Source organism: Phocoena sinus, chromosome 6 (genome assembly GCF_008692025.1).
Source record: "Phocoena sinus isolate mPhoSin1 chromosome 6, mPhoSin1.pri, whole genome shotgun sequence".
In the NCBI taxonomy this organism is placed as follows: Eukaryota; Metazoa; Chordata; class Mammalia; order Artiodactyla; family Phocoenidae; genus Phocoena; species Phocoena sinus.
In genome coordinates, this window is record NC_045768.1 from 103,831,119 (window position 1) to 103,956,936 (window position 125,818).

General features: G+C 39.0%; 1 protein-coding gene across 3 annotated transcripts; it reads left to right on the forward strand.

The window, feature by feature from the left end:
• The first annotated feature begins 26,400 nt into the window (after positions 1 to 26,400).
• PPP2R2A (protein phosphatase 2 regulatory subunit Balpha) lies at positions 26,401 to 111,170 on the forward strand. Of its 3 annotated transcripts, none has more exons than XM_032635543.1 (10): positions 26,401 to 26,737; positions 28,587 to 28,661; positions 80,725 to 80,822; positions 94,170 to 94,335; positions 100,803 to 100,915; positions 101,642 to 101,819; positions 103,829 to 103,993; positions 104,910 to 105,079; positions 107,584 to 107,675; positions 110,172 to 111,170. In XM_032635543.1, the coding sequence occupies exons 1-10, from the start codon at positions 26,731 to 26,733 to the stop codon at positions 110,449 to 110,451; spliced, it is 1,344 nt and encodes a 447-aa protein (XP_032491434.1). In that variant the 5' UTR covers positions 26,401 to 26,730; the 3' UTR covers positions 110,452 to 111,170. The 3 variants fall into 3 exon arrangements, 2 of the variants coding, with proteins under 2 accessions (XP_032491434.1, XP_032491435.1); XR_004350431.1 differs by having other exon boundaries at positions 26,421 to 26,737; positions 104,910 to 105,101; positions 110,172 to 111,164; XM_032635544.1 differs by lacking the exons at positions 26,401 to 26,737; positions 28,587 to 28,661 and adding an exon at positions 64,576 to 64,606 and having other exon boundaries at positions 110,172 to 111,167.
• Positions 111,171 to 125,818: the final 14,648 nt, after the last annotated feature.

Genomic DNA, 125,818 nt, shown 5'->3' on the forward strand with positions numbered 1-125,818 from the left:
TAATAATACTGAACTGTACTCAAAACATGGTTACAGTGGTAATTTTTATGTTATGAGTATTGCACCACAATTAAAAAAATTTTTTTCAAATGGAAAAGAAGTAATACTTGCTCTCCATCAAGAGTTTTCTACCAAATATGAGGTACTATTAACAGGTGTCAGGGAGGTAAGTTAAGTTCTTGAGGGCCTGTGAATTAAATTGACAAAAGCCAGAATTTCAAGAGAAAAGACAATGTTTATTCACATAGGTACTCAGGAGCGCATATAGAAAGTAGCTCAGCTCAATACCTTAAGTTAGGGGTTTATTTAAATAACTTAATAGGGAAAAGGGAGGAGGGAGAAAAGGGCTGTTTTGGAAAGAACAAATGGGTTTCTTTAGGAAAAACAAATAAGCTTTTAGGAGAACAAAATGGGAGATAAGATAGTTTGTAATAATGTTTGTTTATGCACATATGAGTAGTCCTCTTCATCTTATCTGGGGGCATGAAACTCCCTCGGAGAAGGAATTTATGGGAGTTTCATTCTAGGTCTCTTTCCTGGAGAAGAGGGGAATTAAGACAGTCTCACTCCCAGAATTTTCTTTTAGTCGGATAAGGTGATAGGGAAGGGGGAGGTTGGGGGGTGGTCAGACAAAGCCTCTTGCTACATCTGTTGATCCTCCAATGTCTTCAGCTCAAAATAATTTTTATGCCACTGTGGATTACTTCACAGATGTTCTTCCAAATGTTAAAGGCAGTGCTGTTTGTAATAGTTCCCCAAACTTTAATCAATATATATGCCAAATGAACCTCTGCCCTCCTGACAAGAAGTCCCCAATTTTATATTTATTTATACCATATATATATGTATATAATATATAAATTTGTCAGAACCTTATTTGTTTGTTAAACTTTAGCCCACAAAAAGCTGAAGCTAAAAACTCGAAAGATCTTTTGAGATCAGTTGTCGTTTTAGAGGAGCAGTGAAGTGAAAAAATTAGGAGGTGTATGTTGGTAGAAAATGTGATTTTGTACCTGAGGGGCACCTGTTGGGTGGCACAGAGGATTTCATTTTTGCTGTAGAGTCTAGAGCCCAGAAGAAATGAAGTTATAAGAACCTGCCCTCCTTGAGTGGGTGCTCACTGGTTCTCAGGTTCAGAGCATGTCTGAGGTGATTTTGGATGGGATGTTTATCGATTTCAGGGCATTTTTCAGGTTTCTTTTGTTTTGTTTTGTTTTTCCGGTACGCGGGCCTCTCACTGTTGTGGCCTCTCCCGTTGCGGAGCACAGGCTCTGGACGCGCAGGCTCAGCGGCCATGGCTCACGGGCCCAGCCGCTCCGTGGCACACGGGATCCTCCCGGACCGGGGAACGAACCCGCGTCCCCTGCATCGGCAGGCGGACTCCCAACCACTGCACCACCAGGGAAGCCCCTTCAGTATTGTTTTGATTCTTAGAATTCTATGTGCTTCACTACTTTACTGCAAGTATTTGGAATAAGCCTCCTTTTTCTAAGGAGTTCTCCAGGCAGGGTAAGAAATGTTCAAAGCCTTGCCATTCAAAGAGTGGTCCTGGACCAGCATCATGCGGGAGCTGGTTAGAAATGCAGACTCTCAGACCCCTTCCCTGACCTACTGCGTCAGAATCTGCATTGCAACAAGGTATTCCTATGCCCCTGAAAGGCTGGTGAGAAATGTGCAGTTCTGGGTCCCACCTCAGTGAATCTCTCCTAAAGTCTGAGACCCCCCCTGGCCTAGAAGTTTCAAGTTACTTTAAAAATTTCATGTGAAAATAAATAGGAAATTTCATATCCATGGAATGCCTATTATAACGGTGATTGCTTTCGGAGGAAAGTTCTGGGAGAAACTTCCACATTATATCTTTGTTCGGCTTGAATTTTTTTTAGTATGTGCTCAGATTACCTTTACCATGTAAACGTGTCTTTTCTAACTAATACATTCCTTAGACCACTGTAATTTACCAAGTACTTTCCTATACATGATTTCACAAATACTCTGAATATCCTTACCAAGAAGGCATACATTGAGATATTCCTATATTAGATGAAGATGTTGAACTATAGAAATAAAAGTCATGAAGAAGCACTGAAAATTAGAGCCAAAAGATAGGATCCAAGTGTTTAAAATATTTTTATTATGAAAAATTTCAAACAATACAAAATAAACAGAATATTATAATAGAACCTCATGTACCCATCACTCCCCACCCCCTACTCCATTAGTATGTACATAATTTTTTAAGGTAAAAGGTACATACATTGAAATGCACAAATCTTATCAGGATCCTTTTCTTGCCCCCTTAATTCCAGTCTCGTTTGCCAAAAAATCTGGCTCTATGGCCTCCCAGATGTAAATGCTATTGACGGATTTCCTGCTGTTTCCTACACTGTGTTGAATCATCCTTCCCTCGATTTAGGTTCGCTTGGAGAAGAGGAATGCCTTTGTTTTCAGTCGGAAAGCATATGGGGTACCAAGTCTGGCCGCTGCATTGTTACCCATTCACAAATGAAACCCAGGCATGCCTTCTTTAAATTGTCCTGTTGGCCAAGAGTCAAAAGCTTCCCTCCAAAATGGAAGCTCAAAGCCCTTTAGTGATGTTCCGTGCCCAGCCAGCCTTGCACCCCTCCCCTGAGCACTCACCACTCTCAGTGGGCTCTTGGGGCCACCATGAATACATTCAACAATGCTCATTTATTCAGCCCTACTACGTGCCAGGCGCTGCCTATACTGGACCTCATCTCCAAGAGCCCCAAACTTGTAAGACTCCCATTGCCCTTTAACAGCTGGAAAAGAAAATATAAACGTGTCTTCCATCTCGTTGCAGGAGATGAGTCAGCAGAACAGGAAATTCTCCTTGCACAAGCCCTTCTGATCCCGTGGGCTGGGTGTGTGTGGTATCCAGCGAGGGCTGGGAAGGGAACCGGCTTCTCTCCTGGAAGCACTTTGAAAGGTGAACAATGCAAGCTGGCCGGTGAGTTTACATGTGTTGACACACACCTCGCCAATTAGAATGGTCCCAACATGTTTGGGGGAAAGCTCAGCGGCTTCCAAATAAGGAACAGGGCAAATAAGGAAGCTGGTTGTTGCCAAAGTCTAGGTGACTTCAGAATGAAAAGTTGAAGGAGTTACCTCCTGTGAAACTCAAAAGGCACCTGAGTGGCAAGCCCAGCTTTCAGGATGTTTGAGGAGACAGCCATTTAAGGGGTTCAAGGAAGGCTCTCAAATGCCACAAAAGCTCTAGTGGTGCAATTATGCACACGTAGAGAATTACGGAAGGAAGAAAAGCTGTGGGCATTGGAAATGCCCCCCTGTCCAAGCCCCCTCTGGCCTGATCTCTAACAACAGAGCAAAGTCCACCATGGGGACCCAGGCTGCAGCCTGGGTTCCACTCTTCACCAGCTGTGAGCCTGGGAATAAGTCATTTAATCTCTGCGGGCCCCAGTTTTCTCCTCTGCAGAAAGAAACACGATAAGCTCTTCCATTTCAAAACGACTGGAGCTCCTCTGCAAACGCAAATTGGTTTTGCATTAACCCTACTTTTTCCTTTCCTTTCACTACTTTTCCAATGAGATCACAAGGGAGAAATAGCTGAGTGGAGCTGTTAGCAAAACCAGGACTCTTTAAAATAGCTGTTCTGTGGGAACCAGGCACTGGGTGCCATGTCTGTGTGTGTGTGTGTGTGTGTGTACACATTTCTATTGGGTGGGGCTGTGGAGAAGGGGGGATGCATTCAGCCAGCTCTAAACGTTTCGGCTTTGCAGAAAAATAAATGCAGCCGAGATTGAGGAGTGAGATTTGCATATGAGGAGGAGGTCGAGGAGGAGTAAATGTGCTGAGATTCCAGCACTGAATTGAAAAAAGGATGAGGACGCAGTTAGAAGGGTAGGCCTCCCAGGAGCGAAGCAGTAAGAATATGCCGGAGCTTTGAAATAGGGTGTAGCCAGAGCCGGTTAAACCCTACTCTTCCACTCGACTGGCCTTCCCCCTCACCCCGCCCGGCCCCATTCTAGATTCTTTCAAGGCCTGGCTCCTTCCCCCTCCTCCCCCACAGAGAAATGATATAGGAGCCAGGAGGAAGTGACACATTTTCCTGCTTGAATGGAGCAGGCCCCTGCAGCAGCCTCTCGGCAATCGTCAGCAGGCTTATCTCACCCCGGCCATCGCTGGCGCCTGGTTCCTCAAACAATGCTTTCCTCTGGCTGAACCCTGGGTGATGTCTCCAATGCCTAGGAAAGCTGCATGCTTAGAGGTTCAGGGCACCCCGTGCATGGTTCACGTTCCTTTCCAATGCAACTTCCAAGTCAATAATCCAGCACAGAGGGTTGTGCCTAGGGCTTTGTTAGACCAGTGACGGGAACCTTGGGAAATACAGGACCCTTGGGAGGTGGAATGGGAGAATCCCAAGGCTGGGAGTCCTGGAAAACCTGAATTTGCATGCCAGCTCTCTCGCTTAACAGCTGTGTGACTTTGGGAAAGTTTCTCAGCCTCTCTGAACCTCTGTATCTTCCTTTGTCAGAGGAGGGACGATTGGTAAGAATAACTGCCTTGAAGGTTCCAATGAGGCTTTCATAAGGTAGCAGGTGTGATGTGCCCTGGGAGTATAATAGATATATAAATAAGTCCATTCCCCTTCCCCTCCCATCTTGGATTCCCTCCACCTACCAGTCCCACTCACACTATTTGTCTACCCCTCAATGGCACTTTTTATTAGTACCTTACCAGCTTAGCAATTAATTTCACGCAGTTGTATTGTAGTTTAATCATACAGGCTTTAGTGACACCGAAAACTTAAATCAGCATTCCAGTCTTACATCTCATTAGTAGCTCCCAAATGACTAACTGAATGCCATACTAACAGAATAATAAAACTGCATAAAAACAGAGGGTAACGTTAAAAATCATCATGGGGGGCTTCCCTGGTGGCACAGTGGTTGAGAGTCCGCCTGCCGATGCAGGGGACACGCGTTCATGCCCCGGTCCGGGAAGAATCCCACATGCCGAGGAGCGGCTGGGTCCATGAGCCATGGCCGCTGAGCCTGCGCGTCCGGAGCCTGTGCTCCACAACGGGAGAGGCCGCAACAGTGAAAGGCCCGCGTATCGCAGAAAAAAAAAAAACATCATGGGCATGAATGGCCTCTAGTCCTCCCTGTTTCCACTTGTTTTTGTCCTGCCTCATGTGTATCTCTACTATATAGAATTTATCTTATTGTGTTGTAATGATCTGTTTCCATACTTGTCTCTCACTAGACTAAAAGGTCCTTGAAGGCAGGGACAATGCCTCTTTTATCTTCGTATTTCCAGAACTTAGCTTAAAAAATTACATGATGGGTAGGTGATAATTTAATGAATTACTTTGAACAAACAATTGAACTGGTAGATTTGGTCCTATCCTGTCTGCTGATCCTCTGCACGTGGAACCGTGCCTGGCACAAAGCAATCACTCCATAGGCACATGCTGAATAACGGCCTGGGACCTTCGTCATCTGTGTAAGGTTGGTTCACCAGCGTCCGTGGACTGAATTGGTGGTTCTCAAATCCTGGCTCTCCAATGGGTCATAGAAGAAATGCGACGGGATTTTAAAAGGTAGAGATTCCTAGACTCCATTTCTGAATGATTCAGGAGGTCTCAGCTAGGACCTATAAATCTGTAGTTTAAAAAAAAAAAAACAGAAAGAAAAGCTTTCCACATGATTCTGGTACAGAATGTAGGCCTCACTATACCAGGTAGTTCTAACATTTCTCAGGTAGTATGATTGGATATACCATTTTGACTGTTTTCAAAAGACTACAGATCATCAGAGTGGTTTACCAGGCTGATGTAATGTGAATATATAGAACTTGATGTAAACTAGTCAGCCTCAGGCAGACTAGTGATTATGCACCCTTTAAACCAATGTATTTTTTTTTTTTTTTTTTTTTTTTTTTTTTTTTTTTTTTTTTGCGGTATGCGGGCCTCTCACAGCTGTGGCCTCTCCCGTTGCGGAGCACCGGCTCCGGACACGCAGGCCCAGCGGCCATGGCTCACGGGCCCAGCCGCTCCACGGCATGTGGGATCCTCCCAGACCGGGGCATGAACCCGTGTCCCCCGCATCGGCAGGCGGACTCCCAACCACAGCGCCACCAGGGAAGCCCCAATGTATTTTTTTTTATATCATCTATTTAGTGGGGTTAAAGAGGAACTCATTTTTTTTTAAAGAAATAATACATAGCGCACACCTCTTTATGCTCAAAATACTAGATTTTTGAGATTTTTTTTCCCCTGAATTTCTGAACCAGACAGCTCCTTAGAAGGCAGAGAGCATAGTTTCCAATTTAAATAAAAATAAGTTGTTCCAGGTAAACAGCACAGTGTCATCCATTATTCAGACCACTGTCAGCTGGCTGCCTTCAAGGCTGGGGGAGGACCTGAATAAAGTTGTACCTGGACCTTACATGCGTGTGCCACAAAATGCTAAAGGTACAAGGGGGAAGGGCTTTGTTTTTCTTCCAGGGCACACTCTTCTTTGGTGGTAGCAGGGCTGATTTACATTTCACCACTTAGGTGAAATAACTGGGTGCTCTAACTGGGTGGAATTGTTCAACTCTACTCTAATGATGGTTGAATACACCTTTTTTTTTTTTTTGGCTGCACCATAAGGCATGCAGGATCTTTGTTCCCCGACCAGGGATCAAACCCATGCCCTCGGCAATGGAAGCACAGATTTTTAACCACTGGACCGCCAGGGAAGTCCCCTGAATATACCTTTTAGATTGATGTCCTAGGTAGCCAGCTGGCTGGCGGGTCCATTAGTCCTCATCACATGTGAGACAGGCTCATCATATAACAAAAAGGTCCCTTCTACATCCCCACAAATATTTTTTCTCTCTCTCCCAGGTCAGTATTTTGGACTTCATCCATTATGTAATTGCAGGTGGGGAATGAGGAGTTCAGGGGCAGAGGAAGGAAGCAGGCTTATTTTGAACTGGATCAAATTCCCTCCCACTCAGTAGTCAGGGCATCCTCTCAGAAGCCAAGTAACTGGGGGGAAGAATCCAAGGAGACCTTCTGGAGATTCGGCATCTCTCAGCAGGTGGTCAAGAGAGAGAGTCAGAAACACATGCACGTAGAAATGCAAAGCCTGGGGAATTCCCTGACGGGCCAGTGGTTAGGACTCAGTTCTTTCACTGCTGGGGCTGGGTTTGATTTCTGGTGGGGGAACTAAGATCCCACAAGCCACATGGTGCAGCCAAAAAAAAAAAAAAAAAAAGCAAAGCCTGTAAGCAGATACATAAACAAACATGGCGGTGACATCCAAGTGGGGATGGGACAACACAGGTACTGTGATCATCTGTTGACTTATACCAGTGTGTTTATAGCTACTCTTCATTTTTCTTTTCCATTTTGATGAAAAATCTTGCAGTTTTTACATTGTCACTGAACAACAAAAAACCTGTGACATTTCATAACACATAAGCTATTCAGTCAACTTTTGACAATTCTATTATGTTTCTGACACTTGGAGAAACACGTTCAACTCCTTTGGGAGGGTGCGGATGTCACATGTCTGCCTTTCCATTTCCCTGTGCTTTGTTTGTGTCACTATGTGACTTCTGGTGGCAACACAGGCAGACAAGATCAGTAACATGGCTGCACAGTTTCCCCAGGATGTTCTGTTTGGTGACAGAGGAGAGCAAGTCCTCAGGGATACTGGCCTCCTAGAGGTCATTGGTAAAGCAAGTGCATGCCATTGAGTTGCAGAAGAAGGTTCAGGATTTCACAGTGAAATTCCGAATTGCAGAGCTTTGGCTGACCAAAAAAAGAATGCGACATGGATGAATATCATAGCATTTTCTATCAACGTTTAGGAACTAGAGTGACATGATGGAGGTCACGGATAGTTTGCATTTGGCCCCAGAGTCTGTTTCTCTAGAAGGACCTGAAGTTCACCCTGAAGGACATCCAAGTTCTTTCTCCTTCCAGGTCCAAAACTGTGAAGCACATCTCCAAGCACGACCTGGAGGCGGTAGCTCCTTGGGTAATCAGGAGGACCTGTATTTAGCGTGGAATCATTTATGGAGCGCCAGCAGATGGTGGTGGTATAAAATCACACGCTGATCATGACTGTGCTCTCAGACTTTCTGCAGAGGAATTCAGTCTAGTGACAAAGAAGAGTGGGGATGACTGCCACATCAAACCAAAGCAGCCTGCTTGGCATCTTCAAGGTTTGCAGTAATCGGTCTGCCTTTCTTCAAAGGCATGTCTCTTATGAGCACTTAGGAGGAAAGTCATGTTCTCAGCAGCAACTGTAGAGTCGAAATTCTTGGTAAACAAATAGAAAAAGAGCGTATTTCACTGCCTTCAGTTCTCTCAACTACGGTGTTGTCATGCTAGTTGTATTATTGTCACCCTAAATCTCTAGCCTGGTAATAATGGTGATGAGGATAAAGTGAATGACCTGCTTTGCAGTAGTGACAGCTTTTCAACACATTTGTTAGTAGTTGTCCAATCGGTCATTTCATTTCTGTGACCCTTAGTTAAAGGTGGACCCTGGAGTCAAACAGCCTACATTTGAGTCTCAATTCTGCCACTTATTTGCTGAGAGATCTTGTTGAGCTACTTAGACCCTCTGCTTCCATTTTCTTACCTGTAAAAGGAGGATGGTGGTCCTTACCTCGTAGGGCTGTTGTGCAGCACAGATGAGTTAATGTATGTCAAGGGCTTAGATGGGTGTCTGGCACTGCTAGTAAGTGCAGGGCAAATATTTGCTGCTTCTGTTGCCTTTGTTATTCCCTCCTGAAAGCAGTTCATTCACTTAGCACCAACAGCAAAACTGGCCATGCTGCTGCGTCACATGACACACCTGTGGGACAGAACAGGTGGCATTAACCCCATTTCATCAGAGTAGAGGACCTAATAAAAATACACCACGGGATATTGAATAGGGTTCCCTGTGCTCTACATTAGGCCGTTTTTGTTTATGCATTCTATATATAATAGTTTGCATCTACCAACCCCAAACTCCCAGTTCATCCCTCTCCCTCCCTACCTCCCTCATTCAATATCCTGTGGTAAGCCATATGGAAAAGAATATAAAGAAAGAATGTCGATATGTGTATAACTGAGTCACTTTGCTGTACAGCAGAAATTAATACAACATTGTAAATTAATGCAACATTGTAAATCAACTATACTTCAATAAAATAAAAAAATTTTTTAAATACATTACTTTATTGTGAGTCACACTTTTTTTTTTTTTTTTTTTTTTTGAGGTATGCGGGCCTCTCACTGTTGTGGCCTCTCCCGTTGCAGAGCACAGGCTCCAGATGCGCAGGCTCAGCGGCCATGGCTCATGGGCCCAGCCGCTCCACGGCATGTGGGATCTTCCCGGACCGGGGCACAAACCCATGTCCCCTGCATCGGCAGGCGGACTCTCAACCACTGCGCCACCAGGGAAGCCCTGAGTGACACTTTTTTTAACCAGGAGCACTGACTCCCAGGGATGATCCTTAAAGGACCAGTATTCAACCAATATAAGGATATTTGCTATCCCAAAGTAATCATCTCATATAATCTTTTTCTTTCCAATAAATAGTGGCTTTTAATATTTCAGGTCATGGTCTTCTTTAAAAATCTGATGAAAACTATGGGTCTTGTGCTCGGAACAATGCACATTCACATATGCAGAGAATATTTTGCATGCAGTATCATGGGGTTCACTGACCTCAAGTTACGATTCTCCCATAAACATGGAAGGATTAGATAAAGAAGGTTCTGGAATGGATCTTCTTTCCAAAATTCTTTGAGGCCCGTCTTCATGGTGACTGTTTCAAATGCCAAATTCCAAGGCCACACCTTTATAAGATGAATCTCTGGATCCAATTATTTTCAGCATAATTTTCAACTTCTCTTCTTGCAATGGTTCTCAGTCTTGACTATATGTTAGAATCCCAAGGGGAGTTTTAAAAATCCCAAGGAGTGTCCAAATCCACGCCCCAGATCAATTAAATCAGAATTTCTGGAGGGTGGTAGCAAGGCATCAACAGTATTTAAAGTTCCCGGGTGATTTGCATGTTGAACCATGGTTGAGAAATACTATTCTACTGCCTCCCCATAATTAAGAGCATAATTCAGTTAATCTGGGCATTCCAGCCCCTTACAAACCCCTGTGTCTTCTGTGTCTTCCTGTGTGACTTTGTGTCTTTTCTGTGTGGGGTATAACAACTTCCTCTTTAAGCTAATAATTGCCTTTCACCTCATGTTATTTAGTATGTCACTAAGAAATGTATTGTTCAACCACCACTTAAGAAAGACTTCATCTGACTCAGAGCTTATAATGGGGAGAAAAAGAAGTAAAAGAAAACCAAAGCTGCCCTGGATTGTTAAACTCTATCCGATCTCATGAGCATGCTTTAACTGAAAGAGCAAAAGACAAAGAGGTGGTGGGGACAAAAAAAAATTTTTTAAAGCTGATTTTGAAGAGGTAGATGACTCAGTTAAATCTGCGTGAGTGAAGACGTCCAGAGACGAGGCAGAAACATATAAGGAGTGATGTTCCTTTCATCGTAGGAGGTGAAGAGTAAGGTGAAGACTGAGTAGGTGGGGTTGAGTAGGCAAAAAACAAAAGGTTTTTTCCTATAGTCATAATTTTAGAACTCAAAGAGACCACTGAGAGACTCAAGTGCCATTTCTTTCATTTTATAGATGAAAAAGCAATCCAAGTGGGTGATGTCCCTGCCTGAGGTCTCAGCTATTAGTGGCAGGGTCAGGCACAGGACCCAGGTCTTCTGAATTCAGTGTTTTCTCATCTTCCATGATGCCAGGCTGACTGGGGCTCCTATGGCTGAGAGAGACCAGGTGAGTAGAGAAAGCTAGTGTAACTCATTAATGAGGTGGCCATACACCTTATCAGCCAAACCTAGACACTTTTGAAAGAAAAAACAGCAACAAAAATAACAACAACAGGCAAATCTGGACTTATTTCCCTCTAAAACCCATTTACCATTATCTGTTATTTAACATTATCCGTCACCATACTGATAATTCCACCATCAATGATCTTGTGTAGAGAGTAGCTATTAGTAGTTTTTCAATGCCCTTCAACTCATCTGCCAGCTCTTCCCATTGAGAACACCAAATTGTCAATCAAAAGAAAAGCTGGCTGGTTCTAACTCTGGTTACTGCTCTTTTTCCATCTTTCATCTAGATCCTAGCATTCCAGTGGGGTAACATGTGGACTCTTGAGAGAACGGTTTCACGAACACACTTTCAGTGGTAGTAAGGTCTCAGATGTGTGTCCTGTATCTTGTACACCACTTCCTTCCTCATGGGGTTTCCGATTATGAAACTTTCACTCTGTAGGAAGCCTCTCTGGGTTGACTTCTCTCCGTCCCAGAGATACAGTGTTGCTTCCCAGTTGAGCACACTGGTTCCCTTACCCACCATAGGTTTCCTTTTTGAGAAGACGATGCTTTGATTTCTGCCGCTTTTTTTGCTTGTTAAAAGACAGACCCGGGACTTCCCTGGTGGCACAGTGGTTAAGAATCCGCCTGCCAATGCAGGGGACACGGGTTCAATCCCTGGTCTAGGAAAATCCCACATGCCGCAGAGCAACTAAGCCCGTGCGCCACAACTGCTGAGCCTGCATGCCACAACTACTGAAGCCCACGTGCCTAGAGCCTGTGGTCCGCAATAAGAGAAGCCACCGCAATGAGAAGCCCGCGCACCGCAACTAGAGAAAGCCCACGTGCAGCAACGAAGACCCAACGCAGCCAAAAATAAATTAATTAAATAAATAAATTCATTAAAAAAAAAAAAAAAGACAGACCCACCCTCTTTCCAAATTAGGCTCTGTGCGCTTAGGGCTGGATTTTTTTTTCTGAATTTTTGAATTTTATTTTATTTATTTTTTTATACAGCAGGTTCTTATTAGTTACCCATTTAATACATATTAGTGTATATATGTCAATCCCGATCTCCCAGTTCATCCCACCACCACCCTCCTCCCCCACCACCACCAAGGGCTGGATTTTAATATCTACCAAATCTTGGTCGGTGATATCAGTGGGACCTCCAGTCAGTTTTCAATAGGTGCAGCTCTTATGAGTTACCCTGTTACACTTTTACGCTTTGGGGACCTTCCAGGAACAGAGCACCATCTCCTTATCTGAGAGGGATGCTGTTTCCAAATGGGCTAATTATATATCTCTCCTGCACCACCTGGGTTTTTCCCCAAGGGGTCGAATGTAGTTACCAGACTCTGAGATGTTTGGTAAGCCCTTTATGATCTCTCTGCATTGACATGGAGTGAACTCCTAGTATAAAACTCTTGAGATTGCCTTTTGGGTCTCCATTTCTCATCAAGATTGGGACCAGTTGGGAACAGGACTCAGTCAAGGCTACACAATCCCTTTAAAATATTTAGATCTCAGTTATCAATACTTCAACGTCCACCCAACTGTTGCTGTCTCATCTTCAGATTTCCTAACATCGCATCTGGTTAATTCAATGATCTTAAATGAGTAGCTTACCAAGCACTGGGGCTCTTCAGTTAGTTTGCTGTTACTGTAGATTTTGCTAAATGGAAATAGCTTAAGCCCATTTATTCTTTTTTTTAAAATTTATTTTATTTATTTATTTTTGGCTGCATTGGCTCTTCGTTGCTGCCCGTGGGCTTTTCTCTAGTTGCGGTGAGTGGGGGCCGCTCTTCGCTGTGGTGCACCACCTTCCCACTGCAGTGGTCTCTCCTGTTGTGGAGCACGGGCCCCAATCGCCCGGGCTTCAGTAGTTGTGGCACGTGGGCTCAGCAGTTGTGGCTCGCGGGCTCCAGAGCGCAGGCTCAGCAGTTGTGGCACACGGGACTAGCCACTCCGTGGCATGTGGGATCCTCCCAGACCAGGGCTCGAACCCGTGTCCTCTGCGTTGGTAGGCAGATTCTTAACCACTGCGCCACCAGGGAAGTCCCAAGCCCATTTATTCTTTAGCTGTGGCACTGTCTTCCAACTTTGTTGGAGCTATTATTACCTTATCATGTTGTCTTGATTTTGATTAGCCTCCCTCTCCCGACACAAAGCAGTATTTCCCCCTAGATGAGTTGCTTGGGGCCATGAAACCTATAGTGATAAAAGGCTAAATTGTGGAGGCGGGTACTTGTGTTGGAGGTAAATCTTCATAGGTTGGAAAGGACTCTGGCAGGAGACATAGGTGGTCACTCGATAGCATCCTCATGTGACCTTCCAAAGAACCATGTATTTTTCCTTCTGCAACATGGTGAGGATTGCGAACTTTGCTGTGGTGGAGGAGGTTAGGTTCTGGAGGTGGGTGCTTCAAATAGCATTTGCAGAGTGGTACCTCACCTAATTTCCCTTGCTGAAAGCAATTTTGAAGTTCATCTTTTGTCATAGCTTTATTGCCTTCCAAATTAAGAAGTTATTAAATTAACATTTTTATTGCAAAAAACTACCAACACACCATGTCAGAGAGATTTTTGCAGGTCTATTAAGTGTAAGCTGGATTTGATTCATTAAGCTTTCAATTTTCTCTAAAGCCATCTTCAAGTGTTGGTGGAAGCATTCATAAGCTTTTTGGAGGTGAGAGGAGAGTCTGTTCTAAAGATGAGGGGTACACTCATACCAGACTATTATTTTGGAACTTCATAGGTGAGTTTACATGTTTTCCCCCCCAGGGAATTTTTACTCAGCCAGTTCTAGTTTAATTGTTTTTAAAATGTGTGTGTTTGAGGATGTATCTTCTGTTAAGTGCTCTGGGCCAAAGTACATACCAAGGAAAACACTAGAGAAACAAGCAGCTGGGTGGGATAACAGAATAAACATTAAATTGAGTGGATTGAGCCAAAAACTGGCTCTCAGCTCCCAGCCTCTCCACTAACCAGCTGGGTGACCTCAAGCAAGCTACCAGCATTTAATAACAAATGCCTTAATCTCTTAGAACCCCGATGTGAACTCATCTATCTTATGAACATCTCTGAGATAATACACATGACAAAGCGAATGTACTATCCAAATGCAGGATATTTTTGTTGATTTTGTTGTCATGAATAATAATATGAGATCTGAAACCTGAAAGCTGAAAAGAGCAGGGCTTTGGCTCACTCAAAAATGCACAAGGCGAACACAGGAAGACCTGCAAAGGCATCTCTTTCCCTGTACCTTTCGGGGGCTTTCAGCGCTTGAAGCAGACTCAGTGTTGGACCAGTGTTTGAATTCAGGAGTGCTATTGTTAAGGTAGGACATTGGGAAGTACGTGTCAATATCAAAGGCTATTTTCTGGATGGTTACGTGATGAACTGTTTGTTGCTGAAGGGCCTAGAAGCAACTTGGACTGAACTTCGATAAGGTTGAATAGGATCTAGTAATCAATATTAGAGGACCCCCCGGTTCTTGAATGTATCAGACCCAATAGCTTATCTAAATAGTTAGTGTGAAAATGATGAATAGGAGGTCTATTCATCCTACATCAAAGATCTAGGATTGGGGGTTGAATGTTTCATGACTAAGAATGTGTGTAAGTAAGGAAATGTGTTTAAGTAAGAAATCAGAGAAGTGCTGTTTCATCAGTGTTGTCAATGAGTCCAGTGGAATAATGAAGGACAGTGCCAAATCTCCCACCAGGGGCTTGGAAGAACTATTAGCGCTAAAGAATTTCTTGTGACTTTACTACAGAATGCACTGAGCTAGATATGAGTAGGGAGGGGATAATGGCAAGATACAATAAACCTAGTATAATGGATGTCCAAACTGAGGTTGGAGCACAGAAACAATAACTTAAATAAGTCCTAAAGTACATTATCAAACATTGGAGCAGAGCTGTGGACTGACTTCTGGGGGGAAAGTATGGAAGCAATATTAACTGGCAGTAGGGTTAGAAATGAATAAGTAACAGGTTCTAGCATATCCAAATCGGTCTTTACTGCAACTCAAAAACAACATTTATTTGTAAGCATTGATTTCTTTTGCTGTTGTTTGGTCAATCTTCATTCGTGACCACACATGTTCCAACATCACTATTTTGCCATCTCAGTAGAAAAATGGTTCACATCCAAGGTACAGGCATGTTTTAGTAAACATCCTAAAATTGAATTTTTTTTCAGCTGCACCAAGTGGCTTGTGGGATCTTAGTTCCCCGACCAGGGATCGAACCTGGGGCCCAGCAGTGAGAGCACAGAGTCCTAACCACTGGACCGCCAGGGAACTCCTTTAAAATTGAAATTTTAAAATAAAAAGTTCAGACTTATCATGGAGATGAGGGTCATCATAACTGCAACATGTCAATGGGAGGAAACACTTTAGGGTAAAAATATGCTGATTAGGAAGGAAAGCAGAGTACAGCTGTAGGACAGAGATTTACTTATGGCGGAAAGTCACTGCCCAATGCATAGGCGATGATGTGCTGGTAAATGTTTAACAACTTTTTCCAGTTTTCTGATGTGGGATGGGAGGGGCCCTGATTTCTAGCATTTGCTTATTCCTGAGGTACAAATATTCCCATCATGACCAGTTCCCACCACACAGTTACAATAGGTGTAAATAACCCCAAGAACCTAGTAAATAGTAAAATGTAGTAAAATAATTAAGAAGTGATGAGATTTGAGTATTTATTACCTTTGTTTATAACGTACATGATCTAATTGTATGTCTACATAATTTAATTTCTAATAATGTCTGTTTTTAGACAACCAGCTCACAAAATTCCTAAAAAATTTAACAATCAGCTCTAAAGAGCCAGTACAAGCTCGTTCCAGCAACCACAGTCTATGAGTGGAAGAACATCTTTAGGGGAAAAAAAAAAAAAGAGCATCTTTAGGGAAAGATTTTTAAAAATTTAAAAAAATAAAAAGGAAAGAAAAAATAAATGGAATTGCAGTGGAATTTTTTTTTATTTATAAGAAAATATGGAGAAATGTGGGTTTAGATTCTTCTTCATTTAAATTAATACTTCAGGGCTTCCCTGGTGGCGCAGTGGTTGGGAGTCCGCCTGCCGATGCAGGGGACGCGGCATTGTGCCCCGGTCCGGGAAGATCCCACGTGCCGCGGAGCGGCTGGGCCCATGAGCCATGGCCGCTGGGTCTGCGCGTCCGGAGCCTGTGCTCCGCAACGGGAGAGGCCACGGCAGTGAGAGGCTCGCGTACCGCAAAATAAATAAAATAAAATAAAATAAATTAATACTTCACTATCGAATGATTATACTCAAATAACGCTGGCTAATGGATCAGTCTCTTGTCCCCTACGTTTGGAGAAGTGCTTCACGTTAGATCTCATCTGCTGCAGATTCACAATGTACAGGTGACCCCTGAAACACACAGGTTTGAACTGCGCAGCTCCACTTATAAGCAGGTTTTTTTCAATAGTAAATACTACAGTACAACACAATCTGGGATTTGTCGAATCTGTGGCTGGGAATCTCGGATTGGAGGAGTTGCAAATGCGGAGGGCCAACTACAAGTTACAAGCAGATTTTCAACTGTTCAGAGAGTGGGTGCCCCTAACCCCAGTGTTGTGCTAGGGTCAACTGTATATTTAAAAAATCACACAGTAAAGAACCCATTTACACCTCGTGTTCCCCAACATTTTTGACCATAGAATCCACAGAATACTTAATATCTTGTGGAAAATAGATTGAAGAACACTGCTTTGTGGGTGTGCTGTAAGTAGCCTGCCCCTTAAAATTTCCTATTAATAATTTCCATCAGACACCTTATAGCATGTTGATCAAATGTGTAGATATACTACGTCAGTGATTCTCAAATTTGACTGCACATCAGATTCATCTAGAAGATTGATTTATAAAAACTATGTATATATTTAAGGTGTACAGCATGGCATTTTATACACATAGAGTGAAATGATTACTACAATCAAGCTAATTAAGGTATCCATCTCCTCACAGTTAACTGGTGTGTGTGTGTGTATGTGTGTGTGTGTGATGAGAGCATCTGAAATCTACTGTCTTAGCAAATTTTTTTTTGACTGCACGATGCAGCATGTGGGATCTTAGTTTCCTGACCAGGAGTTGCACCCCTGCCCTCTGCAGTGGAAGCTCAGAGTCCTAACCACTGGACCTCCAGGGAAACCTCAGCACATTTTCAGTATATGGTAAATATGGTTATTATTAATTATAGTCATCATGCTGTACCTTAGATCTCCAGAACTCATTCATCCTACATAACTGCAACTTTGTACCCTTTTGATTAACATCTCCCCATTCCTCCCTCCCTCCCAGCCCCTGGCAACCACCACTCTACTCTCTGCTTCTATGAGTGTGACCCTTCTAGATTTACATAAGTTAAATCATGCAGTATTTTCTTTCTGGGTCTTGCTTATTTCACTTAGTATAATGTCCTCCAGTTTCATCTATATTGCTTCAAATGGCAGGATCTCCCTTTTTAAGGCGGAATAATATCCCTATATATACGTCAGATTTTAAAAATTAATTCTTCTGTTGACAGACTCTAAGATTTGTTTCATATCTTGGCTATTGTGAATAATGTTGCAACGAACGTGAGAGCACAGATAATTCTTTGAGGTCTTACTTTCATTTCATTTGGATATATACCCAAAAATGGGATTGATGGATCATATGGTTGGAAGCTTCTTAAGGGACATAGTAAATTAAAATCTTTGGAGTTGGAGCCTGAAAGCTGTCTTTATTTTTATTTATTTATTTATTTTTGGCCACGTGGCTTGTGGGATCTCAGTTCCACAACCAGGGATCAAACCCGGGCCATGGCAGTAAAAGCCCAGAATCCTAACCACTAGGCCACCAGGAAACTCCCTGAAAACTCTCTGTCTCTCTTTTTTTTTTTAAGATTTTTTCTTAAATTTAATTTAATTTAATTTTATTTTTGGCTGCTCTTGGTCTTCATTGCTGTGTGGGCTTTCTCTAGCTGAGGCAAGCGGGGGCTACTCTTCCGTTGCGGTTCATGGGTGTCTCATCACGGTGGCTTCTCTTGTTGCAGAACATGGGCTCTAGGCACGTAGGCTTCAGTAGCTGTGGCTCGCGGGCTCTAGAGCGCAGGCTCAGTAGTTGGGGTGCACGGGCTTAGTTGCTCCGCGGCATGTGGGATCTTCCCCGACCAGGGCTCGAACCCATGTCCCCTGCATTGGCAGGCGAATTCTTAACCACTGCACCACCAGGGAAGCCCAGATTTTTGTTTTTGATGTGGACCATTTTTAGTCTTTATTGAATTTGTTACAATATTGCTTCTGTTTTATGTTTTGGATATTTGGCCACGAGGCATGTGGGATCTTAGCTCCCCGACCAGGGATCGAACCCTCACCCCCTGCATCGGAAGGGGAAGTCTTAACTACTGGATCACCGGGGAAGTCCCGAAAGCTCTTTTTTTTTTTTTTTTTTTTTTTGCTGTATGTGCGCCTCTCACTGTTGTGGCCTCTCCCGTTGCGGAGCACAGGCTCCGGACACGCAGGCTCTGCGGCCATGGCTCATGGGCCCAGCCACTCCTTGGCATGTGGGATCTTCCCGGACCGGGACACGAGCCCGTGTCCCCTGCATCGGCAGGTGGACTCTCAACCACTGCGCCACCAGGGAAGCCCTCGAAAACTCTTTTTAAGAGGCATCCCCTGGGAATTCCCTAGCGATCCAGTGGTTAGGGCTCAGCATTTCCACTGCCTGGGGCCAGGGTTCAATCCCTGGTTGGGGAACTGAGATCCCACAAGCCATGTGGTGTGGTCAAAAAAGAGAGAAAAAAAAAAGAGGCACCCCTGTCAGACATATGAGCTAGCAGTAATATCTTTGGGTGTGGTAGTCCACTTTTTCCTAATAATTTGTTAATGTGTAATGTATAAAGTTTTGAGCATGTAGTATGACTGATAATCATGGAATCAGGGGGCTCCAGATGTAAGAATTTATCAATACCTTAAGATAATATATTTGACATCCTTGTTTAAAAAGCATTTTGCGGGCTTCCCTGGTGGCGCAGTGGTTAAGAATCCGCCTGCCCATGCAGGGGACATGGATTCGAGCCCTGGTCGGGGAAGATCCCACATGTCACGGAGCAACAAAGCGCGAGCACCACAACTACTGAAGCCTGTGCTCCACAACTACTGAAGCCCGCGTGCCTAAAGCCCGTGCTCCACAACAGGAGAAGCTACCGCACTGAGAAGCCCGTGCACCGCAACGAAGAGTAGCCCCTGGTGGCAGCAACTAGAGAAAGCCCACGCACAACAACGAAGACCTAACGCAGGCAAAAATAAATAAGATGAAATAAATAAATTTAAAATATAATTTAAAAAACCCATTTTGCTACCAAATTTTAAGCTGACAAGTATTTGGAATAATTCTGTAGGAAGAATTATAACTACATGGCTTTTTAGGTTTTCTTACAAATTATTCATAATTTCTATGAACTGATCAAGTTATTACCAATAAAATCTCAATTATGAAGGAAACAATTAATAGAGAATAAGATAAAACCTTCTATTTGTTTATCCAAATATTTATCAAGTTCCTACTATGTTCCAGAGATTATGTATCAATCCAAAAAAAGAACCACTGGGAAAAAAGATTAAGGAACTTGTGTATGTGTTAACAGCTATGCAGGGAAAAGGGCCCAGATCACAGTATGTGATTGTCAAATCCAGTGGACTCTTGGCTAATGGAAATATGGTTTGCAGAAGAGGGCAGGTAACGGTTTCACTCAGATGGGTAATTGTCAGGCCTGCATCGTTATATTTAGCTCTGGGCATCATTATATGACAGTTTGGAACAGTTAGACTATATGCAGAGGATATTGACTGAGATAATACACTGATACATAGATCAAAGCTGGATCAAGGAAGGAAGCTTTGAAGAAGCTAAGTTAATTACTGTGGAGAAGAGAAAATTTGGAAGACATGATTATATTCCAATATCTAAACCACTTTTGTGTTCAAGTTGAAGAGGTCCCAGATGGGAGAGCCAGACTCTGCAGAATACAGCTGCAGTGAGGTACATTTCTGTACAATACAGGGAAGAATGACTTAGTGATTATAACCATCTAAGAATAGAATAGATTTTAGTCCTTGGTTAGTTGGAAGTTTTTAATCAAAGGCTGAATGAACACTGGAGGGCATCTTGAATAGGAAATTCAAGTATCCATTGTGAGAACTGGGCTAGTTAGTGTGAATTTCCTTTCAACTTTCAGCCTATACATTTCCGTTATTTAAGCATAAAACATGTACTGGTGCCATAGCTAAACTCAAATGCCACCTTGAAGATCTACAGCATGGAAATAGACATACTTCAAGCAAATAGGCCTTTTGAATAATACTTTGTCTATGTTACAGAGCATTTATGATCATTTAATAAACAACACTGAAAGTAGATTTCGGAGATAATGTTTAATTTTATAAAGTTTACATTTCACACCAAGGAGATTTCAGGCTGTATATTTATAGACTGTACCTCCCATGAAAGCATAAGACAAGATTTTTGGTTGCAATTTATAAACAGAAGGTAATGGCATGAATTTACTAATCTTTCCTTCATCTTTAAATATACATAATGTTAAAAGACCAAAACAGAAATTTCTCGGTTTTAGGGTAAAGCCATGGATTAAATCACATCTGTGTATACAGTTATAATGGACTACAACCTTTACTTTAATGTGGGAAATCTGGAACATAGACTTTATCATCATGCTCTACTACAAGCATTAGAATGGATCTTAAAATTAAGTTTATTCTTTTCCCTAATATATACAGATTATAGAATATTTGGAGAAATGCAAATGTCAAAGGGGAAAAAATTACTCATTGTGCCACTGCCCAGAGACATTTCTGTGAGCACCTTGTGCATTTCCTTTGTATTTTCGACTCTGCATATCTCGTGTATGTTTGTTGTACTACTTTGATCATATTGTATCAGTATTTTGTATCCTTTTCCTAAAGCACAAGCAATTTCCTCTGTTTTCCCAAATGTTTGATGACATAATAATCCTCCTGGTGGATTCACTATTGTTTTTCTTAAACACCTGCTAGTGTAGGATATTTTGGTGATTTCATAGTGAGTTCTACACCTTGAACATTGTGGGGTGAATTGTCATTATAGTCTAGACTCTGCAGAGTCTTGGGAAACTGTCTTCCAGGCCGAATTTATAGATATTAAGAAATTATATAAAAAGCTGACATCTGCTTATGTTATTCCCTGTAAAGCCCTTGAACCTGTTCCATATCAGAAAGCATGGCTCTGACGGGTTTGCCAGTGTTTTAAACCATATCATTTTCTCTTTTGAAAATTTATTTTATTCAAGTATAGTTGATTTATAATGTGTTAATTTCTGATATACAGCAAAGTGATTCAGCTATGCATATAAATGTATTCTTTTTCATATTCTTTTCCATTATGGTTTATCACAGGATATTGAATATAGTTCCTAAACGATATCATTTTCTAATCAGGGACCTCTCTCTTTTATTTTTATTTTATTTATTTTTTGGCCTCACCACATGGCATGCAGGATATTAGTTCCCCGATCAGGCATAGAACCTGTGCCCACTGCAGAGGAAGTGCAGAGTCCTAGCCACTGGACTGCCAGGGAAGTCCCAGGGACCTCGCCTTTTACCTTTGAGTTGATGGTTTTTCCTAGACACCCCAAGTTCTAACCGCCTAGAGGAGAATCTAAGTGCCACTTCTACTTACTGTGGAGGAGGTTTGTGTTCATCTTAACTCCAAGGAAGAGAACAACTTTCAAGTGATTCTCCTCTCATCATATAACATTCTTTAAAAAGCCTTCTTGCAAAAACCCACGGGTGAGTCCCGTTAACTCCGTTCTGCTGGTGAGGTTGTGGGTGTCCTTTAGTGCCTTTCAGCTCAGATTGGAAGCAAAACACCTCCAGGCCTTACAGACTGAAGGACGTCATCAGGAAAACCCAGAGGGAGTTTTCCTCTTGGTGTGCCTAAGCTGAACCCAGCTCTGCTAGGAACTATTACTTTGTGCATCTGACGCGTAGTCAGTTGTTGAAGTTCTGGCTCAGGCTCACATGGAAAAATGCTTGCATAATAGCACGTGGTTCATGTTGGTGAGGGAATGGTGTCCTATGGGATTCTCTTAGATAATATGTATTCGGGGACAAAGGATCAGTTGGAAGTAGTGTGGATGACTCTGCGTATAAGTAACTTACATCTTTAGCCAGCTATTGCCTAACAAATACAGATCAGCATGGCCAAGATAATTTGTAAAATGTCTCTTTCTTCCAGGATTAAGAAGGGTGAGGGAAAACACTTATGATACATTAAGTGATAAGGAGCCAACATGTCAGTGGTTTTCTTCCCAAGCCAGAGAGATTTATTCACTCATCCATCAATCCAACAAATTATGTGGCTTATGATATGGAGGTGAATATGACAACTTCCTACCCTCACAGAACTCAGTCTAGTAACAGACACATATTTAGATAATTCTAACATGATCTGGTAAGAGAGAAGTGCATTAGATTTTTTAAAATAAATTTATTATTTTTAAATTTATTTGGTTATTTTTGGCTGTATTGGGTCTTTGTTGCCACACACCGGCTTTCTCTAGTTGCGGCCAGCAGGGGCTACTCTTCGTTGCGGAGCACGGACTCTAGGTACACGGGCTTCAGTACTTGTGGCCCGTGGGTTCTAGAGCACAGGCTCAGTAGCTGTGGTGCACGGGCTTAGTTGCTCCACAGCATGTGGGATCTTCCCGGACCAGGGCTCGAACCTGTGTCCCCTGCACTGGCAGGCGGATTCCTAGCCACTGTGCCACCAGGGAAGCCCCAGTGCATTAGATTTTATGAGAATATTTTGGAAGCGCATCTAACACAGCTTAAGGTGGGTAGGGAATGGGGAAAATATCAGGGAAGCCTTCCTGGAGGTAGTTACATCTACATTTTTTGGTTTGTTTTTAATATTTATTTATTTATTTTGGCTGCACTGGGTCTTAGTTGCGGCACGCGGGATCTTTCGTTGCAGCGTGCAGGCTTCTCTCTAGTTGTGGCACTCAGACTCTCTAGTTGTGGCGTGCAGGCTCAGTTGCCCCATGGCATGTGGGATCTTAGTTCCCTGACCAGGGATCAAACCCACGTCCTCTGTGTTGGAAGGTGGATTCTTAACCACTGGACCACCAGGGAAGTCCCCACGCAGGATCATTTAGTTGTGGGCATTTGGGATCCTTTTAGTTGCGGCATGTGGACTCTTAGTTGTGAAATGCAGGATCTAGTTCCCTGACGAGGGATTGAACCCAGGCCCCCAGCAGTCGGAGCGCAGAGTCTTAACCGCTGGACCACGAGGGAAGTCTCTACATTGGTTTTAAAATAATCAGAAAGCGTTTTGTTGGCTGAGGAAGGAAAGAGGGATGGGCATGTGGGTGGGGGTGGGGTGAGTGGATGGTGATGTTCCAGGAAAGTGACAGTGTCTGCCAAGGTATTGAGGGGACACAGACTTATATTCTGGCAGTGCTTGTTTGAAATTTTTTTAAAAATAAATTTAATTAATTAATTTATTTATTCTGGCTGCATTGGGTCTTCATTGCTGTGCGCGGGCTTTCTCTAGTTGTGGCGAGCGGGGGCTACTCTTTTGCGGTGCACGGGCTTCTCATTGCGGTGGCTTCTCTTTGTTGCTGAGTACGGGCTCTAGGTGCGCAGGCTTCAGTAGTTATGGCATGCAGGCGCAGTAGCTGTGGCTCACAGGCTCAGAAGTTGTGGCACACGGGCTTAGTTGCTCTGCAGCATGTGAGATCCTCCCGGACCAGGGCTTGAACCCTAATCCCCTGCATTGGCAGGGTGGATTCTTAACCACTGCGCCACCAGGGAAGTCCCTTGTTTGAAATGTTTATTGGACATCTGTAGAAATGTCACGTAGGCAAGTAGAGGTGTGTGTCTGCAGCTCCAAGGCAAGAACAGAGCTGGAGATCTAGATTTGGCAGTCACTGGTAAATACATGGTATTTACACCTGTAAATATCTGTAAATACTGAATGAAGTTGCCCAGAAGAGTGTAAAATTAGAGAAGAAGACCCAGAGAGACAGGATTGCCTTAATATTTAGAGGGTGGTCTGAGAGGAGGAGCCAGCAAAGGAAGCTGAAAGGGGTGCCTAGAAAGTTTGGAGGGAACCAATAATGTGTCAAGAAAAAAAGGGTCTCATTAAGCATGGGGTGATCAGCAGCTTCAAATGCTTTGGGGAAGGAGAGAAAGAGAAAACCAAAGAAGTGACCATTGCATTTGGTAACTTGAAGATCATTAATGACCTTGACAGAAACTGTTTCTGTGAAGTAGCAGGGACAGAGCCATAGTGCAGAGGATGGAAGATAGAATGTAAGATAAGGACAGAGAGATGAACAAGAGCAACTCTTGTCTTTGGGCTAGTGGGTCTTCTGGCCTCTCTTCCTAAGTGCCATTCAAAGGAAAGGGAGGGAGTTTGTGGTCCACCGAAAAGACTGCCCAGGGTCAAAAAGTGCCAGGTCACTCATACCAGGGCTCCAGAGGGCACTGATCCTTGCTTATTAGGCTCATCTCAGCTTCCACAGACATGTAGTACTTTCAAGACTCTATGTAATGTTCTTAGAACAGCACACAGCACATAGTCAGTGCTATATGAACTTTTGTTAAAATTATCCCAGTTTCTAGGCAAGCTCTTTGGTGCCTAAGAAGAACAAATCGTTTATGTAGACCAAATCATTTTTCAGGAAGTGTGAAGACACAAATCTTAACACATGGCAAAAAATGAAGCATAAAAAAGAAAAACGACTTGTGTATAGGGGTGCCAGTCCTCTAGTTTAATGATCTATTCTCTCTTTTCTGGTTAAGGTTTTTTAGAGAGCATAGGATTGAGCTATCGAACAAGGGCAGAGAACATGAAAAGGAAAACAAAGAATAAAGGCATATCCAGAGAAATACATTTACGAAATCAACCAAAATAGAAGTCAGTACCGCACACACTGCATTAAAGTTTTGTATCTTTCAGGTAGCTGAGAGATGACAGATACAGGGTGGATTTTTAGTTTTGGTTTGTTCATTGGTTAGATGAAAAATATTAACGTAGAAACGGAGGAATAATAATACAACGGTGCAGCTGTTCCACCGTGGAGGAATTTTGAAACCGAACTGCTCCGCAGATCAAGAATAAGGCAGAGGGCTTCTCTGGTGGCGCAGTGGCTGAGAGTCCGCCTGCCGATGCAGGGGACGCGGGTTCGTGCCCCAGTCCGGGAAGATCCCACATGCTGCGGAGCGGCTGGGCCCGTGAGCCATGGCTGCTGAGCCTGCGCTCCTCAACGGGAGAGGCCACAACAGTGACAGGCCCGCGTACCAGAAAAAAAAAAAAAAACAGAATAAGGCAGAAAGTGGAGATAATGGAGAGGAAGTGTAAATAATCATAAACTTCTCCTTGATCTCTGAATGCCTTATCACTCCTTTCTGCCTGAAGGTTAAATCCTGGATGTTTTCACAGTTTTCATGTGGAAATTGTGGTTCTCTATCTTACAGGAATATTGTGGAGAGTAAGTGAGATATGTAAAGTGTACAGTATATAGTGACTGCATCTTTAGTGCGTCTTTGAAAGAAGTACACATCCCCTCTTGACTGATGTTTCCAGTTTATTTTTTTCCTTATACCCTTTAACTCCACTGAAGATGCTTTCAATACAAATCTAATAATAACTGCAGCTAACGTTTATCATGTACTCAAATTAAGTCATTTAACCTTCGAAACAATTCTATAAGGTAGGATTGTTACCCTCATCTCGTGCGTGGAGTCAGCATTTGGCATCCTGGCTTCAGAGCCCATCTTAACTACTATTTCTACACTTTTGGCCGGACAGACCTGGGCCACCCTTTCGGGCATATTCTGCTGCTAGCAAGCTGAGTTTTCTTTTTTGAAACCATTCTTAACTGCCTTCCTTTGCCAAGGGCTCTCGCCTCAGTTCCAGGGCCCATGAGAAGGTAATTTAATTCACCCAGATGGCACCAGCCCAGCTACGTCCTCCTCAGATCCGCGAACTTTCACCTTGGCTGAGCAACGAGTCAGTGCTACCGTCCCTGTATTTCACTGGCCGCGGGGCTGCCCCGCAGTGTCATTATTTTAAGTAGCAATACAGTACGGGTATTCTCTGCAAAGACACAAGACCCCCACCAATCTCTACGAGCGACCACGTTAACTGGACCATTGAGCCGGCCCCAGAGTCCAGGCACTGGCGCGACGGTGTGGGCACCGATGTGCAGCAGGACCTCGGACTGGGACTGGCAGGGCGGGCAGAGGGGGAACCGCCTGAGACAGGGAGCGCCTGGGCCAGGCCGGAGGGGACGCAGCAGGAGGGGCTAGGCGGGAAGGGGCGGGGCTAGGCGGGAAGGGGCGGGGCCAGGAGCCCGCCGGGCCGCTCCCCGCCCCTCCCCCTCCGCTCCTCGCTCCAGCCCTCGCCCCGCCCCGCCCCTCCGGCCCAGGCCTGCGGCTCCGCCCTCCTGGTGACGTCACTGGCCAGGCCAGCCGGCGCCATTTTGAAAGTGGAGTCGCCTGCCCTGCCGCTGCCGCCGCCGCCGTCGCTGTCGTAGACGCCGCCGCCGCCGCTGGAGAAAGAGCAAGAGTGGGGAAGACCAAGAGTGAAATCCACCATCCCGCCGGCTGGTTTGCCAGCCCCTCCTTCCTTCTCCCCCGACCCCCGCCCCCTCCCCCCACAGGTGCCATCCGCCGCCATCCGCCCTCTCTACCCCCCCATCCCCAGGTGAGGGGGGTGAGTTCAGGAAGCGGAGACCCCGAGGAACCCAGCAGGGTCACCATTTGCAGCGCAACATGGCAGGTAAAGGAGAAATCACCCTCTCCACTGACAAGGCACCGCTTCCTTCCTCCTCCCCCCATCACCCCCTAGCGACTGCTTGCGCCTCTCGGAGAGCCACGGGGCACCCCTGGGATTTCAGGGAATTGGTCAAGTGGGCTGGGGTGGGGGTGGGGCGGGTTCTGGAGAGGCGAGTGGTCGCTGTGGTATCGAAATGGCTTTGAACATGAGGGCTGAAGCCTGGGCATGGGTGGGGGTGGGGTGTGTGCCGGCGAGCTGAGGGGTAAGGCGTGGGTGGGGCGGGGTAGGGGCGAGTGCCGATTCGTCCCTGCGCTTGGGAGCCCGGTGGAACCTCCGCCCCCGCCCCCCCCAGGGGGCTTTTCTGCGGCTCTTCCTTCCTTTAGTTCCTCTGTTTCTCCCTGCTGCAAGCCTTTTTGGGTGTTCCTACAAATAAATATATTTTGCACTGAGAAGGAAGAGTGCTTTATAAGTTGAAATACAATGGGGACATAACGTGTATTTCTTTCCACTGTGGGTACGTATATTTTTGAGACTGTAAGCCTGAATTTTTTTTTTGTCTGGAACCATCTCCCTTTCGTTTTTTTTTACCCTTTAGGTCCAAAGAGTGCAAGGCCTCTAATACAGCGAGTTGCGTGAAAAATGTAATTTTAACTTTCCGTTTTGCATGTTAGCTTTTGTGCAGATGTCCTTTTCCCAAAAGGGTTTCATGGAGTTAGTTAAAATAGTTGTGGAGCTCAGAGATATAAATAGCCAAGAGGAGAGAGATTTAGGTAAAAGCTTGGGGCGGAGGGGGGGAGATGCAGAGAGAAAACCAGGTTGGAATATTTAGCAAGGAATGGAGGTGAAGGAAGAGAAAGGTAATTGCTTCGAGGATAATTTTTGTATATTTTGGTGTTGCTGAATATCTTCCTTCATCTAGTAGAATCAGTCCTAGATCTAGATTCAGTTTCTTTCTCCATAGATCCAGGACATTGCCCCCTCCCTGCTTGGCAGTGAAATGGAAACATTCAGGGACTAAACCAGTTTTCCGTGCTTTTATCAATATTTAGATAGATAATTAAACCTGTAAAAAAGTTAACATATTGGATTGACTTAGGGTTTGCTATGCATAAGTTGTTTTTTGGCCTTGTTGAATGATTAAGTGAAATTAAAATTGTTCTGCCCAAGATGATGACAAATGAGCGAAATTAATTCTTTGCCAGGTCCTTTGGATTCTGACGGATTAGGTGAAGGGAGGCAAACCAAGCTTCCTTTTGGCAATCTCTTCACCAACATTCAATTCAGTTTCTTTTCCTCTCTGGAGCCAGTGATTTGCTGGTAATGAACTGCAAAGAAATGGGTGGTGAGGTTGTGTTTGCTGTATGTGCGCTGTGGTGATAGGGTTCATATGAATCATCGCTCCTCACCCAGGCAGTAATGTTCCTGAAGTTTTCTCTTCGTTCCGTGTTTTATGGTAGCTTAACCTTATTAACTCTCCTGCAGCCTTTTGTAGCCTTAAAGGAAAACTCTTTAACTTTCGGTATTTACTTTTTTCTGGTAGGTCTTGCTTGAAGTAAGGCTTTTAACTGTGTTTGAGGGGAAGGGAAAATGGAAGGGAACTTTTGAACTGATGTACAGTGGTAACGATAGTACATGGCCTTTAAATATTTCAGACCTGGAATCTCTCTCTCTTTTTTAATGCAATACCAACTATTGGGGACTAACCTTTTTCCAAATTAGTGCTGTGGGGTGGTGGTTGTATGTGTGGGCAGTACCAGGCTGTTAGTATCATGCCAACTATGGATGCCATCTCTGTTTATGAGAGTAAACATGAGTAGGACTCAGTTTTAATTGGTATGTTTTCTTTTTCCAGGAGCTGGAGGAGGGAATGATATTCAGTGGTGTTTTTCTCAGGTGAAAGGAGCAGTAGATGATGATGTAGCAGAAGGTAAGAAAGCATTTAATAATGCAGAATTTGGATATAGAATCTTTCCAAAATCTCTGTTGCTGAAGGATTTCCTTTCAGCTGAGTCTGTTCTAGTTTAAGAACATTTTATGTTTGTTGTCCAAGCAGGGAAAGAACAGTTTTAAAAGTCACCTTTCTGGAAGATAATCTTAAATCTTTTATTACTTATGCCGTGTTTTTTTTTTTCCTGAATAAAATAAGGAGCACTAGATGATGATATATATAAAACCGTCACAAGAAAAATCTAAGGTCCATGCGGTGAAGGTGTCCTTGCTGTGTAAATTTCACGTACAAATAAATGGTGATGCATTTTCATGGTTGTACACTGCTTTTAGATAATTTAGTTGAAATAGGTGCCATCAATATTTAGCTCAGAAATATTCTTGATAGCATCTTCCATTTTTGAGGGGAGATTTTTAGTTTTTTTGCACTTGCCTACTATGAGAGTGTCGTGTTGATTGGCATATTCTGTGAAGAAATAATGCATCTAATCATCTTATAAAGATTAACTTAGGTGGATAAGAAAATAACGGTGTTATAGATATATAGCATGTCTTCTGGAGAGCTTATTGTTGTGTATTTTGAAGCTGGATTTAATCAGTGGAAGGGCTTTAGTTTTCCCCCAGATTTGTTTATTAGTGTATTTCAAAATTCTAGTTTTGAAACTTTAGGATTTTGCATTCATTTGAGATGGTCTTAGATGGAGGAAGTCTTGAGATGGAGGAGACATTATATTCAATAAAGTAGTTTTATTATTTCATTGTTCAGAAATATTAAAGTTTGAATTTTAATAGTATTGTGTGTTTGAATTACAGTAGGAATTTTCTAATACTCAGATAAATTAAAATATGTACTTTTAATTTTCAAAAATTTGTCTAGTGAAAATTTATAAATTATCTGTCTCTAGAATGTGTTGTCCTCATAATAAGATCCTGTTTCTGACTTACGGTCAGTGTACTGTTTGTTTTGAGGGTTTTTCCAAGGCCATGGTAGGATGATGGCCTTGTGTTGAGCCAGTTGAATGCTTGGATTTGCTTGTGTCAGTGTTATTCGTTTTTGTTTTTTTTTTTTTAATTTTAAAATTTATTTATATTTTTAAAATTTTGGCTGTGTTGGGTCTTCGTTGCTGCGCACGGGTTTTCTCTAGTTGTGGCGAGCGGGGGCTACTCTTCGTTGCGGTGCGCAGGCTTCACATTGCGGTGGCTTCTCTTGTTGTGGAGCACGGGCTCTAGGCCCGCGGGCTTCAGTAGTTGTGGCACGCGGGCTCAGTAGTTGTGGTTCGCAGGCTCTAGAGCGCAGGCTCAGTAGTTGTAGCGCACGGGCTTAGTTGCCCCACGGCATGTGGGGTCTTGCCGGACCAGGGCTCGAACCCGTGTCTCCTACATTGGCAGGCGGATTCTTCACCACTGTGCCACCAGGGAAGTCCTCAATGTCATTCTTAATTAAGTACCTGATCAGTTTGCTGAATTGTGTGGGGAGCCAACTGGCATACATTGTACTTCTGATACAGAGCACTCTCACATTTCTTTCTATTGAATCCTCATCTGTTTTTCAGATGAGAAACTGGAAGCTTAAAGCAGTTAAGAGACTCACTGATGGTCATACAAGTAGTGTAAATCAGGGTCTTCTGATGAAGCCTGTGGTGTTTGGCTTGTTCAGAGAAATAAATCCTAAGTTGAAGGGAGGAGTCATGTGTTAATCATTTTGTAATTCCATTACCTATTGAACAGTAGGCACTCAGATATTGGATCATTAGTTCTGTGCTGTTGTGTAATACTCGCCAAGTTATAAAAGTGCTGTATACTTGAAAAACATTCCTTTGTTGATGTCCATTTATTCCCTTTATCAAAGATCTTCTAGGGGCCTCCTAAATGCTGAGCACTAGGGCTCCAAGGTGTCTAGAATACAAACCCTGTGCGTAGTTCACTGTTAAACAGGCAAAGACCACATGCATTTGATTTAATCAGAAGAAATTGATGATTCCAAACTTAACTGAACCAAATGATAGTTTGTGACATGTATGATGGATCAGTGGTAATTTTCTTCTGCTAATATTTAGTAACTGCATTTTGCAACTGATTCATTAAATAATTTTCATCTGTGGTTGTTAAATATTACTTTTAACATACAGTGCATTCCTAGTATCTTATGCTGAAGCTTGGTATGTATATTTTAATAGAAACATGATTTATTCTAGTACCTATGTCTATACAAATGCAATAAGTATAAAAAGCACCCAATTTTCAAGTTATGCAGCTTTAATTTGGGTTTTTTGCATACTGTAGTTTGCACATCATAGTCTATTATGTTTATTTTACTAAGAGAAGGTTTACTTTTCTGAAATAAAGTAAGATTAATACATTTCCCCCTTGGTTTAGATTATAGTCTCTAAATGGGTTACATCTGGCTCAACCTTTAGTTTAGCTTGCCTGTTTTCTGTTAACAGTACATCCTAAGTTCTTTTCCATCAAAGGCACCAAATTGTCTTTCCCCTCCTACATGTATTCAGCTGTCATGGCATACTCTTTTTACTTCTGTAATGCTTTAATCTTCTTTCCATACCCACTTTTACCTTGGTTAAGGTTCTCAGTATCTCTCATCAGGATTGCTCTAACTTCCTAAATGATTCCCTGCTTCTTGTCATGTTTTGCTTCTAAGTTAATCTTAAATGCCATCCCAGTTTTATTTTCCTCAGAAATCTTTAGTGGTCACTGTATCCACAGGCTTATGAATTACATTCAGATATTTTAGTATAGAATGTGAGACTTCTCACTGGTATGGCCCCTACTTCTCTAAGTTTATTTGCTAGTGTGGTTTACGATCCAGCTAAATGGATACAGTTCTTCACACAAGTCCTGTACACTCTTACTTTGGGGACTTCGTGATTTTTTTTTTTTTTTGCTGTTCCTACCTTGGAAGGCCTGATAGTCCTGCCACAGTTCTCTTATCAGGATCATTCTTATCCTTCAGGTCATGCCTGTAACCCTTTTACTCATCTCCCTTTTTTGGGAGTATTTTAAGAATCTACCTTCGTAGCACTTTGTATTTATAGTATTAGTACCCCAAACCTCTACTGTTGTACTGTAAGCTGTATGTGGGACATTCTATATATAAACTGCTATGCTTAAGAGAAAGCCTGGAACACAGTAGGTATCCAGTATTTATTGAATGAGGAAGAAAATTTACTATAATGAGGTTATGAAGGGGGACAAGTATGGGTGAAAGGTAGCATGACTGAGACATACTTTTGGCAATCATGAATTTATTTACTTGGCAGCTTTGTAAGTGGACTGATGGTATATAGCCGTGTAGTAGAAAGAAGCGAGGAGACCTTAGGTTTCTATCCTAGCGACAGACTAGTATATGTCACTTCGGGTAAGTACTCCTCTGAGTTCCAGTATGCTTAGCCTTAAGAAAACAGAACTGGATTAGGTGATTTCAGTTGTTCTTGTACTCTTAATCTTGTTAACTCTCAAAGATGTCTTAGAAAAGAGACAGCCCCACATTATTATTACTGGTAAGTTAAATTGTTTGAGATGTTAGACTTTCTGGGGGCCTTAATTTAAAAATAAGACAGTGGACTTAGTTACTCAAGGCTCAGAATTTTTCCTTAAATAACATTACAGAACTAAGACAGAATTTTGACATTTGATCAGATACTCTCATTGTCTTTTGGCATGTAAGCCCTTCAGGACAGTTACAGCCTGTGTTGGGGTACTTATTCTGTGCACACACGGCTCTTCAGGCACTTTAAGTAGTTTACCTTTGATGTAGCTAATTGTTTGGGAGAAGGATGAGGCACTAAAATCATTCTCATGTAGTTTTTACTTTAACCGTCATAGTTAACAGTAATAACATTTTATCATATCCTGTACTTTTAGTTTTCCTTTATTGATAGCTATTCTCCCATGAGAAGGTAGGTCAGAGCACAAAGTCCATGGTTTGAATCCTGCGCAGCCACCTACTAGCTGTGTGATCTTGGGCAAGTTAACTCAGCCTCTTTGTGCCTGTTTTCCCCCTCTGTAAAATGAGGATGACAGTGAAACTTGTCTTAGGATTTTGTTTTGATGATTAAATGAGTTAATATTCCTAAAACAGAAACCCAGCACATAATAAGGTTTAGCTATTGTTATTACTTGAATATTTATGATGAGTAAGGGAGAGTAGGAGAATGAGGAAACTGGGCAATTGTCTTTAAAGGCTATTAAAAACTTCTCATCAGCCAAAGTGAGGAAAATGGTATGTGTATGTTTTATACATATTCTTTGATTCCACAGATATAAAGTTCAAAAACATTTAGAATTAAACCATAGATTTGGAGACACATATGAAGCTGGTAAAACTCTATAAAGAATAGCTACAAAGTAATTAACTATAAAAGCCAGGTCAGGGGTTATCGTTAAGCAGTGATAGGCAGTTGTGATTGCCAGGGGTTCTGGGAAGGCTCATGGGGTGGCAAATTGACCTGGATGGTGGTTGTACAGATGTTTGTAATAACTGATTAACCTGAAGATTGTTGTTTTGATTTTGATTTTCTATATTTGTTAGACTTCACAATGAAAAAGGTTTTTAAAAAATCCCATACTATACTAAAGGGTTTAGAATGAAAAATGGCAATCCCTTCCACACTCACTCCCTAATCCTCCTTAGCCCTTCTCCTAAAGGCAATTATGTTGAACCCTTCTTCTAGCTGTTTCCCTTGGGCTTAATTAAATTTTTTGTGAATAAAATTATATTTCTGTTTCTTTCAATTTTAGACATTTTCAATTGACTTCCTTCCATGGTAGATGAAGATTAAGCTGTTGACGTTTTTGTGCGTTTGCCCCAGCGTTACATCACATGTTGTGGTTAAATTAGAAGTCAGTGCTTACATTGTTACGAGGATGCAGATATTCTCTACTGAGCCGGTACTACACTGTAGTGTTGCTCATTTCTTGTGCATCCCTTCATTTTCCCTGAAGCTAATAATTGCCTGTTTTTAAATTTGGCTAGTTCTTTTTGAATTTTTAAAAAAACTTCATTATGGAGATTTTGAACATTACAGGAAGAAGATGGAATAGTATAATGAACTCCCATCACCCAACATCAACATGTGGCCAGTGCTGTCCCATTTATAACTTGCATGACTTGACTCCTTCCCAGTTCTTTGTTATTTACTAATAGAGATATTATTGGTTTTGTTTTTAAAGTCTAGATTCAACAAACTAGAAAACCAAGTTCATCATTTTAATGTGAAACAGTAAGGAGTTTTTCCTCATGATTTTTTGCAGTAGCACTTCTGATAATTTGTTAATTTGTTCAAATTTTACTTGTGAAAATAAAATTATTAAAAATTCAAATACACGTGGATAATCTGAAGTGTGTAATTTTGGGTGAAAGATAAGGAAAAATTAACCAATATGGTTATTTTAATGCAAATTTTCACTATTTAATATTAAGTATTAAATAATAAATTTTTATTATTTTCATTAATTAATGTAAGTATAATTTTCCTCATCTCCATATTTGACATTCTTAAACTTTCTTTCATAGGATATTATTTTAGGGTATGATTTTATTACATGAAGTCAGTGAAACTTGGATCCAAACGTATTGCATCTTTTTCAACACTGCTTCCTGTTTATTTTTGGACTTAGACTTGCGGACTGGTTCTTGGAAAAAAAAACTTTCATTGGGAGAGTCTAAATACTCCCCGAATAAGGACATAAATAAAATTTGAGAAGCAAATAATCTTTGGGGTATCACACAAAATTTGAGGGCTTTAAATCCATTCAGTATGTTTTATGCTACAATATAAATAGATATTAAGATCATTTGTGTTCTGTGTTTCTTAGAGTAGTATGCATGTTCGATTTAGGCACTAGGGTCAATTTGTGGAAGAAAATAGTAGAACCCCATTTTTTGCAAATTTCAGAATATTGGCACATCAGCTCTATTCCAAAACGTAATGACTCATAGCAAAGGTATTAGTTAACATTCTTACATTGTTTCACATGTCACACTTCTTTCTCTCAGCACTAGCATTACTGCTGATAGAAGTCTGGTACTAATGCAGTACCATCACTTAAAGTAGTGTAACTTCGCCCATTAAATAACATGAATGGTCATATTTATCTAGTATTAGGCAGTATCCTTGTTTTCTTTTAAGATGCTAAAAATTTTTTCTTACCCCTTTATTGGTAAAAAAAAAAAAAAAAATTACAAGAGATAATGGCATTTTGTCTCAGGTTACTAAAATAAACCAAAAATTACACTTAGGTATTTTTTAGTACTCTCTTTTAGTGAACTATATTTTAAAATTTTTGAAAATTGTGGAATAAACAGAATGATGAGAGACTGAAGGAAAGAATTAATTTTATTAAATCAGTAAAAAGATTACCATATATTACGTATTTATACATCTATATTTGCCTAGTTGAGTTGCAGGAAGAAAGGTAAACTTTATTTTAAGCTTCTTATGCTGTTAAATAGGAAAATTAAAGGGTTGGAGATAGATGTTTTAGCTAATATTCTCAATTACAGTCTCTTTTCCCTTCTCTTAGGTGATAATGGAAATTAAAATTGAGTAATCAAAGGTCTGCAAGTTGCTTCCTTAGTAGAAGGAAAGAGAAGTAAAGTCTGGTAATATATAAATTAGATTTCTCAGTTATGTGCCAGGTACTGTTTTAGGTGCTTTATTGATATTGTTATTAATCTTTGAAATAAATAGATGCTGTTGATTTTCCATAGAGACAGGAAACTCGGCTAGGAAGGCTAGTTTACTAACTGTATCCTTGAGCAGGTGGTAGAGCTGGGATTCTTACCTCAAACCTTTAAATTTCCCTAATGTAATTTAATTTATTTAAAAACTTGAACTGCTTCTTTTAGTTTAGGTGAAGGTGTTTGAGGTTGTTGGAATGTGACTTGTTTAGAGTTTATTTGTAATGCCAAGCAGAGTATTGTTGTTTTGAAGTAATTAAATCCAACTTGGAGATTTACTCAATCTTCTGCTAATGGAATTCTTAAAGCTAGGACATTCGATAAGGGATTTTTGAACCTTCTGATGTTGTATGTAAAGTTGTAATGTGTGTGCTTGTACGTAGGTGCATTTTTCTGGTCACAGGGGGTCTGTAACCACTGTCAAAGCAGCGATCATTTATTCCATTTTGACGTGTGGTCTGGCAACCCCTCAACTGTGTCAGAACGTCTCTGAAGTTGAAACTATTTTCATGATAATATTTGCCTTTTTCACTGTGTTGACATTTGCACCAATGGTACAAAAGCAAGGGTTGGTAAATCTGCAGGCATCTTAGCATGTATCAAGGAAGGCCTTGGCACCAAATGGTACCAGTAGTCATGGTAATCTTCATTGCCACGTACCAGCAGTTTTAAAATGCCAGTTTTACGTAATGTCTTTGATGAAACAGTAAAAATTAATTTTGTCAAGTCTCTGCTATTGAAAGTCTTGACTCTTGAGTACATGTGTGTTGAACATTCTGTGTGACAGAATGGAAAGTACACTTACAGCATTCTGTTATAGACCAGAGTACAGTGGTTGAAGGAAAAGTATGGGTGCAATTATTTGTTTCAAGCTGAAGTAGTTGCTCTTTGCATGGAACATTATTTTTACTAAAAGGAGCTACTGACAAACTACTCAGGCTTGTATATTTGGCAGACATTTTCTCAAATGAACGGTGAATCTGTTACCTCAATGGACAGTATTTGTTGCCCGTGATAAAATCTGAGCTTTCAAGCAAAACTCAAAGTTTTGGAAAATGTGTATCTCCTGAGCTTGATAACTTCTGAATACTTACAGATATTTCAGATGAGATCAGTAGTAATATTAATGATTGTGATTTTTAATACTGTGTAATGAAATCTATCAACATTTGGAAAATCTGCATAACTGAATGGCCAGTGCTTGTGATGTTAAAAAGTTATGCGTAAGTAAAAGTGCAAGATAGAGCATTGGATTCTAATATAACAGACAACTGATATGGTTTCAGACTCCATAAACCTTTAAGAAACTATCACGTGTTGAATTTTGCTGTAGTATCAAAGAGATATCCGTAACTACCTGAAAAGCCTATTAAACGATTCCTCCCAGGACTTCCCTGGTGGTCCAGTGGTAAAGAATCTGCCTTACAATGCAGGGGACACAGGTTGATCCCTGGTCAGGGAACTAAGATCCCACATGCCTCGGGGCAACTAAGCCCTTGCGCCAGAACTGAGCTAGCGAGCCTCAACTAGAGCCTGTGTGCTGCAAACTACAGAGCCCACGCGCCCTGGTGCCTGTGCACCACAACTAGAGAAGAGAAAACCCGCACGCCACAACTATAGAGAAGGCTGTGTGCTGCAACGGAAGATCCCACATGCTGCGACTAAGCCCCGACACAGCCAAAAATAAATAAAATTTAATAAATAAAGCTTAAAAAAAAAAGTCAACATCTATTTAAAAAAAGGAAACTATTCCTCCTTTCCCAATTACATACCTAAGACTGGATTTCTTCATATATTTAACCTACACAACATAGTGTAGTATGTTGAATGCAGAAGCAATTAAGAGAACCTCAGCATCTTCTGTTAAGTCAGACATTTAAAAGATTTGCAGCAATGTAAAACAATGCCCTTCTTCTCACTGATTTTTTTGGGGGGGGCAATAGTCTCTTTTTTTCTTTTTATAACTTTTTTGTTAATGTGTAGGGCTTTTTATTACATTCTTATTTTTTGGCTGCTTTGGGTCTTCGTTGCTGCACGTGGGCTTTTCTCTAGTTGCGGCGAGTGGGGGCTACTCTTCGTTGTGGTGCATGGGCTTCTCACTGCAGTGGCTTCTCTTGTTGTGGAGCATGGACTCTAGGCATGCGGGCTTCAGTAGTTGCCACATGTGGGCTCTAGGGCACCCAGGCTTCAGTAGTTGTGGCACATGGGCTTAGTTGCTCTGGGGCATGTGGGATCCTCCCGAACCAGGGATCGAACCCGTGTCCCCTGCATTGGCAGGCGGCTTCTCAACCACTGTGCCACCACGGAAGTCCCTGCTTATTACATTTTTAAATAAGTAAGTATTTGAAAATTTAAAATATCTTTGGGGTCTTCAGATTTTAATAGTATAAGGAAATCCTGCCATCCAGAAATACCTCACAACTGTGGGCTTAGTCTGTTAATTTCATTGTTCTGTTGCTTTAAAAGAATCTAATGGGGGCTTCCCTGGTGGCGCAGTGGTTGGGAGTCTGCCTGCCAGTGCAGGGGACGCAGGTTCGTGCCCCGGTCCGGGAAGATCCCACATACCGCGAAGCGGCTAGGACCGTGAACCATGGCCGCTGAGCCTGCGCGTCCGGAGCCTGTGCTCCGCTACGGGATTGGTCACAGCAGTGAGAGGCCCGCGTACCGCAAACAAACAAACAAAAATCATGAACTATAAATGATCAGAAAGAATCATAAAGTGCTGCTTTTGTGCATGTGTATTTAAAGCTTTCCTATGACTTCAGATCGTTTCAGCCTACTTACTCCCTTGCTGTTCTTTAGGTACCAAATTAAATCTGCCTTCAGTTTTTCAGGGTTTTCCCCACTATCTCTGCTGAGGTCCAGCTATCATTAATACTTAATGTAGGAATACTAAATTCCTTAAAGCCTAGTCTAGTGCCATTTCTGGGTTGGCTGCCTGGTCATTAGAAATGAGTTGGTGCCCTTGACATTGTGTTTTATTTTGAACCTGACATGTAGTGGTTTGATGTGTTACTTTTTTCTTGTAAGAAAGTCACAGAATTGGCATGGTAACTATTTTCAACTCTTAACCACTAAAGGGAGGAAAGGAGAAGGAACAGTGTTTTTCTTTAAATTCTACTTTAAAATGCAGCATAATTCTATATTGAAATAGTTGCTGAGTTTCCCATTTGAAGAATGCAGTATCAACTATTTATTGCTTGGTATTTTCAGGGTTTTTTTGTGGCTACTTTTCTACCCTTTTAAAAAAATCGTCAAAGTATGTAGGACTTTTAAAACTAGCTTTACCAATTTTCCATCCATGTTTAAACATTTTTAAATAAACATTGAGTTTATTTTAAAAATAGCTAATTTTTTATTAATATGGACATTTTTAGTTAATGTTAGCTGTAGCTGATTAAAATGTCATCTAGATCTTTGCCTGTGGCATATGTGGAATTCCTGGCAATTCATTATTGAGTGCCACTATACCAAGGGTCAGGCTCTTGTAATTTTAGTTTCTATAGGTTGACTTTCTCTCTGAATGTTCAGATATCAACTGGAATTTTCTTTTCTGAAGTCCTTGAGTGATCTCTTATCCAGTTCAAGGGGGTTCATGGAACAATGACCCTGTTTAAGAACCTCTGCTTTAATCTAAAAATTTGTCTGTGATTATATGCCTATATGGTTAAGTTAGAGGAGTCAAGGATATTTTATATGGTAACGATAGTTTTTAGACTATTAAAAGGGTATTCTTTCTTAGGAATCCTGTTAGTACTTACTGTTACTGGTATAATATTAGAGGGATGAATCTTCTAAGATACTGGACCTGACAGCTTTAGTGTATTCCCATCTTGATTTTTTTTTTTTTTTTTTTTTGTGGTACGCGGGCCTCTCACTGCTGTGGCCTCTCCCGTTGCGGAGCACAGGCTACGGACGCGCAGGCTCAGTGGCCGTGGCTCATGGGCCCAGCCGCTCCGCGGCATGTGGGATCTTCCCGGACCGGGGGCACGAACCGGCGTCCCCTGCATCGACAGGCGGACTCTCAACCACTGCGCCACCAGGGAAGCCCTTGATTTTTTTTTTAATTAAAAAACTGCTGTCTCTTTAACCATGGGTAAAAATATTACAGAGTATATTGGATTTTTATGTAATTGCTTGTTTATACTTCATTCAGAAGGAATCTAAATTCTTCTTCAGTAGTCTGTATTAAGAGAGAAACCGAAGTAGGTAAAAGGGATTGGTGGGAACATATTTTAAATTATTTGAAAATCTGGAACAATGTTACTTTTTAGAACTTGCCATTGTAGTTTCAGGTCAGCTGCCTATGAAAGTGGAAACAACCTTTTTGGTGTTTCCCCCTGTCTGTTTTTTTTTCTTTCCCAGTTTACCACAAGGTGAGAGTCTTGTGGGCCTGAAGTAGATGTGTTTTTAAGATAGCATAAGAGGAATCTTTAATATTTTCTGTTGGCTGATAGATTGGGAAGGCTGTATTTCAAGAAAACAAGCTGTTGTAGGCAATCAGTAACTCTTGTCAGATTCCTTATGTAGGGATGCAACGTTAGAAATGGTTATAAGAATTGGTAGTGGGGAAGGGACTGCTCGTAGTCTTCTTTTTTCCCCTTGACAAGAATTATTTTTGTCTAGCAGCAGAACCACATCTTTAAGTGAAGTACTTTTTAGCTCCCTAATGTTTTTATGTTTTTTTCATTGTAAAAAAACACAAAAACATAAAGTTTACCATCTTGACCATTTTTAAGTGTACAGTTCAGTAGTGCTAACTGTATTCACGTTACTGTGAAACAGGTCTCCAGAACTTCATCTTGCAAAACTGATACTGGACCCATTAAACAACAACTCCCCATTCTCTCCTCTGCCCTGGTATCCACCACTGTGCCTTCTGTTTCTGTGAATTTGACTACTTCAAATACCTCATACACGTGGAATCATACAGTATTTGCCTTTTTGTGACTGGCTTATTTCATATCCTCAAGGTTCATCCATGTTGTAGCATGTGACAGGATTTCCTTCCTTTTTAAGGTTGATTTCATTTTATGTATATACCACATTTTGTTTTTCCGTTCATCTTTTGACAGACACTTAGTTAGTTTCCACCTCTTAGCTATTGTGTACTTCTAGCCTTTTTATATATAGCTGGGGTTCTTTGGGGAGGAACATCCTATAAGTACTTTCTGTAAGTGATTGGAGGTGAACAGGAAGAACCCTAAGCAGAACATGAAAGTATCAGATTAGAGGATATTAAAGAATACAGATCGGTACTGCTGTGATACAAGTCTGTTATTCCAGATTAACAGTTTGAGGACAAGAACTGGGTTACTTTATTTTGTAGGCTATTTCAGGATAAGATTAGGCAAAATCTAAATTTTTGACCAAAGTTTCACCTCATTTGCAGTTTCTGGTTAAAAATAGAAAATCCCATAGATTTTGTAAGTCACATTTCATTACTGTAAAACTAACAGTAAAGACAGTATGTTGTTTTGTGTGTACTTTAATTAGGCAAAGTCTTCACCATAATAGGAAAATTTGATAACTGCATTGCATTTCTTTATAATGAAATCGTAGATAAGGAATGACCAAGGTTGCGTTTCTTAACAATAGCCTTTGAGGTAGACATTATTGTCATTTTGTACACAAGGGCACTGAAGCTCCAAGAAGTTGAGCAATGTTAATCTAAGATTATGAGTTAGTAAAACTGTTCTATTTTTTAGGCTCCCACGTTGCTTCTGTGTGGTTCAGCTTAAAAAAAAATACTATTTGATTAAATCTAAATCTCGGGTTCTCATAGGGAATGGTGCTAAGGTGAGACCTTAGGTATTCATCTACAAGTCAACAAGTATTTTTGAGTGCCCAATATTTTGGAGAATGTGAGAGAAATAGAAGACATGAGTCCATCACTTAGGTATATTAAGGAAGGTCAGTTTTATTACAATAAGCATTCTCCATAACACATTATAGCCTTTGGTATTAACCAGTTCATGTCACCAGGAGATCCTTGACTAATCGTATGTAAAACTTTTATAGGTAATGCTGGGATATGAGTAGTAAATCATTTCCCCTTTTCCAAGTTGACTTGACTTTGCTTGATATTGAGGTGGTGTTGTAGTACACATACTTGGTTGCTCAAAGAATCACATATATCTCAAGTCTTTTTTTTTCTTTTATGAGGTGTCTATTTATGCTTTAGAGAAACTAGTAGTGTATAACATTAAGTAGTAGTGTTAATTCTGAGGGCTCGTAACATGAGCATTTTCCACATTTTTGAAAGAGTTAACTGCAAATAAGGTGTTATCAGTTGGAGGGCCTTTATTCTGTGAAAGTAGATGACAGTTGTCACGGGTGTAGGTTGAAGGCATATGGAGATGTTTGTATATGTTATTTATAGCTATGATGGTAAGAAAATCCAATACCAACTAGAATGAAAACCCCACTATAACTTTGAAGTGTTGTATTTTATTTATGTAACTGATGCCCAAGCCCTCATGGAAATAAAGTGAGAGCTAATTGAAGTTATTTGGAAGTTTCTTTACTGTTAGAATTATAGTCCTTTAAGTCGGGAATGCTCAGTTCTACTCGGGGAGCGTTCTGTTATTAACACATACTTGTTAAGCATGTCTCAAGTCTTTTTAAGACATAAATATGTCTTTCAGTGTTTTCAGATGGTCATGAGTTGAATTTACTAATGAATATAACTGGAGATTTCTCCAGGCAAATGTTTGTGGTAGTTTACAAGCCCTTTTGTCCCTTTCCTTTGTATCCTGTGTTTCAAAACCTTCATTTGAAATTTGGCAGTTCCTTAAAAAGTTAAACACCGATTTGCTGTGTAACCCAGCAATTCTACTCCTAGGTATATATCTAAGAGAATTGAAAACCTGTGTCTACAAAAACTTGAACACGAATGTTTATAGCAACATTATTCGTAATAGCCCAAAAGTAGAAACAAACCAAATGTCTGTCCCCTGGTGATGCATAAAGAAAAGGTGATGTAGCCATACGGTAGAATATTAAACAGCCACAGAAAAGAACGAAGTACTGATACCTGCTGCAACGTGGATGAACTTTGAAAGCATGCTAAGTGAAGAAGCTAGTCACAGAATCCACATACTACATGATTCCATATATATGAAATGTCCAGAATAGACAAATATATTGAGACAGAAAGTAAATTAGTGGTTGCTAGGGCTTGTGAAGGGTGGGAGTAAGGAGAGTGGCTGCCAACAGGTACAGCGTTTCTCTAAGGGGTGATGAAAATGTTCTGGAACTAGATAGGGGTGATGGTCACAAAATTCTGTGAATACAGTAAAAACTGCTGACTTGTACACTGAATTTGAAAAAATAATAATAGTAAATAAACTAAGAAATAAACAGGAGAGACAAGGTAGGATTCTGTTTCTTAAAAAAATTTCTAGAGCCAATTAAAAACTCCCATTTACAAAAGAAAAAACTTTCATTTTGTAGTACTTCTCATACAGACGACATCTACATCTGACTTTCTCCACTGTAGTAAGCAAATCTAGTCTGCATATCTTTTTTACAAACCAAACATAAGGCAATTATTTTTGTATTTTACTAACCAGAATTTAATATAAACACACCCACACAGACATATACAGTGGTAAAGACAAACAGTACAAGAGGTATACCTAGAAAGCATGTCTCCCTCTTACCTCATTCTCCCAGGTTCTGTGTCCCCAGAGATACTGTCACAAATTTCTTATATGTTATTCCAGAAGTATTTCATATTTGCATGTTTTAACTTAATGGAGCATGTTCATCATTTTAGATTTAAAAGTAGGAAAATATATTCCAGAAATCCATGATAGGAAAGTTCTGTAGGCCCCCTTAGCTACCAATTTCTTTTTTAACTGGTCTGTGATTTCTGTATCTTAGCCTGAAGAGTTGCTGAGAAGGTTGTATATGTTTGGGATGTGCATCTAGGTGTACAATTAGTGTGCAATAAAGCTAAGTAAAATTTATAATTATTAATGTCTGAGATATCAAAGTCTTTAAAAATAACAGTTTGGGTTCATTGATATCTGGGGTCTGTGTCTTACCCCTTATTAAATTAGATCTTGAGCTTTCTGGAATTGAATCTTACTGTTCCTGGTCGAGTCTGAAGTGACCTGGTCTTTTTGGTGATTATTTAATTAAGATTATAGTAGATGTTATAGAGTAGGCTACATCCCAAGGACCTAATTTTTTTATCTACTGTGTCTTTCTGACTGTTCAGTAAATACATAGGTCCCTTTGTTCACATATCCACCATCTCTAATTCTCAGATGAATTTCTTGGGAATTTGGTTAACATTGTTTAAAATGCTAAAATGTTCTGATTTGTATACTGCTCAGTTGATGAGAATACAGCTTTATCAAATTCTTGCTATGTGGTAATTTGCTAATGTCACAGATTTTTATTCTTTAAGGAAAAATAACTTTCTGAATATAAACATAAAATGTTGATATATTTTTAAAAAGTGCTTATTGGGCTTCCCTGGTGGCGCAGTGGTTGAGAGTCCGCCTGCCGATGCAGGGGACACGGGTTCGTGCCCCAGTCTGGGAAGATCCCACATGCCGCAGAGCGGCTGGGCCCGTGAGCCATGGCCGCAGAGCCTGCGTGTCCAGAGCCTGTGCTCTGCAACGGGAGAGGCCACAACAGTGAGAGGCCCGCGTACCGCAAAAAAAAAAAAAAAAAGTGCTCGCAAAACTTAGCTGATTGCCTACTAGTGTAAGCATTTTGCATGCATTATCTCATTTAATCTCTGAGGATAGGTATTACCACTTTCATTTTATAGATGAGAAAATCAAGGATTAGATAAAGTAAATTGACCAAGGTCACACAATTGGTAAGTGGGGGAGCCAGGGGATGAACCTTGGTTTCTTCTGACTTCAAAACCATCATAAGTAAGTGAAAAAAATAAAACCACATATAACCTCACCATTTTAAAATAACGTCTATTAACATTTTGTCATAGATCTTTCCAGTGTACAGTCCTTTTTCTGCTGTGAATGTATATTTTCAAAGTTGGCATTACACGTATAGTTTTGTATTATGCCTTCTTCCCAGTTAACATTTCAGAAGATAAATGGCTGTATGTTATTTAATTGGATGTCTGGTATATTTAATTTGGACATTTCATTTGTTTATGATTTTTGCTATTATAAATTATGATGAACATCCTTGTGAGAATTTTATCATTACTTTAGGGTATATTTCTAGCAGTAGAACATAATAGTCAAAAGGTGTGATCTTTTTTTTTAAGGCTAATGGTATGTATTACCAAATTGCCATAGAAAGGTGGTGTTGGGTTTCCCTTCGTCCACCAGTAAATGGGAGTGCCCATTTCCTGACCTGTTGACAATGTCTGGCACAATACTACCATTCAGAAAAATCTTTTCCACTTACCTGTTTGCGTGTGTTTAAGTGTGTAGATTCTGTCCCTGTCCTTTGTCTGTTGTTCTTTGGGGGTGCTTGTCCTTCTTATTCATATGTATTAGCACCACCTCCCCCCCCCATCATATTATACCTGAGGGAGGTTGTATGGAAGCACAAAGAAGAAATAATTTGGGTCAAGAGTAGACGGGGAAAACTTTGTAAAAGAAGTGATTTTTGTTTGTTTGTTTTTGACAGGCAAAGGAAGGCCAAAGTAAGGAAACAAACATTTGAGAACTACTGTGTGTTTTCTTATCTGTAAATGGGGGTAATTAATAGACTTGCCTTGTTTTTCAGAGGATTAAATGTATGTGCGTGCTTAGTTTTGACACATAATAAGTGCTCAGAAAATTTAGTAGGTGCAGTTATTTAGTTACGTAATGCTAGCAGATTAACAATTAACAGAAGAATAAAAGCCTATATGAGCCCATAAATTTTAAAAAATCTAGTTGGTTTTGAAATTTGGGGCAGGTTACAGGCACTTTCAGTAAGTGTATGTTGCATTAATGAATACAACTGTAGTTTGCTTGGGTTAGGAATTTGGGAAATCCAAAGACAGAAGTGGGAAGATTAATTTCATCAGGATTGGGGTCAGGCTGGGGTTTGGCACTTTGCCGATTCATTTGACTAATTTAAAATTAATGTGTGGCAAAATAAACTCAAAATGGATTAAAGACCTAAATAAACTCAAAATGGATGAAAGACCTAAATGTAAGACCAGATACTATAAAACTCTTAGAGGAAAACATAGGCAGAACACTATATGACATACATCACAGCAAGATCCTTTTTGACCCACCTCCTAGAGAAATGGAAGTAAAAACAAAAATAAACAAATGGGACCTAATGAAACTTAAAAGCTTTTGCACAGCCAAGGAAACCATAAACAAGACGAAAAGACAACCCTCAGAATGGGAGAAAATATTTACAAATGAAGCAACTGACAAAAGATTAATCTCCAAAATATACAAGCAGCTCATGCAGCTCAATATCAAAAAACAAACAACCCAATCCAAAAATGGGCAGAAGACCTCAATAGACTTTTCTCCAAAGAAGGTATACAGATGGCCAACAAACACATGAAAGGATGCTCAACATCACTAATCATTAGAGAAATGCAAATCAGAACTACAATGAGGTATCACCTCACACCAGTCAGAATGGCCATCATCAAAAAATCTACAAACAGTAAATGCTGGAGAGGTTGTGGAGAAAAGGGAACCCTCTTGCACTGTTGGTGGGAATGTAAATTGATACAGCCACTATGGAGAACAGTATGGAGGTTCCTCAAAAAAACTAAAAATAGAACTACCATATGACCCAGCAATCCCACTACTGGGCATATACCCTGAGAAAACCATAATTCAAAAAGAGTCATGTACCACAATGTTCATTGCAGCACTATTTCCAATAGCCAGGACACGGAAGCAACCTAACTGTCCATCAACAGATGAATGGATAAAGAAGATGTGGCCCATATATACAATGGAATATTACTCAGCCATAAAAAGAAGTGAAATTAAGTTATTTGTAGTGAGGTGGATGGACCTAGAGTCTGTCATACAGAGTGAAGTAAGTCAGAAAGAAAAACAAATACCATATGCTAAGACATATATATGGAATCTGAAAAAAAAAGGTTCTGAAGATCCTAGCGGCAGGACAGGAATAAAGACGCAGACGTAGAGAATGGACTTGAGGACACGGGGAGGGAGAAGGGTAAGCTGGGACGAAGTAAGAGAGTGGCATGGACATGTATACACTACCAAATGTAAAATAGATAGCTAGTGGGAAGCAGCCACATAGAACAGGGAGATGAGCTCGGTGCTTTGTGACCACCTAGAGAGGGTGGGATAGGGAGGGTGGGAGGGAGATGCAAGAGGGAGGGGATATATGTATACATATAGCTGATTCACTTTGTTGTACAGCAGAAACTAACGCAACAATGTAAAGCAATTATACTGCAGTAAAGAAGTTTAAAAAAAAATGTGGGGCAACAAAATTTCAAGCTTTTTTTAAAAATTTTTTTGCATCTTCCCATTTTTCTCAAGTTCCTCCAGTGTTTTGTTCTTTCCTATGATTGTATACTCTACATCTTCTCTCAGGAATAATATAATTCGGGAGTGAGGGGGAACTTGGAACAGGCAGTAGAGCCCAAAGCATCCTTCACCATTAGTTTCATTTTCCCTGAGCAGGTAAGAGTGGAGTTTGGGACACCTGAAGGTGTGATATCCGGAAAATCCCGTTACAGGTATTGACCCCTAATTACTGAGGCTCTAAAAAAGCCCTATCGGGTACCCCCCGCCCCAATCTAAGGCAACATTATAAGTACATTATTCTTTTATATTATAAGTATTTTCCCACTCTTCTTTCCTCCACTCCTCAGCTGTTTCTATGATGATCTGAATGCTTTACCAAACCTTGAGTAGGCTGACGAGTATATGGATAGCTCATAAAAAAGGCGTCTGAAGAGAAAGCAAGTTTTATTGTACCAGTGAGCACCCTATTTCTCTCCTCCATTCCTTATTCAGAGGTGTGCTGTTTTGTTGTCAGAGGGATGGTGTGAGCCCAATACAGGTACTTCTCAGGCTTTATGTGCTTACGAATTTCCTGGGAATCTTGTTAAAATGGAGATTATGATTCTGCATGTAGATCTCGGGTGGAGCCTATGATTTTGCACTTCTAACCAGCTCCAATGACGGCCGTGTTGTTGCTGCTGCTGTTCTGGTGGTCTGCGGTCCACACTTTGAGCGCCAAGGCAGTTTATAGCCTTTTTTAGGGGAAGGGGAACAGGTACGGTAGTTTCTTAATTCTTTTACTCAGCATTTCTGACATACTGAATAGATCCATTGTGCTCTTCTCACATCAGTTAACAGTTGTTCAATAAATGAATAAACACCTCCTGGGAAGCTTTGTACTAACTGTTAAAAGAACAGCTTGCATCATAGTACACTACACTTTAGGCATCCCTAATTGTTAGGTTAAATCCGTGTTTGCAAGTTCAGTTTAGCGCAGGCCAAGATCTTGCTATACTTATAGGCTTGCTTTTGCTAATTTGCTTTTATAAGTAGATTGTCCCCCAGTGCTGTGAAAAGGATGAGTTTAAGAAGTGAAATCTTAACTCCTTAATTGGTTGTTTCATAATCTCTAACACAGGTTTCAATAAGTATAAATGACTAACCTTTTAATTTTTATGTTTGTGATTCTTCTGTTTGTTTCATTAGCCTTGAGTGACCTTTTCAGTCTCCAGTAAGGCTTTCTGCCTCCCCGGCCACCTAATCTTAGTTTTGTTTTAGGCTGATTTTCATTTTATCCATATAGCTCATGTACATAATTTAACAAGTCATTAGTTTCAGAATGCTTTTGAGGAAGATTAATAGTTTTCTGTCCCTCCTCACCTGTCCTCACCTTGACTCCCCTTCAAACGCTTCTTGCAGTTTCTTCTGGTATTTGTTTTCCTATTTCTAGGGAGATGCTCATACAGCTCTTTATCAATTTTAGACATCCTCAGGTATAAATAGTAGCTATGAATTGAGCTCTGTTCTGCCCCTCTTACTGCTCCTGCTCTGTTTCCTCAGGATGGTTGTACCATTATTATTGTTTAAACCAATGTTAGAGTGAGTTTAAAGAGGCTGAATAATGCCTCCCTCCCCCTCCCAAAAGAAGATACCCACTTTGTAACCCTGGGAATGAGTGAATATTATATGATGAAGGGATTTGAGATGTGATTAAATTAAGGATTTTTTTGAGACAGGGAGGTTATTTGGGCTTATCCTCCTAGGCCTCAAATGTAATCACAAGGGTACTTGTAAGGAAAAGAGGAGGAGATAAGAAGATCTGAGGAGGAAGGAGTAGATGTGACACCAGAAGCAAGAGGTTGAAGTGAAGCAAGGAAAGGATTACAAGCCAAGGAATGCAGGTGGTCTCCAGAAGCTCAAAAAAGGCAAGAAGCCATATTCTTTCGTAGAGTCTCTAGAAGGAGCTAGCCTAGCCAATACCTTTAGTCCAGTGAAACTGATTTTGGACTTCTGGCTTCCAGAACTGTAAGCAAATACATTTTTGTTGTGTTAAGCCACCAAATTTATGGTAATTTGTTACAGCGGTCATAGGAAACAAATACAAAAGTAGACATTATTATTCCATATAAATACTGTTCACACTGCCAGGTAATGAATTATGATTATATCCTTTCTGCTATAACATTGTTTTTTCTAGGGATAATAATTACCGTGTTTTTCCATCTGTTTCTGGTTTTTTGTTTCAATCTACCATCACTGTTTTCTTTCTACACCTTTCAGTAGCCTTTCAGTATAGTTTTCTACATGGTCAAAAGAATCAGGTAATCAATTATTTTCTCTCCCCTCGACCCCTGGAGTTCTCCATCATGCTGTTTCAGTCTGAAGTGATTTGCTTCATTTTCTGTGAATCTATCACTGAATCACCCTCAAATCCTCTGACAGGAGACTAGCTCTCCTGACAGTGTTTTGAAGCACATTGGATGTTCTACCAGTTTCACTTTTGCCTTGAGCTCTGTCCCTCTGATACTCTGGGTGTTTTCTAAGTTTATTGCTTAGCCTTGGGATTTTCCTTTGTTCTTATCATTTTCACATCACCATCGTGGGAACTCCTTTTGCCTTTCCTGTGTTGGATCTCCTTGTTCCTGGATGCCATGTTTTTTTCTTTCTTGGTTTACTCCCTCATTTTAGTGGTGTACAGCATCTGGTATGTCATGAGAAAGATTTCATGGGTGGTAGTTTTTGAGATCTTACCTGCTTGGAAAAGATGTCTTTATTCTGCCTTCACACTTTTGGGTTTGGCTGGTTATTAGAAATCATTTTTCCTCAGAATTTGGAAGGCACTTCTTCTGTCTGCTACTGTCCAGTGTTGCATTTGAGAAGCCTGTTGCTATTCTGTAGCACACTATTTTTTTTCCCTCTCTGGACAATGTGCTATGGTGTGAGTCTTTTTCGTTAGTTGGGGCCAATACTCATTGGCCCCTTTAAACTTGCAGATTCATTTCCTTTAGTTTTTTTCTTCTCTGTTTGTTTCTGGAACCCCTAATATGTGAATCTTGGACTTTCTGCATTGATCCTCTAGTTTTTGTGGGGGTGTTTTCCCTTCTATTTTCCATCATCTTTACATTTTGTTCTTTCTGGGAGAGTTCCTCAATTTTGTTTCCAACTCTTTCACTGATTTTTCCAATTTCAATTATTATATTTTTAAAAGCTTTTTGTGGAGTATTCCTTTTTCAGCAACCTTTGTTTTGTAGACGGAGATCTTTGAGAAGATCAATCTAATCTTGGCATTCCATTTCCTTTGAGTTCCTTTGACAGCGAATCAGCTGGTGGGCTCACTGTAAGGTGATGAGCCGGGGATTCTCAGCGTCTCAACAGAAGGAACACTTTCAGAGGCAGGTGTGTGTGTGGGGTGTCATATCTTAAGCCTGGCTGCTGGCATCCTGAGAGCCAGGAAGGTCAGCTCATTGCTGAGTATGCATCCTTTCACTTGATCTCGTTTTCAGTTTGGTACTTTGCCTTCAGCTCCAACCGATATCTTCTCTGGCTCAGTTTCTTCAGAAACTAAATAGCTCTCTCCTCGAGAGTAGGACTTCTCTGCATCTTATGTAGATGTTTCAACCAGTAGCCCCATGTCTCACTGTTGTCCTGTGCTGGCCCCTTGCATGGTCTGCGGTCTGCGGGGTGAATCTCCTCATCTCTCCTTGGCACCCCCTCCACGTGCTTTTAGTTTTCAGTTTCCTTTATTTTGCTAAGTTACCCGCTTTCCATTTTCCAGCACATTTGTTATTGTCCTCTGCTGTTTCCCTACATGTTCCTTTGTTCTTATTGTCTTAAACTGTTTTTATTCATTTATTGTCATTTTAGTGGGATCTAAAGGGAAGAGTTAAATGAAGTGTTTGGAATCTCCATGTTTAACAGGTAGATCAGTAAATATAGTTCTGTTTCCTTCATGTGGCAGGACACTTGGTAATCACTCTGCCATGGAACAGGAGAATTCACAGAATTCATATTTATAATTCTTTTAATGTAAGGGTAGACTTAATTGTTTTCTCATATTTAAATTCTAACGTTGTGTACTATTATTCTCCATATGCTATAAACCTTGGAAAATTGTGGAATCTTTCCCTCAATTAGAGCAAAAAATGAGATAAATTAAAGTAAAAGACACTATTTTCAAACCAGATTTTAGACATTAAGGAATCAGCCAAAAGGAGTGAGTTTTTAAAAAATTTACTCTTATAATTTTTAAACTTTGAAGTGTATTTTGATACATTAAACTCTGCAAGGACCAGGTCTTTACTGTGCTACCTTCAGCATCTGCAGCAGTGTCTGCATCCGTAGTAGAAGCTCATGAGATATTTGTTGACTGAATGCATATGTAAAATTGTTCACATCTTTAAAATGTCAAGAGAAAGCTTGAGCTTTATTAAATATTAATGACTTTTAAGGGTTTTTTTCTACTTCTAAAATCACTTTTAATTAGTTGAAATGTTTGTCCCAAAGTGAATAAAAAAAGATTATAGTCAGTTACTGATTGCAGGGCAACTAAGTTCATAATTTTCTACTGGGAACATCACTTATTCCTGAAAGCAAGACAGAATTAAGGGAGTAATAACTTTTCTCTCTTTTTATCAGGAGCACTCATCCCCTGATATTAGTACTATACCATTTGTATACTTAGTTACCAGGCTGCCTCTGCCTACCTCTGAGATCTTTTCTGTCGTCTCCTCCTTGTGTTCCATGAACATACACATACACAGTCTTGTTCTTGTTGAAGGCTTTCAACTAGCCTTTTTAACCTGGAATGTACATTACCCAAATTTTTGCATGGCCTTACTACCATTGTAAGTTAACTCAAGTCCCCTCCCAACCCCAAAGTACACTCAGTGTTATCTGCTTTTTTTCCTCTTTTTCACCCGCATTATTATTTGAAATAATCTTATTTATTGTTTGCTTGCTTATTATAGGCTTTCCCTCAAGTTTAAAGTTTTCATGCATGAGGCATTGAACTCTATTTCTATCACTTTATTCTTAGCATCTTGAATAATCTCAGGCATGTAACAGCATTTGGTGCACTCAGTGGGCATTTTGTAATTATTTGTTGAAAGGGTATATAAATTGTGCAGCGTTGGGCTTCCCTGGTGGCGCAGTGGTTGAGAGTCCGCCTGCCGAGGCAGGGGACACGGGTTTGTGCCCCGGTCCGGGAAGATCCCTCATGCCGCAGAGCGGCTGGGCCCGTGAGCCACGGCCGCTGAGCCTGCGCGTCCGGAGCCTGTGCTCCGCAACGGGAGAGGCCACAACAGTGAGAGGCCCGCGTACCGCAAAAAAAAAAAAAAAAACCCAATAAATAAATAAATTGTGCAGCGTGTTTTCACATGTCATCCCATTTATTTAAACATATATAAAACTTCAGTGTTTTATTTTACTAAATGTATATACTAGTTTTTTAAAACAAAAGAAAATAACAGCCAGCTAAAGAAGTTAATAGCATTCACATCATTCTTCTCAGTTTTGTGAACCAGTAAAATGAGGCCCAGAAAAGTACCCTGAGTCACACAAGCTATTATAGACCAAGCTGCTGTAAAAGATCCAAATACCCCGTGGTTCCCCAAATTGGAAGCTTATTTCTCTCATGTAAGCCACCAGTGGTAGGGAGGAGTTAGAAATGGATAAGCTGCTTTTTTCCTGGGATTATGCAGCACCCCAGGTTTTTTATGTCTTCGTATTGCTCTTATCTGCATGGCCAGATCTGGTTCACATCTGTGTTCAGCCCCTGGGAGGGAGACAAAGAGAGGAGGACAAGGAGCTACTTTTTAAGGATGTACCGTGGAAACTTTACACTCGTATCCCGTTGTTCAGAACTTGGTCACATGGCCTTAGAAGAGCCCAAGAAATGTAACCTCTGTTTTCCTGTTAAAACTGTGTGCATGGTTTTGCTGGGGGTGCGGATGGAGGGCCGCCCGGTGGGGAGTATCAGGGTGTTTTGTTACTAAAAGGAGAAAGGCGGAAATGGCCACTTGCAGGGTCAGTCTTAGAACTTTTTACTCAGGCCTGATGATTCCTTAGTTCAGTGCTCTTCGTACCTCATCTGCACCTAACATTAGATATCTTCTTCAAGAAATTAAAACATAAAAAATGCTACTGTAACTTTCATTGTCAGATAAAATGTTGGTTAATGCAGAATGGAATAGGTTCTAGAGTAGTAACAGTTAAAGTCTTCAACTTTGATTGTGTCTTGTTTGAAGTGGGGTGGAGTAGGCCTACATCTCCTTTGTAAGAGGCATGAATCCCTCTCCCCCAGTCATGGGTGCCCTATATAGATAGCTTGGTTAAAATAAGGGAGATTATCTGGTTTAGTGATGATTTGGGAGAAACATGCCAGCTTAGATCTTGGTTTTCACACTGGTTAGATAGGAAAAGGCCAGTCTGGCTTTTTTTTTTTTTCCATTATAGGTGGCTTCATAGTTTTAGGACTAAGCTAAATGTGAAATGAGGTCAGACAGATAATATTAGATCTATACAATGAAATATGATGAGCTCTCTGCTGGGGGCAGGAACCAGAGGGGTGGTTCCCTGAAAGGCTTTGCAACCCATTTGAAAAGAAACTCAGAGAGGAGAGAGCTTCCTTTTTTGCTGCCATTGTACGAGAATGTATCTGGAGTTGCTATATTCCCTCTGTCCCTTCCTTTTCCAACTTTTATTTTGAAAAATTTTAAGCCCACAAAGGAATTGAAAAATAAATATGGTGATAACCATTCTTTATTTTACTTATATTCACCAGTTGTAAACATTTTGCCACATTTGCTTTATCTATACCTGTACTCCGGCCTCTACATTTTTTGAAAGTAAATTGGAAGCAGCATGATGCTTTACCCCTAAATAACTCAGCTTTTATCTCTTAAGAACAAGAATATTCTCTTACACAGCCACAGTACCATTATGATACCCAAGTAATTTAGCATTAATTCAGAAATATTCTCTATTACACTGTCCATTTTTAAACTTCTCCAACTGACACAAAAACTGTCCTTAAAAAATATATATATATATATTTTTTTTTCAATTCAGGATCCAACCAAAGCATTCTGTTAATTTTGAAGAGTCAAAGCTTGTTATAAAATATCTCACTTTCTGGATTTCACCAATTGTTTCCTCATACTTAAATCCATGTTAAACATTTTTGACAAGACGTATTACATAAGAGTACATAGAGTGTGCTTCCTGGTGCGTCACATCATGTAATAAATTTGTCCTGTTATTGATGATTGATCTCTTGGTCATGTAGTATATACTAGATCTCTCAAAAAAGGCCCTTTTCCCTCCTTTGTAATTAATAAGTGAATCACTGATGGTCCTTGCCTGAGGCAGTTATTACATTGGTGGATGCAGAATGGTGATCTTCTAATTTCCCAACTCTTTTCCTTTTTAGTGTCAATGTGGACTTGTAGGTTCTTTTTTGTTCCATGTATTAACAATCTATTAATGCCACCCAATCTGTTAATGCCACCATTTCTTTTGATGCTCAAATTGTCCTAAATTTGGCCAGTGAGAGACCCATCAAGTCTCTTCCCTTTACGTGTCCCAGTCAGTCTTAATATTCCCTATTCTTTTGACACAAGATGTTTCCAGTTGTACTTTTTCCCCCATCATACTAGGAATTATTTTTCTAAGAAATTTTGTGTTCTTTTAGTAGAGAATGGTATTTGGAAACCATCATATGTACTAAGTGTATTCTTTACTGCTGGAATATCTTTATTCCTAGGCCCTGTCATTTTTTTCTAGACAGAACGAGGAAATTAAAAGGCGTATTTGTTTTGGCCACACTGTGAGACATTCGAGATCTTAGTTCCCTAACCAGGGATCAAACCTGTGCCCCCTGCGTTGGGAGTGCGGAGTCTTGACCACTGGACCTCCAGGGAAGTCCTGGGTTTTGTTTTTAAATCGTGAGTTCATATAGGATGAACTACAGTACGTTGTTTTATCAAGAGATAAACTGCAAGAAAAAGAATAGAGGGGGAACCTATAGATTAAAAAAACTTAAAGGATGTATCAATCCATTGTAGTTTGAAAACAGTATTGGATCATAATTCAGGTAAACTTTTTTTTTTTGACGCAAGACAATTGGAAATTTGAACATATACTGGATATTTGATATTTGTAATACTGATTATTTTTAGGTGTGATAAAGTACTATTGATTTTTTTCAGGTATGGTGTATGGCTATATTCAAAGTGGTGGTCTTACCTTTTAGAGATAACTTCTGAAATATTTAAGGGTGAAATAATTTGATATCTGGGATGTGCAAAAAATAATATGGAATGACTTTATGGATGAAACAAGATTAGCCATGAGTTTGTGATTGCTGAAGCTGGATACGTGGGAATTTGTTATACTATGCTCCTCCACCTACTTTCATATATGATTGAAATACTCTGTCATAAGATTTTTAAAATACCAGTTTATACTGATCGGCCAATTTCGATGGACTACCACAGAGTTCTTCCATACCTCTCCCATTCTGTATTTATATCTTTTTTCTCCCACACTGAGAACTCTAGATCCCAACCCTGTAGCTATCTTTTGTCAGAATGTAAAGATGAAAAGAACCTGGATCTTTAATTAAATAAGCTGGTGAATTAACTAACATTGGATTTAATTGCCCTACCTTGGAATTTCTTATGAGAGATAACTAATTTATTGTGATAAAATATACATAAATTTACTGTTTTAACCATTTTTCTGTATACAGTTCAGTGGCATTAAGTACATGACACATTATGGTGCAACCTTCGCCACCATCCATCTCCAGAACTTTTTTTCATCTTACCAGACTGAAACTCCATACCTATTAAATGGTAACTCCCCAGTTCTCTCCTTTCCCAGCCCCTGGTAACTCCCATTCTACTTTCTGTCTCTATGAATCTGACTACTCTAGGTACCTAATGAGAGTGGAATTATACAGTGTTTGTTCTTTTGTGACTGGCTTATTTCACTTAACACGCCCCTTGTCTTTTGTCTATTCAGGCTGCCGTAACAAACTACGAGAGACTGGGTGGCTTAAATAACAATTTATTTCTCACAGTTCTTAGAAGTCCAAGATGAAGGCACCAGCAGATTCTGTGTCTGGTTCACAGATTGCTGTCTTCTCACTGTGTCCTCACATGGCACAAGGGGAGAGAGAGCTCTTTGGGGCCTCTTTTATAAGGGCACACTAATCCCATTCATGAAGGCCCTACCCTCATGACCTAATCACCTCCCAGTGGTCTCACCTCCTAGTGATCATCACACTGAGGGTTAGGATTTCAACATACGAATTTTGGGGGCCGGGGGGACAGAAACGTTCCATCTATAACAATCCTCAGAGCTCATCCATGTTGTATGTCGCATGTGTCAGAATTTCTTTCCTTTTTAAGGCTGAATAGTCATTGTATGTATATACCATTTTGTTTATCCAGTTCATCTGTCATGCACGTTAGGGTTGTTTCTACCTTTTGGCTCTTGTAAATAGCACTGCTTTGAGCACTTGTGTTCAAATATCTGTTCAAGTCTGTGCTTTGAATTCATTCGAGTATATACCCAGAATTGCAATTGCTGGATCATAAGATAATTCTGTTTTTAACTTTTGAGGAATTACCGTACTGTTTTCTATAGTGGCTGCACCATTTTAATTCCCACCAGCAATGTTGTACAGGGTTTCAATTTCTCCATATCCTTACTTAACTAGTTATTTTCTGTTTTTGTTTTTGATAATAGCCATCCTCATGGATGTCAAGTGGATTTGATTTACACTGTGGTTTTGATTTACATGTCCATGATGATTAGTTATACCGAGCGAATCTTCATGTGTTTATTGACCACTTGTGTATCTTTAGAGAAATGTCTTTTCAGGTCCTTTGCCTGTCTTAAAATTGGGGATTTTTTTGTTGTTTATCTGTAGGAATTCTTAATATATGCTGGATATTAATCCCTTATATGATTATGATTTGCATGTTTTTCTCTCATTCAATGTGTTGCCTTTTCACTCTGTTACTTGTGTCCTTTGCACCAAAGGTTTTAATTTTGGTGAACTTCAATTTATTTTTTCTTTTTTTGCCTGTTTTTCAGTGTCATATTCAAGAAATCATTGCCAAATCCAGTGCCATGATGCTTTTTCCCCTGTGTTTCTTCTAAGAGTTTTATAGTTTTAGGTGTTTTGAAAAATTTATTAATTCAATTTATTTATTTTTGGTTGTGTTGGGTCTTCCTTGCTGCGCGCGGGCTTTTTCTAGTTGCGGCGAGTGGGGGCTACTCTTTGTGGCGGTGCCTGGGCTTCTCACTGTGGTGGCTTCTCTTGTTGCAGAGCACGGGCTCTAGGCCCGCAGGCTTCAGTAGTTGTGGCATGTGGGCTCAGTAGTTGTGGCCCACGGGCTCTAGAGCACAGGCTCAGTAGTTGTGGTGCATGGGCTTCGTTGCTCTGTGGCACGTGGGATCTTCTCGGACCAGGGCTCGAGCCCGTGTTCCCTGCATTGGCAGGCGGATTCTTAACCACTGCGCCACCAGGGAAGTCCTAGTTGTAGGTCTTAGGTTGAGGTCTTTGATCCATTTTAAGTCAGTTTTTGTAAATGGTATAAGGTATGAGTCCAACTTCATTCTTTTACACGTGGATATCCAATTTTTCCAACACCAGGTGTTGAAAAGACCTTGTCAGAAAGCATTTCACCATGTGTGGAAGGGTCACGTGTGATCAGATATGGAGTAGAATAGTGTTTATTTATGGGCTCTCTATTCCATTGGACTATATGTCTGCATTTATGCCAGTCCCATACGGTTGATTTCTTAGCTTCATAGTAACTTTTGAAATCAGGAAGTGTAAGACTTCCAACTTTGTTCTTTTTCAAGATTGGTCTGGCTTTTCAGGTCCCTTGACATTCCACGTGAATTTTAGGATGAATTTTTTTATTTCTGCAAAAAACATCATCAGGATATTGATAGGGATTACATCGAGTCTGTAGAACACTTTGGGTAATATTGAACACTATTAACTCTCCCAATCCATGAACATGGGATGTCTTTCCAGTTATGTTTTTAATTTCTTTCAGTAACGTTTTGTAGTTTTCCTTGTGTAAGTCTTTCACTTCATTTATTAAGTTTATTCTTAAATATTTTATTCTTTTTGATACTATTGTAAAAGGAATTTCCTTTTTGTATTGCTCATTTTTAATATATAGAAATGCCACCGATTTTTGTGCATTGGTTTTGTATCCTACAACTTTGCTAAGATAACAAGTAATTTTATTCCTTAAATGAAGTGCTAAAATGTTTGAAAATGCCGTTTGACTCAGAACATATCACCTGGAAATCTGTTGAGATCAGATACAGGGTTAAGCCTCAGGCACTGTGCCTTTTGTGTCTGTACAGGATGGTTGCTTGTGTAGGTTAGATCCTGTGCAGCAGTATGTGGTGGCCTTGTGTCTACTTAAGGTATTTCTTAATTCTGTTTTCCACATATTCATCAGCAGAAGACAAAGAACCTGAATTCCGATTATCCAGCACCAGAGTATCACATCAGAAAATTTGTTGACATCTTATTGAGTTTTTGTTGATTCTCTTCCTACCCACTTTATTAGTATGCTAAGGAAATAGGGTGAATAAATTATCTTCCTGGGGATGAGGGTGGGGTATAGGAATAATACAGTATAGGAAAATATTTTTTTATTGTTAAACCAAAAATGGGTATTTTCGTTTGTGAGTGAGGATGCTGTTGGTGTTTTTTACTTCAGATTTGTCTTTTAAGTGTTATGTCCATCTCATAGTGCTACGTGCCCCCTGCTGGACACATAGTGGTAGAGGCTTCTTTACAATGCTCTGATTAGTTCATCCTGCTGAGCAGCTGTGTGTGTGATTCCTCTAAAGATAATGTTAAAGCGTTTCTGTGTTAAGTTTTCTAATTAGTCACATCTTAAACTGAACTAAGTTTGGTGACACTGCATTTTTTAGAAATCATCAAAATTTAGTTATTTAAATTACCATAGTAGAATATATCTTGGGAACTGGTGTAGATTGAAACGTCTTTGTTTTATCCTACAACAGGATTGAATTATATGACTAAGAAAACCAGCAAGTATTTCCTGTCATATTTATCAAAACAGAGTCTTTGAAGGAGTGTGTAAAGTGCTTTACTTAAACAAATCGCTGTGTTGACTTCCAGTGGAGGATGATGATCTAAGCCCATGTGTTAAACAGACAAACACACTGAAATGACCAAGAAGCATAATGGGGAGAGTTCAGTTTCCTTGGAAACCCTGGAAGAGTGCCGTAACAAAACTAAAAAGAATTTTGGCAGGAAACGGTACAGATGAGAAACATAGTGAGGGAAGTCCTTATTAGCTGACTTGGATTCATTTATGTGGTTGAGAATCCCTCCTGGGGTGTGACTAAAGGAACCTACCTTGAGCAGGCAGAGCTAGAATTGAAGGTGGTTCATGGGGCAGTTCATTGGTGAGGTATCTTGTGCTTTGAAGCAGGGTTAAACGCTGAATGACTCAGCGTGGTTCTTACCAAGGGGAATGTGACCAGTTGAGAGGGACTGGCTACCCAAGGTTGTAGGAGAGAGACTAACCATGAAGCACAATGTTAAAACTCCCTGCTCTAAAGCTTCCTTCTCTGGCCTTGTAGTCCTGCTTCCTGACCACATATTGCTGAATTGATAAGCTGACTAAGGGTAATGTGTGGCAGACAGCCTCTAAGATGGCCCCCAGTGACCCCTGCCCCCCACTTATGTCCTTGTGTACTCATGTCCCTCCCCTTGAGTATGGCCGGACCTAGTGACTTGCTTCCACAAGTGTGGCAGAGTGATGGGATGTCACTTTCAAGGTTAGGTTACAACAAAGCTTTGGCTTCCACCAAAGCCTTTTGGGCGGCCCTGTCATTTCCTCTGAGGGAAGCTATCTCCCACTTTGTGAGCTTCCCTGTGGAGCTCATGTGGGCCAGCAGCCCTTGAAGACCCGATGCCTGCCAGCAGCTGTGTGTGTGGGCTTGGTTTGCAAGCAAACCCTCCCCCACCAGCCCTCATCAAGTTTGGAGATGGCAGGTGCCCTGTCTGACACATTGCTGCCTTTTGAGAGATCCTGAGTGAGATGCACCCAGCTAAGCCACACTCAGATTCCTGATCCACGGGAACTGTGAGATAATACTTGTTCACTGTTTTAAGCTGCTAAATTTGGGATAATTTGTTAGGCAGCAGTTGAGAACTAATACAGGAAGTAACAATGTAAACATCTCCCTATCCCCAAAGATTTGAACTTGGTTCTAAATGTTTTTTGATTGAACCCGACAGTTCCCAATATTGCATAAACATAGACCTTTCTCTTTAAAGTTGAATACACAAAAAGATAGACACAGATGCAGTCTAAGAGAAGGTGACAGACTTACTGCAAGAAACAAGAGAAGACATTGAAATTTAAAGAAGAACTAATTAATATTCTCAAGGAGACTCGAGCATTTGAAGAAAAAGTATCAGAGAGCAGAAAAAGGAATTCTTAAGTGGAATATGTGATTCTTAACTATTGACTCTTTGGAGGCAGGAAGCAGCAGGGCTGTAGAAATACTCTTGCAATTCAGAGGAAAATATAAGATGAATATTATAGACAAAAATACAAGAAATACAAATAATAGATTCCATGTAGAGTAAAAGTTCAGAGTGAGAGGTCAGAGAGAACAGATCAAAAGGGCTCAGGGAATATATTTATTGAGCACTTACTATGTGCCGCGTGTTTGGCAAGTTGAAACTCATTTAAAAACCTCTGTACAACTTCCATGTGGAAGGGTCTGTTAATACACTTCTTTTACAGATAACTTAAGTGCATACCAAGCAAAATAAATGGGATCCACACCTAGAAATAATAGCCTAGTGGATTTCTAAATTTTAAGATGTGGAAATAAGTAGTACAAGTATTGAGACAAGAAACAGGTTACTGGCAAAGGAAGGTATATCAAGTAGACATTGTGTTTGTCTTCTGTATGCTAGAGCTGTCCAGTTAGTGGTAGCCACTAGCCATGTGTAGCTGTTAAACTTAATTAAAATAAATTCGTCCTCTCACTGCTGGCTGTTCAAGTGCTCAGTAAATAGCTGCATGTGGCTAGTGGCTACCATGTTGAACAGTGCAGAATAGAACATTTCTGTGATCACAGAAGGTTTTGTTGAACCATGCTGTTCAACAAACAGTGAGTGGCACTCCACTCACTGTCTTTTAGATGCTGTGCTAAAAGACAGTGAGTGGAGTGCCGTGTAGAAAACATTAAGGAAAAAACTGTGTAAACTGAGAATCTTAAATTGGTGAAACTGTCCTTCACATAGGGCAATAGAATAGCATTTTTCAGGCTTGGAATGACCCAGCGTATCACTCAAGTGCTTTTCTTGAAAAAACACTACACTCAGTATACCCAGCCCCCTGAGAAGTCAGCAACTCTGGAGCATGATGAATCAGCTTCAGTGTTTGCTTAACCCTCTGTTTCCCAGAATAATCCAAGACATATAAAAGTAAGGGAAAATCTTCATCAGTGTCAGACGTAAAGAGGATGCCCTTCACAAGCCAAATTTCCAACTGTCAGAGCAGTGATTTCAACCTAGACAGCTCAGTGCCAGAGCTGCTTCTCCTGATAAATGTAAAATAAAGCCACAGAAAATAACTTATTTTAAGGACACCAACCCCCTGAAACCATTTTTGTCAAAATCACCCCCAAAATCTGCATGTCACCAGATCCAAGTTTAATTCTCAGCATTCCCTTGATTTCTCTACACTTTCGGACACAGTTCATCACTGCCTCCTTTTATTTATTCATTTATTTATTTTATTTTTTTCTGGATGCGCTGCGTGGCATGTGGGATCTTAGTTCCCCGACCAGGGATCAAACCCCTGCCCCCTGCAGTGGCAGCGCGGAGTCCTAACCACTGGACCACCAGGGAATTCCCCATCACTGCTTCTTTTTAGAAAGACTGTCTTTGCCTGGCTTCCAGAAGAGCTCTTCTTACCTCACCAGTAGTACCGGTGCAATCTCCTTTCCTAGCTGCTTTCTCCTTTTCAGCTGATGGTGGGAGAGCCTGAAGGCTCAGTCCTCAGACCAGACCTTGTTTTCTTATCTGTACTTGCTCGCTAGGAAATCACATTTAGTCCTTAAATGCCTCTACTAATTGATGATACTCTAATTTATATCTCCTCTTCCTCCCGTAAGTTGTCAAATCTGTCTAGCTGCTGACATGACATTTCTACATGTGTGTCTGGTCGAAATCAACACCAAAGACGTGAAAATGGAATTTTTGGCTCTTTTCTTACCCCAAACCTGCTCTTTCTTGGTGTGTCTCTCCTCAGTAAATGGCACTGACTTTCCTCCATTGGACGTGGTTCTAAAACCTTGGAATCATCCTCTTGACACCTCCTGTGACACCTCTTCTTTAAAAACCTCAGCAAGTTCTGCAGTGCTGTCTTCAGATTGTATTCTGAATTCATCCCATTTCTCTGGCTGCCACCTGAGTTCAGACCATCATCATCTCTTACTCAGGCTACTGCAATAAACTTATGAACCAGATGAGCACTTGAAAACATAAATTAAAATCTCTCCAATGGTTCTATCACTTTCCGACAAATCCACAGTCCTACCATGGCTTACAAGGCTGAATATGGTTTGGCCTCTGTTAAATGCTCCATCTTTTCTATCACTTTATCCTGCATTTGTCCTTATCAAGTTGGCAAACTCATTCTACTTAGGTCCTCTGCTTGGATGCTTTACTTTTACAAGCTTGGATGACTAATTCCCTGTCATTTGATTTTCTGCCTAAGTCGTCTCCTCAGGGAGGCTTTCTTTGACTACCCTACTGTATTTGTATAGTACTTATTAGCACTACCCGGTACATTTTATATTTATCATTCATTTGTTTATCATATGCCCTCATCACTAGAATTTATGATCCATGAGGGCAGGGATTTTTTGGTCTGTCTTATGAACTCCCATATCCCTAGCACCTAGAAATGCTGGCATAACCTGGAGTGTCTTAACATGTATTAGATGCTCAGTAAAATATTTGTTAAAGGAATGACTCTCTTAAGAATTTGTTGAAGGAATGAGCAAAACAACAAAAATGTGCAGGATTTATAAAAAATAAGATCAGTTGTCAGAGGAATGAACTTTTAGTTCAAGTAAGTGGAGAAAAACTTTGATTCTTTTTGAGTAAGTTTCATGAAGGAAATTGCATCTTTGAAACTGGAATTGTGAAATTAATTTCAAATTATTTGAAAAATACGATTATAATTGTTTAAAAAGTATAGCAGAAACAATGAGTTGCAGTGTAAATACAATTGAAACAAGGTCAGAGAACTATCACCTAGAGCAAACTAACCTACCAGAACCGAGAAGAAAAGGATAAAAAAGGAAAAGATGAGGAAAAAGAATGTTCTGACCGAAATTACTTTTTTATAGTAATGTATGATGTATTCCTTTTGGTTAAGAGTTTTGGTGAAATCATTCATGACATGCTCTTTTGAACTTAGCCAATGGTGCTTAGCTTTTTTCTTTTACCTGAAGTTGGACCTGCCATTTAGATGCTATTAAAGAATACCTAAAGTAAGGTAAAATATCTGTCCCTTGATGGTAATAAGTACATTCAGCCAGCATGAGAACCTGGACATTATTCTTGCTTTCATCTTCAGCTCTCCACAGCTTATTAATTATCAAGCCTTGCTTTATATACTTCATAAATGAATTTTAAAGTCTGTACACTTCTGTTCCCTCTTTTGCTTCCATGCTTTAGTTTCTTCATCTGTTAAATGGATATATTAATACCACCAGCTTCATAGATTTGTTATGAAGATTAAATCCCTAACATACTGTAAGTGAATTTTAAATGTTGGCTACTTATAATATTGTTACTACACTAATACTGATTTACTCAGGTCACTTTCATTGCTTAGCAGGATTTCTGGAGTAACTCTAGGTTTGTCTCCAGACTTCCTTCTACTTAACCTTCTCCCAATTCCCAGTCCACTTCAGCCTGAGTAATCTAAGGTACATGTCTAATTGGATTACTCATATTTAAAACTTCCCAGTGGGCTTCCTTTTGTCATCAGGATAAATTCGATAACATTATTTGTATTGTATCTTAAAGTCCTCTAACCTCTTTTTCTAAATATTCTGCCTCTTTGTACCCAGTTTTAGGTGAGCTGAAGGAATTCTATCAGAAAACAAATTTGCACTGGTTGGTCAGTGAAGTGCTTTCAGGTTCTTATAGCGTGGCCATAATAATCCTAGTTTGAAAGATTTTAGGTAGATATTAATAACCAGATACCCATCTGGTTATAAAAATATTTTAATAAGGCATGCGTAGATGCAGGAGCTTTGTGCAGTACTTGCTTGTTTGTATAATCTCCACGAGAAACTATTTGCATTTTATTTCGATAAGGCAACCTAATGAGATGATTTGTTCAGTGGACTTACTTATGAGTCCGTTAAAAGTTGGTGAACATCTAATGAAGATGGTAACTAGGCTTAGAATGGTCAATTTAGAGCTCTACTTTCTAACATTATATATAACATTAATACACCAAGGCTTGTTTGTTAAATCACCCCTGTAGACTAAATGTATTAGCAACTGTTTATCTTTCTGTTCTTTGTTGCAGGAGGGTATTGTTCCATTCCATTTTATCCAAACATGATATCAGATTATCCAGGAACAAGTAAAAAAGAAGGGAGGCTGGTTCCAGAACACATCTCTGGAAATCACCTTATGGACCCTGACTCTCATGGCAACATTACAATGTAGGTTCTGTATGAGCATCAACAGCCAGCGGTCTTTGTTGAGCTTATCTCGTAATGTGTTCCCGGTCACTGAGTCAGAGGTTGAGAAAAGGTTATGATGAAGGCTGTGAGCACTTACTTTGTTCTTGGAAATCATGGTAAAACCGAGGTGATATTTTGACCAAGAGACAGAAGTACAGGATCCTGTCCTCAACCAGTTGTGCTTCATTTCATCCTGAGGCCTCTTGAGTGTATCTACAAAGAAGCAGCAAGCCCGGCAGCTGCAATACTTTGTTCCCAGTTTGGGCTTTACCCTCAGGCTCCTGGGAGCTCAGCTGGACCATTTGGGGAACTTTTTTTTTTACCTAGGCTACGTTGATTCACTGGAATAGTCTAGAAACAAGGGAAACTGCTTGTTCCTGCTTTGTGCAACAGAGCCCAAACCCCAGCCCATATCTTCTTTTAACCAGTGTGCCTACTGTGTGCCTCATTCAGGGATCATTTCTTTGCGTTTATGGCTTGTTTAGCCCTAAAAGCAACTCTGAGGTAGGTATTTAAAGATGAGGAAATTAAGTCTTCAAGGGGCTGAGTTACTTCCTTAGGGTCATACAGACAGAAGAAATGGCAATTTGACAGTGGGGAAATGACCAGTCTGACTTCTGGACATTTCCTGCACAAGTTCCCTGCCCCAAGAATGTGGTAGAGGTGTGCTAAGGTAATGATCGCTCAGTCCTTGGAGCAGACGCGAGCAGCCTCCCCTCACCTCCATGCCAATGTGTCCTGGCGGGAGGAAGGTGGAGGTGCACTGGCTGCTACCATCAGCAGGAGTGCCGCCCTCCCTGCAGCCTTTCAGGCTACAGTGATCTGCCCTAGCCAATGCAAAGTAGGAAAGAGGAGTCGGGAAGGGAGAGAGGCAGAAGTGGTTGGGGCTCACCGTAGGAGCAGGTGAGCAGGTTACGTCTTACTCACTTCTGCTGGGCAAGAAATTGCTAAAGGGATGGCACACACTTAACTTTCTTTTTGGGGTGCCGAAATAAAATGTTCTTAAGTTTTGACCACAGCAAACTTGTGGGAGGAGTGTCCTGACCTTTGGGAAGAAGTAACAAGAACTTTGAGCTCCCTCTAGAGGTCAACAGTGACAAAGGCACATCATAGCGGTCTGCAGGGAAATAACTATACCTTCAGCTTGCCTACCCTTTATCAAAAAACTAGCATTTTATAGCTACATTATCCAGCAAAGTATTTTCTATGCTAGGGAGTAATTAGTTACCTTTGAGAAGAAATTTGGGTGAATCATATTCTTCTTAGCTGTGTGGGGCAATCCTGAAGTTCAGTGTTCTCCGCAGAGGGTATACTAAATTAAGAGAGGAGAAAAGACTGTGAAAATGGTTATGTGTCTGAACAAGGGTAACATGCTGCTTTTTTTTTTTACATTTATTTTATTTTTTAATGTCTTCATTAGACGTTATTTGCTTTACAAGATAACAGACTTCTTAATGAGAACTCTTAAGTGTTCAAACAAACTGGATCAAAATGAGAATTCATTTCTGTGCTGTTATGTGCCAGGATGGTTTGACAGCAGTCCCTTGACTATAATGGAGAGTAGTTTGCCTGCTGTGTTCTCACCCCACTTCCCCAACATCTGAAAATAAAAAAAAGCAGTGAGTACAGGAAGATTAGAATTATGAAATCCAAGTTGTAGGCATGTGCTAAGACTTCTAAGAAGGCTAACACACACAGTTTCTTAACTGTTAGAACCTCAGCTGACCAAATGAGAATCTATTCCAGGATAGAAATCTCAGTCGTGGTCAGATAATCCAAGGATGAGAGTCAGTTACGGTTCTCTAGTTATTCCTTTTGTTCTCAGTATATTTATACTTCTCTTCAGAACTGAGAGAATTCAGTTCTTAAAACTTAGTATGTAACTATAGAATGAGTTAGAAGTCATCTTTAATTTGTGGTAATATTAAGAATATCTGAAAGTTACACATTAAAAAAAAGATTCCAGAAGTGCTCAAAAAAACCAGAAGGATGGGAATATGTCAGAAGGACCCAGGAGCCAGTCTGAAAGAGTTCTCAGTGGCCAAATCAGGAACAGTTTGAGCAATACAATAATTACATATTATTAGATTATAACCCCAAGTATGACATTAATGCCTGTGAGTTCCTACTGATAAATGATTGACTGGATAAACAAATGAGGGAGAAGAGACAAATTTCCTATACAGAAGAATTCCAAATAATTTAACTAGCTATTCCCCCTCAAAGGGATGGAGCTTAACATACACACACTCCCTCTCGCTCTCTCTCTCTGTCCCTTTAGTGATTTCTTCCGGAGTACATTCTAGGGGGGTGGAGTGACTGGAGGAACTTGGCAGACAGTACCTTGGCCAGGTCATCCAGTTGTCATCAATAAGTCATACTGGTAGGATGTACCCTTGATGTGATGTGAAAAGAATGGCATCTCCTCTCTGTGATCTTCCTGCCAGTAACCCATAATTGCAGACTGGCTGTGAGGAAAACACAGTCCCAAATGGAGAGACATGCTGCAAAGTACCTGACCAGTACTCTTCAAAGCTGTCAAGGTCATCAGAAACGAGAAAAGCCTGAGAAATTGTCACAGACCATAGGAAGCTAATGTGGTATCCTGGAACTGAAAAAGAACAGTAGGGAAAAACTAGTGAAATCTGAACAAAACTGTGGAGTTTAGTTAGTAATCATATTCAAGTGTTAATCCCTTAGTTGTGACAAATGCCCCATAGTAATGTAAGATGTAAACAATAGGAGAAACTAGGTGAGTGTAGATGGGAACTCTCTGTACTGTCCTTGTAACTCTTCTGTAAGTCCAAAATTATGATAAAATAAACTTATAGAAGACGAAAAGATCCAGCTCAGTTAACTCTTGTGTTACGTAGATTTTGTTCCATGACGCTTGAAAAATGGGGAACTTTTCTGTTATGTGTACATGTATTAAGTAGTTTCTGACTTGTGTATAAAAGCGAGGAAGATACCATCTCATGAAGGTGTGCGAGTTAACGACAGATGACATGAGGATCTCTGGTGCTTTACTGCTGCAGCAGTGGCTGAAGTTGAGCAGAGCAGCTTCATTGGGTTCCATTCCTATTTCATCACTGATTAGCTTAAAACTAACTGGAAGTAACTTTCATTAAATCACTATTGTTGATGAGTTCCATGTTAAGAAATAAATCTGGGATCCATTTTTGTCAGAGTGAGATCTCTCGCAGAGATCCGTGGTCATGGGTAGAGTTATGCAACTGTTGCAGATGTGTTGTTCTTTTAGGTCTTCAATTTTTGCATATTAGAAGTTTATGCATCCTAACAAAAGCATGTTAATTTTCTCCAGCCATTATTCTGTTTTCTTCCTCCCTTGGATGTGTTGAGTTTAAGTGTCTGAGTGTATGTTGTGTACATGCTCTGTGCAAGACAAATCCTCGGAAGAGATCATCTGTCAATGTTTCTTTGCAGATGAGGAATTTGAAGTTCATGAAGATTAATCGACTTACTCACTGTCAAATTATTACTTAATAGCAGAGCTGAGACTGTTTGCCCAGTTGTCTTGTTGCTCTTCCCTAATGGTTAATGAAGAGCCAGGGCTTGTAGGGAAAGGGTGAAAAGAGGAGGATTTCAGGGAACATGAGAGCAGAATGTGAAAGGATATTGGCAGGATAAGCACATTTGATGTTTCTCTTATATTCTCTAACATTTTAGATATTTTAAAGACATTAGTATCTTTATGCATTAAAATTTTTTTGGATTATTTCAGTATGATGACTTATGACATGAAGTGACATGAAGTTCCAAGGGAATGAATGCTTTGTGGCTTCTGATATAAATTATGAAGTAGTTTTCTACAGTAATAATATATACTTCTGTCTACAGTGTAGGCAAATACCAGCCTTATGAACAATTAGTATTTTGCCTCTAGTTTAGGAGATAGAAAATGGTGTCTTGTTAAAAATTTTATTTAATTTGATTTGACTGGCTCTTTCCTTATGTTTTACTAGTATTTCCCCTTCTGTGAATTGTTCTCCTATGTTATATGAACTGTTTCTAGAAATACAAGTATTTTTCCTAGTCCACTTGTCTTCTATTTAGTTATTGTGTAAAAATCACATTTTTATTTTATTACATCTATAGATTTTAATCTTCTGGTGTAGTTCTACCTCTCCAGAAATCTTATATGAATTAATTCTGTTTGTTTGTTTTTTTCCCCTGATGGAGCACATACAGAAGGGCTGAAGGAAGGGGGAGAGGAAAGAAGGTATTTCAGGCAAGGTAGACAATATATCCAAGCTAAAGAAGGAGTAGTTGAGGGTGGGCAAAAGTATGTATGTGGGAGGTGTAAGAACCTCAGCTTCACTAGAGAATTTGGTGAGTGCTATGGTACTAGGAAGTAGGATGGTATACCTAAGGGAGGTCTTCATACTATGGAGGAGATTGAATGCCAGGCAGTACTTCAAAAATCTTCTGGTAATCCTTAGAGAACCTTGAAGGTTTTAGAGCAGGAAAGCATCTTGTAACCAGTACGTAAAACGTAAGAGACAGATTTTGGCATGTCTGAGATGAGATTCCAGTAGTTGGATTTTGTTATTGTTTTCTTATGGTATAATTTACATACAGTGAAATTTCTCCTTTTATGTATAGTTCTTCAAGCTTTGATAAAAACCGTACAGTCACTACCATAGTCAACATAAAAAGCAGGTCCGTCACTTCAAAAAGTTTCATGTCCCCTTGTAGTCAGCCTCTACCCCACGCCTATCCCTGTAGTTATACCTTTTCCAGAATGTCAGATAAGTGGAATCGTGTAGTGTGTAGCCTTCTGAATCTGGCTTCTATCGCTTAGCATAATGCATTTTGAATTTTATCCATGTTACTGCTTCTATTGGTAGTTTGTTCCTTTTTCTTTTTTGCTGAGTGGTGCTTCATTGCATGGATATATACCTCATTTTGTTTATTCATTCACCAGTTAAGGATCATTTGGTTTGTGTCCAGTTTTTGGTGATTACAAATAAAGATGCTATAAACATTTGCATTCAGATTTTTGTGTGAATATAAGTTTTCATTTGACTTGGGTAAACATCTAGTAATGTGGTTGTTGGGTTGCATGGTGTTTGTTTTAGCTTTATGAGAAACTGCCAAATTTTTCCCCCAAAGTGGGTTGCATTCCTATCAACTGTATGTGAGGGCTCCAGTTGCTCAATGCCAGCACTAGCCATTGTCAATTTTTAGATAAAAGTTTAGTCATTTGAGTGGTGTGTAGTGCTACCTCATTACTTTTTTTTACTTTGTAGAGATTCGTCTGTCATTCGTGTATCTGTTACTGGTCTCCCTGTCTGTGCTCAGGTCACCAATTCCGTAATGCTCTGATCGTTTTGTTTCTGTTATACCAGTAGGATCAAATATGATTTGTAACTTTTTTTTAACTCAGCGATATAATGTAGGTAACATTCTTTCTCAGCACAATAGATTTTTTTTTGTACTGAGCATGGGAAGTACATGTGGACAAACTATGGAAGGATATACTATACTGAAATTCTCTCAAAAGAGGGGTTAAGAGTAGATGACTATAGTTTTTTACGAAGTAGTTATTTGTGTGATCAAAAAAAAAGAGTAAAGTTAATTTTAATTATAATTCCATTACTGAAATTGGTCTTACAGAAGTCATAACATATATAAATATCAATACATCTCATACATATTTTGCAATTTGCATGAGTTTGCTTAAAAGATTGTTCATTCATTACCTATGGTTATCCCTTGTGGTGGGATTTCAGATTTTTTATTCTTTCAGTTTTTATAAGTTGGTTTGTTTTATAGTGATCATTGTATCTCTTTTTTTAAAAAAGAACAATACTATCTTAAATATTTATATACTTATGTTCCTGTAAATCTTTTAAAATATTTTTATTGCAGTACTGATTTTTATCTTTGCCCTTAGAGTTTTAAGGTTACTAAGTGGTTGATTAGAACCAGTGGTTATTAATCTTTAGCTAATGTTATTGTGATTGAGAATGTGGTCTTTATAAGTAAAATTTTTTAAGGGGCTCTGTCGCTGCACCTGAGTTTTTTAAATTGCAAAGCTCTTTGGAAGAAATACGTATTTTTATATTGGTATAAAGTTCTTTGTGTGTGTGTATCAATTATATTTTTCAAGTGTCTGTCCTTTCTTTCTCCCTTCCCTGCCTCCCTACTTATTTTTTTATTTTTTTTTTTTGTGGTACGCGGGCCTCTCACTGTTGTAGCCTCTCCTGTTGCGGAGCACAGGCTCCAGACGCGCAGGCTCAGCAGCCACGGTTCACGGGCCCAGCCGCTCCACGGCATGTGGGATCTTCCCGGACCGGGGCACGAACCCGTGTCCCCTGCATCGGCAGGCGGACGGACTCTCAACCACTGCGCCGCCAGGGAAGCCCCCCCTACCTATTTTTAATCTGTCAGGTGTGGAAAAGGATTTGTCCACCTTCTCTAATTATTGTCAACTCTTCTATTCCTAATAACTCTGAACTATATGAAGTATAAAGTAAAAATCTTTGAAGATTTATGACCATTATATCTTCACCATACCTTTTGTCAAATATATACATATTAATAAACTCTAGTCCTATTGAATTCTTTTTTTTTACCTAATTTTACCAATGATTAAAGGCATTATTGACACTTACTAGGCATGGGCCGAGTATGCTAGCTATTCTGCAGTTTGCAGGACAGTCTTGAACAGGAAGAAGTTGTCCCATGGTCTGCATGATTTAGAATATTCTGCCAAACGTTCTTGGTGCTGAAAAAGACTTTATTTTCTAAGCCTAAAACCCAACTCTATTTGGTACTTTTAGTATGTGTTTAATGTGTATACTAAAGTTTACTTTGTAAATCAGGGGAAGATTATGCTTTGAAATGTTGGAATTCTTCATGATTTTGCAGTCACATCACTAACAAAAAACTAATGAAGTTTATTGAGTTGCCACTACTGTATACCTTTGTAAGTCTGCATTTATCCCTTGGTTGGATTATTCTACATATACTGTCATCATGCTTGAGCACTTACATACTGGTCATTTTTCCAAATATGCCCCACCTTTTTTCCTGGGACTGCAGTGATACGTATGTTAGAACACTTGATATTATCCTACAAATCAAGACTTCGTTCTTTTTCTCCCCCGCTCCCCCCCCCCCCAACATCATTTTGTTTTGATTCTGTTACTAGGCCTTCAAGTTCTTGACCTTTTCTACTGCAGCATCTAATCTGTTAATCCTATCCGGTGTATCTTTCATTTCAAATTGTGTACTTTTCATTTTCAGATGTTCCTTCTTTGTCTTGAGCACATGGAGCATATTTACAACAGCTATTTTAAGGCCCTTGTCTTCTAAAAATGATTCTTCCATCATTTTTGTCAGTTCTGGTTCTGTTTCTATTGGTTTGTTTTTCTTCTGGTTATGGGTAATATTTTCCTGCTTCCTTACATTCCTGGTGATTTTAGATGCCAGACATGAATTTATGTTGTCGGATTCCGTCCTTGCACGTGGTTAAGTTACTTGAGATCAGTTTTTCAATGTTTGCTTTTAAGCTTTGTCAGGACAAATTCAATATGGTGCTGACTTAGTCTCACCACTAAGGTGATACCCTTCTGAGGACTTTACCTCATGCCTTATTAATTATGAGGTTTCTTTACTCTGACTGAGTGGGAGACCTCTTTATTCTGAACACTTGTAAACTTTCTGATGGTTCTTTTTTAGGCCTTGTGGAGTGGCACACCACATGTCTTCAGATCAGTACTAAACCAAAGATTTTTAGTGATCTCTGTAGATCCCTTGAACTTTCTCTTTGTACTCTATCCACAAAATCTAGCTGCTTTAGCTTTCCCTAACCCCCAGTTTCTGACTCCACAGCCCGGTGAGGTTGCTGGCCTATGTTTGGATTCTTCCTGACTCATTGCACTGTCCAGGCGGTAAGTTAGGGCAAATACAGGGCTCACTTACTCTTATCTAAGGGTTCACAGTCCTAAACTCCATGTTGTCCATTGTCTGAAAACAGTTGCATATATTTTCTAGTCATTCATAGCTAGAGGCTGAATCCAGATTGTCTTACTCCCCCATGGCCAGAAGCGGAAGACCAATTACAGATTTTTAATTTTGACTTCTGTCTTTCACTTCAGCCTTTTGAAAGAGGAAGTGCAAAGTTAACTTCACATTTTTATTGGTACTTTTTTGGGACATCTTCGTTTACGGAGTTAGTTGTAGTGTTCTTTGTTAACCTTTGTTTTTACTGAAATGTAACAAAAAGGAAAGGAGACTGATTACCTAGTAGAGTTTTGTGGGAAATTAAATATTATTTGCAAAAAGGTAAGATTCAATATAGTCAACTTGCTAATAAGCTCATTTTCTTCCAGGCCTGAAAGTTTCATTTGATACCTAGAAGGCCACGCTGGCAGCTGCTCTTGCAGCAAGTCTTCGCAGACGCTTGCTTTTTTCGCCAGAGCGGTCCCTTTTGAGATAATATCAAAAATGTAGAATTTTAAGAAACAGTGGTTATTCATAGAATTTTTGTGAACCTCTTGTCATGAGATTTATGCTGTCTTGTGATGCATAAAGTAGCTAGGCCTGAATTTTTTAGAATTATTTGCTGCAGCAATGTTTGTAGTATTTTATGAATTTTAACCTTTAAAATTTTCTTCTGTGTTACTTAGCTTTAAAGACTAATCATATTGAGGGGTACTTAGCACAGTACCCAGCACTGTGTAAGTGTGAGCTGCTCTTATGGGGGCGGCTCTTAATACTGATGTCTCAGTGATAGCACAGTAAGTGCTCAGTAATGTTTTTGTGAGCAAGTGAATTTGCGACACGGGTTAAAGTATATGCATCGTTTTCTGGGCGGAATAAGAATAAATAACAGTTTGGACCAGGTTAAGTTAAATTTAGGATTAAGTAAAAATGTTTGTGATCTGACATAATTTTATTGAAAAAATACTGCACATTCTTGTTTCATTAAAAAGTGTATCTGTATTTAACAATAAAAATTCTCTTAGGTCAGTAAAAAAATTTTTTTTAAATAAAGACTAATCATATTGAGAAAAATACAGAATCAGGTTTGTCAGCATTCAGTGGATGCTATGTTAACTGTTTCAAGTGAAACTTGGGAATCTATAATCCAGATGGGTAAAAATATGTAAGCAGCTTATTCTAGTTGATTCCTCCCCATTTATTTTTAAAATGAAGGGAGCATCTTTATATAGTTACTCAGTCTTTATGCTTAGAATTCATTTTATAATTGTTTATTTTGCCTTACAATATTCCTTCTTTGGTTCTCTTAAACATTTACTAAATCTTTTCTTGGTTAACTGTTTATCTGTTGTGATTACATTCTGCTTTAAGCCCCTTTAGACGGTAGAATTTAGACTGTGGATCACCCAGCCCCTTGAATATAGCAGGTGCTGAAAAAAATGCTCAGTTTTATGGTAGGGCTACAAGTAACTGTAATGTGGTCATTAGTAAATAGTATAAAGGTGATGTAGTTTGACTCTAAATGTTTTATTGAACACAGACATTTTGGCAATGAAAAAGAAGCAGTAAACTGAACACATATATTATTTCTTTATTCATCATCCAGTGATTTATAGGATTCTGTGCTGCCACCTTATCCATATGATTGTTCACACCTGCTAAATTTGAATCTTGGCTCTGACACTTGATAGAGGTGTGATAGGCAAGTTACTTAATCTCTCCGTGCTTTCGTACACTCCTGTTAATTGAAGATGATGTCTGTATCATAGTGGTATTAGAAGGATAAAATGAGGATATATGTAAATGCTCACTTAGTATAGTGCTTGGCACATTATAGTTGTACCTGTCTGTAGACAGTGTGTGCTTTGACATTAGTTTGTTGTGTCTCTGTACCCACATAAGTCATATTTGTTCATTTAATGTTAATATCCAATTATATTAATATTCTAGAGCAGGGGTTGAGGAGCATTTTTTGTAAAGGGCCAGATAGTAAATATTTTCAGTCTGTCTCTACTCTTCAACCCTGCTGTTGTCAAGTGAAAGCAGCCAAAGACAATATATAAACAAATGGTCGTGGCTGGGTTCCAATAAAACATTATTTACATAAACAGCTGGTGGGCCATAATTTTCCAACCTGTGTACTAGAGGTTACTTTTATATTTCCTCATTATCGGATGTTTGAAATACGTTCAGCTTATTTCATAACAGGCACATCTCAGATATTGAGGGTTTGGCTCCAGATGACTGCAGTAAATAGAGTCACATGAAATTTTTTGGCTTCCCAACGCATATAAAAGTTGTTTGCACTATACTGTAGTCTGTTAAGTGTGCGATAGCATTTATGTCTAAAAAAACAATGTACATACCTTAATTGAAAAAACACTTTATTTTTAAAAAATGCTGTCATAATCTTTTTGCAATAGTAATATCAAAGATCACTGATCACAGATCACTGTTAAAAATAAAATAATAATAATAATGAAAAAGTTTGGCATATTGAGAGAATAACCAAAATGTGACACAGAAAGGAAGTGAGCAAATGCTGTTGGAAAAATAGTGCTGATAGACTTCGTCCTTGCAGGGCTGCCACAAACCTCCAATTTGTAAAAAAAACGCAGTACCTGCGAAGAATGGTAAAGGGAAGTGCAATAAAATGAAGTATGCCTGTATGTAAATAATTCACCTATAACCATGTTGGTACTAATTTTAATTGGTTTCTTTCAAATTATTTATTTGGACTGTAGTCCTGAAATGGAATTATAAAATCAATGAGTAACCCCATAAAGTGCCTTACAGTGCAGGAGTTGAAGTATTTAGAGAATGTCAGAGCTAATAATAATTTGATCACTTAATATTTAGTCATTATTGTTAATTACTACCATTTATAGATACTATCTATTAATTTTCCCTCATCTGATTTTTATGCTGAGCGTGTTATACTTTTGAACCTTCGGTTGTCTGATTGATTGTGTCCTATTCTGTTTATTAGAGTACATAAGAAATAGAGAAGGTAGGTAACGAGGGGATGGTGTGGTGTGCCTGATGAAGTGAAAACAGACCAGTAACACGGCTTTTGTCATTCCCACCACCACCAATTACCGTTCCACCCCCAAAAGAAAGTGATTATTTCACCTTCTTAGGATGAAACCTGGGCGCTGACAGTCTAGAACGAAGAGGTTGGAAGAAATTAGAGTTCCATTTTGTGTAACACATTATAAATTCCTTGGTTTTTACTAGTAGTATATAGAATTTCATAACAAAGGTCAAAAACATTGTGTTAAGTTTTCTTACCAAAAATCGGATTGTGCCTTTTAAATCTTGCTTTAGTGTGTGCCTAAAATGGCTGTGTGTTGGCTTAAGGCACAGTAGGACCGTTGTCTGATGTTCTGATAGAATCCTTCCTTTTTATTAACTGTATTAGAATGTTCTTTAGATGATTAACACAGGTGTTTTTTCCATTGTGAAATAACATTTTTATTGGTCATAGGAAAGATTCTTATTTTTCTCTTTAGAAGAGGAAGTTTTTTGTTGGTTTATGAGAACAGACCTAGTTGATGTGTTATACCGGACCCTGCCTTGAGTTCAGTAATATGACTAACAGTGAGGTTAATGTCTTTGCCTTTTTAAAGTATATGATAGTGACTTTAATCTCAAGAGTAAAGTGTTCTCAAGTTTTTGAGGCTTTCATTAACAGTTTGTTTTAAAAATAGTATCCAGGAATCTAAATTTTCATGAAATGCATTTATATTTTCAGCCTGCTCCTTGAGGTAACAATCTGGGTGTGTGTGTGCACGGTAGTTCTGTTTTACCCATAGTGCACTGTTTAAAGGTTCAAAATTCTCCTAGTTCCAGCATTCTTGGCTTTGCAGTAGAAGTCAGTGTCCACTCTGTAATGTTTTAGACCTAGGCTGTCCAGTATGATAGCCCCTAGACACATGGCTAAAGTTAAAAATTCAGGAGCCACATGTGGCTAGTGATTACTGTATTGAACAGCGCAGATATAGGACACCTCCATGGTAACGAGAGAGTTCTGTCGAACAGTGCTGTTGTAGACTTCCTGCAGTCATCTACTCTGTAATATTTTTCAATGGCATAGGAATCAGAACATTAGAAGAATATTTTCTAGGAGCAGAATTACTGTTACTTTCAAAAACATAGATAGCAGTATTTGACCAACCTCATTTGGGTATCAGCGCACATGATGTGGGAGCACTATTTTTAGAGCCATGCTTCCTCATCTTTTACACATCCTGGCACACTTGAAAACAGAAATGTTTGTATGGCACACTGAGGTAAACTGAGGTAAAGAGCTTTCTCAAAACTGGAGGTTACAGGTTTGGGTGCTTGCCGTATCCAGGCAAACCCATATCCCCTTCTTGGCACACCAGGGTGTAGAAGCACATACAGCTCAAAGCTCAGTTTCATAGCATACTCCATAATGGATTCCTGGATATTTTTCTTGGTCTGCAAAGCAGAATTTGATCTTATTCTCCCTTTTATTCATCATTTTTATATGTCATATTCTCAGTGAGACCTTGTGAGATCTAGGCATTTTACAACTCAAAAAACTTTAAAAGCAGTCATACACTTGGAGATTTAATAGGTGCTTGTGTATATGGTGGCTCTCTCACACATGTGTGGATGGCCAAGCATCCAGAAATCATGGTGTATCTTTTCTCCCCTTTCTTTTATTGTGGGGAAGGAGGAGGGAACACCATGGCGTGGTACCTATTTAACTTCATCATACAAGGCAGGAAAATAATTTACTTATCTGAAATATGGCTATATTAAATATATGCAGTATAAAAATCACAGCAAGGAGGCCATGAGTCTGCCTGCCCACCCCTCCCCCAAATAAAATTCCTCTACACTACTCACTAAGCGTCAGTGGCTTGGTTAGCTATTTCTAAAATTTTCTGTTTGTTCATTGGCTTTTGGCAAGATAGTCACAAACAGTAGTGTCTTAAAAATATCTAAAATGAGAAAATTGTATGCCTTTCACTCAATATTTCTCTCCCTCAAGGATTTAAAATGTGGGTGGACTTTTATGGTATAGATCTTTGTTTCTTATCGTTTCCTGACGTTCAGCCTCTCACTGTGTAGGCCATTTGTTTCTAGGGTTCCTCAGCCTGTCTCAGATGTACCTCTTAGAGTTTTGTACCCTTGCTGCAAAGCTGGTTTGGTACTAAACACGTATCATTTCACTTTACTCTGCAGCTCTTGTTGTAAAATAACCATTCTTAGAATAAGAAGTGACACATTGTAAGGGCAGATGTCTTACTATTCCTGTTGCGTCCTGCACTAAATTATTGGTCTTTTCCTCTTTTCCTTCCTCCCCTCCACACCCCATGCATGTGCTCCCCCCCATGCACGTGCACACACGTCTCCTTCCTTTCCCCATCCGATGTTCAGTGACCTCATTATAACCAGCTGTGTGAGTCAGTAATGTCTTCAGTACTTGGGGGTATTGTGCCTGCTGTTTTATTCCTTGATTCTTGTTCTGTCTCTAAGAATAATACAGGTGTGGAATCCCTACTGCCACCACCCCCATCCCAGATCTCCTCAATCCTCTTATTATAATGATCTCCTAACTGACTTAATCACCTCTAGATTTCCCCCTGTCCAGTTCACCTAAGGAAGATCGACATTTCTCCCCATTAGAAATGGAGCCCATCCTGCAGCATTCTGTCCTCCCTGCTTTTTACTACTGCCCAACAGAGAGGCCAGCCAGGCTGGTCATACCAGCGATCACTGACAGATGCCCTGTTAAGTCTTATCTGTAATAGTTCATCTACCTAACAAGGAATTAATTTAGGTGGCTGCAACAATTTGGACCTGGGGAAAGAGGAAATAATTTAAATACTGAGCCTACTCTTCCTGTTATTCCATTGAGTGAAAAGGAGAATAAATCTGGAGTTGGTATGGGTGTGAGCATTTCACCAAGCCAAGAGCATACACTACAGTCGAGAGAGAAGGTGTTCTTGGTGAAGCATGACTTTATATTCAAATTAACTAGTTCATTTGATGAGTTAGCCAAAGAAACCACAAACTATCAATGCTGTAGGGAAAATTGGCTGAGTTGGACTTAAAAGAACAAGAGAAAGAGTTTGCATTTCCAAAGTGGTGCCTGTCTGAGGGATTTGAATTTAAAGATAATTTTTACTATGTATGGCTTTTACCTTACTCCCTGATTTTAGAATCTAACCTTCAAATAAGATGTAACTATTTGTTCTGATATTGTTAGCTCCTACTTACTTTCTCTCTGTAACTATACTATAATGTGCTTTAAGTGCAGGGACTATGTATGTTTTTAATCCCTTATTATATTTACTACAGAGGTAAATACAGTACAGAGCACCTAATAGAATGGCTTTTAAGTATTTATTGATGTTGGGCTTTACAGAATAGTACAGTATATTCAGTTTTACACCGTGGTGTTACATTTGCATGTAGTGTAAACACTAGATTTATTCTTTCCTCCTGATACCACCGGCCACGGTGAGTTGTCTGGGCTAAAGGTTTTTTTTTTTTTTTTTTTAAAACATCTTTATTGGGGTATAATTGCTTTACAATGGTGTGTTAGTTTCTGCTTTATAACAAAGTGAATCAGCTATACACATACATATGTTCCCATGTCTTCCCTCTTGCATCTCCCTCCCTCCCACTCTCCCCATCCCACCCCTCCAGGCTGTCAAAAAGCACCGAGCTAATATCCCTGTGCCTTGCGGCTGCTTCCCCCTAGCTATCTACCTTACTACGTTTGTTAGTGTGTATATGTCCATGACTCTCTCTCGCCCTGTCAAAACTCACCCTTCCCCCTCCCCATATCCTCAAGTCCGTTCTCCAGTAGGTCTGCGTCTTTATTCCTGTCTTACCCCTAGGTTCTTGGGCTAAAGGTTTTAACCTGGAGGTGGGATGCTGTCCAAACCTTTTGAAATTCTATGCAAATTTTTGTGTGTACTTAAATATGTACAGTTTCTTGGGAGAGCATGTGAACTTTCAGTAGGTTCTCAGAGTGTTCCAAAAAGGTAAGGTGCCTTGGACCTAGACAATGGAGGAAGCAAAGAAAGCTTTCTAAAATCAAGCTGAACTTGGAAAAATCACTAAAATGAAAATGGTAGAATGCTGTGCTGGACAGGTTATTGATATGATACAATACATTGGTCAGTAAGTTTTAAAATTTAAAGTATACAGTGTTCTTTACTATATAAAGTTACATTTTAAAATTCTTACAGTTAGCTAATATAGGCAAGAAAATTACCCTTCTCTTGTAGTAAAAGTTTGATTGTTTATGTAACATGCGTATGATAGCGTCTTTCCTAATTTGGCATAATGCTTGTGAAAATGGTGAATTGTATAGTGTAATTGCTTTATCTTAATGCCCAATTCTGTAACTTAGATTTTTTTCTTTAGGAAAATGGCTCTGGTGTCAAAAAGAACCCTGATAATTTTATTTGAACTTGACTGTGAAGTTAGCACCGACTTTGGGTGTAACATGACTGATTTTAGTAGCCCCTGCTGTGTTTGGGAGCCACAAGAAGAGCTGTGCATGTTGAAGGTGCATAGCACAAAGCATTGCTGGTATAAGTGTGTTCTATTTGCAAACATTTGTTTAAGAAGCCATAATTTTAATTTATATATTTATGATTGTTAAATTTCCACCTGCAATTATTTCTACATTTTAAAAATTTCCCCGTTTTATTTATATCTGTCTTAATTTTATAGACCATCTTTGGGTTTGCGTAAAGAAGCTTATCAAAAGTATATCAGAAAGAAAATTAGCACAATAATTATCGATATTAATGGTGCTGTCATAGAATGTTTCACAAATTGTTGATTTCTTTTACATTCATGAGTTTAGTGAAATATTAATAAAGTGCTTGTGTTTATTATTTGTCGTGTTCCTGTTTGTTAAAATAGTGTCACTGGTTTACTCTGGGGAGTTTTTTTTCTTCTGGGTGAACCAAAATATTCATGAAAGAACTTTAGATTTACTTTATTTCTGATGGCAGATATGTAGACTTGGAATATATTAGGAAAAACATGCTAAGTTCTCATTAAGAAACTCTGTAGTGAGTTGAGAAAGAACTAATGTCTTTTTTTTCATTTTTGTTTCAATTATACAGCAGATATAATTTCTACAGTAGAATTTAATCATTCTGGAGAATTACTAGCAACCGGAGATAAAGGTGGTAGAGTCGTCATCTTTCAACAGGAGCAGGAGGTAAGTATTTAAAGTTTAATATCTAAATTTCAGTTTGCTCTTGGGAGGAGCTTATGCTGGAGAATCTCATCAGAGGATGTTGGCAGATTTGTAAAGTGTGTTTATCGAGCAGAGTATCCAATGTATAGATGGCTCTGATTCTCTTAGCTCTGTGTGTGTGTTTGTGTACGTGTGTGTGTTGTTTTGATTTAATTGTGAGAAGATTTGGTTAGAGAAAGGGGTGGGAAGTGTGGAATAAAAGATTTTAACTGGTTTTAAAGCCTTGGCCCTCTTTTTTTTTTTCCTCTTAAAATTCCATAAAAGCAAAATTGCTTTGACCTCTTTTCAGTGCATAGTTTGCTTTGTTGTAACTGGGGGTGGGAGCGTAGTTTAAAGAAAAAGCTGCTTAATTATTTTGACATCAGTTATACTAATACTATTACTGTGATTTAAGTATAAAGGTTTTAAATGACAGTTGCATGTATACGCATGTAACGTAATTTATAAGCTCAGCACCCCTCTTAAAGTGGAGTTGATTTGAAAATTGTTTCCCTTTCTCTTTGAAGAAAGGAATTTCTCATTGCAGAATCTGTGCTTAAAGTAGGGTTTGGTTTTGTTTTGGGTACAACTTAGGCACACTTCTAAATCTGATTGACAAGATTTCTCATTAAAATTTTATGCTGAACAAAATTTGTCACAATGGATTTTCCCTTAGTCTCTCCCTCCATTTGTAGATCAAAGTTAAACCTTTATCATTTGTTTCCAGACATTCTGCCCCTGTCTATCTATAAGATATTCAAGAAGAGTTAAAAGTAATGTGGATAAAATGCAGGGTTTTATAAATAGATGTCTAAATCATAACACAGAGTTAGCTTTTAAAGGATTGTGAAATTCCTTAAATAAGCAAGAATCTAGTAATAATACTACTACTTTGCACTTCTATAGCGCCTTTGACCTGAGGATCTCAAAGTGCTTTTACAAACACTAATGAATTAATCCTCACAACACCCAGTGAGGTAGGTAATTTAATTGTTAAAAGAAATGATTAATAGTGGTCTGATTCGAAGATGCACAACACTAAATATGTCTCCCTTTTATTTATTATTTTTTTTTTGGTTGGAAGAAATATGAAAATAAGACTCAAGCTTTTCTTGACAGAGAATGATCCTGTGGGAAGGGGGGCAAATCAGTTTTTCTGTTCCTGTTTTCAAGCAGCTAAAAAATGTGACCATAAGAATTTTGAAATACTTAAGAGTCGAAATGGAACCTTACAGGTCATTACCATTTCCCTTTATTTACAAATGAGAAGCCAGGCTATTAAGAGGTCACTTGATTTCTTCGTGGCAGAGCTAACAACCAGAACCCAGAACTTCCAACATGTTATCTCTCAGTGCGCTCTAATGTCTTTCATGTTAGGTAACCAAAATGTGAGTGTTAATTTTGTTATGCAGAATTTAGAGCTGGCTTTCCCGTAGGCATTTTCTGCCCTTCCGTGTATTTTTTTTTTTTAACTGAAAATTAATGGCAGTCTACACTTTTGTTTTAAAGAAGGGTGTTTGGAGAAAAGCATTTAAAATTAAGTTTGCTTCCTAGGCACTTCCATCTTGAAGGGCTTTACATTGAGGGTTTCTGAGAGAGCCTACATTTCAAATGGGGGCTTTGTGTTATTTAAAAGTGTAAGTTGTCTGTCATTCTTAACTGCATTTAAGAGTTAAAGACAGGGCTTCCCTGGTGGCGCAGTGGTTGAGAGTCCGCCTGCCGATGCAGGGGACACGGGTTCGTGCCCCGGGTCCGGGAAGATCCCACATGCCGGGGAGCGGCTGGGCCCGTGAGCCATGGCCGCTGAGCCTGCGCGTCCGGAGCCTGTTGCTCCGCAAGGGGAGAGGCCACAACAGTGAGAAGCCCGCATACTGCAAAAAAAAAAAAAAAAAAAAAAAAAAAAGAGTTAAAGACAAAAATTAATTATCTGGAAACTCAGATTAGTAGCGTGTCTTTTGAAAATTATTTAATGTAAATATCAGTGTATTTTTTAAGGGATAGATTAAATAACAAAGATGGTAATTGTTGGCTTTCCCTCTTGAAACTTGATCTTGTTAATATTAATCTGATGCATTTTACCTAATATATTTTCCACATTTTTAAGCCCCATCTTATACCGGAGCTTCTAATATAATGCTGTCTTCAGGACATTCAGCGTCTCTGTCATTAGTTATAAATGTGTGTACCTTACATTTATATCAATACCTAACATATTTAGGTTAGATTTTATGAGTTTATAGCTATACATCTGTAAAATAGTGTTACAGTTTAAAAACTGGAAGAAAGCCTAGAGATAGTCTTTTCCTATATTTAGGTAAATCCTAGCAAAAGTTTACATAACAAAGGTATATTGCTTAGTTAATAGCAAAACTCTGGGATTAGAACTTGGATCTCTAAATTTTAATCCAGCCTTTCTAACAATCACAGCTGTTATACATACATTCCAAGGTACACTGGCGCTTAACAAGTGAGCATTTCTTAGACCCCTGATGATGATGCTAGCTCTCTTTGCAAAGCACAATGCTGCTTGACACTATCGCGTCTGCAGTGTCAGCGTTCCTGGCTAAAACTCACTTGACTGGAGATTTATGTATTTCCACTCACTCTTTTTATTGCCCTTAATTAAGAAGAAAAGATCATACTGTAGCAGCAGTGAACCTTGCACATCAAACTTTGACATCTTTAACCCACCTGTCTGTCTCACTTTTACCCTTCAGGTGTGGCAGGTCCCCTTCCTGTCATCCTGTCGGGCACACTTCTGCTGCCTGTCCATCTGTTTCCCAGGCAGAGAAACTGGGTGGTCAATAAACAGGGTCTTCATTCAGTTCGAGTATATTTCAGCCTGGTGTTCCTGTAACATTTTCTGCTGTTACTTAATAGTATTTTTATAACTAACACGTTTGAATAGTTTTTCTATTTGACAGAATCTCTGTGATAGAAGCAGGGTGTGTAGAGAAATTGAGGCACAAGGGTAAATCGATTTAGGCATCCTGTGCATCACATGGTCAGAGTCCAAAATTTTGAGTCTAATCCAGTGTTCTTTATAGCATGTCCTGAAATAACTGACCCATCTTACTAATTTTCACAGCTTGTATATAATGGCTTTTGACAACAAAGTGGATGGTGGGATACATTCCTTCTGATAATGATAATTTGGAGGGAGATTCCATGCAGCTGTTACGTTGTGGTGTTCCGTAGTTTTTAAGGGATCTTTGTTTCTATGGGTGCTCATATTAGGTGATCAGTAGTTGTTGAGGTAGTTGATTTCCTGTTGGCTTTGGATTGCTCAGAACTTCTTCAAGTTCCTCTGAGGCTTTTTGATATACATGATAAGCTAAAGTGTTGGGGGAGGGTTGATATTTTTAAGGGACAGTTAAGGATAAAAGTGAGCAGAGAGGTGGTTCCTTTCTGATTGCTTTCTGGATCGTTATGCAGCGTTTGTTTTCTGTTTTCTGTGACTGCTGGTTACTTTCTAGGATTTCTTTCTCATTTTTTTGTTCTTAATGTGGTATTCCCAAAACTCCTTAACAGAGTACAGAAGAAAGCTTAGTGTGCTTATCTCAAAAGATGGATAGTATTGTTAATATGTTTGTATTCCCTTTCTGAATTATTTAGAAAGACTGGAATGGGACTCAAAATCAAGATGTGGTTAACAGAATTCAAAATCGTTTATAGAAAGGACTTGGTTTAGTCAGTTGTTTAAGTGAAGGGACAGATCCTACTGTTTTAGAGTGATGTGGCACCGTTCACTTAACATAGTACTTACTGTGTGCCAAGCAGAATAGCAGATTTAGAGACATTGGAGAGGAATGGTTGAAGGGACTAAGGCTGTAAAGCCAGGAGAAGAGACTACGAAGAGTCTTGTAACTTAGGGATTCATGTGGAAGAAGAGATTAGTTTATTTTGTGTATGGAAATAAGTACACAAGAATTGGATGCCCATCTGTCAGGAATATTGTGGAAAGAATATGAGAAGTTCAAGAAAATACTACCACTGTGGTTTCTTCCAAATCAAAATATCTATAAAATAAGCTTCCTTTTCTAAGCTACCGGGCTTTACCTGTCTTCATTTTTCATTCAATTTTTTAATCTAAGGTTGTGCTTTCAGAGTACAAAATGTTAGGATCACCTAAAAGTGCAGCTAACCACCTAAAAATTTTAACCAGAATGTTAAAATGCAGATTCCTAGATTGCACTTCAAAACCACCAAGTCAGAATTTCTGGAAGCCAGAGAGACACCGTCACTTTTCCTCTTTTTATTTATTTATTTATTTATTCATTTACTTACTTACTTAGTTACTTACTTACTTTTAATAAACTCCTTTGGGGACTTAACCTGTTAGAAAATTAAAATTGACTGCATTCCAATACCAGGATAATGAAGCTCCAAAATACAGCTTCAAGTCTATCTTATCTAAAAATATGTTTAAACTGTTTTTCCAAGATAGATCATGCATATAGAAAAATGCATAGAATTATATGTGTACAGTTCTATGGATTTTCACAACAAATACATTTGTGTAACTATCATCTGGGTCAAGAAATGGGATATTACTGGCACTCCAGAAGCCTCTCTATCCTGTCACTACTACCCCCCTATCCCGAACTAACTGTGAATTTGTTTTGCCTGTTTTGAACTTTATATGTATATGGTGTGTTCATAGAAATTAAGAGCTAAAATTTATAGGGTTTGCAGGGGTTCTTAATCCTTTCTGTACCGTAGCTTCCTTCAGTAGCCTGGTAAAGTCTGTGGACTTCTCAAGAATGTTTCAATTGCATAAAATACATAGGATTGTGAAGGAAACTATTGAAATATATTTTTCAATTTATTAAAAATACTTATTTTTGAGCAATATGTTTTTTTGTGACTAACAGCTGAAGTGTGATTTTAAAACATGTCATTTCTATAGTGACAAAGTCATGGTGTTGCTAATACTGTGGCCTGCTGCTACATCCATAATTGAAAGAAATGCTGAATTTCAGCTAGAGATTAGTAAAAATAACATGTAAATTTCTACCACATCCGAGTTTATAAAATCCCATGGACCGTTGGGAGTTGAGTAGTCTGTGGGCCCCAAATTTGTAACCTCTGGTAATGCAATCTCTTTTTACCAATAAAGAAACTGGGGGGCTCAGACAGCAGGTTTACTCGTGGAAAGTCGTACAGTTATCAAAGAAGTGAACCCTTGCTCTAGAACCCTTATATCCCGATTCCCTGTCCATTGCTTTTCCCATTCTGACATGGGTATAGCAACAACAGTTTATATGCCAGACCCTCTGCCAAGCTCCCTAAATCTTATTAATCTTCACAGTAAAATAACGAAGATGTTATGCACACTTACTATGTCTCAATTTATTACAGATTTATAAATGAATTGAGATTTAGCGAAGATAAATGTCTTCTCTAAGATCACACAGCTAGTCAAGCGGGTAAAAAAAAAGCTAATTCTGTATAAATTGGGATGAATATCCACAATGAAAAAAGAATCTTACTCCTCTAAGTAATGAGCCTAAGTGGTATAAATCACACAAGAAAATCAGTTTCATTAACTTTGTAGTAATGAGGAAAGTACTTATCAGACTTTTTAATAGTAGCCATTAAGGTATGGTGTTTTCTCTGTAGAGGCTTAGAGAAGGAAAAGTTGGAAGGAGTTTGAAAGACCTGCACGTTTAAAGACCTGGGTTCTAGTCCTCATTTGTATTTATTCATCCAGCCAGCCATCCCTCTTGTTCAGCCATCTGTTATCCAGATTGCTAGTCTCAGTTTACCTCGTAATATTCCCAGTAATTAAAATTTTTTGCCCTATGCCCTGCTCTTATTCTGTGTCATGCTTTAGAAATAAATTATCCTGGGTAGTTAGATAATCTGAATAATAGCACATTGACTATTTTAGATTTTGGCACCCATAACCCCCATGTTGTTCAAGGGTCAACTACATTTTGAAATATAAAACAAATGGTTGTCTCTAACAAGTAATAGAATTAAAGGAGCATTAAAAAACAGTAAGTTTTCTTAGTGTTCTATTTGGAAGCTTAAAAATGTCCTTTTTTGGGGGGTTCCATGGTAGCGCAGTGGTTGAGAGTCCGCCTGCTGATGCAGGGGACACGGGTTCGTGCCCCTGTCCGGGAAGATCCCACATGCCGCGGGGCGGCTGGGCCCGTGAGCCATGGCCGCTGAGCCTGTGCTCCGCAACGGGAGAGGCCACAACAGTGAGGCCCACATACCGCAAAAAAAAAAAAAAAAAAAAAGTCCTTTTTTTCCTCATTTTTATGTGATCAAAGGAAAATACATTTAATGTTTCCTAATATTTTTTTATGTTTTGGTCTAGGAGCAAAGTAAATATTTTCTGTATTTTCACAGAGTTTCATTTAAGGCAGAGGAAGTCAGTAAAAACACAAGGCAGTTTTTTATATATTTAGAATTAGCTGTTATAGAACATCAAGTGATGTTCCTTCAAAGAAGTCATTTTTAACTCTTGATTATTCTTAATATGTTTATCGTGGAAAATATGAAAACTGTGTATCATTTCCACAAAGAATAAGATAAAAATCCAAAATCATCTCATCACATGAATAGAGATCAGTTTATGTATCTGTGTTTATTCTGGGGCTCTACTTTGTTTTGTAGAAAAAGTATCATGTTGTATGTATCATTCTGTAACTTCTAATGTTTTCTTGCATTAATCTCAGTCTCAGTCAGGGAAGTGAAGAGACTATTGCAAACCCTGAGTGGAAAGAAGTGCATGTGTCATTTGGAAGAATCATAGTCTGTCTTTATAACTTAAATGACACAGTTTAACAAACATGTAGCTTGTGGGATCTGCAGAAGGTATTAATTAGCAAGGGAGCATTGCGCATAAATTAACATGGTTGAGAAACATTGATCTCCGTGTGAATTTAATTGGCTCTATAGCATTTCATAATTTACTTGACTTAGGTTGTTCATACATCTTTGCATCATTGTTTTTCATTAGGTTATACTTTGAAGTGGAATTGTTGAGTACCTTTTTAAGGCTTTCAATAAGTATGGACAGGGCTTCCTTGGTGGCGCAGCGATTGAGAGTCCGCCTGCCAATGCAGGGGACACGGGGTCATGCCCCGATCCGGGAAGATCCCACATGCCGCGGAGCGGCTGGGCCCATGAGCCATGGCCGCTGAGCCTGCGCGTCCGGAGCCTGTGCTCCGCAACGGGAGAGGCCACAGCAGTGAGAGGCCCGCGTACGGCAAAAAAAAAAAAAAAATAAGTATGGACAAATTATCCTCCAGAAAAGCTGTGTAAATTTATACTTCTCTCAGTAGTGTATGACTTTGTCCATATTCTCATCATTAAAACAATGGTCATTATCATGTTTTTTTATTCTTCATCAGTTTAAAGGCAAAATATTATTCCTTAATTTTGAATACTAATGATGATGAGTAGTTACACATATATTTATTTACTGATCATTTTTTAGGTAATGACCTTTTCATCTTTCAGAGGAGGGTGTTAATATTTTTCCTACTTATTTTTAAGGACCCTTTTACACATGAAAGATAGTAACCTGTTGTCTTAAGATGCACTTTTCCCCCCAGTATACTTTTTTTTAACCTTTAAATATTCTTCCTAGTTGGACAGACGTCCACCTTTCTCTGCTCTTTGCTTTCATTTTTATACTTAGAAGCTCTTTTTCACTTCAGAATTATATAGAAATTTGCCATTGTACTTTCTTTTGGCTGCTTTTATTTACTTTTAATTATTCCCTCTGGAATTTATTTTTGTGTAAGAAATGAAGTTCTAATTCTCTTTCCAAATGTTTGGCTCAAACATCATTGGATTTTACTGCTGTTTTATATTCTGTTTTGGCTTGTCTGAACCTCAGGGGCATACTTGAGTTCATGACACTACCATTATAGATCATGGCGAGGCCCTTTCTTTAAGTAAACAAACACGTGCACGCATGTGTGTAGTCACACGTATGTTAACTTATTTGCATAATGTGCTCCCATTCTCCCATGCACCTCTCCCTTCATAGATAACCATTTGAATGTGTTCTTATAATTTGTATTTTGTTTTTGTGTGCTGTTTGTTATTTAATTGTGGCAAAATATCCATGTGTACAATACAATTTTGCCAACCACATATACATTGTTATGCAACAGAACCCCCCAGTTCTGTATAACTGAAACTCTGTACCCACCGAACAGCAACTTCCTTCTTCCTCCCTCCAGTCCCTGGCAGTCACCATTTCTGTTTCTGTTGAGGTTGACTACTTTAGATACCCCGTATAAGTGGAATTATGCAGTATTTGTCATTTTGACTGGCTTATTTCACTTGGCATAATGTCCTTAAGGTTCATCCATGTTGTAGCCTATGACAGGAGTTCCTTTTTTTTTTTTTTAAGGCTGAATAATATTCCATTAAATGTATATTATACACACACACACCACATTTTCTTTATTCATTTATCAGTCGATGGACATTTAGGTTGTTTCCACTTCTTAGCTATTGTGAATAATCTCATTTGAGATTCTGTTTTCAATTATTTTGGATATATACCAGATTGCTGGATCGTATGGTAGTTCTTTTTTTTTTTTTTTTCCCCATCTGTGCCTCGTGGCATGCAGGATTTTAGTTCCCTGACGGGATCGAACCTGTGCCCCCTGCAGTGGAAACGTGGAGTCTTAACCACTGGAACGCTAGGGAAGTACTTTTTTTTTTTTTTAATAAATTTATTTATTTTTGGCTGCGCTGGGTCTTCGTTGCTGTGTGCGGGCTTTCTCTACTTGCGGTGAGCGGGGGCTACTCTTTGTTGCATTGTGCAGGCGTCTCATTGTGGTGGCTTCTCTTGTTGCAGAGCACAGGCTCTAGGCGCACGGGCTGCAGTAGTTGTGGCTCACGGGCTCTAGGCGCACGGGCTTCAGTAGTTGTGGTGCACAGGCTTAGTTGCTCCGTGGCAGGTGGGATCTTCCCGGACCAGGGCTCGAACCTGTGTCCCCTGCATTGGCAGGCGGATTCTTAACCACTGCGTCACCAGAGAAACCCTATTTTTTTACTTTTTTGAGGAACGCCCATACAGTTTTCAAAGTGGCTGCACAGTTTCTATGCTGCATTTTTTTAAAAGCTGTATTGAAATATACACAGAAAAGTGCACAAAACACTAGTGGATTATCACACACAGAACTTCCCATCCTTCCTTTAACCCTTCTCATTCCCCTTCCCAGTCATTCCTTTCTCTTTCCTCCCCTTGTAAGCCTGTCTTCTAACACTTAGTTTTGGCTTGTAGTTATAGAACTTTTTATAAATGGAACCTACAGTAAGTATTTTATGTCTGGCCTTTTTGCTCAGTTTATGTTTGTGTAATAATTTGCTCACTTTCGTTGCTATATAACGTTCTTTTGTAAAACTACCACAATTTGTCCACTCTGTTATAAATAGATGCAGACATTGTGGTTGTTTCAGTTCATGGCTTAATAATGCTGCTGCGAACACTCTTGAGCAGATTTTTTGGTGCACATTGTCATGCATGAAATTATCATGTCATGGGGGGTAGGCATTTAGTTTTAGTAGACAACACAGTAAAAAGTGGTTCTGCCAATTTTATTCTCATGAACAATATATGAAAATTCTGGCTGTTCCACATCTTTGCCAATGCTTTGTATTGTCGGTAACTTTAAAATTTAAACATTGGGAGGTTATGAGGGTATCTTATGGTGGTTTTAATTTGTACTTTTCTTGATTAACGCCAAGGTTCAGCATCTTTTTATGTGTTTATTGGCCATTGGATATCATCTTTTGTGAAGTGCCTACTGAAATCTCTTGCACTTGTTTTCTGCTGGGTTGTTTGTCATTTTTCTTATTGATTTGTAGGCTTTTTGCACTTTTTGAATATATGAACCCTTTGTCAGTTGTGTTTGTTGGAAGTATCTTCCACTCTGTGACTCACCTTTTCATTTTTTCTGAATGGTATCTTTTGACAAATAGAGGTTATTAATATTAATATAATTCAGTTTATCAATGTTTTCTCTAGACTTAACTGCTTTTTCTGTCCTGTATAAGAAATACTTCTCTACCCCAAGGTCCAGGAAGATCTGCATTTCTGTTATCTTTTAGATCTGTGCTCTCTAGTATGGTAGTTAGTAGATCCCTGTGGCTATTTAAATTTTAATTAATTAAAATTAAGTAAAATTTAAAGTTCACTTCCTTAGTCACAGTAGCTACATTTCAGGTGCTCAGTAACCACATGTGGCTAGTGGCTACCATATTGGACAGCACAGATACAGGCTATTTGCGGAAAGCTCTCTTGGACAGTGTTGTACTAGACATATTCACATTTATATTTCTGATTCACCTGGAATCAGTTTACATGAGTGGCTTGAGGTGTAGTAGGGGTCAGGGTTTGTTTTATTATATATGAATAGCCAATTAACCAAAAACTATTTAGTGAGAAGACCATCCTGGCTCAGCAGTGCCACTTTTGTCCAAATTCAGGCCTGTTTCTGGGCCATCTGTTCTATTCCATTGGTATATTTGTCAGTTCTCATGTGAGCACCACACTGTCTTCATTGTGGCTTTAAAACTTGATCATGATATAGTATCCTTTATGTATTTGTGGCTTCTGTTTGTGTCCATGTTGAAGTATGTGATTTTGTTTTTGTGGACTGTGTTTTTTTAATGTATGTGAAGAATACTCTGTCTTGCACCTCATTCTGTGTCCTACTTTATCACTAAGAGCTGTGTTTCTGAGAACCTTCTGTCTTGCTGTGTGTGCATCTAACCCATTCTTCGTAATTTCTGCACCATACTCCATTTGCCAGGTTAATTCCAGCTTCCCTTTACCATACTAGTGCCACCTTTTATTCATTCTTTTTGCTTTTATTTTTGTTCATAAAAAAATTTTTATTGAATGCCTGTTATATGCCAGATACTATTACAGGTGTTGGGATGAAGCATTTCTAAATTCATTAAGAAGATTTCACATAAATAGATTGTGTGGTTAAGAAAATAGACTCTGGAAAGCTGTGCAAGAAAAACCCAAATATTGAAGCATTCTAGAATGTATCATGATTCTCTCTGATTGTAGGAGAGTTTTTAAAACAAAAATAAAATAGCCTTCTTTGACTTTGATGCATTCTTGTTCGAGTGGCACAGTGTTGGAGGACATGGGATTATGTTCCTTTTTTTCGTTTGCTCGGTGTACTTAGTTCATGCAGAGAACAGTGCTGTCGTAACCATTATAATGTAAACATCCCTCCCCATGTTTTAGGGAAAATCCCACTGTCTTCTAGGGTCCGGCTCTGCAGTTCGTTAAGTCAGTCATTGTTTTATGGCATCTGTTTTATGACATCTTTCATTTGTTACTGCTGCTGTCATCTCTCCTGTTATTTTTTTGTTCTTATCCATTGTCTTTAAAAATTCACTGTAATTTTAGCATAGTTTCAGGAGAGAGTGCACATGCGTCATGTATCTTTAACTTGTCAGCTGTAACTTTCTCCTTGTGTGGGGTGTGTGTGTGTATATATATACATACATATATATATATATTTTTTTTTTTTTTTTTTTCCTGTCGGAAAGAAACAGTGCTTCTTGCAATCCATTGAGACGGCCAAACACCTCCAATGATTTTGTTTCTGAATCATGTAATAGATCATGTTTAGACCCGTTTGGTTATTCTTGAGTCTTAAGGATGATGTTATTTTTCTGTTGTAGAAAATATTTTTATATGGTTGTGCTTTTCTTTTCCTTATCATCAAATACAGACCCTGATAAACCTAGTTTCTGCATATACCTTGGCCTTGCTTACCTTGGCTCTTTGTTTTGCTTACCTGAATTATATGGACTTTAATTTCTACTTTTGACTAAAGTTTCACACACACAAGTTACCAGAAGTTAGAGATTCTGTGTTATTAAATTTCTCTGTACCTCTGGGACCTAGTGTACATAGTACTGTAGTCTCTAGCTTAAGTTAAAAACACTGCATTATATTGTAGCTTTTTTTGGAGAGTAACATGACAAACGTTTAGAGACTGAGTAACTTTCAATGGAAGACTTACAGAATTTCTTCTGGTGAGATATTAGCATGTACACATTAAATGGGTTAGGTTATCAGATTTGGTGTAAGAGTATGGTAATGAGACCAAGGCCCTGAGTTTGATTTTTACCCTTTCCATATCCCCAGTGTGGATTATGTTCTATGGTATGCTCTGCATTCTCAGTATTGGCAAACCCACTCAGTAATAATTGATACTACTGTCAGAGGACCCACATACAACTGTAACCATGAATGATCGATCCAGATAATTAAGCTACTGGAAAAAAACAACCCAAAACATACACTTACAAGATGATGATTCAATAGTTTGCTTTTTATAAGGAGAAATAATAATAGTGACTAACAGGTCATTCTTATTATCAAGTAATCTTAAACGTTTCATTTGCTAATTCACTTTTACTTAAAACAGTTCATTATAAATAATCTTTTAAACTATTTTTCCATTGGTTTTTTGAACTAGACATTTAATGTTTTTGGTGGAAAGGTTTTTGATTATGTGATGATGGATTAAAAGGTAAAATTCTGAACATGGTTATAATTCTCATTTTTGCTAAGGTAGTGTTAACTGAAGAAGTTCACAGGTAGTCTCTTTATCCAATAGCTTAAATTATATTCACTCACACTGATACTAAGTGAAATAAATCGTTGGTGTGTGCTAGGCTCATAATATAAGAAAGATAATTCAAGGAGGGTACGCAGTTGTTGATGGGGTGAGGCCTGCTGGGTATTGCTGAATGTGGGCTCAGTGGGGAATAGAGCCCTGTAACTCTGGTCTTGGGTGGCGGGGGGTTGGGGTCAGATGTGCTGTTGCATTTATGAGAGCTCTTCTCTTAAAGAGTTTTTCAGCAGTGAATTGACCTAAAGGCAGGCATGAGAAAGGGAAAGGAAGAGGACAATACATCATGTTAAGTAACAGATAGAGAATTGATCCTTAAAACAGTGGGCAGAGAAAGAAGGTGTGCCTCAGCCAGCTGTTCCTGATGAGCTTTTCTTATTTAATCTTTACTTTTTGTCATGTATGCTCAGTAGTCCTCTGTACTATGTCATATACAAAGGTAAAGTAATCAGCAAAATGATCTGTATTTTAATAACACTTTTCCTCATGAATTGGGCCTAATTATTAGGCTTTATTTAGCTTTTCCTTTTTTTTCTTTTAAGCATTTGTATTTATTCCTTGAAAACCTTTAAGTATAAAAAACAATATAACGTATATAAGATTCAGGGTCTGTTGGAATTGATTATATGTTTGATTAATTTGAAATATTTCTCAACTGGTCCAAATATTTTTGTTTCCATTTTAGAACAAAATCCAGTCTCATAGCAGAGGAGAATATAATGTTTACAGCACCTTTCAGAGCCATGAACCAGAGTTTGACTACTTGAAAAGTTTAGAAATAGAAGAAAAGATCAACAAAATTAGGTGGTTACCCCAGAAAAATGCTGCTCAGTTTTTATTGTCTACCAATGGTAAGTGTAAATTTTTTCTTTTCATATGCCCAGTATGTACACATAAGCCTGTAGGATGCTTTCCCTTTTTCAAAGCGGAGTAGTTGTTAAGAGATCTCCGCAAATAGACATTTGGAAATAGTTTTTCCCTATATAGAATGTAAACTCTTCTTTTTTGTCTTCCCTTTTTTATTGTCTTTTAGTTTTTAAATTCTATGAAAGAGATCCTCAGGCGTCCACTTCTTTTAGTCCACACAGTTTGTAGTGAGAAGAATGAGCTTTACCATTCAGTTTGGGTCAGATCCTGTTTCTGCCACTTCTTGGCTTAGTCGCCTTGGGCAGGTTACTAACACTGAATCAAGTTTCTCTCATCTGCAAACTGGAGATGGTAATATCTGTGTTACAGTACGGCTGTGAGGAGCAGATGTGGTGACTCCTAGTGTACATAGTGAGTGCTCAGTAAATATTAATTGCCTTTCCTCTTCCTTTTTAAGTGTGCCTAACTCTCCAAAGAGTATTTCAAACTGTAAATACAAAACACTCTGTCAAAGGACGGCCCCCATTCCAGGATACTCTCTAGGAGAACGCTCTTCTTACTTGATCCCCATCCAAGAAGGACACAAACCGGAGTTGACTCATTGCCTTCTTCCCAGCGAGCCTTATGGCTGTAAGAAGATGCTTCTTATACTGTTTTGTTTGTTCAGGAAACGTTATTAAGTGAGAGTTAGAATTATATAATGACTCTACCAGAATTTAAAGTCCTTTATGACAGGTTAAGAAGTGGGTCATTTCTTTTGTTCTTCTAAATTTTTTTCACATGAGTTGTTGTGACCTGGTTTATCCCTGTGGATTTGAGTCTAAAGAGAAGCATTAGAGTGATTGAGGGTTACGTCCAGGTGTTCTGGGTAGCCATAGTCTGTAAAAATTTAGATTAAAAGTTTTTTGAGGCTGGCACAATGATTGGGGAAAACCTCTCATTTTCTCATCCCTTCGGTGTTAATAAGATCAGATTTTAGCACCTAGACCTCACCATTCTTTAGCACTTGCAGAATGTAAACTCAAGTGACTTCGGGGGTGACCTGGTAGACAGCATTAAGTGCTGCCCTCATCCACCTTAGTCCTTATCACCCATTGTATCCAATTATTGGAAATGCATTCCCCAGAATGATGCCACTAGCTGACAACATAAATGTTTGCTTCCTCTTAGATGCCAATTTTTCTGATTGTCAAAGCTCTCCCTAACAAGTCCATTGAAATCTGTACCATCTACCCCCCTCTCTTTTCACATAAATTGCATTCCCCTCTCTTCTTACCAAAAGAAAAATAAATAGAAATAATGATTTAAAGCTTGTAACGTAGAGCATCCTAGATGGAGGTTATATGTTTACTCATGTCACATGTTGGCTTCTAATCTTGGTTCAGTTTTAATTTACATAGGTAACTAAGTTATTTCAAATAGCACTTCAGATACTGCTCTTTGACACAAATAATATGTAATTATACCATTTACGTAGTTTCTGCTTTGGAAGTAAATGTTCCAGGAAGTGTGTTGGCTCTTAGTAATTTTGGCGGTTCACTTTTTAAAAAAAATTAATTGATTAATTAATTTTTGGCCGCGTAGGGTCTTCGTTGCTGTATGTGGGCTTTCTCTAGTTGCGGCGAGCAGGGGCTACTCTTCGTTGCAGTGTGCGGGCTTCTCATTGCGGTGGCTTCTCTTGTTGCAGAGCATGGGCTGTAGACACGCGGTCTCGGTAGTTGTGGCTCACAGACTCAGTAGTTGTGGCGCACGTGCTTAGTTGCTCCGTGACATGTGGGATCTTCCCAGACCAGGGCACGAACCCGTGTCCCATGCATCAGCAGGCGGGACTCTCAACCACTGCACCACCAGGGAAGCCCTAGAGGGGAATTTTTAAAGTACAAGCTGAAGCAGAATAATGAAGCCCCATATACCCAACACCCAGCTTCAGTACTTCTCAGTTCATCACCAGTTGTTTCTCAGGTACTTCTCCTCCCCCTCCTTCTCAGTATTATTTGGAAGCAAATCCCACTTCAGTTCACTTATGGATTAAATCTTAAATCTCTTTCAGTCCTTATTTATATCCACACATGTCTTCCATGCAGGTTTCCATGTGCTCCTCTGTGATTTGAGATAAGGCATCATTTAACCAGGCGAGCCTTTCTAGACACCAAACTCTACAGAAGCTCAGTGGAAGGAGAAACCACTGGAAATTGCAGTTGTTGGGTCGGGTTATGTGAATCTATGTAATATTTTTCTGTAGACAGAATCAACAGAGTTTCCCAAATAGGATTCCTGTGTAAATTTGAAAAATCATTGATTAATAATACAAATTATTTTAAAGGACACTACACAATGCATTGTAGGTTCTTGTCTTTTTGTTGTTAATGAATACTAAGTAAAATACAAATTTTGGGGTGGGGGCTGTATTTTTTGTGCTAAAAGTAGAGTCCATTGTGGAAGGCTAGAACAAGTATGGACATTTTACAAACTGCTGTGTCTGGGCATGGTGAGATAGGAAAAAGGATGAGAGGAGTAGGACTTAAAAATCTGTATCTGAAAAGCTTTATTCTTTGAAAAGAGAGAAAGCAAATATGGAAAAATGTCAACTTCTGTTAAATCTGAGCAGTATCTTTCTGTTACTTCGTATAGTATTCTCTGAGATATAGCATAATAGTACCTTTTCCCCCCACAGGTCTTATACTCACAAAAAGATTAGAAACTACTGGGGAGAGCAGTGGAAAATAGGACCAAACGTTCCAGCTTTGAATAACCCAAATTAATCTTACTTTCATCTTTGTATTGGCTTTCCATGATCATCACAAACTGTTCAGTGTTTCCCAGATTGTTTTCTTTTTTTTTTTTTTTTTTTGGTACGCGGGCCTCTCACTGTTGTGGCCTCTCCCGTTGCGGAGCACAGGCTCCGGACGCGCAGGCTCAGCGGCCATGGCACACGTGCCCAGCTGCTCCGCGGCATGTGAGATCTTCCCGGACCGGGGCAGGAACCCGTGTCCCCTGCCCCGGCAGGCAGACTCTCAACCACTGCGCCACCAGGGAAGCCCTCCCAGATTGTTTTTACTTAAATAACTTAATAGTCACCTTCTTATAACTTATTCACAATGTTTCTTCAAGTGGTCTCTTTCTCTTTCTCTTTAGTCTTCTTTTGCCTTTCTCTGAATTCTCCTCAGTTTCTCTACATTGCAATCTGTTGACCCAGGTCCTTGAATATATGAATAACACAAAGTTCACTCGTAAACAGGTTGTGTTTTAACAGCTTATTATTAAGAAGCTTTTTGGATTTTATGTAAAAGCTGCACACCCACAGAGGAGAGTTGGTGGCATGGTTCTCCCTGGTCTGACCCTCTGGTGAGGGGGGTGCTGGGGTTGTGGACTTCTTTAGTTATCGGTGTTCACAGTGCAGGGAAACAGTGCAGAGCAGTGGTTCTTAACTTTTTGGAAGCAACAGTTCTCTTTGAGGAATCTAATAATCCCCTTCACAGAAAATGAGTATATTCACATAATCTTGCATGCAGTTTTATGGAGTTTGATTACTCTCATGTACCTCTAACTGTGGACCAAAAACTCCAGATAAAAAGGTCGCGGGCTTCCCTGGTGGCGCAGTGGTTGGGAGTCTGCCTGCCGATGCAGGGGACACGGGTTCGTGCCCCGGTCTGGGAGGATCCCACGTGCCGCGGAGCGGCTGGGCCCGTGAGCCATGGCCGCTGGGCCTGCGCGTCCGGAGCCTGTCCTCCGCAACGGGAGGGGCCACAGCAGTGAGAGGCCCGCGTAACGCATAAAAAAAAAAAAAAAAAAAAAAAAGGTCGCTACTGTAGAGCATAAGAATTTTGATTTTTTAAAAATTCCTGACCTGCCTTGTTCCCAGGCACTGCACTAAAATTGTGTAGTACTTCTGGATTCTTTGTTTATGCCATTAAAGTTGTAAAAAGTCTCTTAAGTTACAAATTTTATCACTTTAAAATTTTTGTTTTGAAGTTTAATTTGCTTTAAAAATCTGTTTACCCAAGTTTTCTTCTTTCTTTTTTTTTTTTTTAGAATTTCCTTCCTATAACACTACTAGGAACCACAAACACTAATTACGTCTTATTTCATATGTTTGATAAGTATATCGTGATTTATTTGGATCTTTAGTAAGGATGAAAAATTTGAACAGGCCATAAGATAATCATGGGGATGTGTATGTACCCGGGGGTGTGTGTGTGTCATCCTTATCATATTTAGGTGATAATTTCTCCCAAAATGTAGAATTCAGATCTTGGCTCGTTTATATTACAGATTTGGGGTCAGGTTAAATATTCTAAAATATATCATCCTTTACCTAAATTATATAAATATATATAAACTAAATAGCACATAGAAAACACATATAACTTAACTGCAGTATAACTGAAAAACAAGATTACAGAGGGTTGAGATGAAATACTAGGTTACAAGTTAGTAAACTTAGCAGTTTTTCTCTGTGTACATGTCATCTCTGCAAAGGGCACCCACAGGGGCAGCGTAGCATGCTCTTCTGCACCAGGCAGAGAGGGGTGGCCAGGCTGGAGGAGTCCCTGCTACCTCTCTATGACAGAGTTCTATGGTGCCTTTATGCACTGCTTTTTCAAATTGTGTTATACCCATTTGCTTATGAAGGACCATTAAGAATGTGATACTTTTATAAGTGTAGTTTCAGGATTGTAACACAAAGTATAATATTAAATAAACGTGCTTGAGTCCATAGTGATATAAATGGTTGATTGAATAAATAAGTGGGGAGAAGGAATGCTTGTTACAAAGGAGAATTACAAATAATATGTGGACAGAGATTCCTCAGTGCAGGAACTGTAACTTAATTGTCCTTTTAAGTGTAGACTGGACTTAGTGACTCACTTCCAAAGAATAGAGTATGGCAATGGGGAAGTAGTGAAACCTGGCAGTTACTGCCTTAACCAAGTGATCAAATCTAACATCACCAGCGGAAAAGTCACGTTGGTGCTATGTATACACTCGCTTCGCCTCTGGGCTCTTCCTAAAAACCCATGATCCCAGTCTGATCATGAGGAAAGAGCAGACATACCCAGTTCAGGGACATTCTACACAATACCTCGCCACTGCTTCTCAGAACAGTCAGGGTGAAGAAAACTAAGGAAAGTCTGAGAAATTGGTAAAGTCAGAGAGACTAAGGAAGCTTGACAGCTAATAGTGTTATTTGGATCCTGGAACAGAAAAGAGGCGTTAGTGGAAAACCTGGTGAAATCAGAGTCAAGTCTGGAGTTTAGTTAATCGTAATGTAGAATGTTAATTTCTTAGTTTTAACAAATGTACTGAGGTTGCATAAGATGCTGACATTAGAAAAAACTGGGTGAAGGGTATATGGAAACACTCTGCAACTTCTCTGTAACTCTAAACTTACTTCAAAATTAAAGCTTATTGGGCTTCCCTGGTGGCACAGTGGTTGAGAGTCCGCCTGCCGATGCAGGGGACACAGGTTCATGTCCCGGTCTGGGAAGATCCCACATGCCGTGGAGCGGCTGGGCCCATGAGCCGTGGCCACTGAGCCTGCATCGGCAGGCAGACTCTCAACCACTGCGCCACCAGGGAAGCCCCTGTCTTTCTCTTTATGACTTACTTCACTCTGTATGACAGACTCTAGGTCCATCCACTTCATTACAAATAGCTCAATTTCGTTTCTGTTTATGGCTGAGTAATATTCCATTGTATATATGTGCCACATCTTCTTTATCCATTCATCCGATGATGGACACTTAGGTTATTTCCATCTCCTGGCAAAATTAAATATTAAGCATTATATATGTATATGTTTGTATATATGTATAGACATATATGTGTTTATATGTACATAAATATACAATTTTTTCCCTTTAGGTTTAATTATTTTTGAAGGATAAGGACCTGGCTGTGACTTGATTTTAATATCAAATGGAATTTTACAAGTGCCATTAACATAAATGTGCAATTTCTGTACTGTTTTTCTGTGTATGGATGTTTTTATTCATCTGGTAGCAGGAAATTTGTTTTCTATTAAGTCAGATCACGGATTTTACTCTTGGGTTACGAAATGGTGTGTTTAAATATATCTTAAAGTGTTCTTCTTCTATCAGTTTTTTTTTTTTTTAATTCATTTATTTATTTATTTTTGGCTGTGCTGGGTCGTCTTTTCTGTGCGTGGGCTTTCTCTAGTTGCGGCGAGCGGGGGCCACTCTTCATCGCGGTGCGCGGGCCTCTCACTGTCGTGGCCTCTCGTTGCGGAGCACAAGCTCCAGACGCGCAGGCTCAGTAGTTGTGGCTCACGGGCCCAGCCGCTCCACAGCATGTGGGATCTTCCGGGACCGGGGCACGAACCCGTGTCCCCTGCATTGGCAGGCAGACTCTCAACCACTGCGCCACCAGGGAAGCCCTTCTATCAGTTTTAATTTTTTTTTTTTGAGGACTTTCTTTATTTTCTCCCCAGATAAAACAATAAAATTATGGAAAATCAGTGAAAGGGACAAAAGACCAGAAGGGTATAACTTGAAAGAGGAAGATGGAAGGTATAGAGATCCTACTACAGTCACTACACTACGTGTAAGTACATTAAAAAAAAAAAAAAAAAGTTCTAATTCTGATGAATAACGTTTTGTATTCCTGTTATATATTATAGATACTCGGCAGAACATCAATAGGAATAATTACAGTCTGCTCTTTCCCAAGATTCGGTAACCAGATAGAACATTAATAACTCAAATTTTAAACAGACCCTGATCTACAGAGAGATTTCACTGTGGTCAGGGGCTGAACCAGGACTCAGCACAAGCCTGTGTTTTATACTGTGCCACCATACTCTCTTTTGCTCTCGTGGTTTGATTGTCAGCTGTTAGAAGGTTAAGTTTCAAGGTTAACTTTCTTTGGAGATCAAAAAAAGTAGAAATGGACTAAATCTTCTAGTTGCAATTTAAAAAATACCAAGAATTAGATGCTTTGGGCTAATTTCCTTTTTAGCCACTTTAAATTATAAACATTTATTAGCTTTGCAAGTCTTTCAAGCAAAAGATTGAAACTGGGAAAAACTGCAAATTCTCATAGTACTGCTATCTGTAAAAGAAGGTAAATTTTCCAGATTTTTCATTTTTCTTCCCATTTTAACACTTTAAATAAGCAAACATCAGTTGCTTTATAAAACTAAATCTGTGTAATATTATACTGTTTTGTGTTCCCTCAAAAACTGGAGTAATGAAGTATTCTAGACCTTCAGTGCTTTTGTAAACAATAAACATTTTGTAATCAACGGTTTTTCATGTGTCTTGTTGACAGGTGCCGGTCTTTAGGCCCATGGATCTAATGGTTGAGGCGAGTCCACGACGAATATTTGCCAATGCTCATACATATCACATCAACTCAATTTCTATTAATAGTGATTACGAAACGTATTTATCTGCAGATGATTTGCGGATTAATCTTTGGCACCTGGAAATTACAGACAGGAGTTTTAGTATCCATTTGGTTTCTTTTTTTTGGTGTTTGGTAAAGAATGCATGTTGTGCCCATACTGGATTTATTTTCATCTCTCCTTAGTGTGTTTTGATTCTTTTTACAGTAGCTTCTTACTTTAGACCATTTTTTCTTTGTGTTTAAGTGATTAAACACTGGCTGAAGTTATTTGATAAAAAGCATAATGTATCAATTTAAAAATTAGATTCTTATAATTTTAAGGAATTCATCTGGTTGTACCTATGAAAATAGAAAATTTTTTAAATAGCTGTTTCTTGTAACAGAAACAAATATGTGGAGTATTCTTCTTTTTTTTTTTTGCAGTACGTGGGCCTCTCGCTGTTGTGGCCTCTCCCGTTGCGGAGCACAGGCTCCGGACGCGCAGGCTCAGCGGCCATGGCTCACGGGCCCAGCCGCTCTGCGGCATGTGGGATCTTCCTGGACCAGGGCATGAACCCGTGTCCCCTGCATCAGCAGGCGGACTCTCAACCACTGCGCCACCAGGGAAGCCCTGGAGTATTATTCTTAAAAAATGTTTTTAATTATAAAAATAAGATTGGAAAAAGAAATTCATACAAGTCATGATGCATGGCAGTATAAATACTTTCCCAAACCTCATTTTCATTGTTTATGTTATCCTCCTGAAATTTTTCTGTGCATATACAAGTGTGTGATATATGAGATATATACACACACATATACTATATACGTATAAATATAGAAATGTATATATGTTTGTTTTTAAGTTCTTGATAAATGTTAGTTATTATAACTAGTATTAATGTATGTCTTTCCAAATAGGTATCATTTGAAAAATTAACACTCTACTATTATTCATACTCTACCAATACAGGCATACCTGTAGTGGTGGCTGCTGAAGGGTGGAGGAGCTGTGGCAACTTCTTTGAAATAAGACAACAGCAAAGTTTGCCACGTCAGTTTGACTCTTCCTTTCATGAATGATCTCTCTGTAGTCTGCAGTGCTGTTTTAACAGCATTTCACCCACAGTAGAACTTCCCTTCAGAACTGGAGTCAGTACCCTCAAACCTTGCTGCTGCTTTATCAACTAAGTTTATGTAATGTTCTAAGCCCTTGGTTGTCCTTTCAGCAATTGACTAAATTCACCATCTTGTGGGCACAGTTCATGGCACCCCAAAACAATTACAACAGTGACATCAAAGATCACAGATCACCATAACAAATGTAATAATAATGTAAAAGTTTGAAATATTGTGATAATAACCAAAATGTGACAGAGACACAAAGTGAGCAAATGCAGTTGGAAAAATGGCACTGATAGACTTGCTAGATGCAGGGTTGCTACAAAACTTCAATTTATAAAAAAATGCAGTATCTGTGAAGCTCAATAAAAGCGAAGCACAATGAAATGAGGTATGTTTATAGTGTATAAAAGAGCCTGTTTTCCTATACCTTTAGCAGTCTAGTTAGTGAAAACTTCTCGTTTTGATTCACTTCTTTCATCCTGAGTAGATTTGAGCATGTTTTCATATTTATCAACCACTTATATTTCTTTTCCATATTTTTTCGTTGGATTTGCCTATATTCTTATTGGAATTTCTTTGTTTTTAAAACACCTTCTCGACATCAAGTAAATCAGCTCCATTGTTTGTGTGCGAACAGTTTCCCTTTTTTGCCACTGTACAGATTTTTCCTTTTGTTTTGTTTGGAGTGTACACTAAGTTCTTAATATTTAGGAAGATGGTGTGTCAGTCTTTTTCTTATGGCTTCTGGGGTTTGTATCATACTCAGAAAAAAAAAGACCTCTACATTCTAAGGTGATTTAAAATTCACCCGTGTTTTCGTCTCAGACTTTTTTTCAAGCATTAAGAGTTTTGATCCCTCTGGGATTTATACTCATGGAAGTAGTAATATGCAGTTTAGAATTAATAGTTGTGCTTAAGTCTGTGAATGAATTTTAGATTTGAAAAACATAAAATTATGCTTGACCTTTTTTCTAAGTGGAAATTCCTTAATAAAATGCTGTCCAGATATTGTGGATATCAAGCCTGCCAATATGGAGGAGCTGACAGAGGTGATTACAGCAGCAGAATTCCATCCAAACAGTTGTAACACATTTGTATACAGCAGCAGTAAAGGAACTATTCGGTTATGTGACATGAGGGCATCCGCCCTCTGTGATAGGCATTCTAAACGTAAGTTTATTGCATCTTGTTTTCAAATGATAACATTTTCTGTTTGTCTTCAGACATGGTAACTACGTTTACATAGGTTTACAAGTCTTAAACCTCCTGTTCCTTTGGTAAGCTGTCTGACTCGACATGAGGGATTATAGGTTATTCTACTGGAAGAGCATAGAAGGCTGTCTTGGGGGCATGTCTGTTGAGTCCCAGTGGATGTATTTTTAATGGAACGCTATTCCTTGGGAACTTGAGTTGGGTTCTCCAGTCGTGTATTCAAGTAGAGCAGTTCCTTTCTTCCCTGCTTCCCTTCTCTCTTTTGTTCCCTCCCTTCCTTTCTTCCTTTATGTTTTGAGCTTCCTAGGAAGATTTCTTCTGAGATGAGGTTTCTTTGGCTTAAACAAGTTTGAAAAGTACCAGGTAAAAAAAATTAAAGGATTGCAGTATTCTTATCTTCAAGTTGTTGAAGATTTTAAAAACTCATTAAGATTGGTACGTGCTGCTTATCAAAATAATTTTACCAGGCCACTAAAAAAATAAAATGCGGGTATGAGTTGGAATGGTGAGGATGGTGTGTTTCTCATGGTGACAGTACAGGCAAAGTCAGTGAGGTATATGCAGGACCTCAGATTGGTGCACTGAAGTCAGACATCTGGAGTGAGTCTGGTTCTGCTGAATTAGCCAAATGACTTTGGAAGGTGCTGTGCTACATACATCCTTTTGCATCTCCAACTTCAGTACTAAGTCACTCTCATTCTCTTAAGAAACTCTCAGGGAGGGTATGTTCTTATAGCCAGATGTTTTTCGGTTATTACCCTGCCATTTTTAGCTCACTCTTAGGAAGTTGATGAATGGTGTTTTGAGTGAATGCTTTGTCCAAGCCAGAATATTTACAAATTGCCCTCAGCCCTCCTATTTTGCTTGTTTTTAGTGTTTGAAGAACCTGAAGATCCGAGTAACAGGTCTTTTTTTTCTGAAATCATCTCTTCAATTTCTGATGTAAAATTCAGCCATAGTGGTCGATATATGATGACTAGAGACTATTTGTCAGTCAAAATTTGGGACTTAAATATGGAAAACAGGCCTGTGGAAACATACCAGGTATTTGCAATTTTTTCTTTCAGTGAGTATATAACCTGTTTACTTACTTTTAAGTGTTTGTAGAGAAGGATTTTGTGCTATGTGTTAATCCCAGTACAGTGCAGTGCGTGCTCACCATGAGGCTTTTCCCTTCAGAGATCCATGAGTACACTGCCTTTGCTTATGTTAAATTTATATATACTTTTATAGGTTGTGTTTGTGTATTCAGTTTTAAAGTGTAAAGCTACCACTTTGGTTCGGTAATAACTTTTTTCCCCTGTTATCTACATTTAAAGTGAGGATGGAATTACGGTCTCTATCAAGGTCTGGGGGAAGAGGATTGGGGAGAATGGTCAGTCCTAGTCGAGGTGTCCTGGATGGAGTCTGGATCGTGCTAGTTGAACTAGAGCTTAGCTTTGGTGTGCCCAGTCAAGTGAACTGGCATTCTCCTTTTGGCTAATAACTGTTGTCTTAACCTAAAGGAGAAGGACTTGTGAGAACCCAGCAGACAGCTTTAGGAGCTGCCTTTCTGTTGTAGGATGTCAGTTTGGATTCTCTTCTTGTCAGCCAAGCCACTACCGTGGATCCCTTTCTTCTGGAGAAGAGAATGAAGATGTGCACAGCTGGGAACAGGGTCGGGGGGCCAGTAGAAACCTGTGTTATGCCCTAAGCTGCAGTGTAGAAAACATTTAACACTGCTTTAGGAACACAGAATTTATAAATGGTACCTTCTTTACGTTGTATGTTCTCAGTAAAATTAGAAGGATGTTTCTCAAACTTTTTAATCCTCTTTGACAAACATGAACCACTTAAGAGTCTCCTTAATGGTATTTGAAATTTCAAAATAAATGCTACATTGAAACAACAAAGGGATACAGTACTGCTTTGTTTTTAAATTACATTTGTGTAACTGCCGAGATTCTGATCTATCTCCTAGTGATCCGTACCACCATCACTATCACCACCACCACCCCATTCCCACTGAGAATAATTGGTCTGAACCTTAACTTCATTCTCTTACATTGTTTGGTGAGAAACCCTGTATGTGCACTCTAAAACTTGGCTGAATGATCATGATTTACCTGTTTTACCTGATTTGCAGTTTTTCTACCTATGCTGTACTAGATTAGTGATTGCGAGTAGAGTCACATCATGCTCAAATGTAGCATATGCAGATTCAGCTATTATTGAATATGTGTAATTGAAATGGACAGTTAAAGTGACTTTAGGTTGTTTCATAGAGAATTCTAAGCATTGAGAAGGTACCTACTCTTTTTTAAATTTTTATTTATTTATTTATTTATGGCTGCATTGGGTCTTCGTTGCTGCACGTGGGCTTTCTCTAGTTGCAGGGAGCAGGGGCTACTCTTTGTTGCGGTGCGTGGGCTTCTCATCGCGGTGGCTTCTCTTGTTGCGGAGCATAGGCTCTAGGCGCGCGGGCTTCAGTAGTTGTGGCACGTGGGCTCAGTAGTTATGGCTTGTGGGCTCTAGAGTGCAGGCTCAGTAGTTGTGGCGCATGGGCTTAGTTGCTCCGCGGCATGTGGGATCTTCCTGGACCAGGGCTTGAACCCGTGTCCCCTGCATTGGCAGGTGGATTCTTAACCACTGTGCCATCAGGGAAGTCCCAAGGTACCTACTCTTTTCTATCATTACTTCTTTTTAAGGTTCCCTTTAAGTAAAAAAGAATAGTAGTGAGACAGAAACTTGGTTTTTTTCCTTATGATCACAACAAATACTTTGGAACTGTCCTTTGTAATTTAGTAATATTAATAGAGAATTGTATCATTTCTCAGAATACTTTTTATGTAACCAATTTATTTTCTAGTTGATCCCTTTGTGAAATACTAGTGAGTAAACATAGAATTATACTTCAAAAAACAGAGCTACATTTTCATTATCTTTTGATATTGTATAATTAATAAGTATATCACATATTTCCGTAACACATACCTGGAATAACCATATAATTTATCACCAAACTAGGGCAGGGTCATGCAATGCATAACGTATGCACTTAATAAGGTATTGTAGGCTTCAGTTATTTATGCCCCAAAAATGGTAGTTAAAAAGGAAGTAAAGCCACAGTATTGAATGTTTTTTATCAATTAATGGGCTGAAAATCAAGTGTTAGCAAATTCAAATATTGCTATAATATTCTTTAATTAGTCTCTTATCTGTGCCAGTTTTAAATGTTTTCTGGCCTAAATATTTCAGTCGAGCTTGTAAAGAGTACATGTGCCATGCCCAGAAGGGTATTTTTCTCTATTGTACAAGAGGAAAATGTGTGTTCATGGAAGGCGGATCAGATGTCTGTGAAAGGATAAAATACCTTTACTGTTTCTCAGAGAACTGAGTTTTTTTGTTTGTTTGTTTTGAGAATAGAGTTTTAATGAGACTAAAAGGTATGTATACATGTTTGTACATGCCTTAAAAATATATAGATTTTTAAAACCATTTTCTAATTTCAAGAGCAGCAGATCTTAAGGTGTAAGCTAAGTATACATATGTATTTGTTTTTTCCCCAGGTGCATGAATACCTCAGAAGTAAACTTTGTTCACTATATGAAAATGACTGCATATTTGACAAATTTGAATGTTGTTGGAATGGATCTGACAGGTAAATTGATTTTAATTTGAACTGAACCCCTTATTCAAATTGAATTTCATTAGAGGAGAGAAATTTACTATTTCACTCCTAGTATGGTTGCTACATTTACTAACGGCCAACCTGTCTTTAAACTGACATAAATTACATTTACCAACTTCATTTTCCCTAGGGTTTCCTTGAAATAAATTTAGTAATCTTACAGCAGTATTGGCAGATAAAAATTAAACATTATGTTTCACTAGTAAATGTGAAAGTATCCCAAAAAATTCTAGATATATTACGATATAAATTTTAAACTTTATCTTTTATGAACCAGATCAATCACATTTTTGACATGCCAGTGATTAAAATGGTGAAATTTCAGTTTGGTTGTTACTTTGCTATTAAATTGTTTTTAGAAATATTTAAGCAGTAGATAACTTCATTTGCAGCGTTACACACTGGTTTTTCCAGGTACTACATTAATACCTCATAGAAGAGAAGAGGTAATTACCATGTATTATTTTAACCATATTACCATGAGTAATTAAGCTTTTTATAATCCACAACTTCATCAAAATGTGTACCATTATTTCGAAGGATAAATAAGTCTTAATCATTCCATTTTTAAATGTCAGTATTTATTTATTATGTTCCAATAGAACAGATAATAGTAAAAGAAAACATAATTCTGGAATTATTAAACTTGCTTTCAAGGTACTCATTAATGAGTATTCAACAATAGTTTTAAGTCAGGTTTCATGGTGCTTTTGACTATAATAGAACTTGGATAATTTGTCTGATTTTTAAAATTGTTTTTATCTGATTATAATATGAGGCCCTGTAGGCTGGCCACAGCACACCTGGAGTAGGAGCAAGCAGGCTTCGTCTCTGAACGCCACTGCTCACCCGAGGCGTCAAGGAGACAGGAAAGGGAAGGCGACACTGGTGGAGCAGGATATGACGCAGTGCTACAGCCAGCTCGTCCTCGTAGTGTTTAAACGTCGTGTTCCATTGTCAGGAAAACTTATTTCCCTTAACATAAAAAAAATTTTTTTGAAAGACTCTCGTATATAATGACAGTATAGGCATCTAAAGCAGAAAAATTTGCATTGATGCAGTACTGCTGTCTAATCTACAGATCCCCATAAATAACACGAGTTCTCTCAATGATGTCCTTTCTAGCAGAGAAAAAAAATCTGGTATCCAATCCAAAAGTATATGTTTCATTTAATTTTCACATCTCATTAGTCTCCTTTAATTTGGAAAAGTTCTTCATTCTTCCCTTGTCTTTCATGACTTTGGCTTTTTTGAAAACCACAGGCAATTTATTTTGTAGAATTTTCCTTAATTTGAGTGTTGTCTAATATTCTCTCGTGTTTAGATTCCAGTTATACATTTTTGGCAAGAATACCACAGAAATGCTGGCTAACAACACCTTTTAAAATAGCATAGACTAGGTGCCCTAATCCATTAAAACCTCACAAGTTCAGCTAACATGGGGATGCCAGTCTAAACTACAGAAATTATTTTAAAAGAAATACAGTTTTATTACCTTCAGGAATACGCACCGACCTGAGTTTGGTTAAAATGTTGTGAAGTGTCCTTTGGGAGAATTGACATTAATGAATAGGTCATAATCATTTGTATTTAATATGTGACCCTGTATAATGTATAATATTTGTAAGTATTCAGAGATGTTTTCAAGCATTACCTTAAACAGTTCCCGGTGTCCTATAATCTTATTTACAGTAATAATTTAAACCATGTGGGAAGGATGTAAGTAATTTATTAATGGTTTCAGACATGTGAAGTTTTGCTCATTGGGCTGCTCAGCAGATGTTGAGCCGTGATGGATGGCAAGTAGGACTGACAGAGAAATTGTCTTAGGGTTAATAGGCAAGAATGTGGTGCCCCTGCAAAATGATACTATTAAAAATATTTGTCAAAAAATACTTGCTTAAAATATATTTAGTGTTATAGGTTAAACGATTTTCTGTTAATAAGTTGTATATGCTACTTTCTTTATATACTCTGAAGCAGATTTCTTATAAGCATACATAAGATATTATTGTCTGAACCAGACAGTGTCCTGGGGACATAAATAGCTTATAATGTAAATCATAAAATAAAGCATTGGTTTCTTACAGAAAGCTGTATACCATCGTTTTGTTTTATTTTGTTGGTTGGTTGGTAGGTAGAAGCTGGCTGGTCTAGTTGGTTGCATAGACTGAAGTTGCAAAAATACTCAACTAAGATAATTCAGTACTACTTACAAGCTTTACTTGAGGATGCTTTCAACTTTGCTGACAGTTTTGGTAGTCGTGAAAAGGAGTCATTAATAGAAAATCAAGTTTACTAATACTATATTCCTAGTTTATTCCAGTGATTGTTCCCTGGGTTGGTGTCAGCCGCCCCCTCCTTAAATCCAAATCTGCTTGAAGTAGCTCTTTCTTTGGAGTACAAGGTTTCACCATTGAAAACTAATGTTCATTATTTGACTGAGTGCTCTGTCTACTTTTACAGTGTTGTCATGACTGGATCTTACAATAATTTCTTCAGAATGTTTGACCGGAACACAAAGCGAGACATAACCCTAGAAGCATCACGGGAAAACAATAAACCTCGCACAGTTCTGAAGCCACGCAAAGTGTGTGCAAGTGGCAAGCGAAAGAAAGATGAAATAAGCGTTGACAGCCTAGACTTCAACAAGAAAATACTTCATACAGCCTGGCACCCCAAGGAAAATATCATTGCTGTAGCTACTACAAACAATCTGTATATATTTCAAGACAAAGTGAATTAGGGTTGGCATTCCTAGCAGAAGAGCCCACTTCCTGCTTAGTTGAGATAGTTGAATCTAGCATTCATACTTAAAAAAGAGAGGTCCATTGTGGCGCCCCTTTTCCAGTGTTTGACAATGTGCCATTCGACAACACATTTTTAATAGCTACATGGAGAAAGCTCGGTGGATTCCTCACTGTGGTGTTCTCCATGTCTGCTAGCCATTTAGGTAAGGGTAGGGCACTTTTAATTTAAATGACTTCTTGCACCATCTTGCCTAATGGACTAGATTGGACTGTATCAACATTGATTTACTCCACTTTTTATGCCTTCCATTGTGATGACATCAAACACAAGTGAAAGCCTTCAGTCATGCTTATGGGATTTAATTGTGTATCCTCATTACTGTATCATTTGTGGGGTACACCCCTCCCCCCTTTTTTAAATTAAATACAGCTCATTCTTACTGTGGCTTGTAGCATTCCTCCTCTTCTGGCCTCCTGGACTCTTCCCCTTCATCTCTCTTACCCTTGCCCCTCCACCCAGTCTTGGTGGTGGTATAAAAAAGGAAAGAACGAAAGCACACAAAACGAGTCAGTTTGGGGTCAGTGGTAAAGGGGGTATATGTTGCGAACAAATGTTTTAATAACAGTTGGCTGTAATCACTCCTTGCCATGTCTGGCACTGAAAATAAGGAAAAAAAAAAACTACTACTGAATAAAAGTGACAAAGAATGGAGAATCTGGTTTTCTTTTTCTTTTTAATCTACCCCTTTAAGCCAATATTTTGTGTCATAGCTTTGGGTGCAGTGAAACGAAATGAGGTTCCATTGTTTTATGGGTATTTTTGTTAATTATTTTTAACAAGTGTTCTTTTACATGGAGGAGAGGTATTGGTTCTGTATGAACATGTTTTGACTATATATTGATATTACTAAGGATATCATGATCTATACATGCTACTAGATTTTTTTTTTTTTACTGTAGTTATAAGGGTATTGGATACATTGTATCTACACTTAATTCATTATCTGTTAATGAAACTGTTGTAAATGGGAACCAAATTTGTAGAACTTCATTTTTAAAGACTTTACAGTGCTTAATTTCATTTTTGTGTTACTAAATACTAAGTCAAAGTCTTAAAGTTTTTAAACAAGTTAAAACTTTTTTTATCAGTCAGTCATAAAACTATAACATAAAACTATCCTCAAGTGATTTAGATAAAATGGACACTGCACTAAATTTTTTTTTTGTATTTTACTGCTAGCAAATCTGAATGAAATGTACTTTGTCATAGATGTTTTTCTTTTATTTTTGGTTTTCCAAAGCTATTAATGTTAAAGACAAACTTTAAAGGTACAGTGTTCCAAAAGTGCTTAATGGATTCCAACAGCTGCCTCAAATAAAAATTTAGTAATATGTATATGACTACATTTTCCCTAAATGGTGATACCTTATCCAAAGATGAAGAGTACCCCTATTTTTAATAGGTAGAATGAACCTTTGTGTCAATCTTGCAGAAGCTTTAATGGAGAAAGAATGACCTTTATTTTTCAAAGATAAATGAGTAGGCATTTATATTAGAGAATGGTAGTATGTTTTGGTTGAGCAGTAATATACAACCTTGAATTTTAGAGGACTCTGAGTGCTTATTATTTGTCCACTACCTTATTGTTCTCTTCTCACCAATGAAAAATGATTAAAGAATTCCACCGTAATTCCCTCTACACTTATACAGATATTATGTCTTGTAAGTTAACATTTTTAGCACACAGGAGAAATTATATGTAATAAAATTACTGTATCTTTTGGACTTAACAAATTTGAATTTGTGTTTAAACACTTTGATTATATGTCTGATAATTCTTAAAATAATGGCACTTTTCCTAATTTATTTGGGGATCTTGGGTACATTCATGACTTGTGTTTTTCTTCATGCTTGAGTTGGAAGTGGGCTATTCCCCTGCCACGAGCAGATCAGGCAGTTTTCCAGAAGATCTTCTTGGGAGATTGCTTCCCTAAAGTTTGGGTGTAGGTATTAAAATAACACCATCAAACAGCTCTTGGAAATTGTTCTTTCATGTAGCAGTAGCTATGACGATTCTCATCCATGACACTAAGGGTTAGTTTTATATATTTAAGAGAGAAACATTGCTTAAATTAAAATGCCTCTATAAAGGAATGCTATTATAAATTATTATAACAATATTCTCAAGTATCAATTTTTAATTTCTTTGGTGTAGCAAACTATAAGCCCAGCCACTCATGGTCGTGGTTAATCTTTTATAGAATACACTTAGTCTTGTCAAGTTGCTTGTATTCTCCTATTCTCTTGACACCTACAAATATATACATATTCTATCCCTCTGTCTTAACCTTTCTGAAAAGTTATGGTAGGAAAAAAAACTTTCATTCTGTTAATCTCTTGATCTTTATTTAGTGGCTGGGCAATAGTTATATAAATCTGTATCTGTATAAACTCATGTTTATATAACTTAACTATTGGATATTAAGCTTTCTTCTGTGAAGCCCTGAGACTTTGGAATAGAAAAGTACATTCCCACACTCTTTTTCCTTTCAAATTAAGTGAGGATTTAAAAAACAACCTTCAATGTGAGGATTATTCTGTTCACAGACATTCCTAAGGAAAACTAAAAATAATAAAACTGAGGTTCTTTTAGTTTGTAACAGTATTTATACAAGTAACATGTTGGTTCTTGGAAAATTATTTGTGAAAGCTAAACAGTTACTGATAGAAGTATTTTAGTGAAATTTAAACCATTACCTTGTTGGGGAACACTGCTTCAGCATCTTCTTTCTACCGCATAAAAATTCAAGGGGGGATAGTAATGTGCACTTCTGGAAGAACAAAGCCAAGCCCAACCCCTACCCCTAAAAAAGAAAGAAAAGACAGGTATATGCTAGGTAATAAAGAATCAAGTCAATTTTACTGTAGTATTTGAGAGCATTACTATTTTAGATACTTATCTGTTCAGACGGTTGATAATTAAAGCTTTGTGTGTGTGTGTGAGAGAGAGACACCATGGTTAAAAGAGGTTTTTTACACACCCCTCCTCTCCAGAAAGCCTTGGAAACTCGTTCCGCTTCATCTTGTAACTGTGCATATAAGGTCAAGACATTATGTCTCACTCTTTGGTGTTAATCAAAAGCTTAGAGAATTTACAAAGTCTTGAGGTTCTCAGATGCTGGTTTTAAGTGTAATGATAAATTGAGTTTTGTCTCCTTGACGTGTTACTGCATAATGGTATTGAACTTTGTGACCTACTGTGTAAGAAATGAACGCCCACCTTGCAGGCTTAAAGTTAATAATACGTATGAAAAGGCCCACCTTAGCACGTACCTATAAAAAGGAAGGCACTACAAAATTTAGTTGCCTGCAAAAGGAGCAATTTGGCAAACAAAAATAATTAAACTGGCCTGAAGGGAGAAAGCTAGTGTTTATTTACCTTTTAAAAATGTTCTGCACTTACGTGAACAGCAGCCAGTTATTTGAGGACTTTCCCACTAGGGGACACCAGCTAAGCCTTGACCAACACAATTTTTGTATTTTTGAGAATGCATAAATGAGATTCTGTTTCTATATTGAAAGAGCTTCATTATTAAAAACCAAATTTGGGGACCAGATAAAGGGAAAGTCCGAAGTGTATTTATGCCCAAATAAAACCGCTATTCAACATGATCCTGGAGTGAGTGACGGAGGGGGAACCCAAATATCAACTATGCTGTCATGGTCATACCTTACGGGAGAAGTAGCAAAAGTGAAACTGGAAGAGAATTATGAACTGCCCTTTCAGTCACAGATTACTCAGTCTGCCCCCTTCCCCTTGCAAAATCAGATCCTTATGTACCATGTTCACTTTCTCCTTAACAAGGAGACCAGGACTTTCATGTTGCACGTTTATGCTGATTTAACTCTGGAATGTCTAAATTCCTTTAAAAAAAAAGTAACTTCTGCCTTCTGAATACATGTTCTTCAGATAGACCAAAAAAAGAAAAAATACCCCAGCAGTTAAATCATGCAGAGAAAACTCCCATTCACATTTGTATGAATTTCTTTTGTTCTCTCTCTTCTGGGCATACTTTAAGCCAGATTTCCCCTCTGAATAGCCTCATAATCTGTGGCTGATCCTTTATTTATTTAACTGGTGCCTGTTACCAAGATTGATGTTTATTTTCATTTTTGCAAGTGGAAATACTGGAATAGTGACCATGCATACCAGCCTTGGTGTGTAAGATTTCTAGGATACACTCCTAGAACTGTAATTACTGTATTAAAGGATACGGGTGTATTTAAGATTTGGTACATACTGTCAAATTTCTGTTCCAAAAGTGGAAGTTCCATCACAGATACACCCCTATCTTCACACTCCCAATAATGGACAAAAACCTCGTGTTTTATCTTGGTCAATCAGAAAAAGTCAAAAATGGTAACCCAATTTGTGTTTACATGTTTCTAGTCAGATATTATTTTCTATAATCTGGATACCAGACTTTATCACATATGCTTTATAAATATTTTCTCCCAGTATGAGGTTTGTCTTTGCACAGAGCTTTTTGAAGAGCAGAAATTCTTAATTTTCACAGAAGTCCACTTTTTCAACTTTTTCTTTAATGGGTTATGCTTTTGGTGTCATATCTAAGAAACCTGCCTAACTGAAGGTGACAAAAATGTTTAATATTTTTAGAAGTTTAATAGTTTTCAGTTTTTATATTTACATCTGATTGATTTGAGTTGGTTTTTGTATCTGTTTACATATAAAAATTACATATGTACCATATATAGATTGAGGTTCATTTTTCTTTGCACCTTTGTTGAAAATCAGCTGACACAGCATTAGCCTATTTCTGAACTATTCCATTAGTTTATACGTTTGAGCTTTCACCCATACTACACTGCGTGATCACTGTAGCTTTGCATAAGTAATGCAACTATGTTCATTTTGAAAACTGTTTTGCTAATTTTAGTTCCTTTGCCTTGCTATGTACATTTTAGAATCAGCCTGTTGACAAGAACAAAACCACATGCTTGGATTTTGATAATGATTGCATTGAATCCATAGACCAGTTCAGGGAGAGTGGACCTCTTAATATTTGTCCTCCAATCCATGAATGCAGCATGTTGCTCCATTTATATAGGTCTTTGATTTCTTTTATCAGTGTTTTTAGATTTTAGTATACAGATCTTACACATATATTGTTAGTACTTTATGGGTTTTTTGTGTGTGCTTTTGTAAATGGTACTTTAAAAATTCTCAATTTCCAAAATGTTCATTGCTAATATCTAGATATACGATTGATTTTTGTATTTTGACCTTGTATCCTGACACCTTGCCAGATTCACTTATGTAGATTTTTTAAAAGTTTTCTACGTAGTCATGTCTGCAGATTATTATTTATAATAAATGTTTTATTTTTTTCCAGTCTTTCCAGTTTTCCTTTCCAACGCCTTTTATTTCTTTTTCTTGTCTTGCTGCACTGGTTAGACCTTCCAGTATGATGGTGAAAGGAGTGGTGATATCAGACACATCCTTGCCTTGTCACCAGTATTAGGGGGCAAGCATGCAGTCTTTTACCATTAAGTGTATCAGGTGTAGATTTTTGTAGATGGTCTTTATCAGGTTGAGGAAATTCCCTTTTACTCCTAGTTTTCTGAGAGTTCTTAATTATGAATGGATGTTGGATTTTGTCAGATGTTTTTTCTGCATCTATTAAAATGATCATCGTAAGGGTGACATGGTGAATTACACTGATTTTTAATTGTGGAACCAGTATTTTTGCTTCAAGGTTCATGAGAGATATTGATCTCTAGTTTCCTTACTTTTTAATGTCATTGGTCAGTGTAATACCTCATAAAATGTTTCTCTCCTCACCTATATTATTGAAGATTGTAGATAGAATTCATATAATTTCTTCCTTAAATGGTGGGTAGAATTCACCAGTGATGCCACTTGGGCCTCCTTATTGAAAGGTTGTTATCTGAATTCAATTGTTTTGAAGACATAAAATTACACAAATTATCTATCATTTCTTAAATGAGTTTTGGCAGTTTGCCCTTCAAGGAAATTGTCCATTTCACCTAAGCTGTCACATTTATGAGCACAGTTATCATAACATTCTCTTATCTTTTGTCTTAGTCTGCTCAGACTACTTTAACAAAATACCATAAACTCGGTTTTCATTTATTATTTCATAGTCAAACAGAGTTATTTATAGTTAGAAAGTCCTTCTCCAACTTAAAATGAGACAAAGTTATTCTGTGTTCATTTTTATGTTTGATGGTTTTATTATGAATCATTTTATTCCTTCATTGCATTCTCATTTCTATTAGTGGTGTTCTAATTCTGAACTCCATTAAGGTTATAAGAGGGAAAAATTGTTATAGGTGAAGTATTCACTCCAAAATATCAAATAATGTGCCCCATTAGCATTAATTACTCTTGATCTATATACATCAATAATTACTTTATTGCTTAAAGGGAACTCAAATGTCATTAAACCATACTCCTCATTTGAAAGATGACACAATATAAAATTGTTCTGTCGAGGGTCACATTAGCTGTGAGTCACTCTACAAAGAGAACTGTAATATATGTCCCTTTTGAGAACTGAAATATATTATTTTATTATTCTCTGAATCTCTCAGCAGAGTCCACGGAACGAAGAACCATAATTTGAAGTTTTCCAAGTGACATTTTGCTTCCTCACAGTATCTTTGAAAATGTTAATTTATTAGCCCCAATCTAGATCAAACTCTTGCTGCCCACAGTTTACTTAGTAACGCCTGAAAGAATCCACTGATCAGGTTATGTAGTTGTTACCTTAAGTGGCAAAGAACAAGGTGGCTAGGATGTGGTGTAATGCCACACCTGGAACCCTGCCAGTCTAAGAAAATATTATAAAGTTCTTTCCTCCTCTTAGCCTCCCTTCACTCTCAACTGGCAGCAAACGATGACCGATCTTGCAGAAAAGTTGATCTGGTCACTGGATGAGAAGGCCTCTCAACAGCTCATTCTTCGATTTATTCTACCATGTTTACTTACTTCTCTTCCTTCTGAAACTACTAAGTTTACACCTCTGCTTTAGACTTAGGGCCAAAATAAGGCAAAATTATTTGTAATTGGGTATGATATGGAATTCATACTCAATATAATTAATAATTATCGAATAGTTTGCAGAGTACATCATGGTTTATGTAGCGCTCTTAGAAACATCCCATTTGATCCCTACTATATCCCTGAGATAGAGAGGGTTACTATCCCTGTTCGACCCTTGATCAGGCTCAGAGAGGATGTAACTCGCCCAGTGTCTCACCACTGGTAAGGCTGGACACGGGACCCAGTTTTTCTTACTCTGGGTCCCATGGTTTTTTGTGCTACGTTACACACAACGCCTCTCTGAGGTTAAAGACATCTGTATTTTTACTTAATTTCCATTTTATAATGGTAGCGACGATGATGATAATTGCACTGTACCAAGGATTTTACATAAATTCATTTTCTCAGAGTAACCTGCCTAGAGCTACACAGCTAGTGAGCACTACCCAGCTGGTCATCTCCAGAGCCCACAGTCTCACCACTACTTTAGACTGCCAGTGAAGAAAAAAAAGTCCATCCACAGTTCTACCTCTCCGAGATCATTTGTTTTGCTTTCATATATACAAAACATGGAGTGCTATTCATACTGTTCTGTAAACTATTTTCACATTATGACCCACATTTTCCCATCACTGATAAACATTTTCATTTTTAATGACTGTATTACAAGGTATACCATTGCGTATTAAACTGACTTTATTGGCCACATCTAGATTTTTTTTTCTAAATTTTTTGTTGCTAATAATGCTGCAATGACTATCCATGTACAGACTCTTTGATTATTTTGTTAGGCCGATTTCCTGAAAGTGAAAGTTCTAGATCAATAGACTATATTTAAAATTTGGATACACAGTATCCACCAGAAAGGGTGTAGACAAAGCTTTGTTAGTGCCACAAGCTTAAGATCCTAATTTATTTTTGTTTGTTTCTTTTGGCCCTGCACCGCATGGCTTGTGGGATCTTAGTTCCCCCACCAGGGATCGAACCCAGGGCCTTAGCAGTGAAAGCTCGGATTCTTAACCACTGGACCTCCAGGGAATTCCCTTAAGATCCTAATTTAGATATCAATATTACAGGTGCCAAAGCAGTTCCCCAAATTGTGGATCAGTATGTCCATTTCCTGACTGATTTATATCATTTGGTCCTTATTTTTCCAAAAGCAATAACATTGCAGAGTTCTCAAACTCGATGAAACTTCAGGGATCAAGGCAAAATATTTTCTGCATGATAACAACTGTGGCTCTTTCTCTTGACAGGAAAGTAAAACTATAATTTGAGAGAAATCATTCCCCGGATGAATGCATGGACAGCCAGCATTTTTTTTTTTTTTTTGAGCATTTGAAAGGAAACCAATCCTTTCCTACAAGTCAAATGCTAAATAATTACACCTCATAGACTAAACTTCGCATAACCCCATAACTAATAAGTGGGAACTCTGTGATTAGTAAAAAGTTCTGAAGGAAGGGTGCCTGGCAGTGCAGCTGGTGTGTCCAGGTGGGATCTCTGTAAATCTGGGGAAAGAAGAATCTGGCCCAACTGGAGCCATTTTTCTAGACAGTGCCTTGGAGGCCAAGAAACTAGATTACGACCAGAATACACTGGCCACTTCATTCACATATGTGTGAAAATGGAAAGGGAGCATAGTAGCGGTGAGTTTGTACTTTGCAGTCAAATGGTTCTGGGTTCGAGTACTAGCTCTATCACTGTCATCTTGTGTATGGTACTTCGCAAGTGTCTCAGTTTTCTTATTTGTAAAATAGTAATAATACCTAACTTGTAAGATTGTTGAGAGAACTAAACAGAAAATTATCTATATGAGGTACCTATAAAGCCTGGCTCATATTAAGTACACAATAACTTTAGCTGCTATTGTAAATGTGTGACACCACCTTCTACCTGATGTATTAGCTAACTGGGTTTGGATGAAGGCAATGTGTATACATCCACGACATACAGTGTAGTATCTACAAACACTTTGCCACCTAGACCCAGCTTAACTCACACGTAATATACAAATGTCCCCTCATGGTAAATAACGTTTTACGGTACAGACTCATCTTCAGGCCTTCCCCCAAAGTGGCCCCGGCTAGACCACACGTCCTACCCCCCTAACTAGGAACTCACTTGCATGTGGCTTTTCTCATCATAATAAGTATGGAAAAGGGACATTTACCAGGGCAGTTGGGAGTAATTCAGGCTTTCCTCAGTAATGTACATTGCCTTCACTGAAATCTGCTTCCCTACATCAAGGAAACCCTAATGCAGTTTACCAAGTGCTAAAGAACAGGCCGTCGTCTCTCGCCCCCTTTTCCTCTTCTAGGGCTCCCGTCTGGGCCTTCTGCTGCCCTTCTCAGGCCTCCTGCCCGTGCTCTGAGCATGCCAAGCTTCTGACCATCACAAGGCTGCTCCTTTATGTCTGCGTTCAAATGTCTACTCCTCAGAGAGCTTTCTGCGGACTAAATCGAGTCCACATCCTTCAGTGAGTCTTAATCACCAACCGCTGACCTTCTATTTACTTCTTGGTGCTTGTTACTATCTGAAGTTATTTCAATCACACACTTGATAATTACCTGTCTCGCTACTGAGATAGGAAGCTACAATAAAGAGGCCTTCTTAGGTGCAGTGATCTGGATGCCAAAACATGCCTGGCACTTGAGAAGTGCTCAAAGAATATTTTATTGAATGACTGAGTGAATACATCCTGGCTTTTTGATTAGTCCTCTATAACCTGGCTGAAGCTACTCAATGTATCTAAGCTTCAGATTCCTCACTGGTAAAATGATACCGATAATGATACTTAAACTCACAGGGTGTGGTGAAGATCAACTGAAGTAATTTCCGTGGCAAACTTCCTGGCATTTAAACAGTAGCTATTATGATGTTGGCATATTTAATGATGATGTGATATCTTGTATTTATTAAAGGAAATTTTCATTGGATATAGATTCTAGGTAGACTTTTTGCTTTCAGCACTTTTAAGAAATTCCAATACTTTCTGCCTTCCATAGTTTTCAATGAGGAGTTTGCTGTTTTCTTATCTTTGTCTCTCTGTAAGTCGTGGGTCGTTTTTTAGCTATCACTTTTAAGATTTTCTCTTTGTCACTTTTTTTTTTGGCCACATAATTATGATGTGCCTTGCTATGATTTCCTTCATCGTTTTCCCATTTAGGGAACCTACAAAAGAACTGTAGGACAACTATGTATGTAGGTGTAACATACACAGGTCATAACAGAAGGGGAAAAAAGATATTTGAAAAAAATAATGACTAAGAGTTTTCCCCTAAATTAACGTCAAATACCAAATCACGGATACAAAAAACGCAGAACACCAAGCAGGATAAAAGCAAAACAAGGGCTTCCCTGGTGGCGCAGTGGTTGAGAGTCCGCCTGCCGATGCAGGGGACACAGGTTCGTGCCCTGGTCCGGGAAGATCCCACGTGCCGCGTAGCGGCTGGGCCTGTGAGCCACGGCCGCTGAGCCTGCGTGTCCGGAGCCTGTGCTCCGCAACGGGAGAGGCCACAGCAGTGAGAGGCCCGCGTACCGCAAAAAAAAATCAAAACAAAACAGGGACTTCCCTGGTACTCTAGTGGTAAGAATCTGCCTTCCAATGCAGGGGACAGGGGTTTGATCCCTGGTCAGGGAACTAAGATCCCACATGCCACGGTGCAACTAAGCCCACGTGCTGCAACTACAAAGACCACGCACTCTGGAACCTGCGCGCCACAACTAGAGAGAAGCTCGCAGGCCACAACGAAAGATCCTGCGTGCCACAACAAAGACCCAATGCAGCCAAAAATAAATAAAATTGAATAAAATTTAAAAAGCAAAACAAAACAAAATAAAATGACACCAAGGCATATCGTTTTCAAAGTACAGAAAATCAAAGATAAAGAAAAGAATTCTTAAGAAGCTAAAGAAAAAAACACCTTATCTATAGAGGAACAAAGATAAGAATTACAAGTGACCTCTCCTCTGAAATCATGAAAACAAAAGGAGAGTAAAATATTTAAAATGTTGAGAGGAAAAAAAATCTAGAATTCTGTATACTGTGAAATTATTCTTCAAAAATGAAAGAGAAATAAAGATTTTCTGAAACAAAAATTGAGGAAATTTGTTCCAGTAGACCTGCCTTGCAAGAAATGTTTTTCTTGAGAAAGAAAATGATATAGGTCAGAAACTCGGATCTACAGAAAGACAGGAAAAGCATTGGAGAAGGAATAACTGAAGGTGAAATAAAAAGGTATTTTTCTTATTCTTAACTGACTTAACAGATAACAGTTTGAACAGTTTTGAACAGTTTGTTCAAAATAATAATAATATCAACGATGTATATATGCTCATCTGTAAGTGAAATAAATGACAACAATAATACTAGAGAAGGGACTTCCCTGGTCGCACAGTGGTTAAGAATCCGCCTGCCAATGCAGGGGACATGGGTTCGAGCCCTGGTCCGGGTAGATCCCACATGCCGCGGAGCAACTAGTGAGAAGCTCATGCACTGCAACAAAGAGCGGCCCCCATTCGCTATAACTAGAGAAAGCCCACGTGCAGCAACAAAGACCCGACACAGCCCTAAATAAATAAATAGATAGATAAATAAATAAATAAATAATACTAGAGAAGGGATGGAGGAATTAGGATTATTTTGTTATTATAAGTTGCTCATACTACCTGGGAAGCAGTACAGTGTTATTTGAAAGTAGATCTGAATTAATTGTAAATGTATATTGCAAACTCTAGGGCAACCACTGAAAAAAGAGGGAAAAGGGTATAAATGATATGCTAAGAAGACAAAATGGAATCATATAAACTGTCCAATAAAATTACATAAGACAGGGCTTCCCTGGTGGTGCAGTGGTTGAGAATCTGCCTGCCAATGCAGGGGAAACGGATTTGAGCCCTGGTCTGGGAGCCTGCGCGTCTGGAGCCTGTGCTCCGCAACAACAGAGGCCGCGATAGTGACAGGCCTGCGCACCGTGATGAAGAGTGACCCCTGCTTGCCACAACTAGAGAAAGCCCATGCACAGAAACGAAGACCCAACACAGCCATAAATAAATAAATAAATAAATACATTTGGAAAAAGAGTTATTCAGGTATTTACACATTACTTAAAAAAAAAAAATTACGTAAGACAGGAAAAGAGTGGAAGACAAAAATAGGAAGAACCTGGGCAAAAAACAGAAAACAGTAACAAGCAACAGCAATAATAAAGAATGAAATCATGCCATTTGCCACAACATGGATGTATCTTGAAGGCATTATGCTAATTGAAATAAGTCAGACAGAGAAAGACAATTACCATATGATCTCTCTTTTATGTGGAATCAAATAAATAAATAAATAAAACCAAGCTCATAGATACAGAGAAGAGACTGGTGGTCACCAGAGGCACAATACAGGGGTAGGAGAAATGGATAAACTGTTTTTATTTCTTTAGTTTAAATAAACTGAATAAAAAGAAAAGAAAATGGTGACAAATGTGGTAAATATTAATCCAACTATGTTAATAATCACTTTGAACATAAATGGCCTAAATGTGCCAAATAAAAGACAGAGATTGTCAGAGTGAATCAAAAAACAGCACCCACCTACATCTTACCTACAAAAAAGTTTATTTTAAACAGAAAAACAAACATAGATTAAAAGTAAAGGAATGGGGACTTCCCTGGTGGCACAGAGGTTAAGAATCTGCCTGCCAATGCAGGGGACGTGGGTTCGAGCCCTGGTCCGGGAAGATCCCACATGCCGTGCAGCAACTAAGCCCGTGAGCCACAACTACTGAACCCACTCTCCTAGAGCCCATGTTCCGCAACAGGAGAAGCCACCGCAATGAGAAACCTGTTCACTGCAATGAAGAGGAGCCCCCGCTCGTTGCAACTGAAGAAAGCCCGTGTGCAGCAACAAAGACCCAACACAGCCAAAAATAAAAAATTAATTAATTTTTAAAAAAGCTTTTTACTTTACAGCTAGAACTGCAAGGAGAAACAGATGAATCTATTATTATGGTCAGAGATGTCAACACACCTCTGTAAGAAATGGACAGATTAGACTGGCAGAAAACCATTAAAGACATAGTGGAAATCAACAGCACCATTGTTCAACTGGATATAAACTGCTTCATGCAAAACCACAGAATACACTTTTTCTCAAATTCACATGAAACATTCACCAAGCTAGATTACATTCTGGCCCTAAAACATACCTTTACAAATTTAAAAGAATAGAAGTCATATAATAGCTGCTCTCAGTCCACAGTGGAATTAAATAGCATTCAATAACAGAAAGAAGCCGGAAAATCACAAAAGACTCAGAGATTAAACAACAAACTTCTAAATAACACACGGGTCAACAAATAAATTTCAAGAGAAATATAAAAATATTTGACCTAAATGAAAATTAAAGCATACGTAATCACAATCTGTGGAAGGCAGTGAAAGCAATGCTTTAGAGACATTTATACTATTGAATGCATGTATTAAAATAAGAAGAAAGATCTAAAATAAATAATGTAAGGTCCCATCTTAGGAAACTAGAAAAAGAAGAACAAATTAAGTCAAAACTACACAGAAGAAAATTAATAAAAACTAAAAGAAAAATCAATGAAATAGAAAACAGAAAATTGATAGAAAAAATAAAAGAAACAAATAGCTAGTTCTTTTCAAAGATCAATGAAATCAATCAACCACTCACTACGCTAATTAAGAATAAAAGAGAAAGGACACAAATTATTAATATAAGAAATGAACGGGGAACATCAATACAGATCCCATGAACATTAAAAGGAAAATAAAGGAATGTTATGAATAACTCTCTACTTACAAATTTGACAGTCTACACGAAACGGATGAATTTCTTGAAAGATAAGATGTGCAGGGGCTTCCCTGGTGGCGCAGTGGTTGGGAGTCCGCCTGCCGACGCAGGGGACACGGGTTCGTGCCCCGGTCCGGGAGGATCCCACATGCCGTGGAGCGGCTGGGCCCGTGAGCCATGGCCGCTAGGCCTGTGTGTCCGGAGCCTGTGCTCCGCAGTGGGAGAGGCCACAACGGTGAGAGGCCCGCGTACTGCAAAAAAAAAAAAAAAAAGATGTGCAAAAATTCACACCAGAAGCGACAGGCCATTTAAATAGGCCTATGTCTATTAACGAAATTGAATTAATAATTAAAAATCTTCCAAAACATAAAGCACTAGGCCACGATGGGTTCACTGGTGAATTATAACAACCATTTAATGAAGAAATCATATTAATTCTCTAGAATCTGTTTCAGAGGATAGAAGCAGAGAGGATTCTTCTTAATGCGTTCCATGAGGCCAGCATACCCTAATACCAAACACCAAACTTGGGGTATCAAATACCAAAACCAGACTAAGACATTATAAGAAAACTGCAAACCAATATCTCCCATGAACATAAACTTAAAAATCCTCAAAAGTTATTAGCAAATCAAATCCAACAATGTATTAAAAAAAGTATATACCACAAATAAGTGGGACTTATCCCAGGTATGCAAGGCCAGTTCATTACAAGGCCATTACATTAATAGAAAATCAATTAATGTAAACCATCACATCAATAGGCTAAAGAAGAAAAATGAATCTAGACACAGACTTTACATCCTTCACAAAAATTAGCTCAAAATAGATCACAGATCTAAATGTAAAACATAAAACTATAAAACTGTTAGATGACATAGGAAAAAAATCTAGAAGACCTTGCTTTTGGCAATGACTTTTTCATTGCAACACCAAGGGCACAATCTGTGAAAGAAATAATTGATAAGGTGAATTTCATTAAAATAAAAAACTTCAGCTCTTTGAAAGACACTGACAAGAGAAAGAAAAGACAATTTACAGACTGGGAAAAGATATTTGTGAAAGACATATCTCATAAAGGACTGTTCTGCAAAATATACAAAGAACTTTTAAAATTCAACAAAGAAAACAAACGATCAAATTTTTAAAAAATGGGCCAAAGACCTTAACAGACACCTTCCCAAAGAAATTATAAAAAGAAGTAAACTGTCACTATTTGCAGATGACAGACATTGCACAGAGAAAAAGCTAAAATCTCCACCAAAAAGCTACTGGAGAAGTAATAAATGAATTCACAGAGTTGCAGGATACAAGCTTAACATACAAAAATCTGTTGCTTTTTTGTACACTAATAACTATCAGAAAGAGAAAGCAAGAAAATAATCCTATTTAAATCTCATAAAAAATAAAATAACTAGGAAGAAAATTAACTACGGAGGTGAAAGAGCTATACTCAGAAAACCA

Excerpts from the sequence above, each read along its gene's own strand:
- PPP2R2A (XM_032635543.1), top strand. Across the intron at positions 94,336-100,802 it reads GTTTTTATTGTCTACCAATG|ATAAAACAATAAAATTATGG; the intron begins GTAAGTGTAAAT and ends TTTTCTCCCCAG. Across the intron at positions 101,820-103,828 it reads AATTACAGACAGGAGTTTTA|ATATTGTGGATATCAAGCCT; the intron begins GTATCCATTTGG and ends AATGCTGTCCAG.